General features: G+C 40.9%; 4 protein-coding genes across 7 annotated transcripts; 1 reads left to right on the top strand and 3 right to left on the bottom strand.

Annotated features, from left to right (window-relative positions):
• Positions 1-27,479: 27,479 nt before the first annotated feature.
• Positions 27,480-81,540, bottom strand: kita (KIT proto-oncogene, receptor tyrosine kinase a). Of its 4 annotated transcripts, XM_044128262.1 has the most exons (22): positions 81,191-81,540; positions 48,877-49,181; positions 45,630-45,884; positions 44,055-44,339; positions 43,810-43,949; positions 43,346-43,538; positions 41,391-41,577; positions 40,755-40,870; positions 40,378-40,489; positions 38,206-38,384; positions 36,332-36,432; positions 36,075-36,201; positions 35,395-35,499; positions 34,952-35,062; positions 34,308-34,449; positions 33,965-34,128; positions 33,720-33,850; positions 33,234-33,356; positions 30,970-31,081; positions 30,788-30,887; positions 30,425-30,530; positions 27,480-28,745 (listed from the first exon to the last, which is right to left on the bottom strand). In XM_044128262.1, the coding sequence occupies exons 2-22, from the start codon at positions 48,929-48,931 to the stop codon at positions 28,563-28,565; spliced, it is 3,027 nt and encodes a 1,008-aa protein (XP_043984197.1). In that variant the 5' UTR covers positions 48,932-49,181; positions 81,191-81,540; the 3' UTR covers positions 27,480-28,562. The 4 variants fall into 4 exon arrangements, with proteins under 4 accessions (XP_043984197.1, XP_043984199.1, XP_043984198.1 ...); XM_044128264.1 differs by lacking the exon at positions 81,191-81,540 and having other exon boundaries at positions 33,965-34,059; positions 48,877-49,214; XM_044128263.1 differs by lacking the exon at positions 81,191-81,540 and having other exon boundaries at positions 43,346-43,517; positions 48,877-49,214.
• Positions 48,944-58,793, top strand: LOC122838912. The gene is made up of 4 exons (XM_044129955.1): positions 48,944-49,222; positions 56,337-56,398; positions 58,410-58,643; positions 58,712-58,793. The coding sequence occupies exons 1-4, from the start codon at positions 48,944-48,946 to the stop codon at positions 58,791-58,793; spliced, it is 657 nt and encodes a 218-aa protein (XP_043985890.1).
• A 726-nt stretch (positions 81,541-82,266) lies between the features above and the next one.
• pdgfra (platelet-derived growth factor receptor, alpha polypeptide) lies at positions 82,267-105,957 on the bottom strand. The gene is made up of 29 exons (XM_044128260.1): positions 105,770-105,957; positions 103,571-103,646; positions 103,165-103,437; positions 102,346-102,603; positions 101,120-101,259; positions 98,629-98,791; positions 97,997-98,189; positions 97,486-97,601; positions 97,091-97,387; positions 96,751-97,008; positions 96,509-96,633; positions 96,234-96,402; positions 95,938-96,127; positions 95,709-95,824; positions 95,459-95,585; positions 95,134-95,330; positions 94,508-94,602; positions 94,190-94,322; positions 93,823-93,927; positions 92,266-92,376; positions 91,704-91,857; positions 90,358-90,518; positions 89,956-90,065; positions 88,950-89,072; positions 88,749-88,860; positions 87,372-87,471; positions 87,116-87,221; positions 86,164-86,399; positions 82,267-84,783 (listed from the first exon to the last, which is right to left on the bottom strand). The coding sequence occupies exons 2-29, from the start codon at positions 103,626-103,628 to the stop codon at positions 84,636-84,638; spliced, it is 4,374 nt and encodes a 1,457-aa protein (XP_043984195.1). The 5' UTR covers positions 103,629-103,646; positions 105,770-105,957; the 3' UTR covers positions 82,267-84,635.
• Positions 105,958-112,101: 6,144 nt separating this feature from the next.
• On the bottom strand, positions 112,102-113,744 carry gsx2 (GS homeobox 2). Its single transcript, XM_044129146.1, has 2 exons — positions 113,063-113,744; positions 112,102-112,871 (listed from the first exon to the last, which is right to left on the bottom strand). The coding sequence occupies exons 1-2, from the start codon at positions 113,445-113,447 to the stop codon at positions 112,528-112,530; spliced, it is 729 nt and encodes a 242-aa protein (XP_043985081.1). The 5' UTR covers positions 113,448-113,744; the 3' UTR covers positions 112,102-112,527.
• Positions 113,745-122,793: the final 9,049 nt, after the last annotated feature.

Raw genomic sequence — 122,793 nt, 5'->3', positions numbered from 1 at the left:
TTCTTTTAGGTGGATCCCCCTAATGTGTGCAGTAACCAAACTATGAACCCTTTGAATTGGGTTCAGTAACTCATTGTGCTGGCATTACTGAAAATATAATTTGTCTAGATTTTTCTGGATGTTCTTGCCAAAGTACCCAGGAATGTCTATTTGGAGGGATTTATATAAGGCAGATCAACACAAAGCAGGGGATAATTGTGAGCTGGACAGAAAATAATACACAGTTTTCAAAAAGATTTCAAAATAAGAATCAGGAAAATGTTCTGTTGACGTGGATGTCTGTTTAGTGTCATCTCGCCTGCACGTTTCTCAGGAGTGCAGTGCTGCCACAATGATGCATTCGAGGTTATGTACATTTTTAGTAGTTTTGGGTCTGCTTAGAAATGACATTATTCTCCATGTTGAAAGGTGGGGAATTTATTCTATGAACCTAACCCTACTTTATATTTCTCTCCAACTTTTTCCACTGTGTTCCTAGGGGAGATATTATTTTCATTGTCAATTACATAAACTCTCATTAGCTTGTGGTTGCAACATGAAACAATGAAGTGTACTTGAACGGCTGCCTCCTCCGCAGCGGAAACAGTACAAATGTTCAGTGTTTTTGCGTGACGTTGAGACTAAAAGCTTGCGGGGGTGTACCCAGTCTGAGTGGCTGATGAATGAGAAGCTTGAGAACAAAAAACGTATTTTGTCTGCAATCAAGGACAACGAGCTCTTCTAATTATGGTGTGTCAGAGGAAATGGCTCAGACTCTGGGGGATTACTTCAAACTTCCACCTCTAATAGTAGAGGTATATTTAGAAAGCCCTGTCTGTTCCTGTTTGTGGAGGACACACAGGCAGGTTAATGACAGGGAAGGCAATGCCTTTTTAAACCGGTATTACAGTGTTCATAGTCATTCAGGCAAGAGCATAAATATATGGGACTGTGTTCAAGAACGAGTCCTTAAGTAATATTGTATGTTCTATAATTCAGTACAAAATTACTTTGCTACGCAACATAAAAGTTTGTCAATAGTAATTGCAATAAACTCGGATTTTTTTTTTCTCTTTTCAAATAACCAAGCAACAGTGCCCTCTGCTGGGAAAACAACGTAATTACACAAGCATAGCCAACCAATATTCACATTAATGTGACGTTGCATGAATGTATGAAAAGAGCATTGCTTCATTTTGCAGCTTTTCTGGTCCCTCGTGTGAAAGTAAGCACACGATACTAGGATCAGTAACAAAACAGCATGTGAGTCGTTGCTGGAACTCAGAGTAATTTCCTCTGGAATAAGCAAACAAGCTGCAGGGAGAGCTCAGCGGAGCCAGGAAATCGCTTGGCATTCAGGAACAGTCCGTTTGCGGACATTGCTATTCTCAATGCAGCAGAAAATTGAGGTCCATCCCGCCAGCAAGCTCATTTGATGGAGACGGATCAGAAGCAGAGAAAGGCAACAAACAGATAATAAAACGCACCTGTGTTGGGGATTTTTATCAGCTTGAGATCTGGAGGGAGATCACAGCGTTTCAAATGACTAAACTGGGAAAAAACGGAGCGTGTTTTCAGGACCCTCATTGTTTATCCTATACTTGATACAAATCAAATGTTATTTTGTTGAGTAGCCTATTCCCAACAATCAAATTGGATGGGTAATTATTTTTAATATCATGTGACACCATCATTTGTAAAAAAAAAAAAAAAAAAAGGTAGTTATTGGCCCGCTTTTAAAAGTTTATCAAAGTGGCATTTTTCAGCTCTTTACGCTCAACAGGATCAAGATGTGAGCTCTTGGATCGCCATTTCAGTTGTATTATATTTAAATTGTTGAGTGCGTAGCTTTTGGTTGTTGTTATTTAGTTTACATTGGGGGATTATTCACAAAATAGGTGATCATTATTTACAGGGAACATGTAGGATGGAGAGGTATCAATAGTGATGTTCCTGAATGAAGAATAAATTAACATAACCTGTAAAGCATTATTCAGTGAGTGTGTAACAGATATAAAAGTAAGGCTCTGCAATCACCAAAAGAGAGGAATACATCTAAAGCATCTTTATTCTTTTGCTTTTTAGAGCACTTTACTTTTAAACTGGTGCTTCAAATGCTCCTTTCTAGGTATGTGTGTCATACAGAAAAGCATTTATGGTGCAGCATCTCTTGCTATTTGTTAATAACGATCAGTTTATCAGGACATAACCATTCAGTGCAAACCTGATAATGATTGAAATGTTTTTAAATTTCTTCGTTGCAGGCCTTAGCTTCTCTTAGATTAGCTTTGTAAAAAATAATTATTCCTAGTAAAACATTCAAAACAGTTATTGTAATAGATATAGTAAAAGTATGTGACTGCTGTGTGCCACCCTGCATAAAAGGTAAGAATTAACGTGTGCACTCAGAACACTTTGTCACATTGTTTACCTACATAGAGCTAATTCTAGGTGTGATTTCTATAGCTTTAACCACTAAGTGGTAGTAAAGCTCTAACATCAGACCATCACACTCTGTTAAAGGCACAGATCATAAACAAGCACAGCACTGAACTTTCCTGACACTTGCTGGCAAAAAATCCTACCCTGCACGTCAATGAGCTACTGATGTGTAACAAACAAGGGAATGAAACTAGCTCAAGGTAATATTGCTCTGCAGAATTGCTCTCGTCTTGTTTCACAGCTCAAAATGATTGCCTAAAAAAGGAAAAAATTGATACACACACACACACACACAATTGATGAACTGGGTCGTGAAGTCGTCAGGCGTAATTATCATGTCCCTGTGCGACGTAGCAAATTGCAATTTCTTTTTATCTGCCGGAGTCATTAAACTGTCACTTCCACATAGCACCTCTACCTAGATAGAGAGTAAGCAAAAAAAAAAGAAAAGAAGGTGGATATTAATACACACCTTCATATCCACGACTTGTTCACAAACATGCAGGTTTATCAGATATATGTCCGTTATTGACAGGCTCATTGCAATCCGATTTATTATGAATGTCAGATGCCTGGAGCTTTCAAAGGCTACAAACACATCACTTACTTGCACGTAGTCGAGATTGACTCTAGTGATATCCTATGGCATTTCAGCAACAAATAATCACTTGATATTTGGAAACATAGGAGGCCACGGCTTATCGGCACCATTTTCACTCAGTCTCCTTTGCCATAGAAGGTCAGTGGAGACAAAGGCTACAGTAAATTGATTAAACCAGCTGCAGGACCAGAACCGCTGGGTGGCACCCACAAAAGAATAGAGTCTTTAGATAGATGAAGGTTTGTGACAATAAAGTCTCAAAATTGTGCTGCTCAAGTTTGTATGTTGTGATGAGATGATATTCCAAATCAGATTTATGTAGGAAAAAGAGCCAGAAAAACCCAAGACATTGGTTGAGCTGATTTGGACAATCTCTCTTTTTGTGCTTAATGACAGAGACATGTTGCAATATGTGGTGTTTCATCACAGTTGCAGCTCATTGGTCATTCCTTTCATATTGTTAGTTGCCTTTAAATGCTTGAAATACTTACATAACAAGCTAATGTTACTCTTTCACAGTGCCTTGCCAACGTATTCCCACCAGATTTAGCATTTTGTCCTGGTGCAACCACAAACTCTTCCCAAACTCCAAGACGATTTGTGTCCATTTGTATTCACCCCATCTGAGTCAATGCTGTATAGAACCACTTTACAATATAAGTTCAGCTGCAAGTATTTAGAATATGTCTCTACCAGCCTTGGACATCTAAAGACTAAAGCTTTTTGCACAATCTTCTTTGCTTAATTGCTCAAACTCATTTAGAGTGGATGCAACCTGTGGACTTCAACCCTCCTAAAATCCCAGGAGGGGTCGAGCAGACCACGCATGTCCGTCCATCCATTTTCTGTTCACCCTTGTCCCTAGAGGGGTCAGGAGGGTTGCTGGTGTCTATCTCCAGCTACGTTCCAGGCGAGAGGCGGTCTTTTCTTGGTTGTTACGGGAACTGACAGGCTGACTGGACACCCCATGGCCTCCCCATCGTCCGACCATTATGCGCCTTGCTGTTTCCAAGAGAGGAGTGAGGACTGTGGGAGAGTCAATTTTATATCTGGGATTTTGGCCATTGAAGCACAAGAATATGCTTCAATCTCAATAATTATATTTTAGCTCTGACCTGCAGCGTACTCACCATAGGGGTGGCGTTTTTAAGGTGGTGTAGATTTCCAGCCTCTCTTTTTATAGAGAACTCTCCTGGATATGCATCTCTTAATCAGGTGTATGTTACAGTTTCTCCAGCCAAGTCAAGCTGGCACAAATCTTTCTGAACATCTTGAAACCTTCTGTGTTCTTCTTGTTTGCCATGCACACTGCAAATAGGCACCACTGCTGCATAATTTATCCAAGGGCTGCTAAAATGTTGCTACAATGACTTATTAACAACAATACCTCTCACTCTACTCTACGCAGACTTTCAGTATGCACCAATGATGATCCAGTCATCACGCTATGCTAAATAAAGAAAGTGGCAATAACAGCTCCAATGGCAATCTGAGGAGTTTTATCACTGATTCAGCCACTACTTTGACCTCTAGGGGGCAGTCATGAACTGTGTATGGATTGTTGAGGGCATTGAACTTTTATCTCAATAGATTAGGTGATTGTTATGAATTGCAAAGGAAAAAACTGTATGATAGCTTTGAACTTTCTTGTTGCTGTAGTGTGGTGTACAAATAATCTTAACTTGAAGAAAAAGTACAACATCAAAAACAATGTTTTGCAAAATGTGCTTATTGTCGTTACATCTCTTTCAATAATTTCCCTTCAGTGCTTCCTGTTTCTGCTCTTTGTCAGATCCTCCTCCTGAGCCAAAGGGAGCCTGACCTTCCCTCCATCCAGGACTTGTACAGGCTGAGTGTTAGGAAAGCAGACCCCACACATCCTGGACATAAACTGTCTAATTGTTTACCTACCTTCTCTCAGCAGAGAGAAGGTAGGTTTTTCTGGCACAGAATGACAGAGGGAACTATGAGGAGATCCTCCAGCAGAAAAGCTGGGACCCAGTAATCTGAGAGAACAAAAGACTTGACTTGACATGAAAGAGAACCCGTACTAGTACAGGAGCATGATTAGCTCTTATTATGTAGGAACACTCTGGCAATTCTCCCAGTGCTTTTATACTACCTCCTGATGAGCTACATCTGCCAACAGGAATTGCTCAAGCACACACACACACACACACACACACACACACAGAAGTGCACCTGCATGTAGAAAGCAGATATGACCGCAAGATGAAAGAAATTATTTCAATAGTTTCCTTCATCATCAGAATTCTGTTATTCTTGAATAAAACTCAAAATCTCTTTTTGCTTGGAGATTTCACTAATCGCTTGCCAGTCTAATGTGACCATAGTCACCACAAAGCATTGTCTTGTTTCAGATTTCTGAATTGTTTCGATGAGTCTGTGTTTGAGGAAGAATTATTTCGTTCATTCCTTACAATCTTATACGTATGTTTTATTAAAGAAAATATGGTGAAATGCAGCCTGATGCTGAAATCTCTTATGGCACCTTTGAAAAGCAAGATGCTGCACAATGAACAGAGACAGCTTCTCTCGAACATACACGTTCTCTTAACAGAAAGGATTCAACCTGACAGCCAACAAACAAGTGAAACTACTAAGAACAGGATAAAATGACACTGAAGCCAAAAGTATTAAAGGTAAAACAGTAAAAATATGAAAATAGATAAAGAAAAGCACCAGATTCAGATTTGTTTAATATGTTTTACGTTCTTCGGGCAGCAACACCAGAAATATGTAATGAATAAACATGAAATAATTCACAGAATGAACTATTTTAATATCTCAGTCATGTATGAATATAAATGCATCTCTTTTAAGTCCAAAACAATATAAAAATGAATGTTAATTTTTTACTAGTGCCAGCGTCTGTTGCTGCTCACAGCTAGGAGGAGCAGGGAAGCTATTTGTGTCCTTAGCCACATCTTGCGTAGCTGACGTTAGCTTTAAGAAAACTGGACATTTTGCCAAAGTTGCATGACTACTTTATGTAAGTTAGCGGATTAAAAGCGAAACAAAATACCCATAAAGCAAATAAGCTCATCGATACTGGACTATGGGTGGTTAAAACACTCTCTCTCTGTTATTAAACTTCAACAGTTCGAACTCTTGGTAGCTTTTAGCTGACACATGTGTGGCCTGCTCCATTTAAAACAGTTCTAAACACCATAAATTAAGAAAAAACAACAAACACTTAACATCATCAAGTGGACAGACTCTGTGAAGCAGCATTTCTCAGGTCTGGAATGAGCATCGGCTGCTGCGCTTCTCCCTCCAGGTTCATTTTGTGGATCCTGTAACCACAAGGTTCTCTCTGTAGAAACTCTAAATAAACCCACAATTACGGTTTATTCCTTCAGCTGATCAGTGCTACACTGTCACCTGCAGTTCCAAGTGTGGCCTTCGTCAGCTAGCGAAGAAATAGATTTGCATGCGGTCTCCTCAATGTCACCCTGCTGGAGAGCGACTGATTGTCAGAGTTTTTTGTTATGAGCTTCCATGATATCACAGAAGTTCCTTCCTGAAACTTTTCCTCTTCCTGCTGCTGAAACCAGGAGGCAATGCAGAATATATGTTGAATGAATAATTATCATACGAGCTTGTATTCAGTCCTTCATGCCTGGATGTTCAACAGTAGTTGTTTTATTTGTAATCCTTTTACTGAGTCTGTAAAATGACGAAAACATAAGCAAATGGGAACAGATTTCATTTTACGCAGTTTGTTGAAAATTTGAATCCCAGCCTCCATGGACTCTTTATGGGTTGCAGGTTCTCCCCTTGCATTCATGGGAGATGCAGAGATAAATAATTAAACCTAGCTTTAAAACAGCTGTTGAAAATGTGGGAAAAAAATAAAGATTCACATGACTCTTTCTTCAATAAACACAACTTTTCAGAGCCAGGTAGGCCCAACCAGAGTCAATCACTGCAAATTTAGAGCTCCAGGTCAAAATGAGAACTTGATAAGAGATTAAAAAGGCAAAAGGATTGACAGTTTTAACAAACAAACTTTTGTTTTCTGGTGTTATTTAATTAGCTTCAAGGGTATCATGCTTGCTTTGTAGAAGGGTGTGAAAACTAATTAAATAATCTGTGTGACACCTTGTTAAAATTTCTCGTCAGACCTTGTTTTTGTGGAAAGAAAAATCTGAGTTAAATTAAGTGCAGAAATGAAGTATCTGTCTGTAATTATCCAAGTCAACTGACAGCTGAGCAGGAGCTTTAAGACAAACTTCCTGTCACTGAAATACAACAAACAAGAGGATTTTTTTTTTCTTCAAAGATTAGTTTTCCTGAAAGAGCGTCTCTCAGTTATAAAATACCTTCATTTTCTTAGAAAATTAAAGTAGGAACACGTATTTTACGACTTGACTGCAGACGTGGATCAAATTTTATAGCAAAGTTGCTTTAACTTAAAGACGGTACAAAATTTCCCACATTTCTCCTCGACTACCTCACTGTGTGTAACTGTCTGTGGGGTAAACGGGGGGGGGGGGGAGCAAACAAACCATTCTAACATTGTTACTGTGGTGCATTTATCTGCACCTGCCATCGGGGGCTTGGACCGAGCGATTCCTATGAAACTGCACCAAACCCCCCCCCCCTTCAACAAGTGATTGCAAAAATGACCCATTGAGCAGAGCAGGATGCGCTGCGTCACTGTTATTGTGTGTCATGGACCTACGATGGCCTGAAACCTGCAGAGCCAGATAAGAGCGCTTGGCCACGTCGCTCCATTCACAAAATTTCTCATGAGGTCACTCAGCTGCTGGATATTAAAAAAGCCAACGGGTGGCGGTGTGTTTGTTGGAAGGATGGACGTGGATCCCAGGGAGTGGGGGATGTTATTCTTACTATCATGATAACGCCGCTGTTCCTTCCTTGCATGATGGCTGCCAAGCCTCCGATGTCCTTATTTCACAATAAGGAATAAAGAGACTCATCAATGCCAGAGTTACATCTGGGATTGTGTTTGCCTGTGTGTGTGTGTGGGTGTGTGTGTGTGTGCGCGCGCTCGTCTTCGGTGACTAATTCATTCATGAGGGTTGTTGTGCGGGTTGAGGCCAGCTGTACAGGAAGGAGACCCTCTCAGGTTATCGCTGCTCTCACCGGACGCTCGCGTCACTCCCAGGTCCAGTGCAGATGTTGTGTTTTCTCAGCGAGAGACATGCCAGGGAAACTACAGCGGCGCAGCATGGAGGGGGAAGTCCCGTGCGATGTAGTGACACAACTCTTGAGGACCTGCTAAAACATAACTATTGAGAAAGTTACAAATCCCGCACAAACTCAATTGTTATGTCTCGATTTAAGCTCATCTTTAGGATGTCTTGCCGAAAATATTTTAAAACGGATAGTTTTAGTGCCAAACCTGTTTATCCGGCAGATGAAGCAAAGGCTTAGATGCAGACATGTTGTAGCCAAAGCTTTGGGAATTGTGGTTTGAAATATGAAGACTTGAGGTGCACTAATTTGATGCATTGATCTGCTGAAACTGATCTGAATTTATTCAATCAAATCAAATTTTATTTGTATAACACATTTCAGGAGCAAGGCATTTCAAAGTACTTTACAGCAAACACAGAAACACAATGCAACATAGAATCAACAATCAAAACACAACATTAAGTCAGATTCCGTCAATAGATTTGTAATTGATTTCAAATACAACTCTAAACAAGTGGGTTTTCAGTCGAGATTTAAAGGAAGTCAGTGTTTCAGCTGTTTTACAGTTTTCTGGAAGTTTGTTCCAGATTTGTGTTGCATAGATGCTGAATGCTGCTTCTCCTCATTTGGTTCTGGTTCTGGGGATGCAGAGCAGAACCAGAACCAGAAGACCTGAGAGGTTCTGGAAGGTTGATACAACAGCAGCAGATCTTTAATGTATTGTGGTGATAAACCATTCAGTGATTTATAGACTGACAACTGTATTTTAAAGTCTATTCTTTGAGCTACAGGGAGCCAGTGGAGGGACTTTAAAACTGGTGTTTTGTGCTCTATCTTCCTGGTTTTAGTGAGAACGTGAGCAGCAGCATTCTGGATCAGCTGCAGCTGTTGAATGGTTTGTTGGACAGACCTGTGAAGACGCTGTTGCAATAATCAATACGACTGAAGATGAACGTATGGATGAGTTTATTCTGATTTCTATTTAAGAACTAATATAAGTAGACAAAAAAAAAAAAAACAGCTCCGAAAATATTTTGTGCCACATGCAGTCATTATGTCCACTAGAAGCAGAAGCAATATGCGTGCATGTGAGATTAAGAGAAAAATTGCAGTAAAAGTTCACGTTTTAAAAGCTTAGCATAGAATTTACAAGACTAGTATAACTGAGAGAAAAGTCTCAGAAAAAAAAAGGTAAAGCAGAGCAACTTGTCGTTCCTTCGCTGCCTTTCCTACTATTTACTGAAAGCCTTGCTCTCTCACACATTTTCACAGCCCAAATGCGCAGCAGACGTTTCTTTACATATCGTGGAAGGGTTTTCTTTTTAAACAGCTTTCACGTCAAATCTTGTTGTAAATATGACCTGGCAGCGGCTAGTGTGTTTCAGCTGAATTACATTTCAGTCATCACCTGATTTCAAGTGGACAACCTGTGATCTACGAGTGAAAACCCTGGAAAATGTAATGGATTTGATGAAATGAAAAGAGGAAAAAAAAGATCTAAATCCAACGGAGAGCTCTCTTAGTAAGTGTAGTCAGTTCCTGGAAGGTAAACTAAACAGGCTTCACACAAACATGAAGTGTTTGTTCCCTTAATAGTTCAATCGGTACTCTTTCCAAGTTCCTACGGGGAAATTAAAAGGACTAAAACATAAAGCAATTTATAGATCTGACATGTAAACAAAGCAATAAAAGTAAATGGCCTGGACGGAGGAGTGCTGGCCATTTAGGTTTTGAACGGTCAAAGGAGGAAAGCGGGTCGATAGCGGTCGTCAGGACCTCTGCTCCTCCAGCGTGTCCCTGTAAACCCGGATGCTGCAGCAGCAACAAAGGACGCAAACGCCTTCGCCATTCACTTTGCATGTGTGTGCTTCCTTCCAGTGATTAATGTGTTTTGTAGCGGGTCAGATTGGAAAGCTCGTACTCTGGGGGTGGTCTGGAACCAAACGAATTGTTTCAATTCCATCCTTCCACCAACAAACCAGATTAATTGACCACATAAAGCTTCACTAGAGAGTATCGTTTGCTTGCCAATCTTTATTTGTCTAATAAAACTGGCTTTGTTTGGATTAGAAGAAAAGATCCTGGATTAGGTAGAAACCTATTTGTTGTACAACTGCGATTTCTCATTACTGGACATTTTGTTGGTTCTGCTCATGACAAAGACATAATACCACTGTGAATGAACTTATTATTTGTTTATTGATTATGTACTTAGTAACTTATTACATAGTGTTCTGTCGTGGGATGTTGCTAGCCTGTTGTTTTCAGGTTTCAAATAAATTTTTATTGAACAAGCTTTTTAAAAGGAGAAAATTTCAGACTTTATTTCAGCGTGCTCTGGTTGGAAGGTGAAAGTTAGAGCTGATTGTAGAGTTCAATGACCGGCCTACAAACTACTAGCAACATAAACAGATAGCAACGTAGCAGATTGTCACCATAATTTCTGCGCACCACAGCCGGATTTTGATGCTGAGCTTGGCGACATCGTTTGACTCTCGATTGATTCATCCAACTTGAAACTCAGAAATAACGACATTTGAGTACAAGATGTAAAATACAATAAAACGCACCATTTATGTCAGTGTTCCTTAGCGAGGACGCTGACGGATGTGAGGCGACTCCCCACGTGGACTGATGGCAGACGTTGTCTGTCTTCTCCAGACAAAGGGCTTTCTTGACGTCCTAAAGCACAGGAAGAAGGCTCCACCTAAGAAAACAACTTTCCAGCAGTTCTGTGAAGTTCATCTTTTCACTTCCTTGTCCTCGATGTTGTTCTTGGACCTTCCTGTTGCCTTTGTGGTCGCAGGGCAGATGTGCTCACATTCATCTGCGGCCAGTGTTGAGAAAGCAACAAGGGATGACGACCAGGTGTTGTATTGTGTTTATCGTTGTCGTGAATGTGTTTGGTAAGAATTGTACAAAAAACAATCAATTCGAGATATAAAAATCACGGTGTACTTTACAGTACAAATGCAACGAACAAATTCAATAAACCGCCGTTCCTCCACACAACGACAAGTTGCAATTTTGGATTTGCGTGATCCCGAAACCTGATTGTTGTGATTGTTAGTTTGACTTTGACATAAAGGTATCAAAGAAAGCAATAAATTAAAAAATGTAATTAAATGCAGTTGCAGGATGTTGTCAGGCGATCAAAACCACCTGGTACCGTCAAGAAGCTTATTTAATTACAGATAATTAAAGTGTTAACTGAGCTTGTGGATCTTTGACTGAAGCACTCGCAACCGTACAACCTATTGCCGGGGAAGATTAGAGGAATTTCACATGATTTTTATTGCCACTTTTCTCACTATCAAGTGAACTTTGTGACAAACTGCAGTTCATATTGCCCGTTCATATAAACTGGAATGGATCGGAGCTCGCTAGACACATAGAAGCCATAAAATCTACTTCACCGCAACAAGAGTTCTCACTTTGATTCTTTTTTTTTTTTTTATTGTCCATAAATTTCTTTTTTTTTTTTTTTTTTTTTTTTAGATGCAACATTCTTAATTTCCCAGCATGTGAGTCTATTTTGATGAAAATCATTTATGGCTTTTAAAGCTGACACAAGAAAACAATATTTTTTCTAAGCATATCTGTACGTCTTTTACAATAGATTCTTAGCAAATGGAATCGAAATAGTGAATGAAGTGGCGTGCTGTTTTATTTGTGTGATTATGCTTAAATTAACGGGCTCGTCTGATTTGTAGCAGGCAAAACGTTTGCGTACATTGATTTTAGTTTTTATGCAAGGCTCATTTCAAACATTAGGCCCAAAAAGGTTGTAGAAGGTGTCAGTAATGTCGCTGCCAAAATCTTTGCAGTTATTTTCACCGCTGATAAAAGGTATTGTTAAAGAAGAAAAAGGAATTAGTCATAATTCTCAGCGCAAATCAACAAATTGGGGTGCTTGTTAGTGGGAGGAATATAGAGTTTATTGAGCCTTGTTCTTGCAGCATTCACTGCTACAAATATCTCTACTTGTGCTTTAAGATCAGGCACATTTTCCCACTTTAATTTTGTCAATTTTTTAAAAACTAAATAGGGGGATTCCTCTGCTATTACGAAGTTAAAGAGAAAGCAAAACCAACTGAGAAAACCTCTCCACACAATAACATGGAAACAGGAGCAACGAACCATAAGAACAGATAACATACCTAAGGCCAAAGATCATTTCAAGAAGTTTTCCTATGGCTAGAAAATTTAATGGGGGAAAAAAAAAAAATTCTTAAAGCAACGTCTCATTTAGTCTTCCATAAAACCTTTGTAGCGTGTAGCGCTTGAGGAAACTGTGTCAACCGTAAAGTGGCGTGGCTTCTTTTACGGTTGGGACATGCAAGAGAGCGCATGAGGGACAGGTGAAAAGATGATGAGGTCATAAGGAAACGGGATCGGGTGGAACATTGAAACGTCTCACAAGAACCGGATGCTTTCCAGTGTGACGTGGGATAAAGGTCATGTGAGAGTGGGACTGTTAGGAATCACATTAATCGCTAATTTACAGTTTTTATCTAATCCAAAAGTACTGTTTAGTACAGACCAAAGGTTTGGACACACCTTCTAATTGAGTTCAATTAGTGGTCTTTTGGTCTGTACTGTATATATGACTTAAAATCTTCTGGGCACGTCCCACCGGGAGGAGGACCCGGGTAAGACCCAGGACACACTGGAGGGACTATGTTTCACTGCTGGCCTGGGAACGCCTTGAGATTCCCCTGGAGGAGCTGGAAGAAGTGACTGGGGAGAGGAAAGACTGGGCCTCCCTTCTGAAGCTGCTACCCCCACGACCCGATAAAGCAGAAGAAGATGGATGGGTGGATGGATGGATATGACTTGAAAGAGAAACCATCATTATTATTTATTCCACTGTTGACCCCTACTTTGGAAACCACTGGTTTAGAGCGATGCTAAGCAAAGAGTTGTCCTGTGAATCAGCTATTAAAGTCATTTCTTTTACTCTTCTAATTACAAACCGGGTGTCAATTTACCAGAAAAACAGAAGGCACATGATTAAAAAGAGAAAGGAATCGCATTTCCATCAAGTACATTTACAAGTCAGGTAGTATTTCTACTTGTTCATCCACCAGAGCGAACCACAATTCACACAGTAGTTTCTCCTGCTCTCAACATTCAGTATAATTCATTAATATGACATTTCTATCATTTACTAAACCACATCAGCCCAAAGTGTCTGATTTTTTTTTTCTGTCTTTTAAATCAACTTTCTAATCCAAATTCATGTGCAAACGCAGATATTAGCTCACAAAACCAGTTAATGCGGGAAGCAGCCGAGCAAACGTTTAGCAATTCTAACAACTTTGGCCGTCAGACGCCTTCGGCATTTATTGAGACAACCGCAGCCACGACCGCCTGTAGTGTCTCCATGGAAACAACCAAAACAGCAACAACGCACACATACATACAAACTAACATTTCTTTCGCATTGTACGCTTTGTGGTGTTGCTTGTTGCTTCTCCAGATTTCCTTGCATAACTGTTCACCCCATGCTGTGTTCAAAGGTTTGTAGTTGTCACTGGATTCTCCTCGTTGTGATTTATACCTTGTTGATGTCCAAACTCACTTCCTCTAGGTTCAGCTTCCTGCTGGTTTCTGGCCGTTTCCTTGGTCAAACCCACTCGAATCAAACGAAAGTGTTCATCGTGGGAAAGAAAAAAGAAAGAAAAAGCATTTCTAAAGACTTAAACAGAACTGTAGAGCTTCAAAGCAAACAGCATGTAAATGTTTTTTTAAATCAAATTTTCTGATATGTCTATTTTGTGACATATCATCGCCCGTCACAATATTTTCCATTGTGACGGGCGACTTCAGGATTTCACTGTACTTTTAAGTGTTTCCACGCGTGACAATTCAACGACTTAAAAGCACGTCGGTCATTTTGATGCGTGGTCAGATGAAATGATCGCTGTTGCATTTTAAATAAATAACATCCTACTTGTTTAGAAAAATGAAACAACTCCGTCCAGATGAGAACACAGACGTTTCAGCCACCGCGGCGACGGCGACACGCGTCAAAACCGTGAAACGTCTTTTGAGCCGAGACCGAAGACAAAACGTTCAGTTTTTCTTTGGTTCCGGCTTCTGAACAAAAACAACACGCGCAGTTCCCTTTGGATTGCCATTGTTGACAAGTTCTCTGAGATTTATTCACAATATTTCCCGCAAAAACTGTAATGGTGACAGGACAAATGGAGGGGGATCGCTGATGCGGTTTCCAGTGCACGCTCACTGCACAAACCAATAGTAGGAATGTTTGCAATTGCCTGAGAGGACATTGTTTAAAACGCAACCTTAGTTTTGAATTTTTGTAAAAAATAAATAAATAAAAAAATCAGTTTACACGACCAAAGAAAAAAAACATTTGCATATGGGTGAGAGGTTCAGATCCAGCAGTTTGTCTTGCAAAAACACAAAACCTTGCTGTGGACAAGGCCCGAGGCAGCTAATAAAGCGAAGCCGTCTTTGATGGTATTACAATTATGCATGCATGACACAACGTGGCTGAAATCCTCTCTGAAAAGGAAGATTGTCGTTAAGGGAAGATTTCAAATTAATACCGTACTCAGACAGAGCTTTGTGTTGACGTGACAGTAGAAGTCGCCTCCTTTCACCCGAGACCACGACATTTTTCAGCTCATTTTTCTTTTAATAAGCCACAGAAAACATTGTGATTCATATTGTAGGTGAAGTGAGCGGACAGAAACACAGAGGAAGAGACAGATGACGCATGCGACGGGCGAATGTATGGATGTTTATTTTACTGGCGACAGAACTTAGATTAGAGGGGAAGGAAGACTGATATCCTCACTCTTAAAATAATGAACGCAAAAACAGGATGTTTGAAGCACAACCACACAAAGAGAAGAGATAGTGATGCTGTTTGCACACGAGTTAGAGAGCTGTGAAAGGTTGGTGTTTACACCAAACCAGTTATGGCAAAAAAATAAAAATGCGTATGTGTAGATAAACAAAAATGACATCATTGTTGTGTTAATAGAGCTGTGTCATGATAAAAATATCATTTTTTTTAAATTTGGACTTTTGTTTTGAGTAGGAGCTGCCATGCCAATTGAGCACGAGCGCTTTACAACCAGAATTAAGACGAATTCAGTTTGATTAATACAAGATTTTTTTTTTTTTTTTTGGATGTCTTTTCAATCAGATTTTTGTTTATCTCAACAATCTACTGAAAAATATATCATTAAATGTCAGGAGAAGAAGAAGAAGAAAAAAACAAACATCAAGTGACAGCTGAGGTATGAATTCTCCTTCCAACTCTCGATGTAGCCCGTTGAATCATAAATGTCATGAATTTGCATGAGGTCGCTTTCAAGAGCTTTAAAACCATGTGTCGAAACTCCATGCCGATTATAATGTGGATAGAAACACAATATGCAGAATAGCACAGACGGGATTAGCTATGAAGCTAGCACTTGTTTTAAATTAAAAACATTTCTTGCTTCAGAGAAAATGTGTCATTTCTGAAAGCACAAAGCATAATTCCTAATTAGAACTCATGAGGGTCTTGTGAGCAATCTCTCTTGAGGGGCTTAAACCTGTTAATACCCTCAATTTACTCCGCGAAGAACCGAAAGCCCTAAAATCCTCTGCAGGTGACAGAAACCCTGGGAAGTAAAGCGGCATGAGAACGGAGCATGTGTGGCTGCAGCCTTGAATTTTGGTCTTCTCTTAAGCTCCTGCCTGCTATTTCATCCGTTCCTGACACTTCGCTTTGCCAGAACGGGCCTCCGCTCCGACCACGGCGACTTCAAGCCTCAAAAAGGAAATCCCACTTTAAAGGCTGAATCGTTGCCACTTTAAACAGAGCGGGTCTGAATCCCGAAGCGGAAACAATGTGGACTGCTGCTGCGTCATTCTGAAAACATTTCGGGATGCAAAGCGATTGGATTGCATGGTTGCATCCGATACGTCTGGTGTGCATGTTAAACTATCGGTGTGTTGTTGTTCAAGAGGTTGACTTAAGGACGTTATGTGTGCAATTATCAGAAGAGCTTTTGTTCCTGCTGTGGATTTTTGTTTCAGCTCAAATGACTACATGCAATTCAGAATCAATTCAAAACCAAAATAACAGGCTGGAATTGCCAAAAAATGTTGACGATGTTGATAGTCGGTACAATTTGTCGAAAGCTAACCTCAATATTTGCCTTTCGCTTTGACTGTGGTAGCATGTAAACGCGAAGGAGACAGTGGAGTCTTTCAGGGCCTGTCTGCACTCACTTTTCAAAAACGGCACGAAGCAAAGAGCAACTTCAGGGCTTGTGTCAAAATGCGCTAACGCCTGCGTGCGCTTCAGTCGCTCGGTACAAGCGAAGAGCGTTGCCTTTGACAAAAGCGCGCTAGGTTAGCCGTGATATCGGCATCCGTGGTTGTGCAGAGTGGCTGCATTTTATGTGCAGCCTTCATAAACTTTTTGATTGCACTGTCGCCTGAAGCACAGTTGCATGAGTCAGCCAGGTCTTTGAACCGTCATCAGGAGAACCCATCGAAATGATGCTTTGGAAAAAAAAAAAAAGTTTCGCCGCAAATTGAAAACGTTCCTGTTGCGGAAACAGGAAATTGGCAATGGATCCATTCTGTCTTGACTGTTGCAAATCCCTGCTGGCAAAAACATTTAATTTCTCAGTTCATCATATCGTCTGCAGCATTTTTCTTCTTGCTTTGCACACAGTGCATTTCCTGGAAAATTACCGGCTAACCGTTGCTGGCACAAGCAATTTTTAACACGAAATGGCAAATGTGGAAGTGCAATTTGAACCAGAAAAAGGTCAAAATAAGATCGCAGAAACTGATCTAATAAAATAACTTTTTTTTCCCTCAACTTTTGAAGATTAAAAAGAAGAGAAATGCTAGACACACCATCACAGTTTGAATTCAGCATTTTTCCAGAGGAAATAATCTGTCTGAACTAGTCATCATGCAATCGGTAAATAGCTGCAAGTGTCATTTCAGACGTATGTATTTTTATAATCCCATTTCTTAGGTTTGCTCTGAACCTTTGTTTGCGCTTGGTGGGGTAATGTGGGCATGTAAAAATGGTAAAGAGTTTAACTAGTCCTGGGCTGACCCTCGGAACCGATCTTTCTGGCGTTCACGAACAGAATCTCAAGGAGCGGAGAGTTTGGGGCAACAATCTGTAAAATGCACTGATGCGTTTTACAGCCACGTGTGACCTTTCATCTGGAAACACACCAACAGAACCGGGAGTCAAGCTCTGAATTCACCAGCTATGTTCTGAGCCATCTTCACTGTTCATGAATGGAAATGCACCTGCGAGGTTTTTAGTTTTATTTTGCACTTACCTTGATTGTTCTCATGTTGAAAAAATGTTTGGCTTCATTTCTGAGCAGCCCACATCTCATATGTTTATATATACACACACGCACCATCTTATGGAAGTTCTCCAGGATGACTAAAAAAATAAATCGTATTATCGTGTCATTTCCTTTTGAGTCAAAAAAAAAACCTATTTGTTTAATCCAAAATCTGTCCACAGCACCTAATTAGAGCCTCTTTATGACTGTTGTCCTGATAATCTGATGGTTTCTGACTGAAGGGAGGGAATCAAGTATTTGCTACGATGGAAACATTGGAGTATAAACATTTTAAACCAGTAAAGAATTGTGGAAAAATGCTGAAGTTTGCTCCTTCTTTTTTTGTTTTTGTCCCGACTGAACATAAAAAACAACAACTCGATTGATTTTTCCATACAGCAAAATAACATTCATAGATCCTTTGTGGAATACAAAGATTTCCAACCGCGCTCCGTTTGTTCCAGGTTAAACGCCTCTGACATCGTCTCTGGTTCAGGTGTGACTTGAACAAAAATGACAAAATATCTAAAAAGAAATAAAATAAACACCTTAAAATATTTTTACTTTACATGTAATGAATCCTTATTAAAATTACAAACACTTTCTGAGATGGCTGACAAAAAATATTGCGTTATAAGCAATATTAAAGCAAGTGAATGCTTGAGTATCTTTGTAAGCAAAAGTCCATGAAATAAAATAAAAAAAGACATCTAGACATCTGTGTGTGTTTAGGTTTTTATTATGAAGTTTAAGGTGTGAACTCAATTTGTTCTGCATGACTTGAGCATGAAGGAGAAACAAGATTCAATGTGCTCTAACTTAATATCACCGTGTTTACCACAAAAAGCTTTAGAAACGTCTTCAGGAATTTGGCTTGTTGTCAGAAAAGCCGAAGGATCCGAAGACCCATGGAGGTTCGTGAGAAGACGTTTAACAGAGGAAAGAAAACCAGCTTGTAGTTGCGGTAAGTGGCCGTTATTGTTTGACTAGCCCTTTATCAAACCCTGAAGCGGTGATGCTACATTCAGTCATTCACCCATTCATACACACACTGACAGGGAGGGTGATGGTGGCAGGGTTTCTGCGGGTTTCACCAACTCTAATTTAAGACTTTTATAGATGGATAAGACTTGAATCTCCGCAGAAATGTGTGAACTTTGTCCAGCCAACCAGCGATACATTTGCACTTATCCATGGTAGGCCCAACAAATCCAGCTAGCTAGCCGGCTAGCAAAGATACGTTAGCAGTGAGTCGCCAATAGCGTCAACCACCTACAGTCACAGAATGCAATGAAGTGTGGCTAAAACCTTTGCATGACAATATATATATATATATATATATATATATATATATATATATATATATATATATATATATATATATATATATATATATATATATATATATATATATATATATATATATTAAATGTTGTCAATTCAAAATTTATGTAGCCTACTTAGTCATTTTAAAGCCTTAAATGAATTATTATATTTTTTCTAAGACTTTTAAATACTCTTCATGGATGCACAGACCCCCTGTGGTGGTACATAGCTGCCTCAGCTGCCCTGGTTTATCTGACAGAAGCGAGGCTGCCATGCATCGTTGCGTCTTGCCTAAAGACTCACGACTGAGACGCACCGAGTTACAGTATGACTCCCCGTCTACCTTAGTGTCCCCCCAGTAGAAACCAGCCCTCCGGTATGACGTCACCACTGCCGTGTTTCTAGTGTCTTCAGAGTGACTCGCAGTGTCGGTTCATCATTTACATGTCGGCATCACATATTGGCTTTGTCCCCTATGTAACTTATGGATTTTAATAACGGCTTCCTTCTGGAAAGCATTAAAAAAAATGAAAAAAAGACCAGATTGTTTTGGGAATACATGATTATTTCTACCACCGGCTTCTTGGCTGCCTCCCTGAATACTGCTCGTCTCGCCCGGCCCGTCAGCTCTGTTGGATGACCATGTTTTGGTGGGTTTGCGGTGATGCCGTAACCTTTCCATTTTTTATAAAATGCATTAAACAGTGCTGTGAGGTTCAAAGCTTAGGATATTATTTTACAACCAAACCCTGCTTTAGATTTCTCCACAACTTTAACCCCCACCTGCCTGCTGTTTTCCTCATGGTGTTGGTTATTCGCTAATGCTCTCTAACAATCCTCCGAGGCCTCTTGATTTTTACTGAAGGCAGACGCAGGTGGACTTAATTTACTTCTGAAGGGGAGTCGTTGTCCTGGATTTTATTTAAGGATATTAGAGCAAAGAAGCTGAACACAAATCCACTCAGCACTTTTTAGATGCTTATCAGTAAAATAAAATAAAAAATAAGGCAAAACCAGGTATCCCCCTCGTTCCAACTCACAATTATGCTCAGATTAAAGACATCAAATGTTGTAGATCAATATTGAAGCAATTTTCGGGCAGAGCTGCAAATGTCTCATTTAAATCGAAGTTTATTTATATATTCAGACCAATAGATGATTGATGCTAATGCTAATTATAATTTATCCCTTTTCGCAGTGAGATTAGTTTTATTCCTTGCTTCAAAGTGTTAAGATTTAAGAACAGAAAATCTCAGTGTTGGATTGCATTTTTTATGTGTAATTCTTTTTAAATCCGTATATCAATAAAATATATGGATGATTACTTGGCTTAAGTGTTAAAGAAGGAGATCAACAACAAGAGGAAAAGAACGACCTCCCAACACCTGAAACAACTCAACTGTGGAACTGGAATAAATGGTTTGTTTGGCACAGATAACTTGGGGTAAACACTGGGACTTCCAAAGAAATTGGAGATTGACGTGAACTCAATACTTAACTTTTGTCTACCTTGGAGCACCAGCTAAATATTTGATGAGCAGACAGGTGATACCCTGTTGCCCAATGGAATGTTACAGCAGAAACTGGTTTTGTTAGCCAATGTTAAAATGTCTGGGTAACAAGGTATTCCTTCCAGTAAAGAAAGAACAAAAGCACAACAGTACAAAATCTGCTGACACTGTTAAGATTAGGAGATTTTTGTGACTGATCTCAGGGACGTGCAACCGTTCACAAACATTGGCTCACATACAAAAATTTAAGGAGGCTGAAAAAAAGTAAACAGAAGGTTGCAGTGGTGGGCTGTGAGTGCGACTGATAAGATTGAGTAATCAATGTCTTAACCTGAATTCTGTTATCATCTATTTCATAGCCAAGTATGCAGGCAACCCTCTGTGAAATGCATAAAGGTCTTACTGTTGCACCACATGAAAATACATCCTCTTTCAATTCTAGGTTCATTGGTCCTTTGGTTGGGCTAATCCAATGAAATGTATCAACTGTCCTTCATAGCCTTTGTTTTCAAATAATACCCACCATGCCATAAAGTTACACCTTATAGTTATGGTAACCGTGGTGAATGGAGAAGGAAGTTGATTATGACCCACAGTGATAAGATAGAGCCTGAAAAGTCAACTAAATGCAAAGAAGAAAGCCAATGCCATTACAACAAAACAGTCGCCAGATACTCTGCTGGTATGTTTGCTGAGCTCAAGGAAGAGATGGAGGCCAGGACATCAATCCATGTGGGGTGGGAGCTACTCGCAATCCCTAGACCAGTGGTGCCCAACATCGATCCTAGAGGGCCGGCATCCTGCGTGTTTTAGTTCTCTCCCTGATTTAACGCACCTGGATCCAATCGTGGCTCATTAGAAGCCCAAGCAAGAACATCGAGATGCTGAGAAGGTTGTTACCACCAGGGAGAGAACTAAAACCTGCAGGACGCCGGCCCTCCAGGACTGACTTTGTTCCCCTCAAAGTTTAGCACACTGAGACTCTATGGCAAGCAGAGGCAGGCAAGGCGAGGACCAGCGATTGTCAAAGTCATTATTTAGCACAAAACAGAAAGAAATACTGGAGTAAAAAGTACTGGAGTACCTCAGGTACTGGTAAATCAATCCCAGAGTTCCTGGATTCAGAAACTCCCATCAATGCCTAGAGAGCTCTAAGACTGGAGGTCAGGGACACTCAGGAAACGGTTCTAAACTGTTTGTTGACCACAGAAATCACCTCTATCAGAAATCACCTCTATCCTCAAGTGGTTTGCGTTTTTAATCTGTGCCCTTGTTGCATTCATGATCCCATTCTGTCTCTCTCTGTGTGTGTATCTATGTTCATGTATGGACATGTGCTATGGACAAATGTACAGACGGTCACAAGGAAAGAAGGGGGAAGGTACCCCGCACCAATCCTGGGACCAGGCCCCCGAAAGGTAGCAGATTTAGCAACAACATGCAGCAGATGTGGGAATGAAACTGTGTGGACCACAGGGAAGAAAATGTCAAGACTCAGCATGTCACCACTTTTCAATCCCAAACCTACGATAACCACACAATTCAACACTCCCTAAAACCCCACAACTCAACAGACTACCTACCCACAGTCGCAAAGTTTCCCCAACACAGCCATATACAGAGACCATGACTGGTCTCTGTATATGGCCACAAACACCCATAGAGGCACAAAAACCACCCACGGATTTTTTCTATGTAACCAGAAAACCCATCCCTGCCTCCATCTAGGCTAGCACTTAACCATTTCACTAAGGCATAGCAATTTCTAAGTGTCCAGCTGTCAAAAAAGTTGCCCTTAAAGTTTGTTTAGCATTTTTGGGGTGTTTACACCGACGTTATGGGAGCCATCTGCTTGATTTCTGGAGCTCTGGGTCTGATTCCAGCCTCTTGATGACCTCTCACACATAAGGCCTGGGAACAGAAGCTTCCCTCTTACCATACGAGGAAGTGCAGTGTACCTTAGATAAAACTCTACCTCCCCTAACACCCATACCACGAACGCATGAAAACCCACAGCAGCCATCTGCACAGGCACACATACAGGCTCGTCAGGCCTGTGCCATCTCTGCCTGTTTCCTCTGTGGGGTTTGTATTTCATGGCGTCTGAGTGGCAACACCACCCAGCTCCCCCTCCTGCCTCCTTGTCCTGTCAGGGCGCACTCAGAGGTGCATGTTTGCAGCTTGACTAACTACTAGAATGGGTGGTGACGCATAAAATATTGCCCATATGCTGCACCCTTGCTGGCTTCTTTTTTTTTTTCTTTTTCCCACCACAACTCTTCGGTTAACTGAATTTGGACGGTAAAAAGACAGAAAATGTGGACCCACTCACCAATGTCCTCAACTAAATTACTTAAACACAAAAAGGAGATTTAAGTTATCAAGGACATAAGAGTTATTGAAGCCAACCTTCAGCATATGAAAGGAGAATTGATAAATCATGAAATAACTGCAAGCAGTTTGTTCAATTTTACTCTTGGCTTTTACTTGCCTTTCCATGCCCAGTCCTGGTTAACGTCCCGATAACCAGGATCAGGAAATCTCTTAAAATATAATCTATCTGGGAGCATGAAGTAGGTTAAAAGATCTCAGAAGGTCAAGCAACCGATCTAAAACAAATTCAAGACCAGACTAGTAAATAAGTCACGGACATCTGCAAGTCATTAGGAAAAAAAAAAAGATAAAAATCCTTTTCTAAAGCCTTGGGCCTCCAGTAAACCACAGAGAGAGCCATTATAAACAAATGGAGATAAACTAGAAAAAGTGGCCGGTCTACCAAAGATTACTCAATAAACACATCCAAAAGGTCACAATAAAATTTAGACCATCTAAAGCACTGCTGGCCTCAGATGAATCAGACACACGAGTCAGTGTTCACGATTTGAAATAACGGCCTTCATGGGAGAGAATCCAAGGCAACAACCACTGCTGACAATAACAACACGAATCTGAAAACATCTTGAGCCGCGAGAGATGGAACAAAAAAAACAACAACAAAAAAAGCGCAAGTTTTTGGAAGTGTGAGGCCCATTAGATGAGTGAAAATAACACAGCGTAGAAGAAAAAGAAAACGATGGTGATAGTATTTTATTAGCTTAGAGGGATTGGTGAAACCGTAAATCCTGAAGGGAGAAATCTCTCTGACCTTAAGCTTAAGTGTACTTGGCTTGTGCAATAATCTGAATCAGTATACGTAGCCTAGCAGTGAATTCCTAAAAAAATAACTAAATATATATATATATTTTTTTAAATTAAGTTTTGGAGTGGCATAATCAAAACTTATCTCTGTATCACAGTAATATGCTCTGGATGACCTTCGTCATCGATGCTTGAACCTCTTCCAGCGTGTTATATTTAAAATGCTAAAATTAGAATTTTTCTAAGAATAATTCACCAAATTTCCTGCAAAGTGATGTAAAACACTTATTACACATCAGCAGGCATTGCCTTTTTTTTTTTTTTTTTTTTTTTTACATAGTGCCATGTTGTTTTCAATAGTTTTTCAGTCTTAACTCAAGTATTTTTCTTTTCTTTGATGTAACACATTTAAGTGCGGAAAAAAAAATTATCAAAAAGCAAATAAAAAAAATTATGAATCTTAAAAGGAACAAAATCTTTTTTACTGTGCTGAGTTTAGTTCGCGCATAGGAAATTATACTTGCTAAAAAGCGACATGAAAGGATCCTACAATATGTTTTTTTTTTTTTTTTTTTTTTTTTTTTAAGAAGAACAAAGTTTGTGACAATGCCGGCTTTCAGCCTCCAGTCACGGGAGTCCAGCGCATATGGGAACTAAAAATGTGTTTTAGTGTACATCAAGGCAGCCCTTATTTCACAAGCAGAACTTGATGCTATCTGCGTAAACAAAAGTAGATGACTGACAAAAAAAGGACGCAGCCCGAGCATCACATGTTGTAGCATGAAGCATCACATGAAGCAGAGAAAAAAAACCCATTGTGATCCAATCGGAGGGAGGGAGTTGGGTCATATAATGGAGGCCCTGCAGGGATGTTGTTTAACACTTCTTTTCTCAAAAACGAATCCAATGGTTTTGGGCGGCTTCGCCGTGGCCGGAGAGTCATCTGTCTCGCTGGCCACTCGAAGCGGCGCTTCGTTCTCTGGAAATCCGGGTCAAGACTGGGAAACGTTCCGCTCCTGTGCAGAGAGAGACGGGCCTGGGCTCTCTCTGCTGGCCACGGCTCGCAGGCCCCTCTGTTTCCTTCCAGCCGTGCGCTAAACGAGGCGGTTTTTCACATTAAACTGCCAGATTTACCACAAACCGTGTTTTTTAGGAAAGCGACATGCTTATCAAATTTACAACCACTCCGAGGAACCACAGCTTGTTGAGCAATTTGGAGACACCATATATCAACGCAGGACCTGCAGCTCAACACTCACAGGGTCGTATGTCTTTTTATTTATTTATTTATTTATTTTTTAAATTAAAACTGGTTACTCTATAAAACTGACAACATAAGAACTATAATTTCAGTGATAGTTCGAAAGGAAACAAATGGAAGTGTTTTTTTTTTTTTTTTTTTTTACTGCTTCTGACTAACAAACTTCTTAGCTTCAATGATGGGATTTCCTGCCGCCTCTTATCAGTTAGATCCTAAAACAATGGTCACTGCCCCCACGACTTTCTGCACCAGCCTCATCTAAACGGGGATGAGGGGGGGAGGTTGTTGCCTCGAGTGACCAGATGTGTTTTTCTGCTCCGGAGTCCATGAGGGCAAATGGAAAATAGAAAAAGACAGAATGGCTTCAGTTAAAATGGCCTGGAGGTGTTGATGTCACCACCTGCAAAGATAAAGCTGTCAACAGACAGCATTGTGAGGTTCTTCAGCATTACTAAAGACCTTTAAAATAATAATAAAAAACAAAACAAACCCCAAGACAGAAATGTTGCTATTTTTTTTTTTTTTAACTTTAAAGATATGGAAGGTCATACAGATTTATTTGAAATACATTTAGCTTGTTCCATTGATTTTCCATTGTTTGTGAAAATATTTAATTCCCTGACAGTAATATTAAGTTACTTTTGATTCATTTCTTTGAGTTTGACTTTAAATCAGATCAAACCTTTCCTGTTTTAGGTCAGTTACTATTATTATTAATATTATTTTATTTTTTTTAGAGATTTTCTTTTCAAACTTTCAGAAGTTTAGATACATTTATGTAACAGTGTGACAGTGTACACAACTTTCCAAAAGACATGATGCTTTAGCCTCTGCTCTCTCATATAATTAACAGGAAATGCTGTTATCAGGTCCAAGCCTAAGTGAAATCTTTCCTATTTATGTTGCTTCTGGAACATTTGCTTCTTCCCTGCTGGGTGGCTTTTCAGTCCATATCTGTACAGGACTCATTTCACAGTAGATAATTATATTCTCATTTTCTGGTAGATCCTTGGAGCTCTGTGCCGCTGAGTGCATCTACTTCCTGGTATGATAGCTGGAAATAACCACTGAATTTGCACTTGCATTTTTAAAAAAAAATTTTTTAAAGCATGAATGTGGCGCCATCGGGCACCTGTAATTTCCAAAGCTCTTCTTGTAACGTCCTGGGTGAGAGTTTATTTTCCCCTGATGTCACACCAGGAAGTGGCGTTTTTACTGGTACCAACTTCAAACTCATTAACTCAAATGCGGTGATTTTGTTTGACAGAGGAACTCAAGGTGTGAGATGAAAGCCAATGCATACGTGGTTTTCAAAATTTCTACAAACGAATCAAAGCAACACTCCAGGTTTGTTTTTGATGAGGGGAATAGCGTTATAACATGATGCACAGCTCAAAAAAGTACACGATACTGCGGTTATTCATTCCTGCTCTCCACAAAGCCGACCTGTATGCAAGAGTGACTGGAAAGTCACTTTGTCATAAGATGTGGAGGAGATAAGAGCAGAAACAGTCCATACAGAGTTGTGCAACGTGACGCTTTTCTTCAGCAGGTACATGTTCAATTCAATCATGACCAAAAGCAGAACTGAGAGTTCAATATATACAATTTTATTTACATTGACACTTGTAAAAGCAACATTTCAGATTTACACAGTAACTTTAAAGCTGTAAATAAATACACAGAGGAAATGCAGCAAGTAGATGAATGAAAAATAGTCTGGCATTCAATAAGGCTCCTTTCCCAATTGTATAATTTTGTCATCTTCAAGGTTTTCTGATCAGATCTGACCATTTGGAGCAGAGTCACTGGAGGAATCTAGTAAACTTGCCAAATGCAGAAACAATTGGAATTGGCCAAAAATGAAATCCTTTCTGTTAATCACGTCATAGAAAGAAGAGCAACATGCAGATTCTCTGGTTGGGTCTATATAGGGATATCTGTGCACCTATACGAAAATAAAGCATAATAATTTCTGTATCGCTGTACCGCTTCTTCATTAGCATAAACATCTTCCAAAGTACTGACGTTACTTTGTAATATACGCACATATGTATTTACAAAAAGATACGAGTAGTAAGACTGTGGGGTCTTTAGTAAGCTAGATTAATCTGTAGTAGTGGCACCTCTTAAAAACTCGCGCACGCTCATTCACACGAAGGAGGACGGGGCACGCTGGCTCACGCGCACGCACAGACACACTTTGCTCACGCAAACAGGACACTTTCCACTCCTCTGAACAACACTCACAGCTGGGAGAGATGCCGGGACCACTCCAGACGAACCCCCCCCACCCGAACAGAGGAAACAACTGGACAAAAAAAGAAAAAAAAAAGGAGAAGAAGACGACGAGAGGGACGGCAAGGAAACCAGCTACTGGCCGGAGAACAATGAGACGGCCAAACACAAGAAGTTCTGTACCGAGTGTCACCTTCTGAACGCATAGCTAGGAAAGTGCCTGTGTTGTTTTCTGCTTTTCTCTCTCGCTCCTGTCACCTCAGGGAATACTGCAATCCACTTAATGGCATATCACATCAGGTTCAGCTTGTCTTAGTCGGAGAACTACACTGCTAGCATGGGGTGACACTCCAATCAGAGTTGGTTAAAACAAACAAACAAACAAAAAACTGTTTCCAAACTGACGGATTGGAGGAGGGAGGGGGCGGGGGAAGCTGTGAAAACACATCTGAGAAATGGCAGTACCTACCTCACGCTTGTAAACATAAACAGCGGGAGAAAACAGTTATATACATCTTTACAAGAGATCGATACCTCTCGCAGTCCAGCTGTCGGCAACGCAACGAAGCATAAAGGGTCGCATACCATATCTATATCTATGCTGCAGCTGCAGTCATGCACTGATCGTGGTATTTGCTAACAAAAGTCACAAAAGTCGTTTGCCTTCTAGGTGCTGCCGTCCCGGATCTACCTCCTAATGAACTCGAAGCACTTATGGATATGTCGTAGTCGACCATGCCGCCTAATAGCTTATATAGAAGTATCTGTGTCATCGTGTCTCAATCAAATTGGCCCCCAAAAGTATCTTCTTCATACAGCATAGATCTGCACAGTTGGAAAGTAATACTGACGATGAAAGTGATCAAAAAAAGAAAAAAAAGTTGTATTATTTGCATCATGTGATGTATGGAATAAAGAAGAGTTTAAGTGCCTCAAGTGCTTTCTTTTCCAACCCAACAACTGCAACAGTCAAAAAAAAAAAGAAAGAAAAAAACCGCAAACGATGCTCCATGACAGAAAAAAACAAAACAAAACAGAGAATAACCAAAACAATAACACCAAACGTAAAAAGAAAGACATCTGCTATATGTGGACTAATCCCCCCCCCCATCCTCACCTTGAAACAAATAAAAAACTAAAATGATGAAACAACTTTAATGAAATGTAAAGGAGACATGAAAAAGTGTAAAATAACCAACCAATGTAACAGTGTAATAACATAATGAGTAATGTGTGACGGCCGCCCACCCTCAGCGGTGCCTTCAGAGTTCTGGAGATTGGGAGCAATAGTCCAGGTGTCCTCCCAGCACTGAGCAGGCAAGAACAGCGATCGCAAAGATAAAAGCCGTTTATCCGCGGACGCTCTCTCCTGTGAGAGGCGGCGCTTACTCTTCTTACAGCAACCTTCGCTGGTGACGGGGGACAAGGGAGGTGGAGGGCGGAGGCGGACGAGAAGTAGTGGTTTGGATGATTTGTGGCAAAACATCACAGGCACTTTGAGGCAGCCAAACAAGTCCGGCGGGTCCTTACACCCACTCGGCCTGAAGGATTGTCCCCTCCACGAAGACTTCATGCTGAACCAGTAAGGGCTGCGTTGGAGCGCTCTTACTGCTGGCTGAGAAAGAGCTGAGAGTTGCTGTGCTCTGAGAACTGGATTCCTCCCTCGCTCTAGGCAACACGGGGAGTCTGGAACTGAAGTTCAAATAAATCTGAGAGAGAGAGAGAGAGGACAGGGGGAAAAAAAAAATCTGTTGGAATGGATTTTCAGACGATTTAATTTGTGGGAACTCAGTACTTTAGATTTCTTTTTCTTTTTTTTAAAGCCTGACTGTCTAAGATATTTCCAGAGATTTGCAGAAGTATTAACTGCACTTTGATGATTACACATTTGGTTACGCTGGCACCACAAACTTAAGTGAATTTTAATGGGATTTTTTTTTTTTTTTGGTTTGCACACAGTGCTACACACAGTGTAGCACACGATGGTGAAGTGGAAGAAAAATAATACGAACGGATTAAAAACATGGAAAGCAGTGGCATCCATCATTTGCTTTCATAACCCCCTTAATATCGACGCAGTTCAGTTTGAAAATTTTTCCAGTCTGATTGAGTTGGAGCTGTTCTGCAAAGAGGAACGAGCAGAACTGCCAACGCGTCCAAGTGTAAAGTTAGCAGTGAATTAGCCAAAAAGGAAAGATAATTGCACAGTACTTTTTTATTTTTTGATTAGTCAAAAAGTTTGAGAACTGTTATTAACCTTCTTTCCTCTTAATATTTACATATTTTGCCGTTAGAATCACAGTAAAATACAGACTGACATTTGTTATTGCAACGCTGCAAAATGTTGCAAAAGTTTAAGGAGTTTTTTTGTCCAAAGACAACACTGCATTGTGAGCGAGCGTGGGAGAAATCTTCTAAATGCTGCAAACGTGTAATGTTGCATTTGAACGAGGGAGAATAAACGTAAACAATTTACATGAATTTTCCTCGTCTGGTTTTACATTTCTCATTAGCTCACAGTTTTGTGTTTACAGAACAAGACGTGCCGTTGAGAGCGAAGGCAAATCAGGCCGTCGTCTAGAATGGCGATAATTGAGCCAAAGAATCTTGCTCATGTTTGCACTTTGTAAGGGAAGACTATTTAGCAAAGGGCCTGTTGATGTGAAGCTCATACCCTGAGGGAACGTCAAGGCTTCTGGAATGCAGGAAAACTGTCACGAGGCAGACAGATTGCGGGACTGTTGCTGAGACGCTTCTGTCGTCACGACTGGCTACACGTTGCATCACGCAAAAAATGAGCTGCAACGGGTCCACCTTGTCTGTTTCCATACACTCAAAATTATTCTACATATCCACAAAACATAGGTTAAAGCTAAATGGGAGATGTTTCTTATTGACTGTAGGTGTTGTGGATCAGGATGTAGATTTTTTTTATCATGGAACTGTAAATTTGGTGGCCCACGATCTCTGTAGAGTGTGCCATGAGGACAAAACTACTGCTTATACATGTTGTGCAATATATTTGAATTTTTATGAAAGGGACAATTGAGAAACACATTAGAAATAGTCTTGGTAAATTATTTAATTTACCCCTAGTTTTGTAGTTAATGCCTATTATCATGACATATTTGATTATGACATGTACAATATTGTATATATATATTTAAATAATAATGGTGCGTTCACACCAAACACGTTTTGAGCGTTAGGAGCCTCTGGTTTGTATAATGATTCGTTTTCCAGCCCTGTCGTCCAGCTAAAGCTGGTCTCCAGTTCTCCAAATAAAACCAAAACTTTCAACCCTTAGAAGTCCTCCCGATACTGTTGAGGAATGTGATTTTGATCTTTGTGCAGTTTTAGACAACAGTGCAGAAATCGGTGAACCTACATGTTTAGTGGCATCCGACAGCTGTTGCTCAATGCTCTCAACCACCTTCGTGAAGGGGGGTCTCTTGAAGGGGTCCGCATCCCAGCAGGAGCTCATGATCTGATACCTGCAGCCAGACAGAAAACAACATGATGCACCTTCAGCTAACACAGAGCATCTTCTGTCCAGTGCTGTTTCATCAAAAGATCCTTGATTAATCATTTGCTATTCTTGTGCGCGGCCAAACACAAAAGGACGTGAGCGGGCTGTGACTCAACTCCTCGCTGTTGCATGCTTGCATGTCATTTTAATCAAACCGCAACATCTCTCCGCTTGATGATTCGTTTTGAAGACCGTCACGTTCCACGGCAACAGAAAACTCACATTTCGCTGGGTGCGAACTCCGGAGCGTCCATCCGGTATCCTTCTTTTATCTGTTTGTAGAACTTGGCGTCCACAGGCATACCAGGATACGGACTGTTTCCTACGTTCAACGGGAATCTCAGGTTACTTTGTGCAGTTCTGACAACACCCACATAAAAAGCGCCGCGGATGGAGAAACATACCCAGTGAGAAGATTTCCCAGAGCAAGATGCCGTAGGACCACACGTCACTCTCAAACGTGTACACGCACTCAAAGATGCTTTCTGGGGACATCCACTTCACCGGCAGGCGGGCCTGAAACAGAACACCTCAATGAATAGGTGCTGCACACAAATGCAGTTCATCTTTTATTTTTTTTTTTCATCTCAAATACAGATTTGACAGAAAGTTTAATAGGCAAAACAAGCAAAGTGTGAAGAAGCTCATGGCTCTTTGTCTGAGGTTTGAAAAGAAAAAGAAAAGAAGAACCTCGGAAAGAGGTCTGACATTAAATCTGAAAAATTAGTAAAAAAAAAAGAAGAAATGTTTAATTTAATTATTATTTTAGAGGTTATATTTTTAAGAGAAAGGAGCAGCAACCTGAGAACTCAGAGTTCCTAATGATTCATTTTTAGTGGTTTAATGAAATGCTACATTGGCTAAAACATCTTGTGCTGTTTTTCTTTTGAAAAAAGGAAAAACCTTTGTGCTCAAGAGGTTTGCTCCAGAATAACAAATGGCCGCATAGATGCAATTTAGAAAAGCCAAACCACATTGCAATTTTCTGGCTTACTTGGGAAACTATTCACAATGTTGAACATTTTAACGTTTCCCTTCAGTTCCAACCACAAACTTTTCTGTACTTTATCTAAATTTTACAGGATAGATTCATACATATTTTACTTTGTGTTGTGCTTGTTTATTTTTTGTTTTTTTTTTAGCTAGATCCAAAACCAATGAGAATCTGGACTTTGGGAGATTTTGATAGATCAATAATGTAACCATTCCAGATTCTGAACTCATTTCAGATTTGACCTTTAATTACTCTGTTTTAACACATTATTTAACTCTTTCACTGTAGCTCTCCTGCTGGAGGATGTACTCCAGCCTGAATCTGTTGAAATCCCTAACAGGACTTCCTTTGAGGATTTCAGCGCATTCAGCTCAACCAAAAAGAGAAATTTTAAACTCATCTGACAAAAGGAGCTGCTGTGATGATCTTGGCTGCTTCCCTGATTAAAGCCCTCCTTGCCTGGCCTGTTAGTTTTAGTTACACGGCCAGGTCTTGATGAATTTGTGCTTTGTTCTCTCCAGTTTTAGATGATGCTTAATAATAATGTTTAAAAACCCAACCCTGCTTTTTCTCCGCTCTATCCTCTGCTTTCCTTGGTGTTACCTAATGTCCTGTAAAACTCTCAAGTCCTTCACAGAACGGCTGAATTTCTACAGAGACTAAATTACAAGACAGCAATAAAGAAGCCCTTTTTCCATTTCCTGTAAAAGGACTGATGCAACCTTTGTCAAGTCCCTCACTCACCAGGGAAGGTAGTCAGGGTCTGCACTGGCTGACTTGTACAGGGGTCCATCGTCTTTGTGAGTGGAGAAAGTGATTTGCCCATGATTTTTTAATAAACGGGACTAAAAAATAATTTCTAACAGGAAGAGTAGAAATGTGGGATTTATCACTTAAATTTGAGGGATTGTGATTGATGAATTGCCAGAGCCAAATCAGAGGCTTTAGGCATTTAAGATGAAAAATGTTTATGAAAGTGGCTGAATTGAATGGGGGTGAACACAAATGCCACACTTTTATTTACTTTAGTTAAAAAAAACAAAAAAACAACACAAACCGTTTTACGTTCACTTCACAATTATCTGCTTACTTTGTGTTTTATCACAATAAAGTCTAGTAAAATATGCTGGAGACTGCGGTGGTACAATAAAAAAAAAAATCTCAGAAACACTCATTTGGTAAAAAAGTACTTTTCCCGAGGCACTCGAGAGTTCGTTGTTAGATTTGTAATTCTTCATCAAGGGCATCCGAAAAGCAAAGAATCGTGTCTTTGTTTCTGAAGCGTCATACCCTCGGATCAAACTGCCGACATAAATGTTGGCGAACCACAAAGTGTGAAGAAGTTCAAGGTTCTTAAGAGTCTTGTCTCGGCCTGAAGTCTGCTGCACGGTAATGCTGAGTCAGCAATTGTAAGTCAGTATCGTAACTCAAATCCCTGTGTGTGCATCTTCCAAGTCATAAATCACAATCCAATCGTTCTGTGATGCCACTCAAAACAAAACAAAAAAAAAAAAGAAAAGAAAAAATCCCAACATTTGTCTCACATGGTGATCAGGCCTAATTCAGCTAATAGCTAATTCACACTGCTATGAATCTGACTTGCATCCACAACTTTTTGCTTGTTTGCTTCTTGTATTTCAGCTGGGACCGTAACCTCATGTCGGCTCTACTTACGTTGCCCTTGACGACGTAGTTGGAGTCTGTGGTGATGTCCCTCGCCAGGCCAAAATCACAGATCTTTGCCACTCTTCCTTGAGTCAGCAGGATGTTCCGGGCGGCGAGGTCTCTGTGAATACACTGAAACAAGACGCGGCACAGTAGTCACAAACGAGCCTCTTCTCGTAACAGAATTGGAATATTTTTTTTTTCCGTGCCGGACTGTGCAGCACACAGCCGCCGACATCGATACGCAAGCTCTCTGGACACAGTATCTGCGCCTCCGCAGGGGGATAAATCTTTCAACAACATGCTCAAACACGCGTTGTAGATCCGTTTACTAGCTGTGGAAATGCGATCAGTTCTTCCCATGACAGGCACGCGCGTGGCGTCTGGTTATCAGATGTGACGGAGGGTTTAACCAAAAAGAAAAAAAAAAAAGATAAAATCTAATTCTGCAGCTGTTCATAGAAAATCTGCAAACTGTGAGAAGAAGAAGCTTACATTTTTGGAGGCTAGGAACTCCATGCCTTTGGCCACTTGGTACGAGAAGCTGAGGAGATCCTCGGTGTCTAGAGACAAGTCGTCCTCATCGAACATCTCGCCGTCTGCATCCGCTTTGAGGTACAGGCCACCTGATGGGGGAAGGAAAGGGTCAAGAGAGATGATGGTTTCATCTCTGTGTTTAAAGTTTTTTGTTGTTCTGTTTTAAGGACAGTTGAAGTTTGATGAATGGCTGGCCGGCTTGCCTTTGCGTAGTGACTGTCTCCGCTCCGAGGACGAGCTCGACGGTGAGTTGCCAGCGACAGAAGGCCTCATGCTCATGTAGCCGTTCAAGCTGTCACTGTGAAGAGGAAAGGAGCAGTCTGGTCTGAGCTGAGTCCTGCTGTCCAAAGACTCTCCCACGCACGATCTGTATTGAAAATACTAGTACTCTCATCTTTTTATTTATTTATTTATTTATTTATTTATTTATTTATTTATTTATTTATTTATTTATTTATTTATTTATTTATTTATTTATTTATTTATTTATTTATTTATTCTACTTTTTCCCTCCCATCACAAATCACTTTTAAAGCAGAGCCTCACCCATCTGCAGCTCTCTGTTGTGTGAAGTTGCGGTAGAAATCGTTCTCCTTTAGCTCACAGGTGCTGAAAGATTCTCTCTTTCTCCGGAGGAAGTTCAGAAGGTCCCCGAAGCAGCAGTATTCTGTGATGACCAGCGTTGGTCCTAAAGATGGAGAATCAGGTCTCATCAAAATGAGCTTCCAGAATCCATGACAGGAGCAAAACTATTTCCCATTTCAGCCATAAGCTATAGTGTGTTTTATTTGGGATTTTATGTGACAGACATAGCGTATAGTGCAAGTATTACTTTTTTTTTTATTGTTAGCAATGTGGCTAACATTGCTAGCAAAGCATTGTACTGACAGCTGTAAGGTGCAGTGGGGATCTATGCACATCTAAAAGTCTTACATTTTTGACAACTCACTTGACTGGATTAGAAGAATCTTTTAAAATCAACTTTCTGATCTAGCCGACTCTACATTTAGATTCAGACTCCTGCTTTACATTCCCACACGTGGTGTTGGGAGCATGAATATTTCTGCAAGGCACCAGATCTGTGCTACGTTAGAGGACTCCAAAGCCAAATCTCAACTAAATAAATCTGACTCCTCCAGTTTCAATTCGCCGCCTAAAACAAATAAAACAAGACAACACGGATGCTGCACCTCCCACAGTGCAGGCTCCCAGCAGGTTGACGATGTTTATGTGGTTTCCCAAGTAACTGAGGACCTTCAGCTCTGACATCAGTGCCTCTTTCTCCGTGGCATGAGCGCTTGCTGTAATAAGAGCAGAATAAGAGCAGCAAGATAAGATTTTGCAAAAGGGTTAGAAGCAAAGTCATCTCACGTTGAAATATGATTAGTTGTTCTTATTTATCTGACTGCTTCGTAGGCTGAATAAATAGATTTGTACTGCAGAGTAAATATTAAATATATTGCTTTAGAAGCAGAATGTAAAGCTTCAAATACCATCTACAAAAAAACAAACAAATAAAACAAACAAAAAAAACCCCCAGAGCTGACATGTTTTCAGCACCTGTAGGCAAATCTGACAGTTACTGTGCACATTTATCATATTCGTTCGCTGGGTGTGCAGAGGCAGAACTTACATTTAAGCATTTTCACCGCCACTGTCATGACCGAGTCAGCGTTGGAGAGTCCATACGCCGTGGCCTCCACCACTTTCCCAAACGCCCCAGATCCCAACGTCTTCCCTGGAAAAAACAGAGGTCAGACACAAAACTTTGTTATGCCCTGTCCTCTGTTCTTTTTTCCTTTTTCCTTTCCCAAACAGACCGAGCTCCAGCGCTTTCAGGGCAGCAACAGTTTGAGCCCCGGGGCTGTGTGTGCAGTCACCAGGACGTGTAGGATCCTGTTTGAAGAGGGCTGTTGAAAACAACACCCAGAATATGTCAACAACATTGTGTTTGCTTAGGAGGAGTGCGGTTTCTTTCTCTTTGAGCTGCGGAGCGAGTTGGTCAATAGCAAACACAAACGCGGCGAATGCCTTAATGCAATGCACACATCTCTGGTGAAAAAAAGAAAAAAGATAAATCAGCGTAAAGTAGCCACAGGGTGTCATTGTGATGCCTGACAGTACGGCCTGGGCTTTATGATTTTAACTGTTCAACCCTGTTTATGTCTCCAGGCTTACCGCCACCCGACACATAACAGCATAACCACAGGTCATATATGCCGGGGTGTGTCAGCTTGCTATGACCTATTAATTGCGGCGGCCATTCGAGGACGCCCACTCGTCGCCAACGGACTTCGATAAAGGCGTGCTCACCGAAACGCAGGTTGTTCCGTGGGAACTCCCACTGGTGATTGTAGGGCAGCTGCGTGGGGTCGATGTACACGTAGCTGTTGCCGTGGATTCCCTCAATGACTTTCCACTGGATCTGATATTTGGGTTTCTGACACACACACACACACAAAACGAAAAGACAACAGAGGCACGTGTGAACTCATGAATTCGTGACGGACACCTCGTGCGCCTGGCCGCAGGGCGTGCTTCACGCAGGGAAAAATGCATCACCGTCTTACCTGCATGTACTTGTAGAGCAGCAGGATAACAATGAGGCAGAGGATGCCTGCAGCTGATATGAAGCCAATTAGGAGGGGAGTGAACAGATCGTGCCTTTCCTCTGCAGGGAGACGGAAAAGATAATGTTAGATAACCAAAGGCCCAATCAGTGACTTGTTCGCTGGTTTGTTGTGGTTGCACTGCAGATGACATTGCAAAGGGGCATTAAGGTAAGCCAGAGAAGGCTAAGCCACAGTGAAGCACACTTTGATCAAATAGCAGCAAACTAATCCCATTACTCAGGTATGCATACACAAATTTATCCACGTTTTTTTTTTTTTTTTTTTTTTTTTTATCCTGCTCTCATGTCCCGTGATTTCACACGGGTCGTTTCCAGCATCTCGTGCTACTTTCACAGCTGCGCATGCAGTCGCATGCAACCGTTGTTCTGTCTCTTTGTGTCTGGCCGCTTGTGATGCCTCATTGTTTTGCTCCTCTGTACACGCCGGGGTGTAATAAGCTCTTTAGCGATAAGGAGCTTTCTCTCCACTTCAAATCTGAGAATGCCGAGTCTGCAGGAACTAATCCCCTGTAAACCTGTCAGTGGGTTCTAAAGCTCTGTTTTCTTCGCTCCAGCTCACTGACACCTACAAGCCTCCCACAGACCACCGAGTGCCCAGCGCCGGGGCTCCCACTGCGCTCCTACACGCTCGTGTGCCTCCGCCTGGTCTGCTGCTACTCTGTGCTTGGCAAATCCATGGACTGGCTCCCGAAGGCTTGTCCTGCCCGGACACAAGCACACACTGTCCCCATAATGCACACCCACATACCCCCCACCCCCTTTCTGCACAAAGCAATTTCTGCAGGCTCAGACTGGGAGAACTTTGGTGTACTTTCAGCTGCTGCACCGCCGCTTTTAGGACATCACGCAGCAGATGGGGCGGCCGTTGCAGGAGAGGGGATTTAGAGTCGTAACGTACACAGAGGGCCGGAGCTAATTCCTGTTTTTGCGCCTTGTTGCAGCCAATCGCCTCTGAGGTAGTATCTCTTTGTTAATGTTTACCAACTGGATGGGAACCAACCAAGGGTTAGCAGTGAGTTCGGGGTTAATCTTTGGCAAAAATCATTGTTTTCAGTAAACAGGTTGAGGCTCAGGAATTATCGCTTGTTAAGATTTACTGTGGGGGGCGAGCCCACCAGGACGATCGAGATAACGCAGAACAGAGTCTGGCAGGTTTGCATTAAGGTTGTTGTTTTAATAAAGAATACATTTTGGTTCTTAAGTATAAGCTGCCAATCATTATTGGGGGCAAAAAAAAAAGTCAATATGGTGAACACACCTCTACAGTCAAGAAGATGAGATAGATAATATTAGCAACAAGCTTTCAAACACTGTGGCAACATTTGTTTACTAAAATAGGTCTTAATATACTGTGTGTGTGTGTCTGTGTTTGTGTGTGAAATATCTAATGAAATAGAAATGATCAGAAGTACAAAAAACTGTTTTTTCTTACATAAACCAGGCATATCGGCTGCATGTATGAGAAACGTCCCACTGTGACTTCCAACTTCTGTGGATTTCTCTGCTCATTTCACTTTGTCCGTAATAATTTAACTCACAAATTTTCTCTATTCCTCCACCAATCAAGCAGATGGTCGATTGTGGTTCAATAAAAAAAAAAAAAAAAAAAAAGCAACAAATCCGAAAATTTTTTATTCAAAAGCATATTTATCAGGGGTTTTTAAATCCAGGCTTTCACGTTTAGCCTCAACCTTAAAAGGAGTGCGTAGAAGACCCAATGAACCCGATCAATCTGCACTCACACCGCCCATCTCCCTACCGGTGAAAACAGTTTCTATTTCATGTGAATGCACAAACTGGATGCAAATTTACCCGAGATAGAAAACAGTATGAAGGCTTGCTCTCCGTCCCCGGTGGCGACGCACTCCAGAGTACTGAACCGTCTTCTGACGTTGACCCAGCTCTCCACCCTCTTCCCGAAGCTGGTGCTTTCCGACATGATGGTCATCACGCCGCGCTCCTCCTGGGTGGCGTTCGTCTGCTGGGAGCACCTAGAGGCACATCTGTTTGTTAGTATTTCCAGCAAACCTTTAGCTTCACTTTACAAAACCGACAAACAGCTGGTCAGTGACCAGAATCGACCGATCCTCCTTTGGTCGGCTTCTGCTTGGTAAACGGAAAGGAAAATATGGAAAAATTAGATTTTAAAATCTTAAAAGTAGATCAAATTTTAAAATAAATGTATATTATATTTATATACATTTTAAAATGATAACTAAAATTTTTCAGTCTATAAGCTGATCATTTACAAAACACATACTTGGATACATTTTTTAGGCAAATGCTTTGAAGCATTTGCAATTTAAACTACTATCTCTACATTATTTCTCTTGTAGTTAATAAGTTAGACATTATTTAAATGACACCTTTTAAGATACAAATCCAAAGAGTTCTGCATGCACTATTAAAAATAAATGGAATCAGTCAAAATTAGAATTAGGAGGTTTGGCCGCAAAGAAAAACGGGAATCAGTTTTAGACTGATCAGTTCATCTACTATCTTTAACTGAGAATGTTTCAAAGAAAAGGCAGAAATGCATCTTTATTTTCTTATCTAAATCGCCTCCTGCTTAGCTCTTGTGTGGGAAAGAAAAAGTGACATTTCTGGTTTTATAATACAAAAGTTGATCGTGTAAAATTAGCACCCAGGCTCCAAACCCAGCTCTGCTCCACAGAGAGCGGCGCATAAATAAGCGCTCACAATACCTGCTCTTCCTGTTTACACATTACAACACCTGTCATGCAGGCGCAAGTAATGAGCATCAAGTGGATTTGATTTCTTTTTTTTTTTTTTTTTGTCAGTAAAGTGATCGGGCGGGATTATCGAGCCTGACTCATTGGACGTGCTGCTCGGGATTGCTGTTGGCATGGCAACCAGATGCTCCTCCCTCCTCATGTATGTTTGACAAGTTGTAGCCGAGCAGACGCGTCCGTCCGTCTCCAATCAGCGAGTGGATCCTCAACAATCCCCCCGTCACGTGGAAGAGAGGGTGGGGGGAATCGTCTCATCACTGTCAACCAATCGCAACCGCAAATCCCACATTCCACCGTCATCATTATTCCCCGACTCGACCCAGCGCGTCTCTGTGTGACCTTTAGGACCCCCTGGGTTAAACTTCAGAGGTAATTGTTCAAGTTTGATAAATAAAAAAATCAAACCGCAAGAACAACCAGATCTGAACTGAGCAGGCTGCTGGTCGTGGGGTAAATGTATCGTTTGGAGAGAAAACACACCCCCTTTAAAAAAAATAATAAAACAAAGTCCAACGCCAGGAAAATAAAACAAGCTAAATCAGCAAATGCATATTAAAAATATGGAGTAGGAGAGCATGGGTTGAGGATTTTATTGCAATATTTTTGTAGTATTGTTGTAATAACTATAAAAATGAAAATGATTGATCACTTCTTGTTTTAGCAACATTCATAGTGCCGCCAACAACTCTACTCTTGATTCGTTCCTATAAGCTTTTTCAGGATGCCACATACGTATAGAAGTGTGATTTATTTCACTAAGATGCACATAGACACTTTGTCTACTCATATTTTTGAATTTACTGATATTTTTTGGTGCTCTCAAAGAAAAAACAGTTTAGAAAATAGTAAAATAAACATTTCAGTCCGTTTTTTGTTTTTTTTGTCAGTTGAAATTTATCGTGACGATATATCACAATTTCGTATCGTGACATGAAATCTTTTGCCCACCCCCAGAGCACATCATAAAATATTTGTTTGCATAACAATAACTCACTGCTTTTCTTTAAATTCGAGAGGCTTTTCCACCTTGTGAGGCAGAGACGTTCATCATTGACTGAAATCATAAGATTTTCAATGAATCCTCTCCGTTGTCTTGTTACTGCTAAAACCTGGTCATAAAATGACTGACATACGGCGTCACGTTCTCCAACCTACCCTCATGAAGGAAACAGAGAAGAAAACAAGCAGACTTGCTTTTGTGTAGACAACAATAACTGACTGAAAGCCTCACCTGACGTGCTTCTCGCAGTAGTACCATTTGATCTGGGGGGCAGGGTAGCCTTCAGCCACACAGCGCACCTGTCCGTCCACCGGGCCCCCATGATCTATGATCGCAGGCTTACCTGGTAAACAAAAAGCCGGCGTCAGACTGAGAGACCGTTAAGTAATAAATTACAGGCTGTCGGGGGGAAAAAAAGGGTGTTTGCCCTCCTTCAGGCACAACTGTGAGCTGAGTGACGCGCAGTCAGAGGGTTTGGAGGGTAGGGTTTCATTACGTTACAACTCCTAAAGGTCAATTCCTCTCGCGTCAGCTGCCGAACGTTAACGCTGCGTGGAAAAATGCATTTTCATGACGCGGCTCAAGGGGAGAGAAAACCTTTCACTTACTGATAACGAACACGGAGAAGTTCTGCTTTACCGCCGCGTCGCCGTTGGAGGCTTCGAAGGTATAAATGCCACCTTCTGTCGATTTGAGCCGCACCAGCCTCAACTCACTGACGTAGCTGAACACAAGACAGATAGATTTTAATCAAGGATGGGGTTTTTTTTCAAGGTAAGAAAAAATAGGAAAATGAAACTAAAAATAACTGGATATGAAGTCCTGTCTGAGAGAGAAGTTCACATGTTCACACGGATAGATAATCAGTGCTTTATTTGAGTGATGCATTCCCTTTCACACATCTGCATAGCATTTGTTACGCACATCCAGCTGAGGATGGAAGAGTGCGTCTTTATTCTTCCCATATTAGCAGAGATTTTGGATAACACCTGATATTTTTTTTTTATCCAAAACATATGCATTTCACTGGCTTTATTTCCCGAAAACACCAACCAATTACATTTGTAATCTGGCTGTGAACACTTCGCGAGGAACCCTGGGGTGACACTTTCCGCCCCAGGGTTTCTCTCAGGAAGCCGTGACCTTGCAGCAAGGCCAAGGCCGCTAAATTCCAACGCTCTTCCAGCAACACTCGCTTCCACTCTACATGGACTCGGTCCAGCGAGGCTGCGTCATGCACGCACCTGTAGTTCCTGCTGCGCGTGGTGATGACGTGGTCGCTGGTGTTTCGGAGCTTCTCGCCCATGAAGCTCCAGGAGAAGGCGTGCGGCTTTGGATACGCCTCCATGCTAACGTTCAGAGACAAACTGTCGCCGGTGCGGACGTGGAAGGTGCTGTTGTGGATTTCTGCTGAGCTGATAAAGCCCCGTTCTGAAATAAGAAAATGGGAGGCGCTTACAACACTGGTGGGGAAAAAAATACACTCCAGATTTTCACCTGCGTGAGGATGGGTGATGTAAAGACGTACGGGTAACGTCACCTCAACTCAGTTTGTGTACTGATACAATAAGACTCTCTCAGGTTGTGGGCAATTTAGATTCAATTTTGACATTTAGGAAAGACTGTTTTTCGTTTTGGCAGCAAATTAGACAATATGTAAAAGTTCAATTTCATGCAGCAATGGGCAGTATAACAGCTTTGATTAGCCTGAGGGCTGATTAAAGACTGAGCTTAGCTGCGGTCTTGTCAGGAGTTAGATGAAAACAGTCACACTACTTCCATGACTTGAAGGAAAAACTCTGCATACTAATAGTATTTGTTAACTCATCTCTGCTTCATTTAAAAAAAAAAAGTGTTCCTGATATTCAGGATAAAAATGGCAAGTCTGTTTTTACCAGGTTTTATTTTAGAAAGCAGTTTGAAACCAGGACATTTCTGCTCTGTGAGTGCTGTGCCAGCTCATTTAACAATGAAAAACATTCATCTTTTGGCTACACCCTCTTTTCTTTGCGGGATCTCAGGGGTGCTGGTGCTTATCTCCAGCGATCGTTGGGAGAAAGACGGTAAATTGTTTGCAGAACGCAGATATCCATGGAAAAATAAACGCTGCACGTTTTTGTTTTTGTTAAAAGCTGCATGTTTTTGTTCGTTTTGCTTGGTTTACGTCAGCTAACGTGACGTAAACCAAGCTAATCAGCATTAGGCCGGCAACTCAGGGTTATCTTAGTAATCGATAATTGAATAAATTATTATGACGATTAATCGATTACTAGGATGAAAACAATTCCCACATTCTGCACATTTTTCATTTAGCCACTTTAAACCTTTTTTGAACAATATTAGAAATATGCTAAAAGATGCAGAACAAACAAAATCAATTCCTTTTTTAAATAAGAAAGTAAACATTTCATTGGAAAAAAGTGCAGCGAGCCTTGATCATTTGTAGATTGATTGATTCATTTTTGCATTAGCCACTTAATAATTGAATAGCACTAGGTGATAAATATGAGTTTTTATTTTTTACAGAATTTTAACCACATTAAGCTAAAACTTTACCACTTGAGAAGTTCTGGGTAGAAGATATTTACAAAGTTTTTTTTTTTTTCATCATAAAGTCAAATGCATATGTTTATTGCAGTTTTGGTTTAATGCTCTAAATGTGTTGTTCTTCTACAAATGGCCCTTTTTTGAGTCCGTATGCTCCAGTTAACGATTAATCAATTACTAAATTATTTGAATAATTGATTGATCATTTCAGCCCCAATCAGCAAGCTTTGACATTTCGTTGCATAATATGGTAAAACACTGTAATAAAATTCCTCAAGACCTTTCACTAGTATTAACATTCTTAAGTCTTTCTGCATTTTGTTACATTACATCACATTTATTTAGAAGTACACATGCAACCACTACGTGGATAAAAATTGAAAACCACGCATCATTTACTTTTCACCTTGCAAAGGTTAGCTACTAAATCATTGCATGGCTTTATGTCAATCTGCCAGATAAAATCCCAGTTGAATACACCAATTTTAGTGTTTATTTTGTGATAAAATGTGGAAAAGACAGAGGAATTAACACATCACAGTCACATGTGAAAGGCAAAGATTGGTAATCAGAACTTCACTGGAACTTATTTCGATTTCATCACCGGTCAAGAAAGTGGAGGAAAAATTATTTTTTTTCCCCCCAGACTCACCATAAACGTCCAGCCACACGGACATCGTGCTGTTCCCTTTTTCGTTTCTGGCTTCGCATTTGTAACTCCCAGCATCCTGTGGACGCACGGACTCTATTTGCAGCGTGACACTGCGGGCGTGAGTGTAGTCCTTCGTCAGGATGCGTGCATCGCCATCAACCTTTGCTGGTTGCTGTGGACACCAGATGGCACCCTGTCAACGCCCAGAGATCTCTAGAGATTAACCCCGAAGGCATGTCTATCCTTGCCAAGCAAATACTAGCAAAGATGCACAAATGCATGCAATATGACCACAGACACAACCTCCACATGCACATCCAAGATCCCATTGCACATGCAGAGACACCTTTGACCCTCCAGCCTCTTGCGCAGGAAAGGTAAACCCTTTTTTTATTTTTTTTTTTGGGACATGCAAACCGTCTAAAGCACGCTCTACAGCAAAAGCCAAAGCTGACGGGCCTCACCGAGCCAGGTGGTGCCACCCATTTCACTGTGAACTCTCCGTTGACATTGGTAGCATTGCAGGTGATCAACAGATTTTCATTTCGAGTTAGAATGATTCTCCTGGGATGCTGCATCTGAATTTCAGGAGGACCTAAAGGGACTGAAATAAAACAAGTTGATCCATATCAGAGCTCGACCTCAACAGAAACGAATCACAGCAAAGAAGTTCAGTAACACGCATTGAACGCATAAGACACATTTTTACCTTTCTTGACTGTCAGGGAGTATTTTTCTGATTTGACGGCTCTTCCCTCGAGCATCCCTGTGCACACATAGCATCCTCCGTAAGTCAGCTTTGCCTTGTGGATGATGATCCCTTTCTCCAGGCTCGTAGAATACTGGAGAGCAGCGGGGAGGGCTTCTCCGGAGCACGTTTCCAAAGTTAAGTTGAGCATACTTGGATCAGTTGCAAGGCATGAGATGGCAGCGTCGCTTCCCTCACGAATAAGAATGCTGTTTATCGCTGATTTCCTAAAGGGATTCTCCGGATCTGCCAAGAAAACGCAATTGCACAGGTTGTGTGAGTGAGCAGGACTTCACACTGTGTTGCTGAAGCTTTATGGCTATATGTTTTGTTGCGCAGACGTCTTGGCAGACCGACAAGCCCTGGAAATGCGGAAAATAAAAACGATGCTTCTGCACTTTTTGCTCTGACAGCCAAAGAATGTCAGAGGTTACGCAAAGTCGTTGTTTTTTTTTCTTCCAAGTTTCCAAGTAGCTCTGCTTTTCTGGAAACGTCCCAAACAAAGTCAAGTTCAAATGCCGTTTTACAAAAACAGTAGGAAGTGATTTCAAAGAAGTTCAAGGCTAAACAATAAAACAGATTAGAATATGGCATGATGCAGTTCCAGTAACAGTTTGAGTTTAAGGAACTCCAGAGTGATTTTGGGTGAAATCTTCCTTAGCTGCTATTGTGTGCAGGAGAACAGCAGCTTCGGGGAATGTTGAAGTCAGATGCTTCATGCTTGTCATGAGTTACTCTCTGTTTCTTCTTCTGATGCAGTCTGTTGCATTGGGGGAAATATATAATACCCTCCCTTTACAACCAAGAGTAAAACATTATTATTATTTATTATTATTAAGTAATTATGACTTTTTACCAAACTTTTGCAGGTTTTCAAAAGAGCTTATTGCATTAACTCGACAATGAAAGCCAACAGAGTCAGCGATCGCACATAATAATTAAATCAGGTTCTCCACTTTGTGAATCAGGGTTAATAATCCTGCTGTTATTCAAGATTTACCATGTCCACTAAAATATCCAGCCTCTGAGGCGAAACCGAACTCTACCGCCTTCATCTTAGCCATCCGGTTCACAGTATTCCTTTCAACTTTTGCTAAAAATCCCAAGCAAACAAGATTGTTTTACGTAACCATACATCCGAGCTAAAAAGTAGTTATTGTTTATTGCCTCTGAGAAAGATGCAAAACTGTTGAGCGAATGATCAGCACATGATAAGAGCCTGCAGTGATGGCGCGGGGCCAGTGGGTTGCAGGGGGTCACACAGGAAAGGAAGTACAGTAAAACTCAGTCATGCACTCAATAAATAGCTCCAGAATCTACCTCACCTGTCCGGGGCAGAGTTACACACACCTTGTTGTGCAAAACAAACCCACGCGTCTCAGCATCCTGTTAGTAGACAGTACAGCCAAAAAAATGAATAAAACAACCTTCGACTGCTGTAGCATGGAGTCTGATTCCACGTCCTCCTGATAGAAGATGGCCTCGTCTCACAAACACAAACCCACTACAGATTCACACACAGATTCACCCAGATACCTTTCACGAAGACAAAGATGGAGGCTTCCTCGCTGGACTTATCATCCCGGCACAGGTAACGGCCACTATGGAAACTCAGAGCTTTGAGGTGAAAAACTCTCCGCATCCCATCGATTTGCATTGTTTTAAGAGGTCTTTGCCGGTTTTCTCGCCACCACTGTGTCTTGTTTTCACTCTTGCATCGAAGGTCGAGGGGATGGTTGAGTGGGACGACGAGTTGGGTCTGGTTGGGGATGATAGTGGGCTTGGCGTTGCCTGAAATGTGATTGGAAAGAGGGTTATGATTCTGGAAGGTAATCTCAGTACGACAGAGTTGACCTTTTTTTAGCACCTACGCTACCCAACCTGCCTGTCCCGTGCATGACAAGAGCTTACCAACAAATATCTTGTCTAAGAGGTTAATAAGTTCCATATCTAACATTAATAGTCATTAACTGACGTGTGTGTTGACAAGCACAAGATAAAATTTTGAAGATTTACATTGGACTCACATCTTGCCTCATATGAAATCTGAAACCTATTTCTTCCACTTGAACGTCAAACAGGATTAAATATACAAGCAAACAACATGTAACGTTTAATCTGGGACTCTTTAAATCGTTGGTATACAGTGTAAACAATGCAGGAAAAAACCCAAATTGGGTTATTTTACTAACCATAATCCTGAATCAACGGCGGAAAGATCCAGTACTGGGTTGATTTTGAACCACTAGTTTGGTAATGGGATTCATTTAACGTACTGGTATGGTTTTTTTAACCAAACAAAATGGGCTAAAGTGAGAAATGCTCAAGGCTATCAAAAAGTGCAGTGAGAAGAGGGGATTGCTGACTGCTTCATAATAATGCTGGCATTATTATGCTTTATTATAACTTGAAGACAGCATTGAAGTTGAATCAGAAAAGAATAAATTGTGTTGTAATAGGTCTCTTTTAAGATGTACAGTTATAAGTGAGACATCATCACTGCAGCAGAATATGATGTTAGGTGTCTTTTTAGACTCTTCGCTCCCCCCTAACAACAAAGGTCACAATATCTGATCCAACATTTGTTCAAAATCTATCCAACTTCAATTCTAACATCTTGAATCTAATATAATAGATGGCCCAACAGCTTTTGGACTGTAACAAGTTTGTTTAAAAGGTTAGAATTAAACAGCAGAGGTAATATGAGCAGAAATCTTTAGCAAAACACCATGATCCGAAATGATCCGAAACATTTCATTTCTTGCCAATGCTTTAAACCTTTACAGACATTGCAATCTTTAAAAAAAAAAAAAAAAAAAAATTGACTAAGTGAGTAACCACTCTTTGTCTTCTAAGAAAACATTATGTTTTTTTGTTTTTTTTGTTTTTACATAGCAAACCCACTTTACATGATCAGTACAAGAAACCACAGCGGGAGTGTAAAACAGGCAGCCGCTGATAGAGATACGCCCTCAGTTGGCGAAGTCCTCACTTCGATAGAGACGGAGACAAAAGGGAAGCGCTGCCGAGAGTGGAATGGTTGGCAATTTGAATGCAAGATTTGGGAAATCACTGAAGAGACAATCGGGGTCGCCCTCGGGTTTGAAAAGGCTGTCCAGACCAGGGCCGCTAGCAACCTTTGGGTGGCCCACCTCAGCTGAAAGTCATGCAAGATTTTTATTTGGGGTTTACCCGGGGAATGGGTTTTTAAAAGTAGCAGAACTAAATGAACAAATGTCTCTACTTATCAAAACTAGTCATTTTTTTCCCTCTTAAAATAAAACATCTACACAATCAGGGATGTGCACAGATAAACTCTAGATGGGGCTGGAGCACATGCACCTCGCGTAAAACTTTTGTAACACGTAAAGGCGAAGAAAAAACAGAAAGAAATTGAATGCACGTCGTTTTTAAACGAATCCAATCACGTGTTTATTTCCGGCATCATCATCATCATCATCATCATCATCATAAAACCTGGCTTATTATCTGTGCACCATGCGCAAGCGGGCTTTAGGAAACTTCGCGGCGTGCCCCTGTTGCATCAGGTGACGGTTCAGCCGGAGCACACACTGCCCTGGAATGTGGCACTGATTCAAACAAGCAAACAAAACAAAACAAAACAAAACAAACAAAAAAAACACCCAGATGACCTGATCGAAATGGTCCAATCAGAACTTGATCGTAAGCAAGAAGGCCACGAAGTCCACCTGACGCCGCCCTGAAACGCCTCAGCACGGCTGCAGGGCGCAAAGGAAAACACTTCGCTGATTCACGTCCCCCTTTCAGAATCGGTTGAGGCACCGAGACACCTTTTCCATAAATTTACCTGTTATCTCTCAGGAGGGGAGGGAGGAGGGATTTCCAACCGCTTTACACTTCAGTATCCCCGTTAAAATCCCTCTGATAAAGAGCATTTATCTACTTTTCCTGACTCTAAATCGCTCAGCGGAGACTACAGGTGGCTCTTTCTCTCTATATAAATAAGTAATGAAGTGCTCCCAATCGGCTATTGTGGACCTTGACCTTCATGTCGACGCTTCTGGAGAAACAGCCAAGTCATAACAATTGCAATGTGTTTTGAAGCCAAAGCCCACTGAGAGTGGGAACAGGTTTTAAAGCGTCCCACCGAGTCCAACACATCATCTCGGAACTGGGAAACACACGAGACAAAAACAAGCCAGTGAAACGGTCGCGGATCGGAGTCGTTTGCATGTTTCCTAGGAATCACAAACCAATATTTTTACATGTTAACGGTTATGCGCTGCTGGTGGATTATTTGCATCTTATTAATATTACTGGAGAGCCAGTTTCACCACGACAGTTTGGTTTATTTCTTCTTCTTCTTTTTTTTTGTTTCTGTTCGTTCGTTCTCATCAATAGCGCCTTGTACCTTGATTAAAGCGTGAATTATTTAAATAAGTCTCGCATTCAAATCGTCAAGAGTATCTGCTTCCCTCATTGGGTTTCTGTGTGGCTTCAGGTTGTCCTCTTACAGACTCAGGGGTCGGAAGAGAAGAGAAAGCATCACAAACACCGTTGCAAAAAACATAACAAGACGAAATCTACAATATATATATATATATATATATATATATATATATATATATATATATATATATATATATATATATATATATATATATATATATATATATATATATATATATATATATATATATATATACATGAAGCCTGTTAAACTTCAACCCACCCTTTCCCCCCGCGCAAGTGAACAAGCAATAAGTTGCGCGTGAAGGCACACACGCTCCGCGAGCCTTACCTGGGTGGAAACGTAGCTGTAAAAACACAAACAGCAGTATCCAGAGGTATTCCATAGTTAGTATTCCATGGGTCTAGCTGTGAGGGTGAGCCAGTGCCGCAGTGGTCAAGCTGGTATAGCTCTCGCTCGCACTTCGCCGAGCGCGTCGGGCTTCAGGGGGAAGTTTGTCTGCGGGGTTTCAACAGAGGCGCGCGCGCTTCACAGAGCTTTAAAGGCACAGATGCTCAGCAGCCCGTCGTCTGAAAGCATGCTGTTGTCCTGCAGCGGACCGGAGGGGACGGTGCGGGCCCACCAGGTGGCTCTGCCTGAGGACGAGAGTCAAGAGCATGTTTATAGGAGCCCAGTGGTTGGAGCCTATTTATTTTACTCACACGGAACTGGAGGGAGAGAGAGAGAAAGAGAGAGAGAGAGAGAGAGAGCGAGAGAGGGGGAGGGAGGTTGGTGTTTGTGACCACTTGTCTACTTCCCCGCGGAAAAAAATTACAGACAGTCAGAAAGAGGAAGAAAAGAGACATATATCCAAATTACCCCCACCAGCCACAGCAGGTCCACCTAAATTAAAGTTGCCCTTGTGGACCACTCAAAGTCTGGACCTGGAAAGCAACTTATCTGCTGTAGAAGGACCTTAAATGTCCGCGCTGTGAAAACCCTCCATTGTGGATGGATACAAACAAATCTACAATGAAGTGCAGAGGGTAAAAATCGCTTCATATAAATGAAAAACAGAAATTTCCAAATGCTTGATGTCATCCTTTCCGTCACCCTTTTCATCACCAAGGGTTGTCGTCGTAAAAAATATGGAAGACCGCACCTGATAAATTGTTTTTTTTTTCAAAAGCATAAAATCTAAGTGGCCCAGTGAATAAATCAACACACTTAATTTTAAAAAGGAGAACTTCACCTCATGTTTTATAATTTAACTGACCGTCATGTTTATTTTCTCAATTCAGTTGACACAAAGTATATATTTTGCGTTTATTTTACTGTTCCAATTTTTCATGTTCTTCCATTTACTTATTGATGTGTCTGTAATTTATTTTATCTTTCATTTTGCATGTGTCTCTTTATTCTTAGTGGTCTTTACAAAAAAATATTCTTCTGTTTTTACTTTACCGTCTGCTTTTCTGCCTCTTTGTACTAATGAGGAGCGACTGTGCCTTAAGGCGTCAATTTTTGACTATTGGTTGGTTTAAGGGCTGTGAAGTTGTTATGGAGCTGCGGCGTTTGGCAATTTTATTTGAAAACAACTCTGTAACTCCCGAACTTTATTACTATCTTTTTTTGTAACATAGTAAAATATGTTCCAGTTAGTTGTAGCTACTCATACATACAGATGACGACAAGCTGGTTTGTTGTAGTTTGGAGGAAGCAGCAGCTGAAATTGGCTCCCGATTGCAGATTCCAAGTCAGGAAATGGCTAAAGGGCGATTCCACTTAATTTTCCATCACTTTGAGAGTCTTTAATCTGTCCTAGTTTACCAACTAAAATAATAGCTTTGCTACCTCAAACCTTGTCTGGATTACTTCAAGCTAATTGTGTGATTTATTAAACTTCCACGGCTGTACGAATGCTGTTGTTTCACCTGCACTACATTAGAAAAGCCTCATCTTCAAAACTGCAGCACCAACAAAGTCGTGTTACGTATAATTTGTTTTTCAGTTTTAGAGTTAATATTTTCTTGTAAACAATTATTTGAAATTGACCCTTAAAACAAACTAAATTCAACATTTCTCGTATTTCACTCCAAGACGTCACGTTAGCATGTTAGCTAACGCAGCGTTGCTGAGTGAGTGAGTGAGTTCAAATCCAACTTTATTTGCTTTCCTCTGCACTTTCTGGTCACATTAGTTCTGTGCTCATGTGTAATCTACCTGGCAGCAACACAATCCCTCTGTTGGATGTGGGAACACTTCATAATAGGGTTAACATATAAAAAGAATTGGTTTGTGAAAAACCACGATGAAGAGGAACAGAGAGACTCTACTGATTTTTAGTTAGCAGCTAAGTAAACACTCAGAGTGCACCACCTTATTTACTTACGCACAAGTCAGAAAGTGAAATCCTCTGTTTATGCACTTTAAGTTGCTTGTATTTTTGATTAGGAATATAGATTTTGTCTGAACCCTGCTGTTCTGGCATGTCATAGAACTAAAAATGGCATGATTCTTGGGTGTTTGGGTTGGATTTTCTGTTTGTGGTTTATTATTTTTTTTTGTAAATGTGTGTAGTCTAGACTTCCCTTTTTCAGTTTATTTCTTGACATGTAATTTTTTTAGAGTGTTAATGGCAGTTTTTTGTTAAGGTTTATATTGAAAACTTGCGTTTTCTTTTCTGTCTTTGTTGCTTCTGTGTTCTCTTCAGACCTTCTGGTTTGAATCTTGATTTGTTATTCTGTTGGATTATGTCTTTACTTTGCTGCATCTGTTTTCCTTGTTCCCCACATTCTCCGTTTATTCTCCGTTCATTCTCCGTTTTTTTTTTTTTTTGGTTAAACTTTAGATTACTTGTCTTTACTTACAGCTGCACCCAATTTCTAATCAACCACTTGCTCTTTGTTCAGCAATCAGCTCTCCTGCATAAACATATCCGACTCTTTTTTTCTCCCCCATTTCTCCTAATTTTTAAATAAATTGTTAACTCCTGCCTCCTCCCTGCATTTTACTGTTTTGAGACAAAGTGTTGACGAGTGACCAGCATGCACAGCAATCAACCAGACAAGGACTAAATCTATATTGATATCAGTTTAAGGTTTGTATAAGATCTTTACCTTTGCCTCTTTGTTCCCAGCCTCCACATCAGCAACCATCAAAGCTCATAGATGAAAAGATTTGTGTTCTTGTTCAAACATGAAAGGTTAAACTTCCTGCAACCATAAAGCTTTCCGCTGGTCTCTGTCATATTTCTGAGCTGCATCTTTTATGCACAAAATGTCCATTGGACTGCATGGAAAATGTTTTGTGTTGCATGTCAGAATTTGTCAATCCAGCGTTTGCTAAAGCAAAGAAATTTCCCTGAAACTTTCTTCGTCACGTTTGTTTTACCAACTATTTCCTGCGTCCTGTGTCACTGGCCAGGTGACATTTTCAATGTGTGTGGGTTTTTTTTAAAAAAGTTATAGTGAACTTCTGCATGGGAAACTCAAAATCTTGTTGTTGATCTATGTTTTTTTTCAAGGACGACTGTAGCTTTTGAAAATGGGACGCACGCTTTTGTTAGACTTTACGAAGGTTTGGCTAACATAAAACTAAAGGGCTGAGTTCAACCGGTGAACTCAGACAGTGGTGGAAAACTACAAACATTAAACATGAGCTATCAAATAGCTCATTCAAAACAAATGTTTTTATTTTTTTTAAACTCTCACAGTTTACAGATCTGAAGTAAAAGGGGTCGGCTCTGAGTATTCAAAGTCTTTTCTGGAGATGACGCCAGGTGTGTAGCAGAGCGGCATGAGAAAACATTAACCTAATAAAGTGTGAGCACAGGAAATAATTGGTCAAAGCTAAAATAAAAATTTAAAAAGTCGTCAGACTAATGAAAATAACACAACAGGAGTCCAGACAACCTAAACAGAGACGAGGTCACTAGAAAAGTCAACAAAAATGAATGAATTGCTTCAGATGGATCTAAACGATAACAATATAACCCACAAATAACGGGAATATGAAACGACTGAGACACAAACTCTAACTTGCTGCCACAGTGACGGCTTCAGGCTGAAACGGCTCTGCTCGTAACTTTGACTTCAGCGTTGTTGGCGTTGATTTGTTTGTTAGCAAGTTGAGTAAGTGAAACTCCTGAATATTGCTCAACCTGAAGTGTTAGGAATGTTGGCTTTTTCAAACTTGGGGACAAAAAAAAAAATCACTAGTAATACGACTCGTGTGCAACATCAGGCTATCGCGTAACCTTTTATGAGACAGGACATTCAACTAATGGTCAATTATCAAACTTGACCAAATCTGTGAAGTATTTTTGGATTTTTTAGATCCCATTAGGGGTGTGAACGATGCAACAAAGCGTTCTTTGTGAGCTTGGATGAAAACTCCTTTTAAGCTCGATTCCATTGAAAGATAAATGCAAATGTGTGAATGTGGGCTGTTTACTACCTGACAGGCCTGTTAGCATGAGCTTTAAAGTCGGTCTGTTATGGAGACTCACAGTGGCATTATGATTCCTGTTCTCTGCTGTGCAGATTTTGACGTCGTTGGCTTTTGAATCACACAACATAAAAGTTTCACGAGAACATATTCTCATCAAGTGGCTAATACTCCCATAAAAACACGCTATTTAGTGAAAACTCAGGTTTTTACCATTCATCTTTTAATCTTTTAGCACCTAATTCAACATAAGAAACTTTTATCACCTGCTTTAATATTTTAATTACATTTTTTTTTTAAAGAAGCAATATCAGAATGGGATTCAGATATTTCTAAATCATTCAAATGAAATGCTGTTTTAGCTGGTTTTTGTAATGGTGTAGTTAATGGCTGTGTTCATACCGTCCACCATTTTGCAATTTGCTGCACTGTTAAAAAAAAAAAAAAAAAAGAGCAGGAAATGTTTTGTTTCGATTGGCAGATTATTATTCTTGCCTTCAACAGTGAGAAGAAAAATATACCAGAAGTCAATTTATTTCTATTCATTTTGTTCCAAGACAACACAGTTGCCGACTAAAGAGTTTAATTTGTGGGACATCCATCATTATAAAGCTGCAGATGCCATAAACCAATAACAAAATATGTATCCGTCGAGGATCACCTTGTCAGCATTGAGGTGTGTTTCTGAAAAACCAGCTTGCTTTAGTTTGGTCATAAAATTAAAATTCAAAAACACTTTATTGATCCCGAAGGAAAATTAAATTATAGGCTGAAATAAAACTAAAAGCAAGTCAAGTCTGTTCTTTTCAAATTTAAGTTCGACGGGAGGCAGAGTCTCTAACGTTTGCCTCAATCGTAAAAAGTGATTTAAAACCTGGAAAATTGGCAGTGATTGAAACACCTGAATTTAAGGATTTAGATTTCAGCCCATCTGTCAATTTATTACTTTCAGGTTTAGTTAAAATGTAGTGGTGTAGAGAAGGTTTTTAACACATATAAATCAATGACGAAATTTAGAATAGATTCCTGAAGCAACGCGATGTGATTTATTTTATTTTTCCCAAAAGCCAAACTGGAGGAAAACGTGAAATTTATAGTTGTTTCTCAACAAAACATTCATCACGACTACAAAGTCCCATCAGCGGCGGACAGAACGCCGGCAACAGAGATAAATGATATCTTCAGAAAAACACAAAGGGTCAAAGACTTTTTCCAGCGCAACAAATGTCTCAACAGACTCTAAAACGGAGTCCGAGTGCAACGTCTGCAAGAAGGGAGAAGAACAGAAACTTCTCCTCGGCCAAGACTTCCAGCCTGTCCGTCTACTTTGTGGGAAGATGTTGCGCTCACGAGTGATTCGTGCGGAGGACAATTTGTTTGCGGCCATCTGTTGGTGCCGCGGCGCCACAACAGTGACACCACAAAACTCAGTGAGAGAGCCGCTCTGCGGAGGAGAGGGTTGCACAAGCCTCTAACTGCAACGGCCCATCTGCAGGTCAAACGCCTGAGAAAAGGGTTCCTAGTCTGTTATCTCTGAAGCAACACCGAGTTCAGTTTCGGTACATTTGAGTGTGTCAATCAATCAATCAATCAATCAATCAAGTTCATTTGAATAGCATATTTTAGCAACAAGGCAGTTCAAAGTGCTTTACATCATAAAAACACAAAAATACAAAGTCATAGAAAACAATCGAGGCATTACATTTTGTCAAATGCCATCAAATGAAGATGTTTAATGTTTCATTTATTATGTAAGTGACTAAGCAGGTGGATTCCTAGTCCTGATTTAAAGGAGCTCAGTGTTTCGGCAGTTTTCCGGTTTTCCGGACGTTCTGTTCCAGATCTGTGGTGCATGGAAGCATATGGTGTATATTTATTGTCTTTTATGAACCGCTGTAACATTTCATGTTACCAGAAAGTTTAGTATCTAACAAGACAGTCACAGGTTTTTTTTTAGGTTTTTTTTTTTAATGTTTGAATTAGTGAGCACACCGGTGCTACTACTGTACATGTTAGCTTAACGTTTCACATGAGATGTTTTCTGTGAGATGTGTTTCCGGCTGCAGCGTTATTAGTCTGTGGGCAGCGCTTATGGAAAATATGTCAGACTTGTTTGAGCCCAGACCATAAACGTCGCAGCGAACCCAAACCTACACGCCATGCTGCACCTGTCTGCTGACTCAAAATGCAAACCTGTGGCTTTTAAATTAGGCAGCTGTTTACTGTAATTTTCTGTGCTACCTTGGAAAAACTAAAAATGAAAAGGTCTCTGGATGTTTGCATGTTGCAGGCACGGCAGCTCTCTGCATGCTTCGCTCCACCATGTGTTTGGTATTTAATCTTTCATCAGAAGGCCACAGCTTGACCCTGGCAGGAGCTGGAATAGATTCGTTTCGTCATTCGATAGCGTTCGGACGGAGGCAGCACCTCTGACCACTCTTAAAAGTCTCAGATGGCCGACGCGCTGAAACCAAATCTCTTAATTTCACTTCCTTGAAGCATCAGCTCCTAGAAAAGATTCATAAATTATTACACATTGATTTTTTTTTTCTCTCTCTCTCTTCTCAACGCTAATTGAGAGAAATTAATACAAGGGTTACAGAAAACAGTTGTTGTCTGGTCTGAATGCGCAAACACAACACCGTGGTCAATGGATTTGTGTGGAAGAGAGAAAAGAAATGAGAAATAATCCACACTTTGTTGTAAGCGGCGCAGTTCAAACATTATTAATGAAAGTTGTTTTTGCTGCAGGCGAAAGGACAAAGATTAATGTAAGACGTCAAGGAAATGTAACATTTTAGAGAATGTTGTTCTAGAGCAGGCATGAATTTTTAATCTACTTTTAATACACCTTTAAAAGTGGAAAAAGAAAAGAAAAAGAGATGAAGTGCGCCGCCACGGCTCGCGTAGAGGTTCTGTAAGGCCCCATACGTACTCGGGCCTCATAGCAAATCTTTGTTTCGTTTGATTCTCTTTTGGCAGAACGTCATTTCGGGAGATAAAATCATGATTGCGAAAACAAAAGAATGTTTTGTCTATTGTGTGTCGTGAGGAGAAGACATCAGGATCTCCCCTTAAGCTGCGAAGACAAAGTTTTCACTGTTTCTCTCCGCCCAAAACATTTCCTCTGATAAAACGCGGAGTCGACGCCAAGTGAACCGTTGTGGCGACCTGTGCCAGTCTCCCGACGGGCGGAGTGACGGTTCAGCGGCGGCGACGTGATGCTGCGCGTCGATGAGATGTCAGGCAGAGAAGAAGTGAAGTGGAAGAAAGAAAACGAAAATGAGGCGAAAGTCTCCTCCGTTAAGCGTCCTGCTGGTAGCCAGAAGCAGTGCATGTGATTTGGGTCGGCAAACCCAAAGGAGCACTTCACCTCAGAAGCGGAGAGACCGAAGGAACAAACCTTCTTTGTGTCGGCGTTTGTGTAAGGATTTTGTTTGCCTGATGTCTGACGTCCCAAAAAATAAGTAAAAAATAGTAATACCTAAATTGGTAAAGATGAATTCAGTTGATTGATTGCAAGTTAATAGGTAAATTGACAAATGGGTATTTACTACAACATAATCCACAACGGTCATCAAATTCATAGGGGAAAAAAAGTGAATGGAATAAAACTCAAGATGCAAATTCTGTGGCTCCGTCTGTAGCCTTATCCTGGAGTTTAGCTTGATCCATTTCTCTGTACTAAAGCTTATAAAACTTAATGTTGCTGGAAAACAAATTTATCAATTGGAAAAAACCAAACAAACATTAAACGCTGCATCAGAAGTGTTTCTATCCCAGATTTGCAAAAGTGCTCATTTAAACTGGAGGAGTTTAAACGCGGCGAGTTTATTATTATTTTTTTATCAGCTTTACTCCTGCTGTTTTATGTCTTGGCTGCAGTTTCACTTTGCAAAGAAAGATGCAAAACAAGTCTGAATGAAAAATATGATTTCTGTTTCTTTACTTTTGTACATACAGTTGAGCATTTGATGCAGACCTTAGAAAATGTTCTCCTCTGAAGATCAGACAAAACTATTTCTATTTCTGTCTTGAATCTTTTTGATGTCTATGTTTTGTGTCTCTAATGGATTTGTTTTATTTCAGTATTTTGAGATTTGCTTTATGCTTTACTCTCTCTGCCGTTATTTCCTCAGAGCTCTGTATTGACCTACTTGGAAATACTGTTAAGTACAATCTGAATGAACAGAGCATTAATTTGCTACAATTAACTAATATTGATAAAAAAACAACACTTTTTCAATATAACACTTGTTTTTATAGCACTATTATTTCTGGTGAATTTACTAAAAAGCTACCATTTAAAACATGACCAATCTCCAAAGTGGCATCTCCGAATTTTAAACATTTGGGAAACATGAAATACTGAAAAATCTGGAAATAGGGGATGGATGTATCCACTACAGTTTTTTAAAGAATAATTCAGTCCTCCTTTGGTTGCTTTGGAACAACTTGAGCTGCTCTCTTACTCTTACTTTTATTTCAGATGTGTGTTTTTCTGGTGTTTGCACCTTTTACGTTTCAGCAGCCTGATTCTGACTCTGTGCTCTTAAGTTTTCACATTTTGTCATGTTACAGCCACTTTATCAACGCAAATTATTGCAATTTCGTCTGATAGATCGACGCCAATTAAGAAGTGGGAGACATGGCGCGCTTTTGTAGTCAGCCCCCTTTATTCTGATGCCACAAATAAATTACTGTACAACATTACTAACAAAGTAGGTGGTAGCAATCATCACGTCGTCTGAGTAAACGGACCGCACCTGTGTGTAATGCGATCTCGGTATAAATCAAGCCGTCTTGTGAAAACGCTTCAGAGGTTCGCCGGAGATTATCGCTAAACAAACATCGAGGAGACGAAGGAGCTCAGCAGCCAGGGCGGAGAGAAAGTGGTGAACAAGTTTGAAGTCGGGTGTGGCTGTAGAAGTGGATCCCGAGGTCTGAACGCGACGCCGCTCAAACCACACGAGGGGTCCAGTAGAACATCCGGACCAAAAGCCAGTCGAGGATCCGTGTTGGGACTTCAAATTCTCCCAGCCGTTCGATCTGAACAATGATCCCTGAAACTTTGACTTTCATCCCGACGTCCAGAAAGTCTTCATGCATAGAGGCTGAATGCTAACAATCGTTTCAGCCATACTTTACCAGTTACATACAAATAGCAACATGAGAAAGTGCCTTACAGGTAATAGTAACAAAATGTGAAATATGGGGGAAGCTAGTATTTTTCCATGGCGATGAACCTGTCAGGTGGAGCTCATCAGCTGCATCAGAGTGCTGTGGATAAAGGAGCAGCAGAGCCTTTACTCAGGGTTGGATGATTACTACTGGTATTCACTCTGGTCACCTCTTGTTGTCGGCTGATTTAAGCTTTTAATCAGTCTCTTGAGTACCTACCTGAAGTTCATAGTATTTGTGTTTGCTCCCTTTAGGATTTGTCACTGGATCTTTCTGGAGGAATCAGTTCAACCATTTCCTCCTCCTGTGGAACCAAGTACCTGCCTGTCAGCTCCACCGTTCCCCCCCCCCATCTCCACTCCGCTCAATCAGACCTCTAGCGCTCGATCGCCACCTTCCTCGCACTCGCCTCAGGAAGCATCATCACCATTCTCCAACACAGGACCCCTGGGCACCTTTCCCCGACGCTTCTCCAAATCCATTCGAAAGTAAACTGTTTCTTACTTCATCTGATCAACTCTTTACAGGCCACCAATAACCCCAACTCTCATTCCAGGCGCCACAGATTGCGTGACACTAACCACTCCCTGAAACATCAAGGAAACCTGTTGATAGTCTGTTCTTTTGAAAGAAAATAAAACCTATTCCTCACTTGGACTTGTTGATTCTACATGTGGGTCAGAAGGTTAAATCCGATCATGGCAGAACCTGATTGGTTCAGTAACTTTTGATTTGATTATTCGGTTTTCCCATATCCTTATGCTGCATGATTTCAGACGCGCACCGCAAAATCTGCTGGAGTCGCGTCTTTGCGTCTCCTAAGTTTGATGCTATTCGTTCTGCGTTGTGAAATCATTTTAATATTTTACTCTCCACGGGTCGAGGCAAGCGTTGCATAACCCGACATAAGCGCTTACATGTGTGTCCTTTTCAGAACGGTAAGTGGCACAAGTGTTTTAGTCCATTCGTGCGTTTTAAGAGTCGTGACCTCACAGGTTTGTTCTTTAGGGTTTTTTTGCATGTCAAACAAAGAGGACTTCACCAAACCGGGAAGTGACAGAGAGCCGTCCGTTCAGGGTTGCATTATGCTTTCTGGCAGCAGAATGTATTTCCTGCTGGGGAGAAGAAAAAAAAAAAAAGCAGATAAACACCACGCACAGGCTCTGTTTGTTTTTCAGAGAGACCGATGCTGCTCATGCAATCTCTCAAAACGACATAAAAAATAGACCAGCTTTTGTCAAACTCTGAGTTAGACCTCTGGCTAGCTGAACACTTCCATGTAGACCATCACATGCCTGCAGCTTCTTCACAATAAAAGTCTTCTTTTTTATTTATTTATTTATTTTCCCAGTGCACTTTTGATTCATAATTGCCCTCAGACTTCTGGCAGGGTTTTGGTCTAATTTCCAATAAAACCTCTGTGCAAAAGTGGATGTGTGCAAAAATATTTTTTTTTTTGGAGAAGGTAAGTCTAACTTTCTGGTTTAAAGTTCAAATTAAAAGGCTTTGAAAGAGTTGCCGTTCGCTGGTGTTGCAAAAAAAAAAAAAAAAAAGAAAAAGGAACTTGTCTTTATAATGTAATAAATAACGTAACTGAGATATAACTATATAAAAAAATCTTTATAATTTACAATCTGTCATAAACAGAAAAGAGGAAAAGAGAATGGATTCACTTGGTAAACAGAACGATTTCAGATCTGGCAGAGCTGCACGTACCAGAAGATGTTGGGCTCTCCTTTTCTGGTAACAAGTCTGCGGTAAATAATCATGATTTACTTTTTCGAGTGCAGCGTTAGAGGTACACGGTTAAAACCCCCCCAAAAACATCAAGGCTACAGCACAGCAACTTGCAAAACGTTAATGACAGATAAGATGTTAGCATCTAAGAAACACGCAGTTCTTTGTATCTTGCAGTGAATTGGGTATTTGTAATATTATAACCATCTGAGAGGAAGAATCATTAAACTTCTTAATGAAATTCCCTTGCAAAGGTATTTATACCCCATGAACGTTTTTCAGGTTTTCTAAATGATTTTAAAACAATGTACAAGTTAAAATCAGTTTTTGTTGATTTCTTATTCAGACCCCTTGACAATGTGGCAAAGGGATTTGAGTCCTGGTGCAGTTTCAGATTCAACTTTAAACATCTACAGACTGAACAATTTAACCTTAATGTCTTTGAAAAACTCATTTAGTTGAGAGAACGGCAGCATTTGTCAACATGAAATCTCAGGTTTAAATCTGGACTTTGACTGTTCCACATGCCAACATGCTTTGATCAAAATTCATCGCGTTGTAGTTCTGTCTGAGAAATTAACTATTTCTATGACAGAAGGAGATCCTGTGTCCCCCTTCTCAACTTCTGAGTAATTCCTAACAGGTTTTCTTCCAGTTTTCAACTCATTGACTCTTGGCGGCCTCGCCGTCCTCCAGCATGATGCTGCCACCGCCAGTTCGTCACTGTGGTTGTACGATTTGAGCAGGATATTATTTCTCCACGCAGCATGTCGACTGCAACACCTTGTGTTTGTTATTTTCCTCCAGAAAGCCCCTCTGTCTTTCTGTCGACATCGGTTTCCGTCTTGCCGCAAAACTGCTGGCTGTCCTTTCAGCTGATTGCCATAGCAACCATTGGCCTCGCGTCAACTTCACTGTAGGAACGGTGTGTTGCGGCGTCTGTGCAGCGTTGAAGTTGGTGTGGGGTAAGGTAGGATATGCATTTGTTTGCAAGGAACAGAGAAGCTGCCTAAATGTTCCCAAGCGATTTAAATCAACATGAATGCAGTTTTGTTTTGATGGTTGCAGCTCAGCGGACTGTAGCGCTGACAACATTCAGCAGAGCTCGGCAGAAAGATACAGATAGCATTTATTTTTTTTATCTTGTTTGAAGATGGCATAGAATTCATGTTTTGGCTCTTGAGCTTTTTTTATGCAAAGATGTGTGTGTGTGTTTGGACTTGTATGTAAAGGTCTCCGAAGAACTCTTTAGATTCTTCGCTGAATCGTTTCGCAAAATCTTTTCCCACAAATGTAACGATTCTCTATAAAGTGGAAAGAATAGTAGCTGTAAAATAATTTAGTCTTTACGAAGATCACAGTTTGTTTGTTTTTTTTCTGAAAACAATCAGCATTCCCCAGGTAGGCGATCTGCATTTCAAATATTAATCTCACTTTTTTTGAAAACTGTCCAGAAACTCATAAAAGAAGAAAGATCAAAACCTAAACCAATGCAGGTGATTTGACAATAACAAAGAGATTGAGACAAAATTAATGTTTATTTCTAGAGACCAACAATGACATGGAGAGAAATGATTTAAGGTTTTAATCGTGGTTGTTCAATAATATGAATCAGACAACAGTCACTTCTCAAAATGATCACTGATCAATATCCCTCAAAACTCTCCACTGTGACTGAATTCAAAACAATTTTGCAAATTTAAATGCTAAATTTCTGCCCAACACTGTAAAACAACCATTGCCAGTTTAGCGAAAGCGCCTCTCGGCAGGATGTTGTGACAGAATCTAAAAGTGAAAAAGTTTTTCCGAGTGTTTCTGTTGCCCCCAGAGTTTGACTGAGCGGTGGACAGATCTGAAACGGGAGCCTGACTTTACACAGCAGCTCGTCCTTAAAGAGTTTGTTCCTTTAATCCCGTCTCTGTCGCTGGAGTCATGGGAAAATAAAAGTTCCTATCACTGCCCAACGCAGTCATGGGAAGAAAAAAAAATACGGAGCGGCTGCTTCCAGGCAGGTGCTGCTAATAAAAACCCCTCTTGTTTACCTGACTGTCGGAAAGTGACTTCCTGTATCAAAGGAGGCGTTATGGCCGCTTGGATGCTGTCCAATTGAAATAATTGTAAAAAGTTAATTCACAGCAGCTATCCTTCCTGGAATGAATCTTCCTTTAAATTCACAAGGCCAAACAAAGATAAAAAAAAAAACAAAACAGAGCTCAATTCCAGTAAGTAAGACACAGACGTGCAGTGAACAAATTTAAAAAAAGACCTGACCAACAGGTCCGTCACCAGATGAGTCTCAGCTCTGTGTTTCTGAAAACCAGCTAGCATCACCGACTTAAACAGTCGCAGCTATTCATTTATCTTTGTTTTCTCAAACTTCTTTTAAATGTTCAAAGTCCAACAAAGGAAAATCTTTCCACAGCTGATGAAAGCAGCCAGGAACACGTTGAATAGCAGAAGTAAAATATCGCTTTGAAGAACTTTACTTACTTTCTTAATAAGGGACTGCTGACTTTGAAAAACACAACTCGGTAAAATCAAATTCTGAATTGAAGCCTCAACGAAAGGTGAAATTCTGGCTGAAAGAAAAAACGAAGTCGCCAGGACTTTTGTTTCTTTTTTTTTTTTATGTGTGTTGAAAAACAAATTACACCAAATGGAAAACTGCTGCTCCTGTACCACTCATTGTGGGTGGTAGTAGTAGTTCTGCAAGTGGCTTTGTTATGCAGTTAAAGGTGAAATATACTCAGTGGCTTATTAATTTGACTTTTTGAGAAAAAAAGTGTGGATCATATCAGATTTTTCTTCTAATCTTTTTTATCCAAAGCATTTGTTCATATTCTGAAATAGCAATTAGTTCGTTTTTTTTAGACACTTTATTAAAATTGGTACTTCATAGACATTGTAGTCAATTTAGCTGTTTTTAAGTCAAATAATTAGTTGTAATTTAGTTGGTTAAATTGGAATAAATTGCACTAAAAGAGTTGATGGCTTGTATGAAAGAGTTTGACTGGTCTAAATTTATGCATTCCCGCTGCGAGCTGGTGTTCAATAAATAAAACGAATCTCACTGAATGTCTGCTCGCGTCTGATATGCGCTGCATCAAATGCGCCGCACAAAAGGAGGATGTGGTGCAGCCGGAGAAAACTAGGCCTCCTATAAAAGTGGAAACAACAGAAAAAGTTTTCCTATTGTGCACGTTTTTTTTTTCTTCACATTTTTCAGTCATGTTAGGATTTTTCCCACGAGTCCCCACAGGACGACACGACGACCGACGGCGAGGGAGCGTTTGAGTCGACAGCAAGGTCAACCTGCGGCCGCTGGAGCGCTGGCAGTTTAACTTTAGAGCAAAAAAATTAAATAAATAAAGCATGGAAGTTTTTTGTTGGGGTATGGGCAGAAACCCTTTCGCGTTTAGACAAACCACACTGACACTCGCACACACACACAGGGAAACCAAAGTTAAATATTTGGTCCGTACCACACTGGGAAAAGAGCTGATGGAGAGCGGCCTCGGGAGAAGAACCCAAAGACAAAACCGGCTTTGAAAAACCATAATGTGACACAGAATGTGATGGAACCTCTGGCTCTTCTGCACCAGAGGGGCAGGAAGCCTCTGAACAGCATACCATTGAGACTAAACGTTTACATCCACCGTTATGAAAGAGACACAAGCCTGTCTTTATCTGTCTCACTCCCTGGCATCTAATAGTTTTGTAGGTCAAATCAAACAACCACAATTATTTCAATTTGCAAAACACCAGAATATTAGGCATCTTTATTGCTTCCATCAAACGCCGGGTTTCACACACACACACACACACACACACTAAGATTGTCATGCTTTCAATTAATCGGATGATAATGTAAACCCACGATAAATGGATGGTGCAGTATTTCATTCAAAGGGACACTTGTGAATTTACTAAGAAACACACTGCCTACCTGTGCAGCATCATGCACATAATTTAAAATCAATCTATTAAGATTAATTTACCTCTAGAAGTCTGTTTTGTTTTTAGGAATGAAGCAGGTTTTGTGTTTCTTGTTTGTGCAATTTTGTGAATGAAAGTGAAGGTTTCTGTGTCTGGAAAATACACCTGATCATCAACCCTCCACCATCACAATTAACCGTTGTTTTTGTTTTTTATCCAGATGTGCTTTGCGTTTTCCAATCATATCACCACCCATTATGGGCAAAACATCTCAACTTTGGTCTCTCATCTGTCAAAAAAAACCCCAACAAAACATCGTACCAGAAGATGCAAACCCAGATTGCGCTGCCTTTTTAGAGACAATAAGCTGTCTCCTAGCAACCCTTCTGAACAGGGTATAGCTGCTGAGTCAATTTGTGAGTTTGGTATCTTCAGTTTGAATTTGAAGCAAAGTTTGCATTGAAACCTTTTCTTTATTTTTCAGGTCTGACAATGGGGTGAATTTGTCCAAACGTCTGTTTGTAAAGAGCTGCTGGTGATTGTTTATTCAGATTCAGTACCAGAATCTCACTTTCAATCTGAAATCCCGTGGAAGCTCTTTCAGCATTAGCGGACCAATGTTAACCTTCTCTTACGGGTCAGTATTGGATCAAATGTTATCCATCCGGGTTAAGGTTTGGAGATGGGATTTAGCAGTCAGAGAAAAATCATCTCACCAAACTTCCAAACTTTGAATTTCAAATCTCTCTCGCGTTATTTGTTACATTTGATCAGTTTGAAGTCCTTTACTGCCCATTGTCTTTTTTTTTTTTTTTTTTTTTTGATGTACATGGGTTGGTTATTTGTTTTTCCCCCCCTCTATCACTTGGAGTCTTTTTTTTTTCCCCTATGGGTAACTTTCACATCCTGGAAATCGCCACAAGGTAACGTTTAAAAACATTCATAGATTAAAATTAAACTCTCCTCTCCTCTAATGAGTGAACTCCTTCAATTTTATATGCATCACATGAACTTGTTGCAGTCGGTTCCAAATATAATACTTTGCTTGTTAAGGGCCGTAAAGCTATCAACATGACACCAACAGGCTGCAGCGAGCCTCCGAGCGTCACAAGAGAGGAAGTTGCGAGCCTGACATGACCGTATACTTCAGCACAGTCAACTTCAGATTAAGGGCGCAGCTGTCACGATGTAAATAATAAAAATCTGTTTTCCCAGCAAGAGCGAAATGGCTGCTGCTTTCACGCCTGACACATTTACAATATTGACACACACTGGAACAGGGCACTTTGAGGAAGGAGACAGCTTTATGGTGGAAGTATTATTTATTCCGCCATTGCTCGCCTGCTCTATTTTCTTTAATTCCAGGTATTGTTTAGAGAAGGTCATGCAGCTTTACGATCCCTACCCCAATGTTTTTATTGACTCGAACACTTATCGGCCGTGTTCAAGCACGAAAAAAAAAAAAAAAAGATGGTAAATACAAACTGCAACGTTCTAAACATTGATGTGTTTGCAACACCAAATGAGACATAGATGGAGTGATTTAAAAAAAAAAAAAGATCTCTGAGCAGGAAGTTGAGGAGGCATGATGTTTCGGTGTCAAAGTAACGGGTCTGGATAAAGATGCATTCCACATAAAAAACAAAAAAAAAACGTTCTGAGTAAAATGAATCAAGAACTGATTCTTCCTCCTCTCATGCACTTTGAGGTCTTATCATTGAAAGTAGGTGAATTTGAGGTCGTAGTGCGGCAAACTGTGAAAAAGGTCGAGGCGTATCGGTGCTTTTCAAAATCGCCACCTTCTCGTCGACCAGTAAAGCGACCCTGCTGCCTGCAGATAGATAACGCTGTTATAACGCTGTTATCTGTCTGCAGCAGTTTGCAAAGGTGAGCCAGTTCCTCCCACTGGTGAACCTGGGCGACCCCGTTCACAACAACAGCGCGTGCAGTTATCTCATTTTGACTTTCAAGGTGTCGTTATAGGCGCGAAATCTTAGGAGAACCCAGTACAAATGTGACTTGAGGCAATGCACCTTTATTTATGCAGCACCTTTCAGCCAAGGACAATTCAAAGTGCTTGTACAAAAAAGTTAAGAACAACATGCAACGAGAAGATAATAAAAAGAAAGAAAATTAAAGATCAAGCAGATTAAAAATGAACAAATAAACATTACGGTTTTGAATATAATTAAAAAACAAACATTTAAGAATAGGCAATGTCCAATAAGAAGGTTTTTCACCTTGTTTTAAATAAACTCAAGGTAGGGGCAGTCTTACAGTGACAGGAAGTTTATTCCAGAGTGTTGGAGCATAAAAACTAAAACCCTCATCCACACTTTCTCTTCTCAAAAAAATAAAAAAATAAATAAAGATGTGGAAGGCAAAGATACCGTAGCGATGCTTAATGTGATTGACAACGGTTTTTGTTTACGAGCAACGCTCTGATGAAAACAGAGCGTTTTACTTTGTGTTTTATACCACCTCCTGCCAATAGCTGCGCACCAAATATCTTTGAACCATTTTCATCCGTGAATTTGAAAGACTGCTTACATTTCTGTTCTTTTCTTCCCACCACAAAGAATCATCCAGAATAGTATTAAGACCAGAGTCTGTCCAGGGGATGTAATATGCCTGATAGGTGGGGATTGTTGCACAGTTACATGTTGTCTTCATAAAGAACAGGAACAATGACTTTGCCCATTGCTAGCATCAATTAGCATGCAACATGTTGTAAGCTTTTCTTTCGTGCAACTTGTAGGGAAAACATAAAACCTCTAAATCTAAATTTAAATGCGATTTTCCTTTCCTGTGTTCGGTCAGTAAGAGAAACCAAAAGTCCAAAATGGCTCAGGGAGGAAGAACCATTCTCTCGTTATTATGACATCTAGCAAATGTAAATACTTTATTTTTTATTCAAACTGATCCACGTGAAAGAAGAACAGTTCAGTCTGGCCGAACATCAGGCTGTATATGTACATCTGGTTTCAACCGCGCACCAACAGCATGTTTTTGAGAACGACGACTCTTGACGATTTCGCCGAAGTGACGAGTTGACGTGCTTCACCGCCCGCTCAACTCCACCTAGCAAAAATCTCCACTGGCTCGATCGAAGGCCTTTGCGCAACAGTTTTGTTGTGGTTCAGAGTTTACCGTCATCTCCTCCAACACGGGGAAGTGTGTGACGTTACCTGTCTCCTTCGATCGAAAGATCAGCCCTGTTCCTGTTATCTAGAGTGACTTCCCCAGTCAGACCGCTCATCTGTGACTAACTATTGCAAGATGCCACATTTCATGTCATAATTTGTTTGCTTAAAAAAATATAAAATAAAAATACATTTAAAAAAATCTACTGTTTTTATTCATTTTTTGCCAGTTTGATTCAAGTGAAAACATATGGATTCGGTCTGCAACACAGAGGACAATAACGCTCGCAGAACATCTATTGTTTTAAATTACAACGATTAAAGCAACGCTGCGAACGTCGACATGAAATTGCCTCCATTCAGCAGCTACGCAGGCTTTTTTCTCCTCACTGTCGCATCGGAACTGGAGGACTTCTCAACTCGCAAGTGAAATACTGCAATGGTCTTCTAGCATCACATACAAAAACACTCAGCTACGCAACGAAAACAGTTTAAAATCCCCATTTAACCCAAAATGCATCCCTTAAATTCAAGCGTAGCGCATTCAAAAGTTGACGGACAACAAAACTGTGATTCCTTTTATTCAGAAGGTCTGTTAAATATTCTGGTAAACAACAAAGGCCCTGTTCTGATCCCCTGAGTCATCAGAACAGGACACAAATTAGTGCTAAACATTTCATGTGGGTTTATTAACATGACATTGATTGCATTTCTCTGCTTGTAATTAATAATGTCGCTGATAACATTCACTTATTCTTTCCTTCTCACCAACTTTTTTCTCTATGGAGATGGTTATACAGCATGCACACACGAACAACATCCTTAGCAAAGTCAAGGCCTTCATTAAGTCAAAAAAACGTAAAAAACCTTAAAGTTTTATTATTGTCATGCCGACCACTTTCACTTGCTCTTATTTAGCAGTCCATATTTATGTGATTTTATCCCAGTCAAAAAAAAAAAAAAAAAAATCCGATTTAGGTTTCAGTTCAACTAAATTCAAATTCAAAAGTACTTCATTTGTCACAAAAGGAAATGAAATGTTGTTTCTAACTTATATCATCCAAGTGTCTTCAAACAAAGTGGTGATTTAATTTGAACATCCGGTTACGTTAATGTGTTGGAGTAAATTAACGTCCGTACTGATGTTGATGGGAACAGAGTAATCAATCCGGTCCAAGAGTGTCAGAACCAACTCACTGCTACAGTCTTCATGCTGGTTTGACCCACAGTGCAGCGGACCGATTGGTAGCAGTTGTTGAGCAGCGTTTTCCATGAATGTATATTTAAAATTTGACGTTCAATACATGCGGCTATTCTGCTGCTTCCTCTCTGCGACTGGTCCTGATTTTCCCCAGTGAAAAAAACAAAAAAAAAACAAAGTTTTAATCACAGTAAATCGCTCCCTGGTGTAACTCTCGATCATCTTTCCCTGAATAAAAAGTGGAGGTAACTGGGAAGCAGGTGGTGAAATTTAAAGTCAGTCTTATTGAGCCGTGAAAGACAAGTACAAATCGACTCCTTCTGAGATCAACTGTAATATATATATATATATTTTTTCACTCATAAAACTTTTATGCTTGTAGATAAAATACTCATCTTCGTCCCCACTGCTGGCAACGATTTTTTCTTTCCTCATTTCACTCTTTTCGTAGTTTCACTCCCAGTGATCCAGCTGAGAAAAATTGCAATTATTAGGACCTCTAAAACCAGCACGCCAGCCAAACCTTTTAAGGATGCTTCGTCTTTGCTGTTCTTGACGTGATAAATGCGTCTCTGAACATGTGGAACCTGTCATTCACGCACTAAAGAAAGAATAAAGAATAAAGAAAAAAGTCACGCCGATGTGGAAGAGGCATCTGTTTGCGCTGCTTTTCTGCGGTAACACAACTGGAACAGTGTGCCGGGGCTGGCAGTGGTTGCAGAGAAATGAATGAATGGAGGAATGAAATGAAAGCATAAAGAAAGGGAAGAAAAAAAGGTTAATCTATTAGATTCCTGATTGACCTTGACTGCAACTAAACGAGATGCATAACGTTGATATCCCAACAATTTCACGGCTCTCTTCACAGTGATTGAATTTTATTGACTGCTGTGGCCGACTGAACGTCTCACATGGGATTTTGTGAGACAAATATTAGATGATAGTTGTTTTTGTTCCTTAATAAACTCACGCAAAAATAATCTAAGGTTTTTGTTTGTTTTAAAAATAAATAGTAGAAACATTTTGACAGTATAACTTTTTTCTCTGACGTCAGAATCAAGATTATATTAATCATGCTGCAGCTTTTGGGGCTGTGAATCTTTTGACAATAAGTTGTTTAGTGTTTTTTTTTTTTTTTAATTATGGCACAAATTAGAAAACAAAAAAAAAAAAAAATGGAAAAGAGGAATAAGATGTATATTTTGAAACCATCATATCAGCGTCCTTTTCATGTTAGTCATTTTTGGTGACAGATTTTGTTAAGTCCAAAATTTTGGGATTGCTCAAAAACACATTTTATGTCCGTAGTTTTCCCTTTGTCATACAATTGGTGGTTTTTTTCCCCCAAATTCAAGTCAAGCCAAAAGTTTTTGAAAGGAAAACCCAAATCAAGTTTCAAGTCTCTACTGAGACTTTTGTCTCAGAGAATAGTGCATTACATTTCAACCTGGAGATTTTTGCACAAAGCAGCTCCATGGTGATGATAAAGACCTTCTGAACGAGTCTTGGTCAAATGTAGAGTTGTTTAGATTTTTGTGCATAACCCTGCCGTGCAATGCTAACTCAGAAGTGATACGCATTTATTGAAATGATCTAAACTTTACCATTAATACAAACAGTAACTTCCTGTAAATTCCTGTAACACATCCCTGATTACAGGATTTTTCTCAAGCCTCAAATGCAAGAACTGGAGATGAAGTCAAGTCTTGACTGTACAGCTCTGGAAGAAAAAAAAAGGAAGAGACCCTTAAAAATGATTAATTTCTCTGATTTTACTTCTTATATATGTTTGAGTAAAATTAACTTTGTCCTTTTAGTCTATAAACGACTGACAACATGTCTCTGAAACGCTGAGCAAAATTGAGAAAACGAGAAATGGTCAAAATAACAAAAAAATGCAGCGTTTTCAGACCTCAAATAATGCAAAGAAAACAAGTTGATATTCATTTAGAAACAACAATACAGATGATTTAACTCAGGGAGAGTTAAAACCACATCAGGAACATCAGAGATCAACATTTGGTGGAATAACCAGGTGGTTTTCAAAGGGGTTCTGTGCAGTGGACTCTTCATATTTCCCAGAGCTGCTTATTGCTGTTGAGTCTTCGCTTTTGCGATTTAAGCGCAACAAGTCTAGGGTCCTCCACTCGAGTCACCGTCTCTGCATCACATTCAGATGAAGAGCCCTCCCACTTTCAGATCCGGTGCAGAAGCCCGGTGTCAGATAGAGCGTTTAAGGCCGCGGCAGTCTGGGAGACGGATGAACTCTGCTGACTTTGGAGACTTCAGTCAGTCAGGCACAAGAAAAAAAAATATGTCTGCTCACCGAGGCCCAAGGCCTACAAATACATCCCACTACAGCCCACTGCCACTGATCACATGAACAGAAGGATATCATCCCCAGGCCAAGGCCACAAGTCAGCAAGCACATGACTACTACTGTCGTTTGGTAGCATGCGAGCGCACAATGATCCACACAAACACTCATTAGACACACTCGACCCAATCTAAAGATGTTGCAAAGTACAAAAAGCCGTTTTGTGCACAAGCAGGATTTCACATACGTACACACAAGTACTAATTGCTTTGAGTAAACATTGATTTATCCAGGTCAAACCACCGGGAGGCAAGAAGAGGCACAATGTTCAATACTGAATGGTATAAAACACAGAGGAGGGGGCAAGGGAGGGCCTGAGAAAAAATAATATAAAATATATATATATAAAAACTAAAACAATCCTCACTCTGTCCAGCACTTCCATGATACTTGGGTGTGTTCTGGGTTGATGGGAAGGAGAAGGGGGTAATGCAGACGCCTTGGGACATGTTCCTTTGTAAAAAAAAAAAACCAAAGTATGGAGGCAAGAAGCATCAATAGATTACTTGTTCGCTATAAATGGCTGAAAAGCAAACAAGGCTGAGCACTGAGATGGCTCACAATCACATTTATATGTGTAACAGCAGCAGTGGGCTGCAGCACAAAACCCACTTAAAATTGTCTGATGATTATGTGGTTTGGGATTCTATTTTTTTATTTTATTTTATTTTTTTGTAATTCAGTCTGATTACCAAGAAACGCAAAAATGGATCTCAATGGTGTCTGAAATCTGGAAAGATTTCCATTCAAATGAAATTTGTGATTTGAAACTAAATCCTTTAGGTGCATAAGCTGCATGAAAGGTTAGAGTTTATGAAAGGCTTGTTACTTGCTATTGGTGAGTTGGTATAAATAGCTATAAAAACCCCCCAACTTTTTATGTTTACTCAAGCATCATACTGTTAAAATATGGTTTACTGATTTACTCCAATTTTTAAAAAAATTAAGCATAGAGAGACCTTAATAAACTAAGTTGACCTAACACATTTGCTTTAAATAGGAGTAACAGAATTACATGGTGCTGAAATAAAGCAAAGTAATCAGGTGGAAAACCTTTCCATGATTTTTTTATGTTTATCCAAAGAGGTATTTTTTCAGTGTAAGGGTGAGGCGGGTTTTGTCCCGCTATTGGAAGGACGATTATGAAAATATAAATAGAAACATCAACATCAGACCTACGTTTTTATTCACAAACCAGTGTATGAAAAAAAATATTCTTGCCCATAATGTGAGGACACAGATCCTCACCATGGACCCGGAGTCTGAACAACATGGAGGCAGAAACTGAGTCATTATTAGACCGAGGGAAGTTTATTTTTATTAAATTATTATATTTAGCTAAATATTATTGCTGAGCGGCACAAACAGGCCTTCTGACATACAGATTAATTTTTTTTTTTTTTTATTTGTGAAAAAAAAAAAACTCAAAAAGGGCTCAAGCCCCTTTCGCCCCCCTTCTTGCACATGCCTGGGTCCAAACGTTAAATTCCTCCCGAATGTGAGGGATCGACTGAGCTGATGGCTGCGTCTGTCAAGGGGACACCGCTGCACACCTTTTTGAACCGTCCTCGCTTGTTCACCTGATAGCAAACTCATTAAAACTTATTGGACTGGATGTCAAAAGGTGTCCGTTCCACAGAGCGGATGGTGAAACCGTTTCCACCACGTGGATAAAAGTGTCTGCGAGCCCACAGGCATCTCTTTCATCAACTACGACGAAGCAAATTGTCAAATGAATCACACAGTAACGCAAAGGAAACATACCACTCGGCTTTCTAGGCACTTTTTTGACCTTTCTTGGGGTTTTCTTGGGCCATGGATTTAAAACGTTTATCCAGGTTGAAGATTATGTCGGACTTATATGTCATTGTCCATTTAGAAGACTCATTTGACCCCGAGCTTTAACTTTCTGGCTGTAGTTTTTAGATGTTTCAAGAACAATATCTTCTTTCCTCATAATTCTATCAATTGTACAAAGTGCACCAGTCCCTCCTACAGCAAACAGCACCACAACATGATGCTGCCACCACCATGCTTCACAGTTGGGATGCTGTTTCCCCATTTTTTCTCCAGACGTAACAATGATCACTATGGAGAAACGGGTCCACTTTAGTTTCGTCAGGCCACATGACTCGTCTACATGAATGAAAATCTTTGCAGTCTGGCTTTTTAATGTTTCTTTTGAAATAATAACGTCTTTCTTGCCTTTTAGTCCATATCTGTACAGAAAATGTTTGACCGTGGATAATGACACTGCCTTACCAGCCTTCGGCTTTTCTGATTTAAACATTTTGAACCCAAACACGTTCATCTCTGGGACACAGAACCCGTTTCCTTCCTGAGCGGTTTGATGGTCGGACATTCCTATCATGTCCGTACATGCACAATGTTTGAACAGATGAACGCCCTCAAGCGTCTGGAAATTGTTTCCAAAGATGAACCATATTTGAGCCACTCCAAAATTATCTTCCTGATATCTTGGCTGATTTTTCTTTCTTTTTTTTTTTTTTTTTACTTTCTCATCGTCTCAAGCAAGACAGCAGTGTGGTCTGGGTGAGCCTCCAATCTACTCAAATGTGTCTGTTAACCTATCAGAAGTTTCCAAAGCTGTGACATCATCATCCACACTTTCTCTCTATGTTTAAAGAGACAGTAGTAATTCAAACCTCTGATTTGAAGTGTATAACCTTAAAGAAAATACATGCTGCCATGTTTCAAAGGCAACAAGAAAAACATTAAATATGTACACGAACTGGCGGTACTGTTGGGCACATGATATTCCGCCTGAAGCAGTGGAAGATACATAAATCCATAAAAGGGATATTGGTGTCAATTAAGAACTTCCCTGATTAATACGGCATGAAGCAGTCGCAGACTTTCTAATCGAGGGGGGAAAATGGGACCAAACAAAGTTGTCTTGGTTACTTGAAAGAATAAATATAAAAGGATTTCTTAAAAACGCTGTTTGGGATCTTGTACTATCCCAGCCTAGAGCAGGCTCATATGATTCCTGAGAGCAAATGCTTCTCATAGTCATGAGTTAGCATGTTTTCCTGGCTGGCAGCAATTTCCCAACAACAAGGCCTATGTGATCGGAGCTATAAATTTGAGGCCAGGAGATCAATATGTTTGCGGTTTTACGCAGGATGCATGTGTTCTATATGTCTGGCATATTGAACCTCGGTCAGGCTAAAAATCTACTTTCTCGTGACTGCTGCTGATTGCTCCCATCCCACGCAGACAGATCAATGGCCGTATCTGTTACAGTGATGGCGTTTTAATCTGGATATGACGCTGGCCTGTCAAACAAAAAGCTTGTGGGGAGCACAAACGAGGCGAGCGCCTCGGAGAACCTGAAACAAGACACCAGCCTTGAGGACACGCGGCGGCCTGGGGAGGAAAACATCTTTCGCAACAGATATGTCCGAACCTTGAGCTGCTCCTGGACCCGATCTCCCAGAGGAGCGCTGGGTGGAGACCACACCGACGGCAACGGTGGCGTCGGGTTTCACGAAGGAGACTGATGTTACATATCAAACAAACCAAAGAGATTGCTAATCCAATTGTCTCACACTCACGCTCGCAGCCAAATATATCAAAATCAGATTCCCTCTCACTCTCGCAAAGTAAAACCTAACGCAATCAAATTTTCCTCAATCTCTTCTGCGACTTATGATCTGGTAAGGCCTCGCTGAGTCTTTCCAAATTGCTAAAGCTATCTTGATTTGTCGTTTTAAATCGTATCCCCTGTCATTGCAGTTCTCAGAGCATATAATCAATCTCTCACAGGCTTGTAGTTTGTTTACCAGAACATATGTTATTTTGCCAAATTACTGGAACAATTGTCACCCCCAAAATGGCGGCACAAAGCAAGATACGTACGTTTGATGATGGGGAACTCTAATGGATCAGTCCTGGCAAACATCTCCTCCAACATCAGTGCTTGACCTCTGAAATGCTCTCCTCTAACCACGATGACATACAGCTCTGGAAAAGAAATATTAAGAGACCACTTAACATGATCGGTATCTCTGATTTGACTTTTTGTTTTTGTTTTTTATTCTATGAACTACCAACAACTTGTCTCTGAAATTCCAAGCCAAAATTTCGTATTTATTTGCAGAAATTGAGAAATGGTCAAAATAACAAAAAAGATGCAGAGCTTTCAGACCTCAAATAATGCAAAGAAATATTCATTCATATTCATTTAGAAACAACAATACTGATATTTTCATTCAGGAAGAGTTCAGAAATTAATATTTGGTGGAAAAACCTTTGAGGTTTTCAACGGGGTTCAGTGAAGTGGTCTCGTAACTTTTCCCAGAGCTGCTTTTCTTTGGATAAGCTCCCTAGTCTTTTGGAGAACTTTGTCTGCCAGTCAAACGAAAGGAGCAGTAGTGGTAGAGAAGTAGGATCATCCAAAAATGTTCACGCCATTTGCACCACTACGTATTGCTGCGACATATTAACGTGTGCAACAGTTGTGCACAAGGTATGTCTGACATGCGTTGACAGACATTATTGTGCTGCAGGGCTATAAAAGTTCTGAGAAGCTCTCTGAATTTCCATGCGAAATAAAGAAAACAGTGTGAAGCGCATCAGCAGCTTAATAAATAAACAAATGTTGACACAGTTGATAATGCGCGTCTTTGTACCGTCTCCCTCTCCTCGCAGAGAGATGGATATCGTTGCGTGTTAGAGCACGTTGGTCAGGTTAGGATACGCTGTTCAGCTTAGCCTCAATACATCCGACCGCTTTTTGTTTTGTTTTGTTTGTTTGTTTGTTTGGCATATGTGAAGACAGTAATGCAGAGCGAGGCTGGAAGAGATTACCTTAATTATTTGGATCCAGCTCACCGTGTACTTTTTAAAAATGTCTTATCTCTAACACAAGCGATTAGAGAGAACTGAGCTTGATTATCTTAAGGTATAAAATAAAACACACATTTGTACATTTGTCCACATGTTTAGGAAGGGGGAAAAAAGGGTTTTCTTCCTGTATTCAACATAGGAAGAAAGCTTCCTGTATTGTACAATCAATGCTAGAAATTGCTCAACCAATAAGTAAAGAAAAACCATAAAGCGCAAAGATTTATTTCCAGCAGTATGCAGATTATTACACTGACAGGACTTACACTGTGTTTAGTGCTGCTCGTTGGGAAATTGTCCTGTTAAATAAGCGGAGTTGGGTAAGAAGGAGTTACATTTAGTTGAGTAAATTGTACTGGTAGAAGAATTTTATTACACCGTACTTTGTACTTTTACTTGAGTAAAATTTCTGGATTCTCTAACCAACGTGAACAACTTCACTGAATCAAGAACAGGCTTGTTTTCTTGACCTGCAGATTTTGGTAAAGTTTGATGAGTTTCATATAGAAACAAAATGACTTGGAAAAATGTTCATTTTTGCCTGATTTTGTTACTTTGTAATTATGTTATATTTTATGAATTATTTTCATTTTCCTCCTTAAAATACCAACATGCTAAATAACATTGTATTTTGTTCCATCTGACAATGAAATTTTTAAATATTAAATGATTGCGTAGTCTTTTCACCAAATACTGTTGACTCTTGAACAGTTTCTTGGACTGCTACTTTTTTTTTTTTTTTTACTTTCACTTGCGTTAAAAACATGTTGAAGACGTTTTGCTCTTCAGACCAATTTGTTGGCTCCTCTTCCCGCCTCTGCGAGGTTTGAAGTGAATGTGAACAAATCAACTGTGACATATCTGACGATTACAAACAGCGAACAGACGAGTCCCGAAAAAGCACATTCATCGAAAACGTATTAAATATGACAGGATGTGGTGAAATGTTGTGGCCTCCAATCAGACAAACAAAGAAGTTTGAAGAACTAAAAGGAACGCGCTGATGGCCTCTCAGACACAAGCCTCAGTTGTATTTGGAAGAAAATTGGATGTGGCGCTAGAAATGACCAAAATAGAGATGATTTGAATTAGTCTGTTTCCTGGAACATGGATGGCTTTTAATCACAGTCCACAAATTGTTAAAAAGGGCTTGAGGTCAGAGCCATGCCAGGATCTTAGTCTCACCCAATTCTATTTTAAAACCAGTTTTATTGAGAGCTTGGGATCACTGTCCTCTTGGAACGTCTAATTGTGTCAAATGTTTGACTACTGTGGGATTTAAAGTGAAGTTGAGGATTTCGGAGGTGGTGATTGGTCGTCGTTACTCTATGTATCGTATGCTGGTGACACACCAGCAGCAAAGCAAACCATTGGCATCAGACTAATCCCACTACGCCTGACAGCTTAAACTACTTTTGATAGCCTCCACCTGGCTTCAGTGTGCCAAAATCCCTCCAATTTTTTCTTGCCTGACCTGAAGACTTTTCTCTAGAAGGCTGTTAGCAGCTGAAAATGTACTTAATTTCTTTTTGTTGTTGTTGTTGTTGCGCCAACTCTGTCCATGGCAATGGAAGTATTGCATGGTGGAGAGTAACACTTGTTGTTCCTAAACATCCTGTCCGGTCCCTTTTCATATCTGGGAGCCAGTTAGGGTCAGATGTTGAGATGCAAATATATATTTAGGACAGAACAATAATCCAGAATACTGATAAAAACTGGTTTTGGATTAAACATTTAGCTTTTATAATGGCTCTTATCTCGACTCGATTGAAGATTGATTGATCTGACTCGGTTGAACATCCATTGGAGATGCGTCTATTTCTAATAACTGCACATAACTTTCTGTCATTGACTTTTACAGTATATTCTCATTATTGTTACTGTTATGCTTGTTTTCTAAATTTTGCTTTTAACATTTCAAGGACTGAACCATTAGACGTTCAGTTAAACGTGCTACCACGTTTTACAAATAAATTTCCACTTTGTGGGACAATAAAGTTCTTTTCTATTTTATTCTATTTATTGACTCTGATTCAAATTTTCTCACTGTGCAATGAAAGCCACCAATTTCAATAAACTCTTCTATTTCTGATCAGACGATTTGTGAAATATCCAGTCAGATCTCGCTGGCGACTCCAAAAATAACATGTGGGTTTCGCTGAAACTTCCTTAGGGACATTTTTTCCCTAATACAAGAGCGGACATATGTAAAATAAATCCACTAAAAATCCAAACTTGCATTTAGTTCCTGTTTGGAAAAAAATACCACAAACAAATCACCATAAACACAGCAGCTGCTGGGAACGCTCCCCGCTGTGAGTTATGATTGCTGATGTGGACGTTGAACCCAAAGCAAGTTGACTCCAATTCTGAGGCTCACAGAGGTGCTTTTTTGCTAAAAGTGAAGCCAGTTTTCCCACTTATGTTTAGAGAACGCATCTGCTCGGGTTTTTTCCTGAAAGAAATCTGGAGGAATTTCAGGTTTTTTTGTTTGACCAGGTATGTGAGAGGGAAAAGCTTCAGTTATTTTATTGCTTTACGCTCACCAGAACACTTTGCATGCATATCTCGTAATAGGCAAAGTTCAGTGAATGCCACATTTGTTATCATTATGGGGGTGAGGAGAGACTAGTACCCCCCCAAACCCACACTCCTCCCCACTATGCATACCACAAGGGGGGGACACAAAGCGTTCTCTGTGGTTATTCTGGACATGATTATCTGTTTGCAAATAAAGAAAAGAAAACCACCAGAATATTCTCCTGACATTTATAGAAATAATATTGGGTGTTACAACATTTATTTCTTCCCTTTTTATGCCCATGCTGATGAACGCCAGACCAGGTGTCCTTTGAACAGCCTGTAATTGGACGCCAGATGTGAAGATTTTTGTTACTTTCTTAGCCCATCTGTAGGTGCTTCTTATGAAAACATAAAAGACAAACCTGATCTTTTTTTTTCTTCTCGTCCGCTTTGTTCAGGCACAACTCTGCTTTAAATACAGCCCTGAGGCACATCTTTATGCTTTAGAGCGCACTACATGTTTCAATTTCAGGACTACCAGAGAGTTTAAATTAAAAAAAACTTGGCAAAAATATCCCAGCAAGAGCAAATAAACAGGACAAATAAACTAAATGTCCATATGTTGAAAATCCAAGAAAGGTTAGAAAAATCCTGAGGTTATAAGATACTTATAATGTCAGCAAACAGTGTGAAGTTCGACTGTAGCTGTATTATAAGCTGGTTTTGGTGTCCAATTTACATCTTCACTTTCCTCCTTCATCCACATCAAAACACAAAGGTCAAAAGTAAAAGGCTGCTTAATGAATGGGGACCACTGATGCAGGCTGGCTTCATCTCTCTCTGCATTGTCTGCCAGCATCCCCTTTCTCGCCAAACCCCCCGGTAAGCATTATCTGTATACTGTCTCCCTCTAGTGGACGTAACACGTAATAACAAGATCTGCTTTTTCTGGGAGTCTGAAAAATGCATCGGGAACTTTCAAATTTCCACAGATGAGGAGTTTACTCCACAAAGCTAATTGCAGTGAAAGAATGGGGATATTTGTGTTGAAGTTTTTTGCAAAGGCAACCTTAACGTGCAGATAAAATGCAATTTTTTTTCTGCTTCCACTCACTGGAGAGATGAGGGGAACGAACTTAATCCACATAAGTGCTGTTTTGCTATGTTAGAAAATTTCTCTTCTTACGTTTTGATAAAGTTGTTGATTAAAAAAAAAAATTGATATTGTTTTTATAGGACAAATATCTCATTACATTTATCTGAAACTTGTATTTTGTGTTTTAATTGCATTAATCAGAAATAAACGTAGTGAGCTCATAAAATATGAGTTATAATTTAACGGATTATGATTTTATAGAAAAAGTATAAGGTAAAATGCCAGTCACAAGTTTACAAACGATCTTCAGTGACATGAATGTTGATAAATATAATCAAGTTAATGGAATATTTTAAATTTGTGAATGTAATCTTTTTTTCTGGGATCCACGATTACTTATAACAACAGACTTTGTTTGAGAAACATTTAAATTAGATGTAAAAACAATACAGTAATAACACTGTAGGCTATTTAGTTGTTTTAATAAAAGTTTATTATTGTCACACAGACGACGTCATGTTGTTTTCGTTACAATGCATTATGGGTAAAAGACCTACGCCAGTTCCAACTTCGCTAGCTCCATCCAGTTAAAACAGCGAAAAGTAACTTTAAGACTTTTCAATCAGGTTTCTGTGCTTCCAGTCTGGTTCCCGGTCTCACCACAGCACAGAAACTGCCCTTGTAAAAGTGTTCAATGACATCCATATAAATACAGACTGTGGGAGAACCACAGTGCTGGTTCTGTTGGACCTCAGTGCAGCTTTTGACACTGTTGACCATGAAATATTACTGAATCGACTGGAGAGTTGGGTCGGACTCTCCGGTCCAGTGCTTAACTGGTTTGAATCTTACATAAAGAACAGGGATTTCTTTGTTTCAATTGGAAACTTCTCATCAAAGAGGTCAAAGGTCACATGTGGGGTACCTCAAAGTTCCATCCTAGGACCCCTCTTATTCAATATCTATATGCTCCCACTAGCTCAGGTTATAACAGGAAATAATATTAGCTATCATAACTATGCAGATGACACACAGCTCTACATTATGATGTCACCAGGTGACCTTTGACCCCATCCAATTACTGAACAGATGCTTAGAACAGATAAATGTGTGGATGTGTCAAAACTTCCTCCAGCTGAACAAAAACAAAACGGAAGTTATTATTTTTGGACCTAAAGAGGAATGATCTAGAGTCAGTGCACAGCTTCAGTTATTACAACTAAAAATCAGCGATCAGGCTGGGAGTAGTGATGGACTCTGACCGGAACATTCAGAGCCACGTAAAGACAGTTACAAAGTCGGTCTTCTATCACCTGAAGAACATTTCCAGGATTAAAGGACTAATGTCTCAGCCAGATCTAGAGAAACTCATCCATGCGTTTATCTTCAGTCGTATTGATTATTGTAACGGCGTCTTCACAGGTCTGTCTAACAAATCAATCAAACAGCTGCAGCTGATCCAGAATGCTGCTGCTCGCGTTCTCACTAAAACCAGGAAGATAGAGCACATAACACCAGTTTTAAAGTCCCTCCACTGGCTCCCTGTAGCTCAAAGAAGAGACTTTAAAATACTGTTGCTAGTTTATAAATCACTGAATGGTTTAGCACCACAATACATTAAAGATTTGCTGCTGTTGTATCAACCTTCTAGAACCTCTCAGGTCTTCTGGTTCTGGTTCTGCTCTGCATCCCCAGAACCAAACAAGGAGAAGCAGCATTCAGCATCTATGCAACACAAATCTGGAACAAACTTCCAGAAAACTGTAAAACAGTTGAAACACTGACTTCCTTTAAATCTCAACTAAAAATCCACTTGTTTAGAGTTTTATTTGAAATCAATCACAAATTTAATGACAGAACCTGACTTAATGTTCTGTTTTGATTGTTGATTCTATGTTGCATTGTGTTTTTGTGTCTGATATGATCTAAAGCACTTTGAAATGCCTTGCTGCTGAAATATGCTATACAAATAAAATTTAACTGATTGATTGATTGATTGAAATTAAACTGAGGCTAGTTGAAATTGATAGGAATGAAAAAAATCACAAGAGGTAATGAAGTTGAGGAGGACCAAACAGAGGAAGAGGACAGAGATATCCAAAGAAGCTGGTGTTTCCTTTAGCTTTATAAATTAAACAATAAATGACACATACCTCAGTGTGAGCCGGTAAGTAGTTCTGTAGCTCTGTGTCCGGTCCAGTAACAGTTGTTTAGGGTCCGGTGTTCAGTATCAGTCTGTGGTTTCACATTCGGCAGCAATAGCAATAGCTTCATTAGCATTTAAAATAGCTTCCAGAGTTCACTGTCTCTGATGTTTCCCCTAGCCAGAGGCAGCGCGGATTAGGCGCTTTGTGGATAAAGACAGTCGGCCGGCATTTGGTTTTAGCTTGTGAAGATAACAACCACCTGTTAGATCCTTCATTAGTTTTGCTTGTACAAATGACTCAAAGTCTTCTGGAGAGAAATGTTGAGAGCACAAATAGATCCTTCAGAATGAAATATTCTGAAGGATCCTTGATTCTGAAGAATCTCCTGCGCTCCTCTTTTTTAAGTGGGAAGCGATGCAAGTCTCATCTAGCTATCTTTTTTTTTTTTTTTTTTTTATCACAGCCAACAGCGACACAGTGTGGCATTATCTGAAATTACGCCAGTCAAACGCAATATGATAAGAGACAACTTGGGTAAAATTAGCCTTCCTGTGTTTACTCTGTAGATTCCAGTAAAATTGAGCAAACCACGTCATCAACCCAGTAGGTAACAAAATGGCGATTTCCATAGGCGAAAAATATAACAAAAGATGTAAATATTTGGAATTAATTATGTGTTTTGACTCAGACAGCAATTTTTAAATTAAAATGAAAATTACAAAATATTTAGGCCACGTTCAACTGATCATGGATCTTAAATAAATTCTCCAAAGTACAGAAAGTCTGTGTCTCCCATACAGCATGTGTTAGTGTATAATATTTTAAGAAAACATATTAATACACAGAGGGATTATCTCTTTCTGCTCTAGTCCATAATTTATGTAGCATTGGTGAATCAAAATATGAAACTCGCGAATAAAAATGAGCCCCATTCATCTTCCCAGTGAATTCCTATTTTTCTAGCATAGAATGTGTTTGAGAATAAAAAAATAAACCACCCATTTTTATCTGTTTCCGAAACTCTTCATTTTTCATTTTCCCGTATCAGACGTATTAACAACGGAGACAAATGGAGCCTGGCGTTTGTTTACATTATAAATCATTTATTGAAATATAAATCATCTGAATGTACATGATGTCAAATAATGAAACAATATTAAAAGGTCATACTGGGTGTGATTATCTTCGACTACAGATAGAGTACCATCATCAACACATCACTCACAGACACTCACATCCACACTGCTTTATACAGCTGAGGCAAAGGAAGAATACAGTATTTTAGGCTCCGCTTGTGTAATCATCTGCAACACATTAGACACATGGGACAAAAAAAAGAAAAAAAAGCAAAGTGCAACAATGATTGTAGTTTGTATCACAGTGAACGGGATGAGGCAGAGGTACAGTAAAGCGAAAAGATGGCGGTGGGGTAACACGTTACAAATGCACCACTATACGTTGAATTCAATGGCATTGTGGTGGAGTATTGTAGCTCTAATGTCTCATCAGAGCTAGCTAGAAGCAACTGGAGGTCAAAATGGCGAAGACAGTTGAAACGCGACATGATAAAAGGTCTTTGGCAGTTATTATGTTTGATTAAATGGCTTTGATTCATTTCATTTTATAGCTCCTAGGGATATAGATGCTAAAAGCCTTCAATCCATCTCTTTAAAAAAAAGTGTCAATTGCTGTTTGTCAAGCCGTCTTCTAACAAAGCATGGGCTGGTATCAATACCAAAGGCTAAAATTCCCCATCATACAGTTTCTCCAACTTAAAGTCCTTCTTCCAGTGATGTTATCAAAGTGTTCTTCGGCTGTGGAGCATTAACTGATGTCTCCCACCTGCTGCTGCACACTGCCGGTCAGCAGGCTGAAGGAAGGGTAGTTCGCGTTCTTACACATTTAGAAGTATTTCACTGTGTTCGCAGTTTCATTGTTTAAACTGGTCTTGCTCTATAAAAGAAAAAGAAAATGCTGTTCTGTCCAATAAACCCGTAAAAGCCACAATTAAATTTGTCATGATTATTATGATTTATTTTTTGCATATGTCTATGCATCAAATAAAAAAAAAAATGTTTTAGATAACAAATATTATTACTTCAATCATCAATGTGCAATAAAATTTTTGAGGCGATGTGATTTATTTTAAAGAAATCATTTCTGGAACATGTTATATGTTTCAATGAAGAAATTTTGAGCAAGTACCCTGGAATCCAGCTGTAGATCGGCACCAGCACCCCCCATCAGCCCAGTAGGGACAAGGGTGTTAGAAAACGGATGGATGTATGGATGGATGTATGGATGGATGGATGGATGGATGGATACCCTGGAATCTCAAACCAGCCCATTTGTTCTAATTCACACATTTCACTGAGATGTCCCCATGGTGTTCTGTAGACCTAACAAATGTACTTTATAAAAACAGTGTCTTCATAGTAGCAGATACGGATGCAGAAGCTTATTTTTTGTACTCGCATACTATACTTGAGTATTACCCCCAGTAATTCTCTCTTATAAAACAACTCTGGAGCTATTTACAATACAATCACACTTCATTTGGGAAAAAAAAACAAAAACAAAAACACAAACAAACAAAAAACAGGCCCACATGTCAAATATGAGCTAGGTCTTTATCTGGAATAAAGCTGAATAAAGCTATTTTGTGTGTGTGTTTGGGGCAGAAACGGAGAGGCTATGCAAAGACTAATAATGCAACTCAGAAGCTCTTCTCGCACCCACTCAGACAGCTACGATCTGTTACTAACTATTGGCTTCACAACAATACACGTTCTTATACTGATGACGTAAAAAAATAAATTTGAACTACTGCACATACTTAGCTATTTGAGAACATTATACAGTCACAGAGAGAGAGAGAGAAAAGATGCACTCAGTCCAAACGTTGTGCTTTATCTCAAAGTATTGCTACTGATTGTGCCAGCATCAGGTGCTTCCCTTGTAACAGTTCCTGGTATTGGAGTCGTATAGTAACAATAGTGCATTTGTAGTGGTATGTCGTAGGAGTTCTGCAAAGGTTTTGACCAACTCGTTCGATTTGTTCCTTCTTGCTTTTACTGCAGGTAAAAAAATGCCCAACACAATAAAGCTTTTCAAATGGAAGATGTTTCTTCTTTTTTTTTTCTGATTTGTTTGATCCGGATAGGTCCAACACCAACACTTGCTCCCTCTTGGAATCCATTCTTTCAGTCACTCTTTCTTTATTGCTCATCCCCGTCTCCGTTGCCAAAAAGAGAAGAGTCGTCGTCCACGGAGAAGGGATGGACGTACCTTACGTCACCTCGGACTCACCGAGACTGCGAAGTGGTTTTGTTCTGTCCTTGCAGAAGGAGTGTCATGGCCAGAGTCTGTGGCTGATTTACACGTCCCACTCTAGTGTCCCGTTGTCCTTGCAGCTCTGCCCCGTGCCACTCCTGCTGAGGCTGGGCAGCTGTCACAGAAAGCTGTCCTCGACCAGGTCGCTGCAGTCCAGACACATCTCGTCCAACAGCGTGATGTCCTCCAGGGTCTCGCCCTCGCGCTTAGCGTAGGTGGAGCTACTTGAGCCAGTCTCGATGGCGCTCTCCTCAGACGTTTGAGAGCTACATGGCGGAGAGAATAACGCATCGTTGTTAGTTTTTGTCACAGAACTACGACAAAACTATTTTTATTTAAAGTGATCTAATTTTGGCCCATTCTTTCTAACATAAGTCAAGCTCAGATTAGATGGGAAGCCTCCGTTATCCGGGATCTTTCAACCGATTATTGAAAATGATTTAGTACTAATTGGATTAAGGTGTAGACTTTCACAGGACTGTTAAAAAAAAACATCATTATGAATTGATCCAAACCACTGGATTGTAATTCAGGATGTAGTCCGTTTAAACGGGCAACATTTACAACTTTGCAAATGCTCTTTAACTCTTTTACTCTTCAGTTAAAGAGTAACATTTTCACAACACATTGACCAGAGTCTCTCACGCTGGAACTTTTTGAAACCAGGTCTCAGAGTGAAACTTTCCCGTAGCACCACCTGTGGAAGTGTGAAGTGCCGTGCAGGTGTGAAAGCTCACAAAAATAAATAAATAAATAAATAAATGAATAAAAAACTCCCCCGCAGAACTGTAGGATTTATTCAATGCATGAACGGGCAGATAACAAAAACAATGGCGGGTGGTTGTGCTGTGCTACTTCACCTGTTCAGATTAGCACAGTTTTTAATAACGAATGTATGTGTTACATGAGCACTTCATTCATGGAAGATGGAGACAGGTTACTGTTTACTATCAGGTGGAAGCTAATGGTCAAAAGCACACATAAGTCATTCGACGACGTGATAAAATCTCAGCGCTATTGTGGCTTGTCATCTACATGTCATCTACATGTCATCTACATGTCATCTCGGTGTCTTGGTGGTGTTGTCTAAACGTGGAACTTTTTCCACGTTTTTTTTTTAAATCAAAACTGTGTTGATATTCCGGTAAGGTCCAGAAAGCACAATTTTGCAATTGTGTTGTATCTATTAAATAAAATACGCAATTAAAATCGCATGTGAATAAGTTTGTTTACGTGATAAATCCTTAAAAAACATGCAGCGCCATCATCCTCCAACTATTTCCTGTCATCTTCTTCTTTATGGTTTGCGCCTCTGGCAGCGTCCGGTAGTTGATCAGGTGACTTGTGTGATGCTAAAAATGTTTTTCATTCAAACCTTTTCCATGTTTTGCTTGGCCTTCGGGGATTTTTAAAAATAATTACTGTCCTCTGGCCACTTTTCCCTAAAAACCACGTTTATGGGATGTCATATTGCCTGTTGCTGATTGTCTAAAATGAGCTTTGGATCTCAGAGTTATTGGACTTTTTTATAATAGACCAACATGTTGCTACAAAGTCAGAAAATGTGACAAAGTTCACAAGATAAGAGTCGTTTCACATAGCCCTGCATTTACAGACAAATATAAGGAAATAATGACTCTGCATACCTGTGCCTGTTCCTCTTTCCGTAGTCGTCATCAGATATAGGGTCCAGGTCAGGGAGTGGGATGATGTAGCCGCTGTCGGAGCTCAGCCGCTGCTCGTCGAAGCCGCTTTCCCTGTCCTTTAGCTTGCCCTGGTTCTTGTAGGGAATGTCGACGTAGTCGGCGTCCGTCTCGATGCAGACTCGGGTGACGGCGGGATGGTCGCTCTTCAGAAAATCGTGGTTCACCTTCTCATAGTGCTGCGTAAGAAAAGCGCATGTGGATTTAAGAAGCTGATCTAAAATAGACACTTGTTAAACGTCTTGTGCTGCAAAGGATGAATGCGGTTGGAACATGGTCATTGGGCTGTGCAAACGTCTCCGAAAGAGATGGATTGGTGTGTGAGGATTTTGTCATCAGCTGGATGGTGTGACCCAAGCTGGAAATCACAAACATCCCCGCCAAACCAAACGTGCAAAAAAGACGGGCTGCTCCTGAGCTGCGGGCCATTAAAACTGGGAGTAGGACAGGGGCAAAGCTGTTGTGACGCACAATATGTGGTGTGGAAGTCTAATTAAGGCTGGGTGGTGGAGGCGAGAACCGAGGCTGTGTCATTACCCAGACTGAGGCCAGCCACTGTGACCATCCAGCTGCAGCATTAAGGCTCTAATCACTTTTACACAGATGGAGGGAGAGAGCCTCCAGGAACCCTCCCAGTGTTCTCACAGAGGATGTGGACTGGCTTTCAAACTGTTAAAGCTACCAGCAGCTTTAACAGGGGGAGGGGAGAAAGGACTCGGAACCTGTATTTTGCTCGGCAAAAAGTTGGCGACGAGACCAGTAAAACGAGCCAAGAATGAGGACGACTAAGACGGGAGGCGGAGCGTATCGGTCAGTGATGAGTGGTGGTAAAACATGCAGAGCAGGTGTTCCAGACACAGAGAGCACTGAGACGGGAAGAGATGGGAACGCTCACCCTCTTGTAGCTGGAGGGCAGCAAAGACGCCACATTTTCACTCAGACCCATGAAGGAAGGCCTCTTTTCCGGCTCTGTGTTCCAGCACTTTATCATCATCTCGTACCTGAAAAAGGTGCGCACAACATTGCTGAAAAAGGAAAGGACGGCGCCACCCAAAGCCTTGTAATTTCACCGTGTCAGAAGTGACACCGTTTGGCGCGACGTCAGGGAGGTTTTGACAGATACGGCGTGCCTACAACATGAGATCACGTACACGTCTTGCGGCGCGTGCTCGGGTTTTGACATCCTGTATCCGCTCTTGATTTTGTTGTAGAAGCTGGAATCCACCACCATCCCTGGGTACGGAGTGCCACCTTCACACAAAGAGACAATTATTTATGACTGAGAGCCAGCTGCTGTCGTCAAGTAGCTTTGTCTCACTTTATTGCACATAGTAAAACTTTGATTGATGCGCGTCATATGTAGCGCCTTAAATAACTCCTCTTTGACTGCAGGAACATAATCTAAGGCAAATATTCTTCGTTTTTATTTTTTAACCTTCCTTACCAACCTGCTCACTCTTCAGATTGGCAAAATAAACTTCAGTTGGCTGAACTGAAGCTAACAGCTAGTCTTAGAGGGACCAACACTGCTACAAAGCAGCAGGTGGTTTATGCAACTGATTTTTGTATTTTTATTTTATTTTTTGCTAGCTTTTCAGCTGTCATTGAGTTTCCATTGTGCAGCTTTTACACAGAAGCTGACAGATGTTTAATGGAAATTAAAGGTAGGTTTTGCACCCCCAATAATCTCTCTGTGTGAAACATGAACACATGGAATAAGCATCGGGGAAAGTCAATAAAAGTGTTTACTACTATATTATTTCTCTCTACATCATCTTACTTTCCTATTCCATTTTTACTACATTTCAGAACGGACGACACCCTCTACCTCCAGCTGCTATGTAAATGTGCTCCTCCTTCTTTTTTAACAAACACCCAGTGATAGTGTGATGATGGCTTAATGCTTTGGAGATGACTGTCACCAATTCAACTCAAGCCACCGCATCGGTACTCTGCTTATACACGTTGATGCCAATTCAACGCACACACGGGATTATTTTTGATTTACTTTGTCGCTATCAGAATTGGTTGGAATTACGCCTAATTTAGCTCATTTGCATACTGAATACATCAATGAATGTACATTGATTGTTTTTGCTTAACTTAAAATGTCTATTTAATTTAAAATAATATCAGGTGGTAAGGGGTTACAGATATGATTGGACACATGAAAGCGTTTGGTTTTTTATTTTTTTATTTTATTAGAATGGATTTGTTTTAAAACGATAAAAGTCCTCAAAGATCATCTACTCTGAACACTTAAAAAAAACAGCAAGGAAGTTATTTATTTATTTTTTCTTTGCAAGTAAGATTTTTCTATAATTCTCAACTATCCTTTTTATCATCACAGTGAAAACCATTTGTATCATTAATGTCTTATGGCTAATATTGAATGACAGAAAAATATTTTTTTTAAGTTTAAGAAATGCACCCCAAGGCTGTTCTGTATGAACCACATATTTACCACTACAACAACTTTTATCTATCATTGCATAAATTTATGAGCTGAAGTCGTTTTAAAAACTTACCTAGGGTGAATATTTCCCAGAGGAGGATGCCATATGACCAAACGTCGCTAAGACTGGTGTACAGGTTGTCAAAAATACTTTCCGGAGCCATCCACTTCACTGGCAAAAAGGTCTATTATAAAAGAGAGGTGATGAAAAGAATGGATATTATTAAAGCGCTGCATTCCTTAGCTAGAAGTTCATATCTGAGCAGAAACTCACGCTTCCTTTGGAGACGTAGTTGTTGTCATGCATGATGTCTCTGGCCAGCCCAAAGTCACAGATCTTAACAATCTTGCCTTGAGAGAGAAGGACGTTCCTGGCTGCAAGGTCTCGATGCACGCACTGAAAAAACAGAAGCTGATTAGCAGCATGAAGGAGTTGCTGTCATCCGTTTGCTCCAGCACATTTTGCTCCCACAGCCACAGACTATTCCATCCATCCATCCATCCATTTTCTATACACCCTTCGTCCCTAATGGGGTTGGGAGGGCTGCTGGTGCCTATCTCCAGCTAAGCATTCCGGGCAAGAGAGGTCCCCAACCTCTCTCTGGACAGGTCGCCAGTCTGTCGCAGGGCAACACAGAAAACACACAGGACAAACAACCATTCACACACACTCACACCTAGGGAGAATTTAGAGAGCCCAATTAACCGGACAGTCATGTTTTTGGACTGTGGGAGGAAGCCGGAGAACCCGGAGAGAACCCACGCATGCACAGGGAGAACATGCAAACTCCATGCAGAAAGACCCCGGGCCGGGAATCGAACCCAGGACCTTCTTGCTGCAAGGCAACAGCTCTACCAACTGCGCCACTGTGCAGCCACAGACTATTCCCGTGTCGTATTTTCAGCCTAGGTCATTTTTAATACTGTTCCATTTTGCTTTAAGAAGCATAAATAGGCTTAAATAGGCTGGTTGGTAGAGACGGCCATGACCGCTGGGATATTTAGGGATAATAACTATGAAGTTGGATGAATAGTTTCTGGCTGCAGCGCGTCTCGGCCTGGTAATTCTAGCTCTAGCTTTGCTGCTGCTATATTGGGTGCCCGGCCTCTCTCTCCTGAGTGGCTTCGGCAACCTTTATGGGGCTGCTTATCATACGCCCGCTGCTTTCCCCGGTCCCCAACCCCTCTCTGGGCAGTTCGTCTTTTGGAGCATAAAACAAAATCAGCAAAGTTCCTTTTATAGCCTCGGGAATCAGAGCACCGGCTTTCTTCAAACGTACATTTTTGGACGCCAGGAACTCCATTCCTTTGGCCACCTGGTAGGTGAAGCTGAGCAGGTCGGTGGTCGTGAGGCCTTCGCTCATGTCGTCTGACAGCAGGTTGTCGGATTCTGGTTGAGGAAAACACACCATCAGGGTACCCGTGAGTAAATGTTCTGTCGTAAATATAGCCAACTTTTCTTAGACCTGGCTTTTGATGGCAGCCTCAAACTGGGCATTATTATGTGTGCGCTACAATTATCTTCTCCGTGTAATTACAGGCCACTGCCAGGCCTAAATTCTGACAAGGGTGTACCCCGTTTAACCAACAATGACTCAAACACAACACCAAGGCCCAGCGAGCGTGAGCCAATAACTCTGAGGACAGACAGAGAAAGAGAGAGAGAGTAGCTGCGTACACACCGCCCGAGTCTTTCTGTGAAGGAGGGTGGTCGTAGTTAGATCCCTGGACGTCAGAGTACTTGGAGGTTGTGCTCATCTCCAGCATGGGCACATACTGGGTGTTGTCCGCCTGCTTCATGTCCATGTAGTCTCCTTTACACTCGAAGGACAAGATCACGTAACTGGGGGCAAAGACGAGAGAGGAAGAGTTGTTGGTGGCAGCGAATTGAGAGAATGTTGATTTCTGTAACAAAAAAAACAGGTTTTTTATTTTTTATTTTATTTACCATTTACCATGTTAAAGCTGAATTTTGTGTAGTAAATTAAACCATAACGTTTTGCGTGGAAGAATTTTTTTCCTCTTTAGTCTTTGCTAAATACTTCAAGCTCAGTCAGACTGGGTGGATCTGCGAACATCGGTTTGTTTCCAGAGATGGTTTGCTTGATTCGCATCTGGGCCATTTTAACAAATAAAATAGTTTTGATCTAAGCCATGAGGTTGCAGCTCTGATTCTATGTTCTGCATGTCTTCCTGCCGGAAGGCAAATCTCCACCGCAGCATCACGTCTTTTGCAGCCTCCTCTAACATGTTTTCTGCTGTGATTTGTCTCCCTTCAACTCTTTTCAGCTTCCCTATCCCTGCTTAACGTGATGAAGTCATCTCAGAGTTTCAAGGTGTGGTCATTGGTTATTTTGATGCCAGCTTGTTTTCCATGTTGTCAAAAAAGTTCTCTTTTGAAATCAAACATCATGTGTGTTTTAACACACATGTTTTAACATTTTATGCATTTCTTAGTCGCATAAAATCCTGACAAAACACCTTTACGCTTGTGGTTGTGCTGTGACATAAATGTGGCAAAGTTTAAGGAATAGCTTTGAACTAAAAGAACTAATAGATGCTACGACTGATAACAAGCTTCTACTAGTTCTCTTGTTCCTTGGGCTGAGGTTGGAGGGAGATGTGGCTGAGCCGAACGTAGCAGCCAGGATTGAGTCATTTTATGGGCGTTTCAAGGTGCAGCCACAGTGAGTCATCCAGCAGCACAAGATGCTCCTCAAAAAGGGGAGGAGAGGCTGATGTTTCACTGAACACCAGCCTGTTCAGTGAGCTGTTAATTGTGCAGATACAATTAACAGGTAGCTGAGCAGCAATGACATTATAGGCTGAAACATAAAACCACTCGAAGCTTTGATCTGATTAGGGGAAGATGCCGGACAGTCTCCTCCACCGCTGAGTTACCACTTAGGACATTTTCATGTGGTTTTGTGTCTTCTCCCTACATTAATTTTTGCAGCTAAAAATTAAAGATTAAAACAAGATCATTTGAGAGAAGACAAAGCACATCGGACTGCTCTGGCCGCCGTACCTCCTGCTGTTCTCGTCCGCGGGATTGATCCCAAAGATATCCAGCTCCTTCTTGTTTTTCTCTGGACTCAGGCTGAGGAAGCTCTCCCTGTTCTTGTGCAGATAGTTGACCAGGTCGCCGTGGAAGCAGTACTCGGTGATAATGTAGATAGGGCCTGGGAACAACACGGAGGATAGAGGCGGGCACCGGCGTCAGTCTGCAGGCTAATCTTATCAGAGCCTCATAAAGGCTAAAAGCTCAGCCAGGAGAGCAAGCCTCTACTTTCCCATAAAAAGCCTATTAAAATAGCACGCCCACCAAACGCTGTCAGTCTGCTGCGGCTCTTAAGAGCTGTAAAATGTCTTCTACGATCTAATCCGAGTGTGTGTGTGTCTGTGTGTGTGTGTGTGTGTGTGTGTGTGTGTGTGAACGAGGCGATAATTGTGGTTGTCTGTGTAAAGTGGTGACTAAATCACATGAAAGAAGCGACAATGGCAGTAATGCACTGCTATACAGCCCGTCTTTGCCTTTGAGCGAACATGTTTGTCCAGGTCTGCTGTTTTTTTGCGTGTGCTTTTATCACCTGACTTGGTGCACGCTCCCAGGAGGTTTACGATGTTGAGATGAGGTCCGAGGTGAGTCATGATCTTCAGCTCAGACATCAGAGCCTGCTTCTCACTGGAGCGAGCCGTAGCTGGAAGAAGGTGCAGCAGCCATGACTATCACACGACGGAGTCGGTGCACAGACGAGTCATCAAATCATGCACCACCTATCTCTTTGATCTGAATAATTTTCTTACTCTTATCTTGGTTTGGTTGGGAGATTCTTGCTGTCCCTCCTAAATCTGGTATTGAGGGTGTTGCTATAGCTACGTGTTTTCAGTAATTTGTTGCCAGAACGGTGTAGACAATCGCAAATGCAAACATATCACCGTTTCAAACGAAGAATTATAACTAATGTAACAGAATGGCATTGGTTTAATTTGACAAATTGGTACTACTGATAGTTATACTGTCAATAAATGAAATGTTTTCTGCACGATCATAACAACTGGAAACGTATTGACAACAATTTTGGTGCAAGGTTAATAGAAAACTTGAGTACTTGCTGGTGTTTTTTTTTTTTGTTTTTTTTGTTAAAATAAAAAGCAAAGAGCTGTGAAACTTTTGTAAAATCTTCAGTGTATCACAGTAAATATTTGCTTTGATCCATTTATATGAAAACACAAAATTCTAAACAATAATTCTTTAAAAAAAAGAAATCAACATCATTTTTAGTGCTGGTATATTGTAAGTAAGTAAATGAAAGGCATCTAGGCTACTAACAGCTTCTTTTCACAGTGCCTTGCAAAAGTGGTCACACCAGTTTAACCTTTTCCACAAACCCAAGTTTTATTGTTGAGATTTTATGTGCAGGATCAACACCAAGTAGAGCAAAAATGGCAACCAGAAAGGTTTTGAAAACCATGCTTTACCTTCCATTTTTAGTAAATATGCTGCTTTGTCTTTTGCTGTTTATCACTTATAGTCCCAGTAAAATTGTTTGGAGTGGTAAGACCGAGGTTAAATTATACGCAAGTATACTCTGTTCCCTAGGTGACCACTGAGGTTAAATGAACGTATTGGATTTACGGGTAAAAGACTGTATGAGTGAAGCCTTTTGCAATTTACGTTACATGGTAAACTGGAGTCTTCGTTCCCATTAAACCAAACAAAACTAGAAAGGAAGAACTGCAAAAATGTTTTAAAAAATTAAATGTTCAACTTGTGAACGTTTCAGTTTACCAGTTTAGAAAACACAAAGCACATTATTATTACTTGCGGAAAGTTAAGACACTATTAGTAGTTCACGCTTTTACGAGCGCAGCCTGTGAGAACAAAGCCAGTTCAGCTATTTACAGGTCATGTTTATCACCAATGGCTCAAATAACAGCTTTTAAACTGCTTAAATTGCAGTCCCCAATGCTTATGTTGACTTTGTAAACATGCTTCACCTCATTGCCTGAAAACCTGTAATTTACTCGAAGAAGCAGACAAAAAGACCAAACTGGTCAACTAGCTCTTGTGATCAGTGACTAAACAGTGGCTTCTAGTGGCACGGGTTAGTTGTCTTTTACATTAAAATTTCTTTTAGACTTACGTTTCAGCATTTTCACTGCCACCTTCATAACAGGCTGAGAGCGGCTAAGTCCGTAGGCAGTGCCCTCAACCACCTTCCCGAAGGCTCCAGAGCCCAGGATCCGGCCTGAGGATTACAGGAAGGCACACGGGTCAGTCACCCGGGGAGAAACAAGACGCTGACGATCTGCTTTATCATCTGTGACTCTTGTAGTGGTTGCATTTCCCCTTGATCTTTGGGACAAGCTGAATAGCAGCTGTCAGAAAACTACTCATTCCGAGCTATCTTATCACAGCCCTTACTTCAAAGGCAGAGTGAGATTCACGAGTTGCAACATCTCCACAGGGAACTATAGGGTTCCAGAACATCGCAAAGACATTTAGCTCACCAAGCACAAGTCTATCTCGGGGAAACTCCCATCTGGAGTCATAGGGAAGCTGCATGGGATCCACATAGATGTACTCGTGACCGTCTGGACTCACAGACTCTATGACCCTCCAGCGGATCTCGTACCGTGGTTTCTGAAAGGCAGAGTATGCATAAAGTGATGGTTTCCCCATTTTAACAAGCAGAGCAGTAAAACCAAATGCACTATATTTAAATCTGGTGTTTCTTGGTCTGATTCATAACCTCACATGAATGCTTGAAATATGGAAATGAGCGACAGAATGAATACTGAAACTGTGCAGTATGATGTCGACAGTACCTGCTTCCAGATAACAACCAAGACAATGAGTGAGATGATGACAATGACCAGGAGCACCAGCACAGCAGCAGCTACCGTCAGCTCAGGGTGAGGGCCTGTTTGTAGGGAAAGCCAAGGATGGCATATGTTACATTCTGAACACTCTTCATCACCTGTATGGTCACTACAAAATACATGGCAACACTTTATTTGATGGGTTGTGAATAAGACTGTCATGATGACGCCGTCATACACATGACATAACATCTGTCATGACCATGAGTAAGTCTTCGTGAATATTTAGGACTGTTTCATAAAGTGTAGTTTGGTAAATCATGACACTTTTAATACAAAATTGACATTATTCAAAATGTCTTTGCTATGACAACTTGACATTAACTAAGAAATCATGATCTGACATAAATTTGTTATAAAGGTATTACTGATTAAACTTCAACTTTAATAACATAAAACTACATAATTTTTAAAGTTTAATCAGTAATACTGTCAGTAGATGGAAATGTAGTCTTCCAGCTACTGCTCCTCTGACAGGACTTCACCCTGTTCAGTAGAAGGCCCATTGCAACTGCAAAGAACATATAAAGTCAGATTAAAGTCAAGCAGTTGACTGGTAGGTGTGTTCTTACCATTGGACACCAATTTGATCTCCCTGCTGACAGCTCCTAATTCATTCTTGGCAAGGCATCGCACAGCCAGAGTGCTTTTCAGATGCCCAAACATGACCTGGCTCTCCAGGTTGCTCTCCTCATCAAAGTGGGACTCCATCGTGATCTCTGTGGAGTTGGTGGGTAGAGGCGCCCAAAAAGACGAGTCATTGGCGCATCTTGAAGGGAGTGAAATAAGAATATACAAATGGAACTGGTTATGGCTATTGAACATATTTAAAAAAAAAAAAAAAAAAAAAAAAAAGACAAACATGTAGAAATTTTGAGAGTAAATAGTGGATCTTACTGTTTGATGTTCTTGCATATGAACCACTCCACAACAGGAGTAGGCTGCCCCCTGGTAATGCACACAGCAGACTGTCCTGTGGCGGAGCCATGGTGGATGTCCATGAGGTCCACAATGACTGCAGGCACTGTAACGTTGTGAGCAATACTAGGTTTGAGTCAATCACAGTAGGAAGGGCTTCACAGTGGCTGCCTAGTGTTGGTATCATCAATTTCCTATTGATTTGGTAAGATGAAGTCTTCCTCCTGACCTTTAACCACCAGGTTTAAGCTGACTTCATGGCTCTGGTTTCCGTTCTCCACCCGCAGGGTGTAGTTCCCACTGTCCTCCTCCCTGACCCGGATCAGGGTGAGAATACTTCTGTAGCTGTGCAAAATAAGAGCAACAGAATGTGAACTCACCACAAACGTTCAAAATAGCACCAGACAATTTGTGGTGGCTCTTCATTTGCCTTCAGAGGACTAGTGACAGAGACTAACCTGGTCTCGCTGGTCTGCTTCAAACTGGTGGAGATCTCAGCAGTCAGGTCACTGAGCGGGACGCCGTCCTTGAGCCAAGTAACATGGGCATCAGGAAAGGAGGAAATTGTGGCAATGAACTCCCGGACGTCATCCAGCTCAGCAGATTCGTGGTCTCGAAACTCCGGCTTGATGGACAAAAACTCACCGGCTGTTGGAAAAGTGGTCATCGGCAATGCTCATAACGACTTCAGAAAATGACCTGAAGAAATGGTGCAACAAAATATTCACTGCAATTAAATATTGAAGCCTCATACCAAACACTCGAATAGCTATTTCCTTTGTCTGGGTGTCTCTAGACGCTACAGCGGTAATGGAACAGGAGTAGATGCCGCTGTCTTTGGTTGAGGCTTGTGGGATTGTCAAGGTGTACAGGATCTGGCCTTCGTTCTTATTTTCCCGTACAGTTTTGGTGCCCCGATTAGCCTGTCATACCAAAACGGATCATCATATACCTTTACATCAGTCCTATTTTACAACTTAAACATGTAAAAAAGATAGGAAAAGTCATTGGATTGCCTTGTGGCCTCACCGGTTTGCCAGGGTATTTCCAGTTATCCTCCAGTAAATAAGGTCCTTGAGCCAGGCAGTTGACACTTATTGTGTCTCCAACCAGCAAAGCAGTTCTTCTGGCAGACAGCTCAACGTGTAAGACATCTGAAATGGAGCAATTGATACCAGTTAAAAGCCTTGTGAGGGATCAGAGAGCCACTGAGCATTTGGGTTACAGTTTATTTAAAATAGATATGGTTCACAAGTCTCAAAAACACACACCTATGGAATCATGGATGATGTATTGCTCGCTGATGTGCTCCTCTCCGTTGATGATGGCCTTGCAGACATAAGTTCCAGTAGGAAATATTCCCAAAGCACCCTTTTTACTGTCATAGTCACTAGGTACGGTTTGGTTGGTGTCAACATTCACCAGTGTCACAACAGCACTAGGATCAGACACCCTGCAGGGAATCTCAATCTCACTTTGGTCAACCGGCACATGGTTAAAGAAATTTGGCACGAACGGAGATTCGGGATCTGTGTTGGGGTAAAATACATCTATTAGGCCAAAGAAAAATGCCAAATACCAAAAATCCATAAGCAAATGTATGCTTCGTACCTGATACATAGACGTAAATACTGCTGGCCTTGGTTTCCTCTGCAGTGTGGTCACTGTAGAGGCAAACGTAATAACCTGTGTGCATCGCTATGGCTTCGTCAACAGCGATGGTGGTGACGAAAAGGCCACTGTTGTCCTCCTGCGATTGCTCCGGCATGTCGTACGGTGTTTCCCACATCAGCTTTGCACCTCCGCGACACGTCAGCGTGAAGGGCTCATGGAGAGGGACGACAATCTCATCCTCATCCGGTAGCAGAATAGGGGGGAAGGACGGTCTGATGTTAAGTCTAGTGGAACCTGAAACCGAACACGTTTAGAGTTTCGGTCATAATTTACAAATTGCTACCCACTTATGCATCTGTCTAGAATTTATTTTTCCAATCTGTTTGTTTTACCTGTCACTTGGAGGATAAATGAGAACTGAGCGGTGCGTGAGCCGCTTATGGCTGTGATTGTGTAATTTCCGCTGTCTTTCTCCATAGGCTGCCGGAACGTAACGATGCTCTGATACCTGTGTGAAGAACATCAGAGCTGATCAGATGTTCTTTAAAGAATTTTTGGCAAGTACGAATTATCTGTTACATTTGAGCTTTTCACATGTTGTTACAATACAACCAGAATCATCAGCAAACAGAAACATCAAAACAATGCACTGCATAGTTGTGAAGGGGAAAGTTGCCTGGTTTTGATTAATTTTTTTTTTACAAAATAAATATTTGATGAGCGCCCCATTCCACTCATCCCCTCCCCAGTTATAAAAGTTTTCATCTAATGCATATGATCCCAGTGAAATACATTGAAGTCTGGAGTTTTTAGGGGACACAATGTGAGGATAATTCAAGGATTTTGGTCATAACTCATGCGTTCATGTACATTTTGTTCAAGAAAAACAAACTTTGCGCTCACCGATTTCCTTCCATGTGGCTAGTTTTGGAAGAAATGTAGTAGTTTTCCGACAGCGCTTGGCCGTCTTTCATCCATGACACTTTTGGAGCCGGGTATGCATTAATGTAGATGGTGTACTGAGTCTCTGCCAGAATGCCAACAGACTCCGTCTGTAGAATCCCTCTGTGGTCCAGGGTGACAAAGGAGTTTCCCCCTTTAACAACAATAAAGGAAGAAGATAATGATGGTTATTGATTTACAAAAAATGTCTGAAGACACGGAGTAAGCATAAAAAATACGGTGACAGAGGAGTAAAATGGGACAGGAGTGAAACGTGGGCCTGACACATCTGCCGAAACCATCCCATAAAACACACTGGCTGATGGTAAAAACAGAGCTCAGGCTTTAATGTTGCATAGAAGAAAATGACTTCCACACAGATCTAAGCACGCCACGCGTGCTTAGATCTGTGTGGATCTAAGCACGCGTGGATCCACCTGATTCATCAGGTGAATCATGCTAATCCACCTGATGATGAGGATATCAAATATTTATCAGGGACTGTAAGTCATCAAGCACGTGGCGTTACACTCCAGCTGGAGCCCTGTTCAAAAATACTTGGTGAATGTTTATGACGGGGGGGAGACACTTACCAAACACGGACACAGCCACGCTGCTCACCCTGGTTTTTCCACTGGCCTCGTGCCTGACTGAGCATTCGTAGCTGCCGCCGTCCTGAGGGGCGGCTCGCGGGATGCTCAAAGTGTAGATGACCCAGTCAGGAAGACTTTCCGTCGTCTGAATCGCATTTACAGCCTGTGAGAGAAGGGGGGGGGGGATGTAGAATATGTTTTGTGACGCTGCTCACAATTAGAATAGGTAATCACATAAAAATGACTTGATTTATAGCACAATTTGGCTGCTTAAGCTTTGTGCATTTTTTTTTTTTTTTTTTTTTGCCATTTTAAAGTTACTGCGCAAGGCCGATGGCTAAAACACTGGTGAGGCCAGAGGAGATGAATCAGGATCTCAGAGCCTTTTAAAAGCTTGTAATTGCAGCAGAGACCAGAACCAGGAGTCAGGCCTCCTGCATCTCTGCCTCACTATCTCTGGAAAAAGGCTTAAAGGAGTCCCTCCCAGAAGATACAGCACATTAAAGAATGTGGGACAGCACAAATACAACTTATACAGTGGCTTGTAAAGGTATTCGTACTCCTAAACTTCTTCAACTTTTGACACATTGCGACTGCAAGGTTACAGAAGTTTGTTAGAGAATAGGAGAGAAGAACAAAAACAGCATCATGAAGACCAAGGAATCCAGCTGTAGAGGTCAGGGAGAAAGTTCTGGGGTTCAAAGCTGGGTTAAGTTGTAAAACAATCTTTGAAAATGTCACAGAGCGCTGTTCAATCCATTATCCAAAAAGGGGGGAAAAGACAGCACAACTGCAAAACTACCAAGATATGAACTGATCAGATAAGCAGCAAAAAGGCATATTTGCTGTATCTCTGAAAGAGGAGCAGAAATGGGAAAATCTGATGACAAGACAGCTATTAGTCACCCACATCACAAACCTGCACAGCAAACATGTAGAGGGCGGTATAGTGGTCAAAAGAGAACAAAACGTAACTTTCTGGTTGAGATGCAAAATGTTGTATCATAGAAAACTAACACTGCACATCCCCCCTACACCTCCGCCCACCTACCACTCTCCCTGAACACACCATCCCAGTGGATGCTTTTCTTCAGCAGAGACAGGGAAGCTTATCAGGGAAGATGGATGGAGAGCAAGCCTGCTAGATAACAGCAGCTGCACTGGAATGGAGTTTCAAAGTGCTTGCATTTGTTAGAATGCCCTAACAAAAAAGAAAATGTAGCTTCAACGTAAATAAATAAATAATTTCCATCCATTACCATACACGCTTATCCCAGTAGGCTCGGGAGGGGTGTTGGTGCCTATCTCCAGGGGTCAACGAGCATCACATTCCTAACCCCTCAGCCAAAAACAGCATTTCTCTTCAATGGGGACCAAGATTTGTCCCCACAGGACGGAGTGGTCCCCACAGGACAGAGTGGTCCCCACAAGCCACAATGTAGACAGAAATAAGTCCCCATATGGAATAAAAACCAGGTTCTCACACACACACGCACATGCACTGAAGGTGAATTTTAGAGAGACCAACTAACCTGAGAATCATGTTATGTTTTTGGACTGTGGGAGGAAGCCGGAGCACCCAGAGAGAACCCACGCATTACAGGGAGAACATGGACCCCGGGTTGGGAATCTAACCCAGGACCTTCTTGCTGCAAGGCAACAGTGCTACCACCTGTGCAGCCCAATCGAGTTAATTTGTTGCATGCAATTTGTCAAACTTCATTTATTCATGTTTATTTATGAGGATGCACTTAATTTGATTATTTGTAGCAAACTAACTCAGCGAACTAAGACTTGAAAATTGCTGTTCATTAAAGATCTCCATTCACTGGAGGAGTTTGAGCTACTTTTGCTGAAGAAAATGAACAGAATGTTTAATAAAAACAACTTTTGATTTTTATTTGTAACCTTTTCTTCACAATTAAACTGCTTCATCATATATCATCTCACCACATATATACTGAAGTGTCATTGAGCTTTAGTAAATGGGATGACGTTCATGGGGTGTGCACACTTTTGTAAGGTTCTGTATGTGAAACTGTCTCAGACTCTTAGAACCGATGCCTTAAAAGCCTCAGATGTTTGGCCGACTGTCATGTGGAAACGGCATCAACCACCGCCGGACCCACGGTCAGCAGGTTCAAAGGATTTACTGTCCTGTTATTTACCGTCCTTTGAGCTGCCTCCTTTCCTTCAGCCATACATCATGAACCTTTAACCTCCCTGTCAGGCTCTTTCACACTGGGGTTAGTTGGCACACTGAGGTTTTAAATGGACATTTTCCCAATCAAGATAGTATTTATAAAAAACAAACGTATTGCAACCTCCCTAAACGATGGAATAGATTGCAACAGGCAAGTAAAGATCTGAGTCCGACGTCTCAACAGTATGAAGAAAAAGGTAAATATGACCACATAGGATTCTGGATAAGACCTCAGAAAAGACCAATTAGAGGTAAAGAGAGGGGGATGAGGGGGAAACAACATCTTACCTGCGTTTTCAGATGGATCCACTGCTGGTGGAAGGCTGGGCCAAAGGGTCCGATACAGGAGACGTTAAAGGGCTCCCCGACCCGCACCGTCTCCGCGCTGGCTTTGACTTCAACCTCAAAGTCGCTCAACTCCGTGGATCCTGCAGCAGGGACCGCCACAGAGAGGCTATCAGCACCGACATCTCACAGGAACCGAGAGGGTGACGGCCTGATTGCCGTGACCACATTTATCATGGCGTAATGGCTGATGAGTTTCAGTCATTCTCACGCACACACAATGCATGCTAAGCTTGTGCATATACGTGTATAAATTCAATCCAATGAGATCATAAAGCAGCTGATGTACAAAGACATAAGAGTTCTTGCTACTCTTTAATCGTTGTTGTTTCACTACAGTTTCCTAACAACCAGCCTCTAATCATTTTTTTTTAAAGTACTATAAAGCGGTATTTTAACTATGCGACAAATTCTCCCAAGTAATAAAACCATAGCCGTGTGGTAAATTAAAGATCTCCGTGAAGTATGTTTCTAAAAAGAAAAAAACAAAAATGCTGATTTTGCTTTTTGTCTGTTTCAGGCAGCGACCTCTCAGGATGCGTAAAACTTGAACGGATCAGGTGGCTTTAATAAACGCGACGGAGAACGAGTCAGTTTGACAGATTCCAACTTGAACTGGAACTTATACTGGAGCTGCAGGGAGGTTCAACCTCACATGTTTGATCTGATGCCCCCCCACCCTCTAACAGCAGGGTGGTGATGACGGCAGAGATTGTCTCAAGATCTTTAAGTGATACACACAAACCAGACCACACGCTTATCAACGTTTGTCTTAGAATGGTTGCTGAGGATTCTAGATTGTTACCAAATTTTGCTGAAATCCGTTAAGTATTTTCATATGAGGCTTAAATGCTTTGCTGCAGCTATACAGAGTACTTATTTAAGGTGATTTGATTAAAAACATGACAACAAGAGGGACAAAATAGCAGGAAAACAAAAATTAAGTGGACGTAATTAAAATAAATTCTGATCAGATGTCGTCAGAGGCCTGTGCTTATGGAGGATTGTTGTTTTTTTGGGGGGGGGGTCTCGATTAAAAGATAAATAACAAGAAAATAGCAAAACAAGTAGAAAAAGTGAACATGGCATGTTGTCCATAGCTGGCAAACTACATCTAAGTGAGTGTTTTGGCAGCTTCAAATGTGTAATAAATACTATTTCTGACTTACCCAAACTCATTACGGTGTAGACGTCACTTTGGAAAGTCTGGCCGTTAAATGTGGCCTCACATCTGTACTGGCCAGGGGAGAGGTCGCCCAAGAAGCCCAATCTGTAGTCGTAGTAGCTGTGGAGCTTCTCTCCGCCGGGGACTCGGATCAGTTCCACATTGTGGGTCTTTGCTGTCACTCGGCATGGGATGATCAAATTCACCTCATAGGGAACGAGCAGGTCTTCTGCTCTCTCTGGGACAAACACGACCTGGGGATCTAGAAATGGACAAGAAAGAATGTGACCTTTTGTAAAGTAACAGTTTATCTTCCTTATGTCAACTTTAAAGAAGAATAAAAATTGGTCAGTCATATACGATCTAGTCCAAAGTTTTTCATCGTATATTGATTGATTTGTTTACGTTTTTTTTTAGTCACCACATGGATACGTGCTAAAACAGTCGAGCTAATGGGAATAACACCCTCTGTTTTTGCCTTGTGTCTTCAGATCTGCATCACACCTTTCCCACTTTTTCTCCTGATCTCAAATGAATCACTTTACGTCACTGTGATGCAGCTCTGTCATTTCTTTTTTTAATTTTACTAGTAATATTTTGTTTTTCCTCACTTTGTTTGCTTCTATGAAGTTTCTTAAAAATATACATCTCTTCTATTTTACCTTTATGGTTGTTTTTTGCATTCCTTGTTATTGTCCAATTTGATAAAATAAAAAAATAAAGACCCTCTTCCTGCTTTGTATAGCCATGCTGATGAGTGATATTATCCCATCAGCCTGAACAAGAACATTCATATTCAGGTCTTATTTTTTTACCTCCTTACCTTTGACTAGGACATAGATTTCCACCAGATCGTTCTCGTCGCCCTCCTTGTCTTTATGCCTACACCCGTAATAGCCGGTGTGCTCGACCGTCACGTTGTAAATAAGGAGAGCTGAGGTGAAACCGTTTGAAGTAACGATGGCGTCGTCCGCCAGAGGTTCTTCCCAGACTACTTCTGATTGGCCCGTACAGCTGATGTTGATGATGGAGTGGGGCTCCAGCTCCAGCTCCTTTTCTGCTGGCCATATGCGAGGGGCGGACAGTCCAGGTGTAACTGTGGGACAATTTGCTCAAAGTTAGACAGCGATTTTTTATTTTAAAAAGTAAAATAATAATAATAATAATAATAATAATAATAATAATAATAATAATAAATAAAAGGCTATATGTCTCATATAGATATTTACCTGAAACCATCAACACAATGGCAACACCACAGACCAGGTACATCCTCACACTATCCATGACTGTGGATGCTCAGGCCTGTGAAGACAAGAAGAGGGACTAATTATGTCAAGTAATGTAAGGATTGCTTTTTTTTTTTTTTTTTTTTTTGCATTTTACACCATCATTTGCTCATATACTAAGTATGTTATTGAACTATCAATAGACAGGCTACATGTGTGACTCCCAAATGCTGCATTTTCTGACCATCCAAGGAAGAAACGCTGAATATATATGTAAGCCTGCACTTTTTTTCGTGTATGTATTTACTTAAATGTTTTTATTTCTAAGCCAGTGGTGTCAGCTGACGCCACTGACGCTGACACTTTACCAACAGAATATCCTCCTTCCGCAAGATTTATGTCGAATAATGTTGTCCAGTGGCCGCTTTAGTTATTTCTCTATTCGTTTACAGCAACATTTTTAAGAGTCCGCAGTTGCTTTTGTTGTTTGTTTGTTTGTTTGAGTGAGGCTGTTGAGCACGGGTCACTGCACTTTCCATCCACGGTCTGTAGAGGGCGACACAGTCCAATTTTTAGAGGCGATGCGAATCTAATCACGTCGCTTCTCATAACTGTTTGCTTTTGTTTTGAAAAAAAGTTTCACGTTTTCTTGATTCCGCCTAAGCGCAAACAATATAGATACTGCCAGCGTGCCAAACATAGAAGACGCTAATTAAGACATCTTGTTATGTTTTTAATTTCTGAGACTTCAGTAGGCTACTGGAAACAATTATTTCCATTTCGGTGTTTACTCTTCCAGTCGTCAGAGCAACGTTTTCACGGCGACCACGTTTTAAAGTAAGAGTTTTTTTTATTTTAATTAAAACATAATTTACGTCAGGTCTCCCTCGCCAATTAGGCAGTTTTGTAGTAAACGGGCAACTTGTTTTTCTCCGTTTTTGTCTTTTTCAGCGTCTTGTCTTATTTGCTCGGGGATGGAGGTGGGGAAGGAAAAGAAATTTTAAAAAACTTTAAGAAAAAAAAACAACCCTTCATGTGATCTTACTGTTTCCAACGAGTGTCCGCTCTGGCTCAGCTGACAGGCTAAATAATCCATCGGCAGCGCGGTTCCTCAACTCTATAATTAGGACATCTACAATGCGCAAAATTACATATCTGCGTGGGGATCCGATGACAAAGTTTCTAATGCGATTTGACGTTTTTTTTTCTATGCTCACGCCTTGTCTGAAAAGGTTTCACAGAAGAAACTTTTTTTCTTTCTTTTTTTTTTATGGCCGCAATTTGGTGAAGAACTTTTAAAATCGAAATTGTGCTCAAAACAGTCTGCAGAGGCAGTCAGACTCCGGGCACGCCACTCTCTTTATTTATTCCCCTCTTTTTCCCCAGAAAGCGACTCAAAAAGTTGCCAACGTGTGCAAGAAAAATAAAAATCAAAGTATTCCATCTAGTGTCTCTTCCAAAAGGTTGAATTTTCACGTTTTTGTTTTTTTCTCTCAAAGTCCAAATGCATCAGATCCGACGAAAAGACCCGTTTGGTCTCACAGCAGGGTAGGGGGTAAAAGAAGAATGCGTTGTGTCTCCAAAAAAAAAAGAAAGAACGAAAGAAAGAAAGAAAAGAAAACGGCGCAGAACCCCTCTCCTTTCTCACTCTGAATCAAATCCAGACTTTTTTTTTTTAATCCTTTCTTTCTCTCCACTGCGAGCGATTATATTCCACTGTAATTCCTCCGCATCCCCTCCTGTAGGTGAGGAAAAGGTGATGCACGAATTCCAACGTGTTTCCCATTAAACTTCCAGGCAGCATCCCACAATTGTGTCTTCGGTCTTCGAGGTGACACCTCCAGCTGCGAAGCCGAAACTGAGCGCCTTTATCCGGAAGAGTGAGCGACATTTCGCCGCTCGGCGTCCAAGGAGACGTGAGGATGGAGGGGGGGGGGGGGGGGGAAAGAGAGAGACCATATGGCGCAAAGCGCCGCTGACATAAAAAAAAAAAAGAAACCTAACACAAATGACTTGTGCAAAAGTTTGCAAAGTGCTGAATAAAAGTAAAAAAAAAAAAAACAAAAAAAAAAACTATAACTGTACGGACTTTATTCCGCAAACAGAAAGAAAGATAAATAGTGATCTTACAACATGCATTCTGACGTGAGCAAAACAGAGTTGGACACGAAACAAATGTTTAATCGACCTTTCAATTACCTTTTTCCTAATCCCCTCTATTCACTCCTTTCTTGTAAGTATATCCACAGTGAATTGGTCCCTCCAAAAAAAAAAAAAGGGCGCAGCGAGGGTCCCCCTTTTCGCAGCGGCAATAATCCTCAGAGATCCGGCGCTGTGTGCGCCCCTTCTGTCCGCATCCACGGCCGCCTTCACAACTGCACTCCAGCTATAGCGACCTGTAACTGATTCAATGTTACAGTCCAACCCCCCTCACCCGAAAAAAAAAGTAATCATCTGGCTCAAAGTAAATAACTCTCAGGAAATGGCACCCCGCCCCCTCCTCTCCCTCAGTCTCCCCTCTGAGCGCGGCGCTTCTTTCAAAGTAAGATACTTTAGGAAAAGACGCGTAGAAACAAATAATGAACAAATTCAGTTTTTGTAGTGGAAACGTACTTTGAAAACCTCGGGTTAGAAGTTTTTTTGTTTTTTGTTTTTTTGAAAATGTGTCTACAAATGTTACTGTTTTGTGACACCAAACCCTTACCGTTCTTTCTTTTCTTTTCTTTTTTTTCCTATATCTCATAAAGAAATGCATCTATGTTGTCGCTTGTTGTAGTCGCGAAGAAACGCGGTTCTTGTGCATCACACAGAAACTCTGCAGAAGTGGTTCTAGATGGCGCTCACACACCGCCATATAACTGTTCGCCCCTCTCACTGATTTCATTCAGGGTTTTTTTTTGTTTGTTTTTTTTTTTTTTTTCGTTTTTTTTTCTTTTCTTTTTTTTTTATCAAAAGAGCCAAAACCATCAGAATGGTCCCCTTCTCTCTCCTCTGGTGTGACGCGGAAAACTAATGATTGGGACCCCTGTTTAATGCCTAGACCAGTCAGTACGGACAGTTTCTTAAATCCGACCCCCTTTTACCCCCTGTGCCTCCTGGCCCCCCGGGGTGGGGAGCTTCCCTGACGGGCATGGGAGGAATAATGAACCCATGTGAATCACCTATCTATTGGCACAGAATGGGGATATCTGACTGGTGATTGTGTGTGTGTGTGTGTGTGTGTGTGTGTGCGTGTGTGTGTGGGCGTGTGTGTGTGTGTGTGTGTGTGTGTGTGTGTCTGTGTGTGTGTGCGTGTGGACAGGGCCCCGGGGCCGATGCCGCAGCCCCCATCCTCCTCCTCCTCCTCCTCTTCTTCCTCACTCCATGCAGCCGCTTGGCGCAATTACTTCCACATGTTAGGGAAAAGAACAGTGTCCTTGTTCTCCAAACAAAGGATCTGGGCTTAAGGAAGACCCAGCTTACCTCAAAGCAAGCTCGGGCTCTCACTGCTAACCGATTACATCCAGGTGAACCGGTTCAAACAGCTCCAAACCAGTGCGCGTGTTTTTATTAAGTATGTTTTCTCGAAATCCTTCATTATAAGGTAAAACAGTCACTAATTGAGTTTCTATGTTTGTTTGTTTGTTTGTTTCTCTCATGTTCATTTTTGTTTCGGTTTCGTTTTTAACCAGGAAAATTACAGCAGTCTTGTAAGTATATGGATTCCTGCTCCTCATATAGTCCCCGTTGGGAACAAGTTCAATCTTATACTCTCTTTTTTTCTTCTTCTTTTTTCTTCTGTCCTTTCTCAAACTGTCCAGCAGGGGGCTTCGCAGTAATTTCACATCTCACTCAAAAATCCCTCAGCTTCCTCTCTAATCACTCTGCTGCTAAAGCGAAAAGAAAAAACAAAACAATGTAATGTTCTGAAACAACTGTAACACCAAAGATTCCTGCCCTCACTGTGTGTGTGTGGGTTGTTTTTTTTTTAACAGTGACAATTTGTAATTAGCACTTTTAATTGTGCTTCTGTTCTAAAAAAATACATAAATAAAAAAAATAAAAAGCCACACTTTTTCTGAAAACGTTGTTGTTGTTTTCATGTCCTGACCCATCTTGTCTCTAAGTGTGCAGCTGTTTGAGGGGAGTCTTCATCAAAAGGTTGTGGAGAATGATGATGATGATGATGATGATGATGATGATGATGATGATGATTGGCCCTTTGAGAGGAGGGCCTCAACAGGAACTGTCCGTGGTGCTGAAGTATGGTTTTTTTTCTGTTACCAGTTTACTGCACAACAAAAGTATTTACATTCTTTAGTCACATTTCTGTAACGTTGCAAAAGTGCGACTAAAGTTTCAGCACATTTGATTAAGATTCACCAACACAAAGCGAACAATAGTTATGACGTGAGGTAATCTATCTATCTATCTATCTATCTATCTATCTATCTATCTATCTATCTATCTATCTATCTATCTATCTATCTATCTATCTATCTATCTATCTATCTATCTATCTATCTATCTATCTATCTATCTATCTATCTATCTATCTATCTATCTATTTATCTACACTGAAAAAATAATTATTTAGATTAACATAAAAAAAATCGTGGAAAGGATTTCCACCTGATTGCTTTACTTCAGCACCATGTAATTTTGTTACTCCAATTTAAAACAAATGTGTTGGCTCAACTTCATTTATTAAGGTTGATTTATTTAAGGTTTCATTTACTATAGTTGGACCCAATGTAATTTAATAGAGCCAGCCCAATGAATTTGCAGTGCTTTGGACCAAATAATTGACATTACTTGATTAAGATGAATGAAAAATTAGTTTAAACCAACTTATTTTACAGTGGTACCTTCACACGACTTAATTAAGTTGATCAAACCCTAAACCCTACTGAGCTTGAACCCAAACCAAACCCATCACTTCATGTGATGTTAGCACATGGGACAATGATGGTGCTGCCGCCGTGTCTCACTAAGTGTCCAGAGACTCAGTGCTGGTTTTCTACCATGACCATTTTCCTCCAGATAGGCCAGAACCTGACGTTTTTGTCTCATCTGACCACAGCGTGTTCTTCTACAGGTTTGCTTGGATGGTAAGCACTTTCCTGTTTACATTTGAAATTAGAGTCTTGCTGTCCAACTTGACTTCTCAAGATGTTATAACCAATGTTTTTTGAATTGTAGAGAGAGAGAAAGGCAGCCCATACCGTGATGCTGCCGCTGCAGTGTTTCATTTTGAGGGATTGTGAGTTAAGAGTGATAAATAGCTCTGAAAAAAAGAAGAAGAAGAAGAACCCGCTGCACTGAACCCCATTGAAAATCTCCTGGTTATTCCACCAAATATTGATTTCTGAGTGAAAACATTAGTTTGTTTCTAAATTAATATGAACATGTTTTCTCTGCATTATTGGACCATTTCCCATTTTCTGCAAATAAATACAAAATGTTTTGCTTGGAGTTTTGAAGACATGTCGTCAGTAGTTCATAGTATAAAAGAATAAATGTTCGTTTTGTTGAAACCTATAAAAAGCTAAAAAGTCAAATCAGAGAAACTGATCATGTTGCAGTGGTCTCTTAATTTATTTATTTATTTATTTTTAGATGCATAAATACATATAATCTTAGTTTATCATACATAATACGTTGCATGCAGGCCAAAAAGCTCAGTTTTGGTCTCATCTGGTCGGAACATCTACGGTTAGAAACTGTTCAGTTTGCGTGGCCTGTAGAAATGATCAACGTCATGACCTGACTGCTCCAACAGATTCAACAAGTCGATGTGCAAAGCAAACACAGCCAGAAAGCACCCGCAGGACACTGCTGCCATGCTTTGTTGGTTTGCCATAACGCCAGTTAATTGTGAGTCATATTTATTGTTATTATAAATTATCGTGTATTTACTCTTTATATAGTCACTGACTGGAATTTAAAAAATGGGTTGCTGCAAACTTCGATGAAAGTTCCCCGTTCCGATAGCGGTGATCCCGGGTTCTTTCTTTAACTACACCGCGTTTTTGCACAAAGGTAGAAAAAAAGAAAAAAAACAAAAACGTCTTTTGACTTTCACCGTACTATTGGTTTCCACCGATGATCAGAAACTCTTTCCTACTCACAGCCGAGCTTTTCACTTGTTGCTTAGCGGGATTTAGATGGGAAGTTTTGGACACAGGAATGGCGCACCGCCTCGCTCTTAAACTGACCTCCCCACCTCCCACCCACCCCCTTCCATCCTCCTGGGCACTTCAACTTCTTCTAGCCTCCATCTCTCCGCATGAGACAGCAGCTGCGACCAGCTGAAAAGCGCTCTTATTAATTGTCTTTTGTCATGCGTAATTGCCTCGTTTTCAATGGTGGCCCATCTCCTCTTCGCGGATAAGTTGTGCTTATTCTTCAGTCCATTGGCAGGTAAAAAAAAAAAGGGGGGGGGGGGAAAGTCCCCCTTCTCTTAGCAGCTTTGACTCCAAAGTTATCTCTGTGCGTGCGCCGCGCGCTCTGTTCTGGTGACGTCGTGTCTGCTTGGACGACGCACCAAACTCATTCTGAGTTCACGGTGGCGCTGAAAGTCCAGCTCACGTTCCTGTGTGAGGCTTTAAAAACTTGGGTTCGTTCTATCAGTCGCACACACCTGCAGCAAGGAAACTCTAATTCGATTAATAGGAACTTCAATATGTATTCATTAGATGCCCCCCCCCCCCCCCCACATCCCTCACCACAACCACCACCAATAATATACGATCAGCAGCGGGATGTGAGAGGGGGGGCCATTTATTCCCGCTCTGAAAGGGCCTGCGTGGGACCAAAACTTCACCTGCTTCCCCTCTCAATTAGGAATGTATCCCAAACTCCCGACAGAAACGAGTTAAATTAGGCGTCCGCTAATTTCCAGTGGCCCCTCCCATCTAATCCCTCCCTACCCATTTGAGCATTCCCCTCCACCTCTCTCCCCATCTCTCTCTCTCTCTCTCTTTTTTAATTCACCATAAGTTGAAAGGTTCAAATAGTGCCTAATGAAACAGTGACTAAATCGTTCTCTGTGGCTCCGAGGAACCCTGTCGATGTCCCTCAAAGCTCTCTGAGCGCGCAGCCGTCGGGGGTCCCGGGCTAAATGCGGGTCCCAAGGCAGGACAATCTAACCTGTCAAAGCCTTTGCCCACTTCTATATATCCTCGTTCTGCGGCTTCAGCCACTGCATGGCCTCATAATCAACCAACGTGGGACCCGAAAACGCAATTAAACTCGCTTTGGAACGACGGAAATCTTTTCAGAGGCGAACATTAATGGACGATTGGCGACAAGAGGGGGTGGAGGGAGAGAAGGTTGGGGGAGTAGGGGGGGGGGGGGGCGTTATCGGGGTCCCTTTTGTGATCAAATCTAAGGAGAAATTACGGCCAAAAAGCCCTTCTTCTACCAACCATCCATTTTCAGCTTAACTGGCGAGCTCGCTCAAACTGGATCCTCGCGTGATGTTTCTGACGTGAGCTCATAGAAACATTAATGATAGGTTAATGGGAACAAGGTGTTCATGTTAAAACGTGACCACAACACGGTAAAGGAGGCAATGAGTTAATATTAAATGAACATTTCTGTGGCCAGATAAAAGTTTGAGGGTTTTTTTGTTTGTTGTTTTTTTCACAGTGTGAGAAATAAAATTTAAACACACCACACTGTAAAACCATTTTGTTGATTTTACCGTAAATATATTGTATTTGCAATAATTCTTCGTTGTCGAAGCAAAACACGTCAGCATGTTTGGAGCATGTTTGGAGTTTGAGGGAAATAGCACCCTTATAAATATGCTGGCCACCAAGGAAGTGTTATAAAATGTATTATGTGTTTTATTCCTTCATTTAGTTCATGTTCTTCATAGTGTGGAACGTTTCAATGTCCCTGGCTGTTCCTACTTCTTCCTTACATTTGATAAATGCAGAATGAATTCTGCGTACCATCTGTTTCCATAATGTGCGTTTGTGGTCTGTTCTCGGAAAATTCTTTGCTATTGCAACTTTAATTACATCGTAATTACTAATTAAACATAATTAACTGGGGGTGGGGGGGAATTCAGTCAGGATTTCATCTTGATGTGATTTTTGATTATGTGGAACAGTTTTCTGTCTTGTCAAACAACCACGTTTAAACATCCCGTTCAGTTGTGCGAGCTGTCTGACTTTAAAAAAATAAAAATAAAAAATTGTTACAAAGGCTACAAATTGGCTACAAATGCAACGCAAATTTTCTTTCACATTTGTGAAATTTTCCGAACTTGCCTTAGACACCTACGTGTCCATCCCCTACCCCCACCACCACCACCACCTTTTCTGATTCCTGCTTGGTTCAGGTAGCTGATGAGAGATTATAACTCCCTGATCAAGTCAGAGTAACCCTGAGCGACGTCACTGAAATGCGATTTACGTCAAAAAAAAAAAAAAACACAAAAAAAACAACAACTGGTAGATTGTGCTCATCAGTCCTTAAAACCATATTTCTAGTCGTATGAGAAAAATGACAAGCAGCAGGGTTTGGAGACGCACTATATCAAGCCAGCACACTGACAGGTTCTTACAGGTCAACTGATAGTGTTTATTACAATAAATACACATATACACACTGTTTACACATGGCTGCAGGCCCCAGGTCTACACTTCAGACCTGGACTGTTTCTAAGGAGCTTTAAAGTTCTCTGATCGAATAGCCGCACTGACAGAACATTCACGATATTTTTGGAAAATTTATTTAGGTGGACCAACAACGGGAACCGAACATGTAAAAACAAAAAAAAAAGATGACAATTGTTTGTGCTTTTAATCTGTCACCGACATAAATTCACACCGCTTCTTATTTCAGTTGAACAAACTTCATGCAGGAAATGAGCCTCAGCTTTTTTGGTGATGCCAACTGCAGCGTGCGGGGCAGAGCGACTGCCAGCGAACGGGACGGGACTTTGGAGGGAGTTTGAGCGCCTCTTAAATCGGTGACACCTCTTTCTCCTCTGAGGCGGAGGCCGGGGATAAGGACTCCTCGTCCTCCGACCTGGAGTAGTTCGTGTGAGCTCCGGCGCACTTGCAGCCGCCGTGCGCGCTCCTCTGCGTGGCTTTCCCTTCCTTCTTGTGCTTCACCCTGCGGTTCTGAAACCAGATCTTCACCTGCTTCTCCGTCAAGTTCAGATACGTGGCGATCTCGATGCGTCGGAGTCTGGACAGGTACATGTTCGTGGAGAACTCCCGCTCGAGTTCCAGAAGTTGCGTGCTGGTGAAAGCCGTCCGCATCCTTTTGCCGTTCTGTATGTGGCTGTTCTCGGAGGGGCTTCCTGCAGTAAAACATAAAGAGGTTTTTGTTTGTTTGTTTGTTTGTTTGTTTGTTTCTATGCAGAGATATGCTTGAGTTTTACCTGTCGGGACGGGACGCGTTACTTAATTTCGTGCGTAAAAGTGCAAAGGTGAAGGTGCGGTGACCGTCTGTTACTCTAACAGGTGTCGGAGAGCGGAAGCAGGTGCTTACCAATAGAAAGGCAGTGATATCTCCTGGGATCCGTGACGCCGAAGGTGGGCGTGCAGACAGACGCGTGTCCAGGATGCGCCAGCGCAGAAGGCTGCTGCTGCTGCTGCTGCGCTATCCGCTGACAGAACTGTGCCTCCACACCTGGAAACTGGCTCTTCAGGATCGGGATGCCGCCGCGCGAAGACTGGATGTGCGACGTGACGCACAGCGGGCACACGCAGAACGTGCCGTTCTTCCTGGAGGGACACACCGGCGCAGCGACCGTCATTACGCTCGGGGAGTGCACGCTGATGGGAAGCAGAAAGTCCTGCGCCGGACGCTCGGCCGCGCCGGGTCGCACCGCGTCCTTGATGATCAAGGAGTCGACGTAGAAGGACCTGGACATGGCTGCGCCGCAGAGGAGAGATCGCACCAGAGCGCCGGACGACGGCCGTTTCTCATGTGAAGCCCTCGGGATCTCCAAAGGTGCTTATGTTTGATGGTTCAACAAAAGGGACCCCGAAGAGGGGTTGGCCCTGCATCGTCACCCACGTGCGCACCCGGCTCCAAGGGTTTGCGCTGTCACTGACCCAAACCACGTGACGCCTCTCTGCACTGGTCCGATCACAACGCGCAGATTTTGGCTCATTTTTTAAAATTATTTCATGATTCGAACGTTAATCATCAAAATGAGCACATTTAATGTTTGAAGCGCTTTGCTATACAAGAAAAGTTCTCAGACTTTTCACAACCAGATAACGGTAGTAATATATATATTTACTGCAACAATACTGGTTTGATTGTATATGATTTATATAATTCCTTGATGCAAAGTTTTTAAATAACACCGTAAATTTAATAGTGATGATAGTCATAATAATAGCTATATCAATAATATGAAATATATATTTTTTCTATGTTCAAACTGTTGCAGGTGAATTATTTGTTAATAAAGATATCCAATAACAGAATTTTCATTCCTAATTTTTCTCTTCTTTTTTTCCCCCTTCTTTCCAGAAATGCTATTTAGGAGTTGTTCACGCGAAGATAAGGAGCTTTCGTTGCTCAGCGGCCATAATCACACTTTGAATCCGGTTGGTCCAGGTTTCACTTCCAGCAATTAAAGAATTATGAACCGTCGGCGAGTCTGGGCCGCGGCTATTTGACGGCGATTAGGATTCAATTAGAAAGTGTTTATAATGGCGGCTCTGTGCGGGGGTAAACAGGCAGCTATTTCAGAAATGCGTTAATCCCTCATCTTGTGACGATAATTAGCGAGTTTGATCCCCCGGGCGGGTCACCGGGCAGGTTTAGCTTCTGCTTTCATCTGCCAAGTAAAAACGCCTCGGAGGAGAGGAGAGAAGAGAGGAGAGGAGAAGAGAGGAGAAGAGAGGAGAGGAGAGGAGAGGAGATGTTACAATGTAAACTTATTTTATTTCTAGATTTATATCAAAGGTTCTTGCAAGTGAAACACACATTGGTGAGTTAAGTTCCAACTAGTTTTAAAAATGTATTTTCATGACAAACCTTGTTTTTAATTAGACGATTTTACTCACTTGGTTTAAATGTTCAAATAAATAAATTAGGGTTTAGCTGTTCTCTGTGTTCTATGAACTTAAACTCTAGAGGCAATAGACAATATAGCATAATGTTTTAATATCACATTCAATAATGCAAATATCTGCTTGATCTTCAGAATGCGACAATATATTCTTTTGAAATTGTGGAGTTAAAAAAACAACCTAACTGAACCAGTAAGTTTGTTTTTTAAGCCAAAAAGTAGGTCCACGGTGGGTTAAATTCAATTATTTGAAAATCAAATAAACTTTTTTTACATTTAAAATAGCAGAAGTCTTGCCAAGTTCTAAAGCAGTTTTGCTCATATTTTTTCTCCCCTCTGTGTAGCTTTGACTTTAATTCCTAAATACAATTTATTATAGACATTTATCTCCTGGTGCAACACATGATACAAAAATATGCTGCTAAGAACTCTGGGAAATAGTTTCCAATCCTTTTCCTTCTTTCACTTGTTTAAGTGCTGACTTAAAAAAAACATCATTTTCGACAAAACTACTAAAAACATTAACACAACTTACTTGCAACTTACGACAAGCTCATCTTTCACAAACACATATTTTAGGTCAACATTTAAAACTTGCGAGATTTCTTCGCCTTAAAGAGTAGAAGTTCGTAGACTCAACAAAAGGTGGCTCAAATACTTTTGCCATGTAGAACGGATTAAAGTTGCAAGAAAGTCAAAAAGTGAGTGAGCGAATAAACACACTCATGGTCTCATAAACAAACTTTTGAGTCTAAATGCTTTGACTGCAGCTGGGAGGGACTGCTGCCTGAGGACTGGGCTTGTCAGTACCTATGGGTCGGAAATGGGTCCATTCTTTCACTGCTTGTTGAAAATAGAAAGAAAATCGCATGATAGGATGTCAAAACCTCCAAAAGTCTACATTAAACAGCTAGAAAAGCTAGTAAATTTGTTGTTGGTCTTTTTTTTTTTCTTAGGGGTCTGAATAATTCAACTCATATTGTGACATCTGAAGTAACATCATCCATTAGACTTTAATGACAATGTTTTAGTCTAATGTCTCAGAAAATGTATTTTAGTCACTAATAATCACTACATTCACAAATTAATATTGTCACTTTCCTAAAACAATCATGCAGAATTATGGAAAAAGTAATTTTACCCAAAAGTGACTGAGGCAAAAAAACAAAAACAACAACAACAACAAAAAAACTGAATTAATACAAAAAGAAAAAAATTACCACCTCTTTCTTTCCAAGATATGCTTTAGGCAAAAATATCATTTTTGACAAGGCAAAAAAAAAAAAAGACTTAGGATATTATTTTAGGAAATTTTCCCTTTCTTTTGCCTTTTCCATCTGGACCCTTAAAGAAAATGCAAAACGATGTTGAACAATCCAGACATGCAGTCCAAGTAGTTGTCTACATGCTTTCGTTAAGTGAGACATACATTTATAGATCACAACAAACAGGACTCCTATTACTGAAGTGCAGCTTTAAACACAATCATGAAAAAAACCCCAAAACAAAACAAAAAAGAATTAGGAAGTCTTTAAAGTCCAACCATCCCAAAGATTAAACAGGCGTATCTGTCACGCAGACAATAATTGCCGTAATAAAGCGAATTTGGCGCTTGACAGGGAGGACGCGCAGTTGTTATGATACAGATATGAACCGCAGAGGAAGTGAAGTGAGGAGGAGGAGGAGGTGGAGGACGGGGGGTTAGAAGAGCGAGCAAACCGAGCGGAATGATGCGTGGCGCGCGCCCTCCGCACACCATGCGAGAACCCAGATATTATTTTTCCATAATTCTGCATGATAAAATTTCATTGTCTTTTAAGTAATCCCACAAATGAGATCCTTTATGAGGCTATAATGAGACCTAATTGCCAGGACTAGTGGAGCCACGTGGAAGGATTTAGGAGGCATTAAGCCGTCGGGTACTGAGCACAGGCTGTTACCTAGCCATTACTTTCATAATTCAAGGAGAAAATTAGTCCATTTAAGGAGAAAAAAACCCTTTGATTCCCTTTCTTCTGCTCAAGTTGACAGGACTACAGTCTCTTTTTTTTTTCCTCCCCCTCTTAAGATGCCTGCGCACCAAATGAGGCTTGTGAACTATCGCTCACTGTTTAAATGTTAAATAATAATACTAAAAAAAGGGTTGGAATAAAAAAAAAACACACACACACACACATGGTCCTTTACTCTCAGTTCGCCTGTTCTTTCCCCTCCACTGCTGTGCACCCTTTAGTGCAGCGGTTCCCCTTCACTATTCAGTGCCTTTTCAAACCCCATTGATGGGCAATTAATCACTGGCCCTATTCAGAAACATACAAATTTAAGTTGAATGGGGTAATATGATACAGAGCTTGCTCTTCTTTTGGAGCATTTGGGAGTTTGTGCAGAAATACCGTAGCTTGATGGACATTAGAGGTGGTTTATGGCGTCTCTAAAAAGGAGTAAAGTTGTCAAAGTGCATTGCTGAAGCCAAACACTCGTTCACATTGCCTTGCAAGAAAGCCATTCAAGTTTTTGTTCGATTGGTGTTAACTTTAACTTATGTTAACTTGTATAAACACAGTTTTATACAGATATATATATTGTCTTCTTTACACACTTTGCATTGTTTTGGAGAGGATGATTTGCTCCTACATTATCCACCAGAGATCTATGAAACCCTCCGTATGCGTTTAAGTGGCGATGGGGGGAAATGAACAATGATCCCATGGACGGCGTAATGTCACCTAATGACTTTTCATTAGCAATTATCTGTTTGATGTGAACAGCAGCTGCAGCGGCTTCTCCCCGTTTCGGGGTCCTGCCAGGAGAAAAGGCAAAGGGGCGGCGAAAAAGAGAGAGTCGTCTCCTGAAAGGCATCCTGCAGGAGTCGGGGGGAGCTCCGTGAGTGTGGAATTTAATTTATATCTCAATGAATAATTGGGTTTGTATGCAAAACTGAGTTGGAAACAATCACACGTTAAACACTGTGACAGCGTGGAGAGGGAAAACCAAAACCTTCCCCCTCCCCATTATTGTCTCCCGCCAGGAGTTTTTGAGGACCTTGGGATCAATAAACAGCTCAGGATTTTCCTTAGTGTTTTGTCACAGAAATATCCTTTAAATCTATCCACAAACAGTTCTAGTGATTGGACTCAGACATCATTAAGAGGACCCGAAGCCCCTCGGCCCTTTAGAAAACTAAAGTGACAGCCTCAGTGGAAGAAGAGGTTCCCGAACAAAGCCAACGAGGGCCCTGTTGATGGCCTATAGAGATGTCCTGCACCGGGTTCCCTCTAATTAGAGAGACGCTCCTCGGTCTCACAGAGCCGCTCAGACCAGACACTCCAGACTTAAGTGTGTGTGTGCGTGTGTGAGTGTGTGTGTGTCCCCGGCATCCAAACAAGAGCGCCTGGACGTCCACACTCATACCAAGCTGCGCTCCAAGGCTAACACAATCAAGGAGCGCAGAAAACGAGATAAACACCGACTGATTGCGACACTAAAGTTCACTGAGAAACATCTTTATTGGCGTTCATTTGTTAGAACTCCGATCCGTTCCCATATCTGCTGTCTTGTTTCCGAAAGACTGAGCAAACGCCATTAGAGAGAGACGTCTCAAGACGGAAAGAAAGAAAGAAAGAAAAAGACACCCTTACTCCAATCTGCTCTTGCTTGAGTTGTCAAATAGTCTTGAATTTGTGTCTGTATTGTAAATAAGAGGCTGTAATCATTGTTGTTCACTTTGCGGCGCATCTTTGGCTATCAGCTGTGAGGGCTCGTTACTCGTCTCGGACCATCACTGGTTTCCAGGAAGTATCAAGCTGTTGTTTTGTTTTTGCTAATGATCGGCCTTTTAGGAAAATTACTTGGCCTTAGCCTGACGCCTGCGAACTTTGTCAGAAGAGTCTTCGCCCAAACAGAAGATGTTAAAGCAAATTGAGCCAAGCTTGAAATATTCTCACCCATTCACCTGACTTCCAGTTAAACCTGAATTTAGTCGGAGTGACTGGCAGGAGACTCCCCCCCCCGACTTCGCCAGTCCCAGCTCAGTTTTTTTTTTTAAAAAGGGGATATTGTAGCCTCTTTTTCTCCCGGTTGAAAGGGGTGGGAAATCCATGAGAATGAGCTTGTGTGCTGGAGCGGAAGCCGGCTGGAATGTGTGTCCGGACCGCGTCTTTTGTCGCCTGCCAAGCCCATGAATGGACGTGGGCCGCAGTCGTCTTCTGTCTTCTGTTTATCGGCTTGCAAAGGAGCCAACAAATGCAAAAGTGTTTCATCTCTACGTCAGTGGCACCTTTTCACACCTTGTCAGTCACTCGGCTCCTGTCCCATATGCTGAGAGTTTGTTCTAAGATCGTTTTCCTAATTGAGTCTTTATTCTAATGAGATTAGTGAACAACCCTGAACCAATTGTTTCACCAGCCTCCTGCATATCCTGTGTAGATGAGAGTCCTTAATTGACATGACGCCACCTGTCAATCATTCTAGGGTGTTTGTCAGCAACTGACCAATCGCTGGTTGCTATGTGTCCCAAAGTACACGCCCTTTATTTAGAGGAACTGAACCTTGGACAACATTGCTGAGTTTGTCATTACTAACACTCTGTGATCATAAAGATTTTGAGGAAAATAATAGGAAGTCACAGTCGCACGTTGTCAGTGGGGAACATGCAATCCCAACAGCCGATACCCAGAGAGCTTAGCGGGCAGAATACAATTTATTCAAAAACCCAAATGGGGTCTGGAATAAATTCAAGAAATAGATCATGGCCTGCAGCCGACCTCATGTCCAGTTGAAGGAAATTGTGATCGACCGCAACTACCACATGTTCATCGGCACGAAGGTAACTGGTAGTAAACATCCCAAATTTGGTCATAGCGTCACTAATTGAAAGTCAACTCAAAGATCAATAATGAAGGTTGCTGTCCTTGATGTTTTTGTGAGTGAATTCCAGTGGTTCCAACTCGATGGAAGCATGAAGACATGTGCTGCAGTAACTACAATGTTTACATTTTGGAACCATTTTATGCTAATCTGCATTTATAAGCATTTTCCTGAAGTTAGATTTTCTCAAGCTGGTATTATTTAAGTCATTAATTACCCGTTTCGTACGTACAAAATGCGGTCAAGAACTTTCACACTCATGCAACTCATTTGTCCTCTCGTTGCGAAAGACCTGGGCTTTAACATGGATTTCTCTATTGTTTCCCGCAAATATCTTAACAGACATGATGTACAACTTGTTGGAGAATTTTCTTGCCTGGCGTCTTTGTCTCAGGTTTGGCAGAAGAGGCAAAAATGACTCAAAAATGTCCTGGGTAACATACTGAGTTCCACTACCACTGTCATTACAACACTATTTTGTCGTCTGACGTTTGCTCTACTTCTGCATGGGGGAAGAGCTGGCATCACGTCAATTCATAAGTGCAAAAGCACACAACTGTTCCACATTTTATCCAGGTTTTGCCACTGTGATAGACCAGTTCAAAGCAGACAAAATATTAATTGGAGGGAAAATTCTAAAAGGTTTGCAAATATCTGAGGACCGTCTTTTGCTCGTTTGGTAAGAAAACGGATTTCCAGATGTTTAGCTTCGTCCTTTCCCCCCCCCCCAACAACAAACTTTGCTGTGCCAGTCGATCAGTCCTGGCAACATGTTGCTGCTGACCACCGACCTCCAACATGGGGATGGCTTTTCCAGGGTAATGTGCGGCGTAACACACATGGTGTTCGGCATGTTGGCTCAGAGTTCACTTGCAGTTACGTTTGACAATCTTCTTTGTTTGCTGGGTCTCAGGAAAACGGTAAAACAAGACTTTATTTCAACAATGGCTTTTCTGTCACTCGTCCACTGGGGCCATATTTGTTGAATGTGAGATTAAATAGCGGTCCTGCGAACAGAACCAAACCTGGTGAAGCAGCATTCAGCTTCTACGCACTACAAATCTGGAACAAACTTCCAGAAAACTGCACAAGAGCTGAAACACAGTCAACACTAAAAACACGCCTGTTTAGAGTTGCCTTTGAGCCATAATAAATGAGCACATCTGCATTGCTTTAGAGAGTTTGTCTCAGGTTAAATATTGATCTGGGAAAGAAAGCCTCTTGCTGGCTGGAGTTTGTCATTATGTTGATTTTCATCCATGCTTCTCAGTCAGCTTGTCGCTTTTCCCTACAAGACAGTTTTCACATGAGTCTTCTCCTAATTGAGATATTTTCCTCGCTTTCCCATCCATTATGCACTGTGTGGATGTTTATAGAGAGGCTGAGAGTCTGTGCACACTGCATTCACAGCCTGCTTTTTTTCCTTTTTTTCACAATGAAGAACACATCGATCTGCTCCTCTGCTTTAGTTTACATCACTGCTACAGCTGCTGGCACTTTCATACTTGTATATTCCTCCCTCTGTTCTTCCTTCCTGTCTTCCTATGAGAACACAAACTTCATCTTATGTTACTCTGAGCAGATTGTCAGATGGAAGTGAAAGTGTTAGAGTTTAGGACAGGTAATGATTCACTGCCTTCGGGAGAACCAAAATATCCCTTCCTACATATCAGCTGTCAAGCAAAACCAAGTGGCTAAAACATTGCAGAAAAAAATAGTACAATTTTATCGTCCTGTTTTTCAGAGACCATACCTTTCGTAATGTTGCACCAGCAGCAGTTCTGAACCTTGTTGCGTTTCAATTTTGGATGTTTTGAGGGAACAGAATAAGAAGGGTAAAGCTGTCTGGTGTGTAATGTCTTACAGGAATAGTGAGAGGCTCAAATCAAATGAATAATAATTGATCTATCAACGTTTTTCCCAGCAGTGGGCCATGAAAACATTGGCAGAATGTGGAACTATGAGGCAAAATCTTGTTGCTTAATCTAAATTAAAGAAAAGAAAAAAATGTGTCTGATCTTTCTCAAAAAGCACATTTAGTTTGAAAATAATAAGGTGGTGAAAATTGTTCTTTTGCTTTGATTTAGTTCAACTTTAGAAATGATCCAAGTAACAGAAAACAGACGTCACAATGTCTTTCTGACTGCTATTATTTTGTGTGATTTTCTCACATCTCGTCATCAAGAGAAAGCAAAGATTATCTTCAATTAGATCATTTTGTCAATATCACAAGCTGACAAAAGTCATTTTCTCACCATAATTAGATGTTTGCCTTGGCAAATTTGCTTTGGTATTTTTTCTTCTTTTTTTTTTTAGCTCCCAACACATGAGTCTGATATTTAATGCTGCAGCACTCAACAAATTTCAGAAAAAAGTAAAACAAATAAGCTAATTTGATGTTTTCTCAATTCCATGCACTGCATGTTTCCAAATAAATCTTACTTATTTAACACAATGTAAGACATTCCATTGTGACGACTAAAAAAAGAATACAATTTGGAATAGAAATCAATTTCTTTAACTTTTCTTTTCGAAATACTAAGTTCTTCTGTGCATTTTCGTCCACTGCACCCACACACTTATATAGATACAAATGCAAAGGTTCAATTTCTGAGCTATTGCCACTATATGTGCTTCCCTTATGTGTGTTTGGATGAACTCTATCTTTGTTCTCCTCTCAGTTTTTTTTTAGAATGTTTCATAAATGGTGGTCTAGAAACATGCTTAAGATGTTTGATGGTTAGTTTTTGTTGGCCCATTTCAACCATCGTGAATGTTGAAACATTTAAAACTTGAATTAAAAAGACAAAACAAAAACAAAACAAGTGATACACGTCTCTGGGCATTCTGCTAACCTCCGGCCTTTGGACCAAAGCGAGTTGATACAAATTTAACAAGCGCTCGCTTCGCTCTGTTTGTGTTTCCAAGTGGAGTGGGGCTTCCTTTGAGCGCACAGAGACGGCCAGCTGAGGTCAGGGCCAAGAACTGCTGCTGCTGTCCCCACCGTCCCGGCTCAGATAAAAGCAGAGACTGTTTGCGAGCGGTCTGAGCTTTTGTGTGTGTGTGTGTGTGTGTGTGTGTGTGTGTGTGTGTGTGCGTGTGCGTGCGTGTTCGCGCAGTCACAACCTAGAAGAAGAGGACTTGGGGGGGGGGCAACTAACCAGCATTTGTATGCAGAATACATCGCTCAGGCACCCCCTCCGGTCCACTCTGTGTCCTCTCACCTGCCTGCTGCAGTAAATCACGGAGCTATCAAGTGAAGCGTGTTGATGGGTGCGCGCGCGCAAGAGCTTCGCTGCACCTGCCGTGGTGGCTGCGTTTGCTA

The sequence above is a fragment of the Gambusia affinis genome, linkage group LG10 (genome assembly GCF_019740435.1).
Source record: "Gambusia affinis linkage group LG10, SWU_Gaff_1.0, whole genome shotgun sequence".
Taxonomy (NCBI): Eukaryota; Metazoa; Chordata; class Actinopteri; order Cyprinodontiformes; family Poeciliidae; genus Gambusia; species Gambusia affinis.
The sequence above is the reverse complement of the archived record's forward strand: the minus strand, read 5'-3'. Positions and strand labels throughout refer to the sequence as shown.

Bases quoted from the DNA above. Each gene is read 5' to 3' on its own strand.
- pdgfra (XM_044128260.1), bottom strand. From the start codon at position 103,628: ATGGATAGTGTGAGGATGTACCTGGTCTGTGGTGTTGCCATTGTGTTG. The intron at 95,825-95,937 runs GTTAGTCTCTGT...TATTTTGCACAG, and splicing joins AAGCAGACCAGCGAGACCAG to CTACAGAAGTATTCTCACCC. The intron at 84,784-86,163 runs GTATGCAGAGTC...TCCGCCATGTAG, and splicing joins GGAAAGAGGAACAGGCACAG to CTCTCAAACGTCTGAGGAGA.
- gsx2 (XM_044129146.1), bottom strand. From the start codon at position 113,447: ATGTCCAGGTCCTTCTACGTCGACTCCTTGATCATCAAGGACGCGGTG. The intron at 112,872-113,062 runs GTAAGCACCTGC...GTTTTACTGCAG, and splicing joins ATATCACTGCCTTTCTATTG to GAAGCCCCTCCGAGAACAGC.
- kita (XM_044128262.1), bottom strand. From the start codon at position 48,931: ATGGAATACCTCTGGATACTGCTGTTTGTGTTTTTACAGCTACGTTTC. The intron at 45,885-48,876 runs GTAAGGCTCGCG...ATCACATTTCAG, and splicing joins ACAGCTACGTTTCCACCCAG to GCAACGCCAAGCCCACTATC. The intron at 44,340-45,629 runs GTATCTGGGTGA...TTTTCTTGGCAG, and splicing joins CATCTTTGTCTTCGTGAAAG to ATCCGGAGAATCCCTTTAGG.
- LOC122838912 (XM_044129955.1), top strand. From the start codon at position 48,944: ATGGGTCTAGCTGTGAGGGTGAGCCAGTGCCGCAGTGGTCAAGCTGGT. The intron at 49,223-56,336 runs GTTGGAGCCTAT...GCAAACCCAAAG, and splicing joins ATGTTTATAGGAGCCCAGTG to GAGCACTTCACCTCAGAAGC. The intron at 58,644-58,711 runs GTAAACTGTTTC...CTCTCATTCCAG, and splicing joins TTCTCCAAATCCATTCGAAA to GCGCCACAGATTGCGTGACA.